Here is a 144179-nt window from a genome sequence, read left to right as displayed (position 1 = left end):
AAATAAAATAGGCACACAAGCACAAAGAAAAGCAAAAAAATAGAAGTAATATCTACCTCAGAATACGTTTTGTTATTACTTCAAATGAAAAGCGGCAACTCTTTGGGGGTATAATACCTATCCTTAATCTGAGAAATAGCTTCCTTAGTGAGTCCACAGATAAATCTAATAGCAAATTCAACAGTATGATAATTCCTGTATTAAGCATTTATTGCAGTATTCAACAGACTTTCTGTCCCTGAGGGGCACTACTTCTTCATTGAATGTATTTATTGAACAACATCCTGCTTTGCTTAATGACTCACACAAAGTGAGATGAATTACAACATTTCTAAGGGTGGAGCTGTGGGGATTAAGGTGTGACACAAACAAATAAAAAAGAAAACCCCAGGTTTCTTCCTGATGGCAGAAAAATAGAAAATTAGTTCTTTCTTAATAATATCACTTAAATATACATGTGAATCTCATCACAGAATTACTTGAGCAAAACAACCTCAAGTGTGTTCCTACAAGAGGGTTTCTTGCTGCACAGGTGCAATAGAAATAGCCAGCTCATTTTTGGAACTGGGCTTTTAATGCAGTATAATCTGTTTCACATGGGGTTAAGATTAGGGGACAAATAAAAGATTGTGGGAAATGCAAAGCACTGATGGAATAAGTTATGTTTGTCTTTGAACCATAGCAGTCTAAAAAGCAGAATCTAGTGCAGAAACTTGGGATTGTAGCATGGGAACTCTACAAGCCTCTTATTTCTTTAATTAAATATTACCTTTCTTCAAAACCAAAATATATGGCTATCCCAGAGCAGTGCGGGGAAGCAGCAAAGCCCGGTAACATGGAAGAAATTCCAGTTCTGGATGTATCAGATAGTGGAATAAAAAATATTAAACAAGAACACTCAAAAAAATCTTGGAATGTTAAATAAATGGCTACTGAATAAAACCCCCAAAACTGAGCAGACACACCAGCAGTCTGAAATCCCTGTCACGTCAAACTGTTCCTAATGTGGATAATGGCTGACTGTGCATTGTTTCATTTACAGGCGCTTAGGAATTTTCCATCACAATTTTCTGGAAGAAAAGTAAAATTTACCTTGGGGGATTTTCTGTTTGCAATTTGAAAACAATAGAAAAAAAATAATTTTCATGGAGGGAAAGAAGCTTCTCTCTCTTATGGGCCATACGCTTTTCGCTAAAACTAGCAAAATCAGTAAATTGCACTTTTGGGCTAAAATTTTCTACAAAAAATTACAAAATCTTTCTGATCATGTAGTTTATAAACCCAAAAATTCCAGCTCAGGGCTGAATTATGGTTCTTAAATGCATAGACTTTCAATGGGATGAATTTCCATTTCTCCAAAAACTCTAGACAGAACAAAGTATTGTCAACACTTCACCTAGTAGCAAAGCAATTCTCATACAAGCTCTAAACTTGTAGACTTCATGGCTGCTACAACCTCTAAACTGCTTGTGTTACTTCTGCAGTGCTGCAGCACATGTTGCAGGATGCAGAGAATTATTTTGTCATTCAAATATCTGAGAAAGATGAGACTTCATAGTTTTTTTTAAAAAAGGCCTGAATGGTACTTACAGTAACTTTGAAAAGTACACGTTGTTTTTTTTAATGTAACAAAAGTGACCAAATCAACTTATTTCTGCAGTGAAAATCTACACATTGAGCCCAATAAGGTTGCTTCCTCAGTTGATTCAAATAATTAGAAAACAGGAGGCTGACCTTTGACTTAATTTGGTTTACATTTAATTTGCTCACATTCACCCTGATATAAGTCAAAAGTACTCTCACAACCATTAGATGGAAACCAGAACAGACCAGCAGTAAGAGCTGTGCAAGGCTGGTGACTGAAACTCCTGCATAATTCAAGTCAGCCTAAAAAGCCAAAGGATATGTGAGGTCAAATGTAAAGCAAGGACAAGACAGTTGCAGAAGAAAATCAGCAAGAATGATCATATGTATAGACAAAAGGGGCATGGACTAAAAATATTGAACTGGAGGAAAGTTGGTGGACCATAAGCGTTGGTGGATTTAGTGATGAGGCTCACCTTAGCTCACACTAGGCATCTGCTGTGTCAACATCCTCACAAAAGCATGAAAAATGGAGAGAAATAGGCTTTCCTGGAACAAAATTTTTTCACTTTAGTTAAATCACAGACTGAAACAAATAATTACCCACAACTACATCTATTACTACTCCCTTTATTGTAGAGGTCTGAAGTGAGATGAGGTATGTGGGTGAGTATAAGTGCATCCCTTAAGGAAAACTGTTTTGTAGTTCTACCTTAAAGAGAACAGAGCTACCTGGAGTATGTGTGGTGGCTTGTGACCAATGAGAGGCTGTGGTGTATACAAGGTGAATTGGTTAACCAATTATGTGAGGGCATGCTGGATGTGAGTATGCATAAAAGGTGTGGACACTACTGTGTGAGAGAGAGATTTACTAGGATGTGAGAGTGAGTCAGATCTAGATCTACTGATGTAATAGGAACTAACTTCTTCTACTATGAGCTATGAGAACTGTCTGTTAACCAATCTTGAATAAACTCCCTAAGATGTGTGTCTTCTGATCAAGCCTTCTGATGTTGGCTGTGCCTGAGCGCTTCTGACCGCCGGTCCACAACCCAACTCAGTGTAGGGGGTTCCCCCTATAATGAGGTATATCCTATCCTGAGCATTCACATTATAGTAAAGATAGTTTATAGAAGTAACAGAAACCACTTTTTATTCAAATACTGCAGAGAACACCAGGCTATATATCAGTATAAGAGTTTCTCATGATACTTTGCTGATCTTGGCAGGATTACTTCCAAGACATTTTCTTAGACTTCTCTGTAACAGTTTTTCTCAGATGAGATATGCCACCATATCTGGGTACTCTCATTGGATTATCATGTTAACCCCAACTTCCAAGTTAAAGTGAAGGGTTTTAAGTGCTGCAAGCAAGATATCCAGGGTAGGCAACATCACAGGGGAACCTGAGCATAAACAGCTAATATATTTGTGTTTAATCTGAGCCACTTGTGGTCCCAGCTACACTACTTGAAGGAGTAGCAAAGTATACAAATATCTTTTAGAATATGTGCTCTTCATGCCAGTGTTTACATTTGGGTTAGCATCTGTTTTTCTTTATTTCAGTTGAACATAGATCCCTTAGAGCTCAAGTATCCAGATGAATTATAAAGTGTGACTTTTTTATGCTTGACATGTAGTATTTTGAATTTAAGAATGCTTTACAGACTTTTACTTTCTGTTTTTCATTTCTGGAATTGTCTTTATGAATTATTTTTTGGCTTGCACTCTTTCTTCTATGCACTCCTCTTAATTTAGCTTCAGAAATCAAAACTTAGCTACAGAAAGTTCTTTGCAGCAGGTAACACCAAAGACTGATTTTACCTTTCATAAGATTTCATGAACTGACTTTGCTCTGACAGATGACAATGTACAAGTACCCACTAGCTTTTATTGCCCTATGAACATTCCCAATAAGCTCATTCTGTGAAAAGAGGACCAGACAGAAGAGTAAAAAAATGAAAAAAAAATGTGTGAAAAGGAAAGACAAGAAATGTTTAAAAATGGTAAAATATTTTTAAATTATTCCTGAACTTGTTATCAATTATTCTTTCCTGAAAGTGTCTATTTTGCCCATGCCTATTTTGTAGCTTCCTGCATGTTTGTATAAGATTTTCCAAAATGTAAACTCATGGGACAAAGCTTCAAGTAGCTTCCTGAATCTGTTTCTATATTAAAGCTAGCCAAAGCTCCAGCCTCACAAAGCTCTCTCCGAACTGGAGTTGTGTCACTACTGTAAGATCCTGAATAATGACTGATGCATGTTTGTGTTAAACTCTGCAATCTGCCCCAGATGGGATCGTGCCTTTGTTTATTGCTGCTCAAAACCAGATCAATATGCAGCTTATCTCTGTTAGCTAACAAGAGTGCACCACGACCTCCTCTCTCTTTCCTGACTCTAGTCTTTTATATTTCTCATAAATGACTTTCAAGCAATCTCTTCTCCAGTCACCATTTGCTATATGCTCAAGTGTATATAGTCCTATTAGAGCCTGTAAACTGCAGTTTCAGGTGTCCCTTTTGCCTTTCTCCTAAGGAGTTTGTTCCTTTCCTTTCTTTACCAAGGATGCAAACCCCTGAAAACTTCAGTTTCTCACCTCATGCAAGGTCATATCTTCAGATTCTCTTCTACAATACTTCACTTTTGGGAAAAAGACAAAAACTGCAAAATGGAACCACAAATGATGCAAATACAAAGAAGTCATGACTGCTCTTATGTATTTAGGACTTCTTGTCACTTGCAAGAACTGTTCTCACATTGTTGATGTGATTGATACTGTTGGTATGTTTATTGGAGTTGCCACTTTTGTGTTACATTTGCATATTGATTAATTGTCTTGAAGAAAGCTGGCTAAGACTCCACACAGAGACAGCTAACTGAAAAGAATACACTCAATTTCATGTGCATGTATTCATCTGAGAGACAGACAAGACATGGTAGAGAAAGAGGGTGGGGGTTTTTGTGAAAACATCTGACAGTCAGAAGGAGACTTTCTATGAATTTCAGGCATGAAACCCCTTCTGTTGGTCAGCTTATGGAGGGACCCTGCCCTCAAGATCTACCACACATGCTCAGTGCAAAGCCAGAAACTTTGTAATAGCACTGAAAGCCCAAGTCTGCTCTTTGAGATGGCAATTTTCCAACTTACATCAGTAACAAGGCAAATTGGAACCAGACACATTTATTTATATGGGTTAGTAAAGACTTGTTATGTGTGATAGCTTTCCCACAGGAACAGCTTTAGAGATAGCTGCCAAATGAAATTGAATGCCATGATATTGTGTTTATTTATGCATCTGTTATCACTGCTCTTATTTACATGATCCTGGTAAATTTTTATGTTTTACAGTGCAGACACGTTTGATTGCACGTTTGAAGCATTAAGTTCACATTGATGGAGATAAATGATAAGAAAGCCTTCTGTTCAGCCCTTTTGAACAGAATATGTGTGTTCACACATTTCTCACAGGACATGAGAGTTCACACAACTTCAGAAGCTTTGAGTGCTCTCCTAGTCTCATTTCAGATATCAGTTTCTTGAAATTTCATTCTGATTCTCGTCCATATCTGCAGCCATATTCCTCCTCCGTGTGGTGCCATGAAGGTGAACATTAGTGAGATATCAAACCTATCATGTCAATACTGCAAGCTGTTTATGATGAAAACTTAAAAACTCTTGAAAAGATGCTGTGTCAAAAGAACACAGCAAAAGTTAATCTGACAAGGGCAATAGTGCCAGGGGAGAGACCGTATTAGGTCAGGAACAGCAAACCATGAATGTATCTATACTGCTCTTAGGTTCCAGCAATTTAATCTTTGTCTGAAACTGTACCTTTATTTACAGCATTTGGCTCTAGAAGTCACCCATGATAAACTCCACTGAAGAGATAGCTATCCTGAGTTTATATAGTCTAGCAAAGAAAAGGCTGAGGAAGGATACAATTGTTGTGTTAAACTACTATGTAGTTACCATGGAAAGATGAAATATTTATGTAAAAAAGAGGAAAGCTGGCATAAGATCAAATGTACAGATGCCTAGTCATGAAGTCTATTCAACCTTTTGAAAGGGTCAAAACAATTTGAAGATAGAGTTATACCAGATTACGAGAGAGGCTAAAATAATATTATTTTCTGAGGAAAGGAGGAAATGGAACCTACTAGGTTGTTGAATCCTTCTAGAACAATATTTTCAGACAGTTCTGGAACTGGTAATTAATTTCATTTGTCTCTCCATTATTATTTATCGTCTTGTATTCTACATGGTTTGCCACACCTTAGTGGGAAAATATCATGACTTAATTAAAGGAGACTTGTTTTAGACAAAAGAAATGAACCGCAGTATTGCAGTGGTTAACCCCAAACCTCAACAAAACAACACATCCTTTTGGCCCCAACATAGCAGAGAAAAACTATCTATAGTCTATCAGATTTTCAAAGATGCATCATTTTTTACTGTGTTTTAGATCAAAAAGTCATACAAGTCTAGTATATATTATATCCACAACTAGCCATGAGATTGGCTGTGTAGTTTAAGATAAACTGGAAATGTAAAGACCAAACAGGGTTCCTAAACAGATGTTTTCCCCTTCTGTTCCACCATGAAAAATCCCTAGGCTCAGCTTATGGATAAAACTTTGGCTCCTGAAGTGCAGTATGCATCAGATAACTGGTTCCTACACAGACTGTATTCCATACAAAGCTTCTTCTCTATTTGGGAATTTTCCAGAAATTTTCAGTATGAAGGCATTTGTAACTTTTTTTTTTGTATTTTTAAGGGCTGTAAATGTTCCTCTTGCAGGTTTAGCTCCACCAGAATCTAGGTGTGAAGTCCGTTGTCTAGTACCTGTTTCACCCACAGAAAGGGGCAGAACTGGGTGGTGGGAGACGTTGAGCTCTGGTGTGGATGAAGACAGGTCAGGTGCCCAGGTCAGGGCTGGGAGCAGGTAGGTTTGGCTTTGTGTTAGCAAGGACAATGAGAAGAGTCCTGCAGAATGAAACAGCTAGATTTTAGTATTTCATTTTCACACCATTTTCTTGTTGGGGGACTACTGCGGACTAGGCATGCTAACTGTGCTCTGGCTGTGTGTCTTTTGGCTTCATGTCATCTGTGAGAGCTTGTTTGGAGACACCTCTCTGAAATGTAAACTAAAGTACAGTTAAGTGTAACAATTGAGATAATTCCTTCAAAAACACACCCCTGATGTGAAATGGGACACAAACACAGACCTCCTGCAGGCTGGGCTGGCAGCTACTGCTGTCATTTGTAGAAACTGAGGAATGTCTAAAATTTTCTTTTCAAATTTAGAAAAGAGAAAGTGTTGGTATTACTTTTCTTTTTACCCTGTATTCTGTGACTTGCCCACATTCTGAATGTCCATATGATGCCAGAAGGTGGAGGTTTGTGAGCAGCAGTGCAAGTTTCTGTGCTGTGCCTTGGAGTGAGCATCAAGCATATAGGAGAGCACCTGGGACAGGCTGCTTTTTTACAGTGGCTGGATGTTGCCAAAGAGGTGACATTGCCAGCAGGGCATGAAGTGACAGGGCATCAGGCCAGTGTGCCTCTGACAGAAGCAGCAGCTACAGCTCATGAAAGAAAAAGGTCCTTCAAGGGTGCACATTTCATGAAGGAGGGGCTTGAGATTCTTCTTTTGTTTTAAACAATGCTCCAATCAAATGGCAAAGATGCCCTCAAGGATGAATCCAGGAATCCAAGGATGGCTCCAGTTTGAATGAAGACTCTTCCAGGTGAGTTTGTTCAGGTGAGAATGACTATCTAGTGCTGAGGCAAATGAGATTTGTCTTCTGTGTGAATGTCTCCATTGCAGTGAGGAGTGAACAGGGCTGATGAACTCAGTAATGCTGAGTTACGGTTATGGTTATTGTTTTGATAGTGCAGCTCATGTGAAAACTATCTTGGATATCTCAGCTCTGCTCTTTGCTGCACTCTGTACAGAGACTGATGTCTTCTGAGACACCAGCCAGTGTGACCCACTCACTATTTGACTGGCATCATTCTGGACGTATGCAGAAACAGAGATGGCTTGAGAAACTTCCCATTGACACAAATTTGGAAACCTTCTAATTTTGGTGGATATGGAGCAAAAGTATGGATTAAAACAGAGTCATGCATGTGGCTGTTGCAGCCAAAGTCCTGCCAGGTCTTTCTTTGGATGGAAATCTTGGGGTTTTTTTAAGCGTACTCAGTTGCTCCCATCTAGTTCAATAGAAGTGGTAGCATTGGCTCCAACAGAGGCTCAGAGGAACAAAGTGCTTCTGAAGGAGAGTATCGATCGTTGCAGGAGACGTGAGCTCACCTTGCTCTGCTGGCCACCACCACTTTTAATTAGCAGCTGAAGTCACAAAAAATCATCAAGAGTACATCTGACTAATTTATAGAAAATTTGTCTCAATAGAAATGTATGACTGAAGCCATGTAATTAGGTTTAGTGCCCATTTTAGCTGTACTGCTAATGCAAGTACTGAGGAAAGTTAAATGCAGAGAGACTGCAAAATAAAATATAATATTCTGCTAATCAGATGGAGTTGAGCAATCTATGGTAGGTTTTTACTAGCTTGTATTTCTCAACCACTTAATTGGAGCATTATTCTTTTGCTTTTTATTAGGAACTGCAGACATTTTTCTGAGTCCTCTTGAGAAGACCAAGAAAAAGCAGCTTTTATTCTTTATGATAAATGGAAATCCTGGAAATCTTATCCTTGAGGGATATTCACGCTGCTAATGAAGACAATTAGAATTTTCAAGCAGAATTGTAACACTTTTTAAAAAAAATCCGATATAATTAGAGATGAAGTAATGGAGAAGCAAACACAAACAGTGAAATTTTGTAATGCTGGGGCATCCTGTACTTTGATTTTCACACAAATAAAAGATGGCTTGCTTTCTGTTCTAGTGGTGAAAACACTCTTGCTGCAATAGGTTGTAAATGAGGACAAACTGTGTGAGCACTGAAAATCTTAGATTAAATCTACTGACTTCCTTGAATTCTCAGAACTGTCCGTTGGTTTTCTCCAGTAGTTCTGAGGCTGTACACATGTGTGATAAAATCACCTACTGAAACATAACACTTTAGGAATGAGAAAAACTGAATCAAACTACTTTCTTTTTTGAGACAGAAGAAAATCAGGTTCTTAAATCAACATGTGAGTGACATGAAAACTGAGAAAGGAGAAGGTAGTTCATTCATTTTCACTGGAATTCCACTTAAAAATACCAAAGTTTTTGGATTAATTACATTTTTAGGACTTAAGGTCCCAATCAAAATGATACAACATAGTGTGTGTATATATGTATGTATGTATGTATATGTAGACACAGACATAGGGGCACAATACAGTGACATAGAAAATGTTTCAGAATGACTGGTGACATCCATATTCAGGACAGAGTAGAATTAGGCTACAAACAGAAGAAAAAACACATTAGAGAACAGTTCTGCAGTCTTTAGAAAGAACAATGTATTTCTTCCCCTTTGCAGCAAGTGTTGGATTCGCAGCTTTGCTTTTTTTCCAGACATTTGCAGCTGGAAATCAAATGACACTTTTATGTTCATCTTCACTTCCCTTTGTACTGGAGGCTCTGGCTGGCCAAATGGACAGACACTTTACGCCCACAGACTAATCTCTAGACAATATTTTCTGTGTTGAGAATTATGTTCAAATGGATTAACTCATTCTGTGTGCCAAGACGTTATTTTCACTGAGACTATTATTTCAGTGTCACTGACAGCTACTCTCAGATTTAGTTTGTCAGTTAAAAGGAGTCAAATAAAGCAATAGATGGCTTAGAAAATTATCTAACACATCTTTTGTTTAGTTTGATTTATTAAGTCTTTTGGAACTCATAACTTTTCTTATTTTCCCTGGCATACCCTCAGCAGGCCATAGCCTGAGTACTTAACCTCACATGGCCAAAGCACTGTGCACCAATGACTTATTCTCTTTGCCTCAGAGATAAGTGAAGGTGTGATCAGGCCACTGCAAGGAGTAAAAAGCACAAGATTAACTGAGCTTGACTAGGTCACATGGTAAAGGATGAGAGCTTCCAGGTCCCATTCATTTCTTCTGTTTCTCAGGCGATCCGTTGTTCACACCATTGATCCCACCTGCCTTGGTTCTTTTCAGTTTCTCTATAATGAAGATGTAATGAGTATGTAATCTTGAGCAAGTTTTACAGATTATATGGGTTGAGCAGCCTCTTACACACTGTGTTCATTTTTAATGAAATTCAGCTATCAACAGAGCATAAAGAACCTTTCTGGTACCACAGAATATCCTGAGTTGGAAAGGACTCACAAAAATCACCAAAGTCCTGCTACTGGTTCTGCACAGGACAGCCCCAAGAGTCACATCATGTGCCTAAGAGTGTTGTTCAAACACTTACTGAACTCTGTCAGGTTTGGTGCTGTGACCACTTCCCTGTGGAGCCTGTTCCCATGCCCAACCACTGTCTGGGTGAAAAACCTTTTCCTAACATCCAGCCTAAAGCTCCCCTGACACAGCTTCATGCTATTCCTTTGGGTTCTTCATCAGAGAGGAGATCAGTGCCTGTTCCTCCACTTCCCCATGTGAGGGTGTTGTTTATTGCTATGAGGCCTGCCCTTAGCCTCTTCTCTTCCAGGCTAAAAAGACCAAGGTAAGTAGTGTGACCTATCTTTGTAGCATTTTGTAAAATGATTTCCTGAAAAACTTGAAACCCACTGCTGTTTATTACAAGCAACTTTTGCTGATCTCTCATTCTCAGGCTGGATTAGCTGACCGTCTTTAAACTATCATGCAATGATTTTATCTGGTGCAGAAGAGCTTGTCATTTGTTTAAAGGTGAAAACATTTTCCCCAGCTGCAGTGTTAAAAGATGATGAAAACTGGCAAAAAGACTGCATGGTGCTTCTGACAGCCTTTTGCCCACAGTCTCTGTGGGGACTCTGTAGTGACAGCAATGGATAATCTATGCCTTTAAAGTTCCTTGAACAGTTTTCATTCAAGTGCTGTTGCTGCAAGTACAGATACATGCTCCTATGTACCAAGAGCAGGCACTGGTGCATCAAGCCAACAGCAGCAAGTGCAGATATCTACCAAGCATCAGAGATTCAACACACACCACCAAGGCTGCATTTACAAATTGAAATTTCAGCCTTCTAATTAGGTTGATAGGCCTCAAAATGTCAACCCAGGAGGCTTTTCAAGCCTAAAGGCAAAGAGACAACACATTTAAGAAGAATGCTTTCTGTCCCTTCCTCTGAATTAGCCAAGTGACTGGGAGAGGTTTTAAGACAAAGTGTCAGTAGTCTTACAGGTATTGCACACTAATACCCTTAAATCCAGGTACACTCAAAAAAGTGCATGTCTTCCAGGCTGGTTTACTCACATAAGATTGCAAGATAAACTGCAATAAATTAACTGCAAGCACTTTAGCAAAACCATTAGTGTTGATAAACTTTGGGGGAAAAAAAACCAACTGAAAAAAAGGCAAGATAAAAATGTTCTTATTTTTTTTACAAGTTATAATATAAGCAACCTGATATTTTCAATGGTGTCAGCTAAGCTACCTATTTTGTAAAGCTACTTGCAAGGTTTTGAGCTCCTTTTATAATGTGATCCAGAATCAAAGGCAATTATGTCTACAAACCTTTAGTTCATCATGAGTCACTTCAGGCTGGGGTTTAACACCTACAGGAGTTCTTTGTGGCATTTGTCAAAATGCCTACAAATGCCCAAGAAGAAGGGTGCCAAGAGCGCGCCTGTTAAGAAGCTGGATAACTCTATTGGCCTCATTTTCTACATATCCATGACTGGAATAATGCTGATCTGCCTCTCATAGGAACTAAAATTTTGTTGGCAATGACTACTAAACAGCATTCCCTACAGAAAAAACTCTTATGGAGTAGTCAAAATTTTCCAAAAAAGATATGTGGAAAATAAACATGATGCCCATCTCCCAAAACAATAGTTAAGCAGTTTTAAGTAAAACTACTGGAAAAAAAAAGATTATAGCAATTGTTCATACTGACGGTATAAACACATTTTTGTATGGTTTATATAATTTTGGAATCGTCGCTACTTCATTAAAACTTGTCTTTTTTCTTCCCCCCCCCCCCTTCCTGTTCGGGAGGATTGAATTTCAGCCAAGGCTCACACCCCGATGCTGAGTAAAATGCTGCCATCTTTCGGCTGCACTCGACAGGCACAGGTAGAAGAGAACAAGATTTTATCTTCAAAAAGAAAAACAATAGTTGCTGCTTCTGCAGTGTTTGCTCCTAAGGTGTTGCTAGTGGCTATAATACCGTTAACCTTCTCTTCTGTCATGGACTATATAACTCCATAGGTGCAGAACAAAAAGTGGTCTTGTTTCCAGATAAAGGAAAAAAAATCAAATTAAAACAAAAGACCCCATCAACTAACCCAAAGAATGAGAGAGATACAGACAGACACATGTGGAAGGTCAGCAAACCTGTGAAGCAGATACATAGGGATAACAGGCAGTTGAGGAAAGGTTTCCAAATGTATTCTCTTAGCTCTAAAACTAAGCTCTGTGGGGCTTGCTTTTTCATGGCCTTCACAAAATGACATTAAATAAATGGTGGAAGGTGTTTTTCCAGAAAAGCATAAATTGAAATTCTAAATACCACCACTGTTAGATTAATCCACACACCCAGCTTCTTACTTATTGCTTTACAGGTAAAGCCAGACTAGCACAGACATGGGCTTTGCCTTGTACTTCCCTTAAAAGTGATGTTTTTCCCCTCCTGAAGCTGAGCTGTGGGGCCACTGAAGGGAGGATCCTGCCCAGAGCTGTTTCTACAGGTGAAGTAACCCATGTCACCTTCACTCATGAAATAAATAATCTACCTTTCCTTCTTCAGGAAATTACTTTTTCCTGCTACTTTGTAAGCAGAAACTACTGTAATACTGCTACCTTAATTGAAATGACACAATGGTACCTTTCCCAGGAGAATCCGTTTAACAGCAGAAAACCCTGTGACACAAGCAAACATGTAAGGCTATTTTTCCTTTCCTTACACCCTGGAATTCAACATTTTTGTCTTTTACATTAAGTAAGAGTTTTCTACTGTATTTGGGTGACATGTCTCTCTCTCAGAGATCTGCAGCATGCTGTAGCAAAAACATGATTTCAGAACACAATAATCCATAAATCCAGCTGATGGTTAAGCACTGCCCTTAGAGTATTTGTTATCCTTTTGCACAGTAATGAATAAAAAAATATTGTAATTGTCTATGTTTTTCTTAAAATATAATTGCTAGTTGTATGCCCATCAGCAGTTAACACCTGCCCAACTCACAAATATTTCTTAATTTTCCTTTTACATTCCAACACTGTCAAGGGACTCACTCTCCCAGAAAAACTAACACCTATGCTTTGCAAGGATCATTGCTTATTAGGTTGAGGATCATTCCTGCATGCATACACCTGTATCTGAGGTTTTTGTAGAGTTTAGCTTGAGAGTAGTTGGGTTGTATGCATTAGGCATTGGAAAATTATCACTGATTTGCCTCCTGCAAGCATTCAGGGATCCTGTAAGGTAAGCTGATACTTCTTGAGACAGACTCAAAACAACACCAACCTAGAAAATACTCATATCAAATGTACATAGCTCAGATTAATACAGGTATTATTCCACAGGTATATATTTGTCTTTTTCATATTTTTACCAAACTCAGCCAAATCTTAATCATAAAGGCTAAAGTTTACCTTACCCATCACTGAATCTGTAATTCAGAGACAGATGTTTCCTCTGAATTCATAGAAGCAGCTACAGCCAAGAAATTACAATAACCAGAAAATCCACAGTAGGATGACTGATAGGAAACCAGCCATGTGAATACCTGATAAACACCATGGGAAATGCCCAGTGTTTCCTTCCTTCTCTCCTCAGTAACTCACTGGGAGGCCAGGACATGTATCAATTGCACTGGGATCTGCTGCAAGATGTGATGGTAGGATCACTCTGAAACAAGTTCCTCTCCTAATTCAGAGTAATGATCCAGATTGCAAGCATTAATGGGTACTCAAGCACCCAGGTTTGGGACTCTAAGTTTTCTGAAAGTCAGCTCTGTTTATATTGTTTTCTTGTGTTCTGCCTGTGATGGAAATCAACTCTTGTGAGTCGATGGGTTGTAAAGTATGAGAGAACAGGACTGTGCAAGAGGCAGGCATTACTACTGTGCCAACCACTACAGCTTCTGCAATTCATTTCAATTACATGACTTGAGTGCAGCAGAGCATTAAAATGTTGCTGTCTTTGGACTGAGAATCAAAAAGAGAATATTTTTTTTGAGTTTGATTTAGATTCATTCTTCCATAACTGAGTTTGTCTCCTCTATGCTGTTACCCTAGAAAGTGAACTGTGCTAGGGGAAAGAAAGGGTATCAGGCTCTGGGACTCAAAGGAAGAATAGCTTCTCTCATCTAGCTTTCTGCCAGAAATATAGAAGCACAGCACAGTATCTGTTTACTCCTGGAACAGTTCCTCATTCATCCCCCATTACAACAGGGAAGTGAGGCAAACATGTTTGTGTCACCCGAAGTCTCACACTTTCTGAGGGCATTTCTAGCTTTTCTCCTAGGTTTCTGAAACCTTTCCTGTGGCTTTCCCTTTACCTGCTGATGGCAGAAGACTCTGGGCATGAGTTGTGAATAGAAAAGGCACAGGATCTTCTTTGACGACTTTGGCAATCTGAAGAAAGCTTTTATTCACAGAATCATAAACTCATTAATTCCACCACTAAACCATGTCCCCAAATGCCACATCCCCACATCTTTTGAACACTCTCAGGGGTGGCAATTCTGCTAGTTCCCTGAGCAGTCTATTCCAATACCTGACCACCCTTCCAGTGAAGAAATTTTCCTTATATCCAATCTAAACCTCCCCTGGCTCAACTTAAGACCATTTCCTCTTGTCTTGCTACTTGTTAACTGAGAGAAGAGACCAAGCCCCATCTGGCTACAACCTACTTTCAGGTAATTGTAGAGAGCAATAAGTTTCCCTTGAATTTCCTTTTCTCTTTCAGGCTAAACAATCCCAGGTCCCTCAGCTGCTCCTCATAAGACTTGTGCTCCAGACCCTTCACCAGCTCTGCCGCCCTTCTCTGGACACACTCCAGGACCTCAGTGACTTTCTTGTAGTGAGGGGCCCAGAAGTGAACACAGAACTCAAGGTGCAGCCTCACAAGTGCTGAATACATAGGGATCAATCACTGCCCTGATCCTGCTGCTGACTCTATTTCTGGTACAAGCCAGGATGCCACTGGCCTTCTTGGCCACCTGGGCACACTCTTGGCTTATGTTGAGCTGGCTGTTGATCAGGATTTCAACAAAGTGCAAAGCTACAGGAAGAATGGTTTTAATTTACTATAACCTTCAGAAAGAAAGTTACAGTAAATAGAAAAATTCTACTCCTGCTGTGTTGTACCCCAGACATCACAGTAACCCTCAGCCATAGCAAGCAGGAGAGCACTGGAACTGGTTAGAGAAAGGAGAGGCATGACTACAATTATTATTCACACACTGTGGAGTCACAGAGTAGCTGGAATATGCTGTCTGGATCCAAACCCTGGGAAATGCTTTTCGGCCTCACAACTTAGATGTATCTATAGAATCTGTAAGTAAATGAAATACAAGCTGACTATGATTTAGAAATTCAGATAAAGTCCAAAATGAGAAAGAACATCGTCCCCCAGAAAGTACGCACCAACTGAAAGAACTGACTAACTGAATGATTGCTTTGCTAATGTTGTGATAGTCAAAAGGCAGGTGAGACAAGGCTTCTAGACAGAGGTAGAATCTTTTGCTAGGCCAGATAGTATATTTGGAAAAATAGATAAGCCTTACGCACACAACTTCCAGCCTCTAATACAGATAATGTATTTTATTAGACCACTTTTTGGAGACGCACAGTCCTCTGCCTTTGCAAAAAATTGTTGGATGGGATTTTCAAGGATGTCTCAAAACAAAGTAGGTATCTCTGTGTGGGTGACTGAACCTAAAGATTGTTTTTAGGTAAAGCAAATTGGCTTTGACTGACAAAGTCTTAGTTTGCATGAATTTATCTTCCTCCACACTGCCCTAAAGAACTTTCAAATCCTTCAACAGTTGTTTTATTATCATGTAACATGCTCTTATCTCTTAATTCCGAAATGGGAATGACTATTTTCTGTATATAACCCTACATTTTAGTACTTTTTTCAGTTTGTCTTCATATGCTTTGTGTAGAATAAGGAGATTATAAGCAGTTTCAATCTTGGACTCACATCAACTGTTCTCTCTCCAGACTCACAAGCTGTGGAATCTGTGCCATCCAAAACATGTAAATATGGAATCCAGGCCAATGCACTGGTTATCTGCTGCCATTCTTTATAAGCAATCAAAGAGTTTGATTTTAAGGTCTAGGCTATGAGATACTGTGATAAATCTGAGGATACTTTGGTTTTGCTTCCAATATTATTTGTAAAATTCCACTGCAGTAGGGATTTTAAGAATTGTTAACGTTTGCAGCTGTGGACAGGCAGAAGGGGAGAGTTTCCCTCTCTTTCTTACAGTTTCTTCTAATTTTGTTACTGTCATACAAACCAAAATTATTCTAATATTATCGCAGCAACTACTTGGTGAAACCATGTGATGCACCACCAAGGTACTCTTTAGTACCTTAGGGTATGTCACTGAGCTCAGCAACCACTCAACATCATATATGAAGCCAATGAAAACATGATGACCGATGTCTTTCTAGTAAAACCAGGGAAAGATTTAGGAAACTTTTTTTCTTTTGAGAACATCAGAATGGATATTAGTCCTAGTGCTAAGTTGGACTAACTGAGTCTTTCTCAAAGAGCAAAGTTAGAGGGATTATAAATGATGACACTGAAGTCAGTTCCTATAGAAACACAGGAAAGTCACTTAAAGATCTCTTGCATGCTTTCAAATGTAAGAACAGCTTCTGAAAGTAGACTATAACAAGCATATGGAGACAATCTCAACTTCCCACATAATTCCTCATCCCTCATCTGTTCACCTGGCGTACATGTTAGTGTACATGCAACCTCCAGTTGCTGCAACCAGGGAACTAGGGTGGTGAGCTCTTGGCCTTCTGTGAAGAACTATACAGATGCAGCCATTGACTGCAGCCCTGGGTGAACACAACAGCAGGTGTTTCTAGCATTACTCCCCATTTGATTAATTTACTGCCCCTTCTTCTGTGTGATAGTCAAGACTACTAAAACTCACAACAGTTATTTGAAATCAAGAGGTAAGCCTATAAACTTTTTTTTAATTAAAAAAACCCAAGGAACTCAAATCAAATGTCTTCAGCTTAATTTCTGAAGCACCACCAGGACCTCAGAATTACAACCCTGAATGGACACCATCCAGAGCATGGCAGCCTGTCTTCTCTTCACTGCACATGCTGGCAATTAGTAATGCTGCCAAACTGCTCTGAATCATATTTTGTGAAAGGAGATTCAGTGAATCAGGTATGTAAACAGCCTGATGGTTTCTTTGTGTTCACAAGGGTTTTACTTGCTGGTACAATTCTTCCAAGTTTATAACAGGTAAGTGAATTTCAAATCATTTTTTAAGCCAGCTATTTTTAGTAAGAGGCTTCATCTGACTTTGCACAGGTAATGAAGTACAATTTAACACTTATAAAGCACATTTTCATGCTGTTGAAAAATCATTATAAATATGTACATCTGGTAACTGTGGTTATTTTGTAACTAGATGCCATAATGAAGAATTTCAGAGAAACACATTATTCAATTAACATTGAAAAAGGGAACTTTTTCATTTTAACTTTAAGACCCTCTAAAGGAGGTTCATTCCTGCTATCCCTCTGAATGTGACATTAGCACATTATTTAGGGGTTTGTTTTTGCATTCTGAGAGAAGCAGTTCTTAGTTTGCAGTGGAGGTCTAATCAGCAAAATTGTGAAACACTGGGGTTTTTCTGAAGATGATGGTATCTGGTGTATTCTGAGTTTATTTCTTCAGAAAATTCTTATTTAATGGAATAGTTTTACTTAAGTTGAATTTTGGAACAAAATCTTATTATTAATACAACAGATAATAACTGTGAGATCGACTTTAGCTTCCACTGTGGAAAGATTTTATAAAGACACCCCACAGCATCTTTTTTTTTCTGGGCTCTTTTTTTGTAACAATTGCATGCATCAGTTTGCCTGTCTTTAAGCCTGAGAAGGTGTAAAAACTGCAACTGTGATCAGATAAGGGTTTAAATCTAACTTAGGTGGAATAATATGACTATGATGGTCACTTCACAGGCTTTTAACTGTGATCTACAAATTAAAAATAATCTAGAAAAAGCAATAATCAGAGCTAAGAGAAGTCCAACAGAGTAAGCTATACTCTTGTATACTTTTCCTCTAGTGTTTTTATCTAGCAATTCCTTCTCCATGGGCTTCTTTTTTTTATTATTCCTGTAAAAAGACTAGAGCAGCATAAATCTAAAAGAATAGTAGTAACAAGTAGTAGTAACAGAAAGACAGAGCACTACGTTGTTTTTCAAGCCATATGCTATTTCTGCGATGCATACCTATTTCTGAAAACACTAATTTCAGCACAAAGCAACCATACACACAAGATACGTCTAGTTTTGATTTTGTCAAGTCAAAACCCCCTCATTTTGAGACATGTTTAAACTGCACTCCTGACCACTGCTGAACAGGTTTTTATTTATACTTGCTTGCTTGCAAACCCCGAAAAAAATCTTTCACAGCAATAAGGGTGTCAGGAGTGCACCGCCCAATCTTGCCCTGCAGACGTGCACCAGCACCAGGGATGCTCTAGCAGACCCTGACGGGAGCATTCCCGCAGCACGGAGGGTGCAGCCGGACGGGCTCCCAAAGCGCAGGGCGCTGGATGCTCCCGAGTCCCGGGCGGGTATGCTCAGGCTGCGGCGCCGCCCAGCGCGGGGGGAGCGCGGGGGCTGCGCCGGGAGTCGCGGGCGGGCGCGGGGCGAGCCGCCCCTTGGAGCTCTTGTCTCTTAATTTAGTAAAAAAAAAAATCTATTTACTCCCCCTCCGTCCTCCCGAAGTTGGATGTCTTCTCAGTCCGCCGGGGACGGGAGAAGGAGGTTGGTGTGGGCTGGCAAGGGAAGCCCTCCGCATTCACCCCGCGGGGAGTGAGTGCCCTGCCGGCTTCGCGGGCGCTGGGGATCCGCGGGTGGGGGCAGACGAGGGGCCGCTCCTGGCTGCCGACGACCATTGCCCAGGAGAGCAGCCCGACGGTCCGGTGCCGCCGCTGCTGCGCCGCCGCTCAGGACGTGTTTGCCGGAGACTTGGGTGGCTGTTTTCCCTTGTGCTGCTGTGGATGAGAGATACAGGTGGGTTTTTTTCCCGGTGTTCTGTTCTACCCCTTTCACAAACAAGTGTAGAAAAGTTTGTGAAGGAAGAATCACAAGGTGTCAGCTGAAGAGGCTTTTGCTTGGTGCAGTGTTTAGAAGCCTGCGGGTAGCCGGGTGCTCAGTGCCGCTGCTGCTGCCGTCCCGCCTGGGGCTCAGCGGCGCTTCTCATCTCTTCAGTCCGGTTCAGGAGAGCGCCTGTCTCATCTACTCTTAGACATATCTGTGCACGAACTTCCTCTTTCCATGTAAGAGGGGTTGCCTGAACTTGTAATATACTAAAGAAAAGTAGCTTTTATCTCAAAAGCAGTGACTTTACCACACTGTTAGATTTTTCCCTCGAGTAAAGAGTATGGTATTCGAACTAGTGGATTTATCACATATATTCTGCACTTAATTGTTCTCATTTTCATGTCTGTCTTTCTCATGGTCGTGAACTCCTAAAAGTAGGTCAATTGATCTGCATACAAGAGGTTCTCCCATGGAAGGAAGTTTTGGGAGCAGGGAGATATCTGAATGTGTGAACCACAGAACCTTCTCTCAGTCTTCTAGCTTAGTTATAAAGACCTGTCTCTGGGTCTCTCGAAATCTTGCATTGTGGCGTAAGGCATGGAAAAAATTGTTTAGAATAGATGGAAATTTTGACTGCAGTGTGTTGTCAAGTCCCATGCAGTCCTCCAACTTTCAGCTGTGTTTGAAAGAATTATTTCAGGTGATACCTCTGTTTTTGGATGCTTCCTGTTAAAAATAATTCAGTTTCTCATCTGAAAGATAAGATTAAGTGTATGTCAACTTAAAAATATTCTTTTCCTGTCATAATTCTGTCATGTCCTCCTTGAAATTTCATCTGGGATTGTCTTTGAAATGTTATATGGAGTTTTTTAGGTATTTTTTTTTAGTATTTAACATTTCAGTAGAAAGCTCTTATGAAGGAAAAATCACCATTTCAAAATTGATTTCTATATGAACTGAACAATAGGTTGATTTAGTCTGTGTGACTATATAAAAATGAAGTGTGTGTGTGTGTGTGTGTGTGTGCTCCTTTTTGCCAGAAAAGAATAATGTAGATAAAATCAAAGAGGTTAATGTAAGGGGGTTTTAGTAATACAATGTTGAAGTTTCATTTTATTTATTTTAAACATTTTCCTCAGCTTTTAAACATTTAAAGTGAATTAAGTGTCATCTTTGGTATGTTGCACAACTTTGTAAGGGAAGTTGGTAAAGAATTTACCAGTTAGAAATAGTGAATGAGTTCATTAAAAAAAAAAAAAAGGCAAAAACCAATCCTAAACTCTTAAAGCTAATATATTCAGTAAGTTATTTTGGGGCAAAGTGATAGAGAAAAACAGCCTCAGTGTCATAGGATACTGCACAAACTAATGTGTGGGGACAAGTGCAAAAGGAAGCCTTACACTCTCAGTACTAAAGCCTGTGCTCCCAGGAGCTGATTGAGCATCTTCTGAAGACTTATTTTTTCCCAACAGACTGCTTCAGAGAAAACACAAGCAGTGAAGAGTGTCTGTTTTGCTGTATCTTTAGACTTCTACTGTCAGAACCAGTTAGCAAATGCAGCATTTAATAACTGGTGATGTTAAATGAACTTTCGGCCTGTTTCACCTGGACATATGTTTTGTATCACTTTGGATGTGTTTTCCATTCAATGTCAACTCAAACAAATACAAGGGGACAAACTGGATGCTCATTTGTTTGTCTTGGATGCAACAGTAGGTTTTACTGTTTTGGGGATTTTTAACATTTTTTGAGAAGCAGAGTTAGCAGAATTAGACAGAGTTCAATCCTGCAAGCTCCTGGGTTTGCTAGGATTTAGGAGTGTCCAGATTGTCTTGCCAGATCATGGAGACTTGGTGAGTGCAGAGTGTCACCCTAAGACAGGGTTATCAGACTTGTGATGTAACCTCTATTAAACCAAGCTAGAGAAAAAAAAAAAGAAATCAAGTGAACCTTTGAGTACAAAAGCACGTCTACAGGTATTTTCAGCAATAATGTATATTATTTAGTTAAATGCTAACATTAGGTAAAAATTGGACCCATTCTTTAAGGGAAGTTTAGAAGCTTTGTTCAAATCTGAATTTGGCTTTTCCTTCATTCAAAGGTGTAAAAAACTTAACATTTTATACATCAACTCCTGAAAAGAGAATTACTCCCACATAGCCCAGATCTTTGCACATCTTTCCTTGAAGGCCTCTGTCTCTTAAGTTTACCCAAAACTTTAGCATGTCCTGCTTGTCATCTTGTGATATCAAGTGCCCACGTGGCTTGACCTTCACAGTGTGGGTACTGATGTTTTCAAATGTATCTTACACTGAGGTTTCAGAGCCTGCTCCCCTTACCTGGCCATTACGGTATCTTTCCCCAACACACTAGGACAGAACTCATTCTGCTAAAGTTGCAGGAGTAGTGGTCAGTGGAGAAATGACCTGGGCACTGGTCTGTACTTGCACACCTCATGTCAGACTATTAAATTTTAGTCAGCTGAGTCTCATCAAGGGAGTAAATGTCATTTTATAAATACTATAGATATAAACTCTTGATCTGTCTTTAAGAATGCAGGATGTATGTGACTGTATAAAAGACCTACATTTTATTATTTATATTTTTACCTTAATAGAATCCTAAGAGTTTGTGTTGGAACAGACATTTAAACGTCATCTAGTCCAAACCCATTGCAGTGAGGTGGACCATCTGCAACTCAATCAGATTGTTCAGAGCCCTGTCTAACCTCACCTTGAACATTCTCAGGGACAAGGCATCTATCATGTCTATGGGCAACCTGTTCCAGCATTTTATCACCCTTGTTGTAAGAAGCTTCTTCATTATATCTAAACTAAATCAATCCTCCTTTACTTTAAAACAGTCACCTCTTCTATTGTTGCTACAGGCCTTGCCAAAATGTTTCTCCCCGTCTTTCCTAAAGTCCCCATTAACTACTGACAGGCCATGATAAGGTCTCTCTGGAGCCTTCTGTTCTCCAGGCTGAACAATCCCAACTCTCTTAGCGTGTCCTCATAGGAGAGGTGCTCCAGGCCTTGACCATCTTTGTGGCTCTCCTCTGAATTTGCTCCAGCATATTTTTCTATGACACAATTTCCAGAAAGCAATGGCTAGGAGTAATATAGAAGATGGTCCATTTTAAAATGTGTGTAATCATCCCAGAAGGACATGAGTCTTGAAAGAGAAGCTTTCATGATATTTTAGTTCAACAAGCTATGGGCATCGTGCATTGAAATGAGGAGTGGAAATTCCGACATGTATATGGAGAGATATATGTATGCATCCATCTCCATTTCTATGGAAAATTCTGTACAGAAATTGCCTGCAACCACATAGAGCACAGGCTAAGCAGATATGTATCCACATTAAACACTATTTCTTCACAAAAGACACACACTGCATGCAGGTAAACAAATTCATGTCTGTGGTGGGAGGGACATGCAAGGCTTTGGGAGTCTGGCTGCTTTATAAATAATGAAGGAAGACATCTGTCCACTGGTAAATATAGGAGGAGAGAAATTAATATCACAGATCTGCCAACCTTTGTAAGCACATGAGTCACAGAACATGGTGAGTTGGAAGGGACCCACAATGATCATTGAGTCCAAATCCTGGCCCTGCACAGGACCATTCCCAAGAGTAACACCATGTGCCCGAGAGCATTGTCCAAATGTGTCTGGAACTCTGTCAGGCTTGGTGCTGTGACCACTTCCCTGGGGAAGTGTTACCCTGGGAAGTCTGCTCCCAACCACCCTCTGGGTGAAGAATCTTTTCCTAATAAGCAGCCTAAACCTCCCCTGACACAACTTCAGGCCAGGCCCTCAGGTCCTGTCACTGGTCACAGAGAAGAGGTCAGTGCCTACTCCTCCACTTTCCCTCATGAGGAAGCTGTAACTGCAATGAGGTCTCCCCTCAGTCTCCTCTTCTCCAGGCTGAACAGACCAAGTGACCTCAGCTGCTCCTCATACAGATTCCCCTCAAGGCCCTTCATGATCTTTGTTGCCCTCCTTTGGACGCTCTCTAACAGCTTTTTTTTCTTTGCCATATTGCAGCACCCAAAACTGCACACAATAATCCAGGTGAGGCCGCCCCAGTGCAGAATAAGAGTGCGACAATCCCCTCCCTTAACCAACTGGTGATGCTATGCCTGATGCCCCCCAGGACATGGTTGTCCCTCCTGGCTGCCAGGACACTGCTGACTCATATTCGACTTGCCATCAACCAGGACGTTCAGGGCCCTTTCCATGGCACTGTTTTCCAGAATCTCATTCCCAAGTCTTTACATGTGGGGATTGCCAGCGGGTCTGTGGATCTTCTACTGTCTGAGGTAATTGATGAGGAAACTGATCTGAACAGTTCAAAATATATCCTTGAAAAGAAGAGCAGTTTGGAGTGCACCCTTAAGAAGAAAGGGGCCACCTAAAGAATGCAGCATACCTTGTGGCCAGTAGAATGTGTCCATCTGTGCTTAGGGAGCTGACTAACCAATTATTTGATGATGTGGTGTAGCAAGTAGTAGATAAAAATAGAGTTGTATCTAAAAATAAAGCCTTCTATTCTGGCTGCTGCCTGAGTCTGTCTCCACATCTTTTGAGTGCCATAACTCACACTACTCCCATATTTACATACATCAGGAGTTGCCCCATCCCAGGCACAGAATGTGTCACTTCTCCTTGTTGAAGTTTATATGGTTGGTGATTGCCCATCCTCTAATTTGTTGAGGTCTCCCTGCAGGGCCTCTCTGCCTTTGAGGGAGTCAACAGCTCCTCCAAGTTCTGTGTCATCTGAAAACTTGCTCAGTATCACTTCCAGTCCTATGTCCAAGACACTTATGAAGATGATTAGGCATAAGAGCTTGAGGGACTGCATTTAAAATTATTTTTCTGAGAAAAGAAAGACTTTCTCCGTCTTCTGAATGTTTCATCATTTTAATTAAGGTCTAGCCAAGACTGAAGCTTCCCTTAGTGTGGAGGAAGACAGAATTCTTCCTCTGGGAAGCTGCTGCAAAAGAGACATCTTACCATGTATTTTCTCAGCTCAGGAACTTTCTTAGGAAGGTGCAAATAACCGCCACCATGCTAAACTGTGAGCTAGGGAAAAACTGCTTAGAACAGCTAAGGACATATTAGCAAACTGCATCTTCTCTTAACATTCAGAATGAAAACTGAAAAGGCTGAAAGATATTTGTTACAGTTCAAAATGGGATGAAACATTAGTAAATTATGTTCCTATGGTTTTTGTCTTTGTATGGAAAGAGTTATTTTGGGTTTTACTATTTCTTTTCTTCTGTATTTTCAGAAAGACACCCATTGCCAGAGGAAACAAGGGTAGCTCCCATCAATAGGGCTGTCATTTGACTCTGAAAGCGGAGACCATGCTGAAACATCTTTTTAAGATACCTTCCATTCTGAGCATCAAAAGAGATCATCTAAGATGATTTTAGGTTTAAATAACAAAGATGAATTTGAGGTGATTGTTCACTTGGTTTTGCTGCCCTGGAATTACTGCAGAACAGACCACTGGAAAAACACAGCGCGGGAAAATACACCCGTGCTGCAATTCAGTATTTCACACCTGACTAACCATCTAAGATGTATCTTATCTGAGCAAGGATCAGAAGACTCCTGAGATGACTTGACTTGTGATGGAATAACACTGGAGCCTGCTGGAGTACTTCAGCAAAGAGCACCCAGCATCTCTGCTCCCACTGATCTTTGTCAAAGCCCAAAATGAACCACACTTGGACATATAACCTGAGCTTTGGTGCACCTGCAGATCCTGTTGAGTCAAGGGCTGGACTCACAAGATTTGGGCACACAGTAGTTGCTGTTTTTCTGGGATTTATCTTGTTTTTTGGTTTCTTGAATAACTTAATTGTACTCATCCTTGTCTGCAAATTTAAAACCCTTCGTAACCCAGTCAACATGCTTCTCCTGAACATCAGCATCAGTGACATGTTAGTGTGCATCTCAGGCACTACCCTCAGTTTTGCATCTAACATCTGTGGCAAGTGGATTGGAGGGAAGCATGCTTGTAGGTGGTATGGCTTTGTCAATTCCTGCTTTGGTAAGGGTTCAATGATAATTCTTTCTTCTTATTTTTTTTTTTTTAACACTGGTGCATGACACAACTTGATCAGTGAGCTCAATGCTGCTCTGTTCTAAACGGAAGGATACTTTGATTGCTTTGTTATGGTCAAACACAAGTGAAATGCGTAATTTAAAACAATTTTTAAAAGACTTCATGAAGGAGTAGCAGAGTTCTAATAAATATTTCCTAATGTGTCCCATTCTTTGAAATCACGTTTTAAGAGATAAAAATGGGATCTAGAAAGAGGCAAGCCACTGGAAAGAGTTTGACTAAGTGTATGAACATATATAATACTTCCCTCAGGAAAATCTGTGCCGTTGATAAACTACAGGTTCCTCAGTGCTGTTTCTGTCATAAACAAAGCCTCCTCAAAGTACTCTATTTGTAATTATCTTTCAATGTATAATATGAATTTCTCATGTCCTGGGTAATGAGTTTTCATTTTTAGATGCTTTCTATTCTACTGCAAAGCAAACTCTTATTTTTTTTCAATTACATGCTTGCAGATTCTGTAGCAAATTAAGTCATAGGAATAGTTCATACATCAGAAGTGATGGTAAAAGTCTTCAGTGCTCATATCTTCTCCAGACCATACTTATTTGCAACCAGCCTTTTCACTGCTAGATATAACTGTTTTAGCTGGAAATAATTTTAATTATAAAATAAAGGGCAAAGAACAGTCATAGGGCAGCCTTCATCCTCCAAAGTGGTGTGTTGTTTTAAGAGTGGCATTGCCAAGCAGTGACCCTTTCTGTAGGGGTGAGTGTAAGTGCAGCCCTTAAGGAAAGCTGTTTGGAGTTCTACCTTAAAGAGAACAGAGCTACCTGGAGCATGTGTGGTGGCTTGTGATCAAGGAGAGGCTGTGGTGTATGCAAGGTGAATTGGTTAACCAATTATGTGAGGGCATGTGAGAGTGCATAAAAGGTGTGGATATTACTGCATGAGAGTTAGATCTACTAGGATGTGAGATGATGTAATAGGAACTTCTAGAAACTATCTGCTTCTCCTATGAGCTATGAAGAGCTGTCTGTTAATCTATCTTGAATGAACTCCCTAAGTTGTGAGTCTTCTGATCAAGCCTTCTGATGTCTGCTGTGCCTGAGCTCTTCTGACGATCAGTCCACAGCCCAGCTCGGTATAAGGGGCTCCCCCTATATCTTTCTTCACTTATTCCTGGATTCAAAAACAGACTAACTAAAGCATAAACTGGCCTGTAGGTGAATGTCTAGATATGAAGCTTATCTCACCCAGCCCAGGGCACTTGGCATAGCTCCCTCTTGCTGTACATCCTTGCATTGATGCCCCCAGGCCACCAGGAGGGGATGAGTGAATGCCTGGCTCTTCTCCCACCCTGGGTTACAGTGTGTCTTGTGCAAGCACTTTGGCACAAAAAATGTTCCCACAGCTCTTGATCTAGAATGAGGTTGTGAATCCAAATGCATGTTCTCTACCTGCATAATAAGCTCTTGGTAGGTGTGGTCTCTGGTACCTGCCCTGCCTCAAACAAGTGCTTCACTGATGACCATTTACTTAGCCTGGGAACTTCCTCTGAGAAACTACTGCTTTGCCCATAGTGAATTAGCATTGTTGTATAATACAAGAGCACTTACTACGGCCATCCAAAAAGAGACCTCACGGTCAACAATACATTGACTTATTTTGGCAGATTGTTTTTGGTTTGGTATGTGCAAAGCAGAAGGACATACATCTTTTCTGCCAGGTTTCATTTCCATTTTTGTGAGTTTTATGAATTCCAATATTTCTATAACTAGTCTTCTCAGGGAGAAAGAAGTTAGGACTGTTTTTATTCCCTCCTTTGATTTAACCTCCTTTTTATAACTTAGCAGAGGGATGGCAAAACAACATTTGAAGGGAGGAGGGGAAAGGTGTTTGTTTAAGGGATTAGAAAAAAAGCATGTTAAAGGTGCCCTTTGAACCTGCTGGCTTCTGTCAGGATACATGTGAGTTACTACCCCAGTGACTGTGGAATTAAACCTACAAATGGGGAAGTTTCTCCTGGGGTGACTTGCTTGTGGAATAATTCTTCAAAGTCAGATCTGTAGAAATTGGATGGATGGCAGGAATGTGGATTTCTGTGCTAACCTGTTTTCATGTTATAATTCTTAAAATCTGTTAGATCATCAAGGAACACAGAACCAAATGAAACTATAAAATCCAGAGTGCCAAAGGTGATCTCAACTACTCTGAGTGATGTTGGTGCTGTCAGCAGGGTGTCCTGGGCAGCTGAGGCAGCCTAAATGCGGTTAATGCACAGTTTTTGTGACAGTCTTGCAGTACTCATAATTTTTCTTTTATTAGTGTGTATAAAGGGCATACTAAAAAGTTTGCTTGCAGAGTTCTAATTAAAAAGATGTTCACTGGAAAATAACATGCTTAAAAGAAATAGTAGTAGCAGGCTGCCTAACATTTTTATGTCTATATAAACAGATTGTATTTGTTGATAAATACCATTATTTGTCAGTTTTATGTCTTCTTGTACTCCAGAGTGTGCTGAAAAAGAGCTACTGTAAGTGTGCAGTGTGTTGATTGCTTTTTCATGTCTTCATACCACTTGAAAACAAAATGCCATTTTTATTTTTAGCATTCAGTGTGTGCTGTAAGCAGCACAGACTGAACAAGGATCCATTGAATGGAATGGTGGTGGTTTGGTTTTTTTGTGGCTATTGGAAAGTAGCATGAGAGAATTGTGAGGTTTTTATTGAGACTTGGAGATATTATTGCTAAAACAAAAAACAAATAGCATCTCATTAATTGTAGGATTTTCATTGTCTTCTGTGGACTTGGGAAAAATTGTATAAAACTTAATCAAAGTGATTCAGAAACTGAAGAAGTGGAAAATCAGGTATATTCTGTGTCATAAACTGGTGGCTTAAGACTTCACTGACTGGTGCAAGGGAGTTATTGAGGATAATCATAGAATGGTTAGCGTTGGAAGGGACTGTAAAAAACTATCTATTGCAACCCAAAATCAAGTTGTTAAAATACTTTAAAATACAGTTCATTATTAAAAGGCTTCTGAAAACTGTATTTTAATGTGGTTGCTTTCCCCTCTCACTTTGTTTTGTGATACTTTTGTGATCCTTTGTGTTTTATACCAAACTGAGAGTGAAGGTGTTATCCTGTAGTTCTGTGGCCTGGGTGAAACCTGAGACAATGAAAGTAGGAAGCTGAGATTTGTTTCAAATGTAAATGCATGGTGAGATTCACCGTTTTTCTGTTTGTTTTTTTGTTTATTTGTTTTTTTTTTATCTCCAAAGTGTTTTACCTTTTTTGAAATCACATGACTGTTGCTCTGGAAAGCAGATGTGATTCTTCTCCCAGCAGTATTCACAGTGCAATGTACTTTGATGTCACTGTGAAATCAAGTAAGTTATTTACTGAGCAATCCATTGCCTACCCCAGGCACTTAAAAGCCATGACCCAAGAACAAGCACCAGGGCATTGCCATGGGCACAATGGAAAAAAAAATATGGACAAAGTGGAAGGTTTTGGTTTAATTACTTCTTGCTTTCCAGTCTGATTTGTGATTTCAATCCATTCACAAAAGGCAGAAGGTTTTAATGCCAACAGGAAGTGCAGATGCTGGTCAATAAACATGTCATAGGGATTTTAAGGAGACAATTAGATATCCTGAGATCTGCTATAGAAGTAAAAGCTGTTGGGTCTTTATCTGGGGGAGCATTAGGAATGGAGCTAGAGGAGAAATATCACGGTCTGTTTCCAGCATAAATGATTTTACCCTGGTGATTGTGCATGTTTGCAGCTCTTTTAAGTAGGTCACTGTAGTGGAAACCGCACATGCCACTGAGTTGGGGAAATGTATGGATTTTTTAAATTTGCTCCCATTATCCATCACTTAGTCACAGTTTGAGACTATCATGGTTATATATTTAAGCAAACGTGAAAAGGGACACAGGGACAGGATCCATTTTCCCAGCTGAACTCTGAGTAAACTTTGCAAGCAAAGTGAAATAAGGACAATTAAACATATCATTGTGCTAGTTTAAAGGTAAACCAGCAGGGGAAATGAACTCACCACAAGAGAGATTATAAGTCAGAGCTAAAATTTCAACTCACAAAACCCAGCAGTATAACCTGGGGCACAAACCCAAAGGGATTTGTTGGCCCTTGTGCTGAGACCCGTGTTGTTCCCCCAAGTCCAAAGCAAAAGGAAGTGAAAAACCTGTTGGTGCAGGTGATAGCTGTAGTCTGGTTGAGAGTGGTGGTCTCCTCCTGTCAAGGTCCTACTGCTCTTCTGGATCTGACAAGAGGTTTCTGAGGTCTTCTTACCCACCACTTATGTACCCTCAGGGAGCACCCAGTCCCTCCCCCAGGGTGGGGACTCACACAATGGGTGATTAACTCTGGGAGCTGGGGGTATTGTTGAACTGTTGATGGCCCATTAGCAGCCATGCCCCCTCAGGCTGGGTGTGAAGTTGCTAATGACTCCCTGGGCAGCTGCTGCTAATGGTCCATTGTCCTTGGGGAATGAATAGAGGGGGTAGAATACACAGCTTTGATCAGCCCCACACAGTGATAGCTGGTCCCACCTGCTGAACTAGAACAATCATGCAATTATTAAACATTATATTTTAATTTAGGAAAAGTATATTATTTAGTAAAATACTCTCATAAAGACCAGAGGTACATGAAGTGTTATCCTAAGATTAAATTTGTCTTGTAGTTCTGTCCATCTCACATGTAATCTCTCCAGTGCCTTTTTAAACACTTAAGATCCCTGGACAGATGAAAATTTTCAGAAACATTTAATCTTTTCCTGAGATTCTTCTATTAATGTAGACTTGCCAGACATGTAGGACAGACAGAGTATTGGCTCAGATGAATTCTGGAGTTCATTTTCAGAATCACTACTATATGTCATGTCATATCAGGATAAACTGTTAAATACATTGATACATATGAGAAAGACAAAGCTTTCTCTGGCTTCAGAAATCCAACACTAGATTCTAATGCTGGAAAAGTTTCAAGGCACATTACTAGCAGGGATATTTTTGTGACTTTTGAACTCTTAGCTCTTGTTTTCAAGTGCCTGCTGATTGTTTTCTCTTTCTTAACCTTCAGGGTAGTGAAACCTGGCAGTTTGCCTGAGAAGTGGATTCCAAAATTTAATTGTAAAAAAATGAATTCAAACGAGTGTTGTGTAAGGAACACCACTATTCAAGAGGACTCAGAGATGCCTATGCCATATGAAAGCTGTGTGACTTGAGGTGGTGTCTTCCCATACACAGCATCCTGTCTGTCCTGGACACAGGGGAGGTCTATGTTCCTAAACCTGTTTGAACTGAACTAAGGCCATGTCTTTATGTCTGTTGATAAACTAAGGTCATACCTAAATGAAGATTTTAAAGTTAATCTTTTTAGAAACCCTGTAGCATTCAACTCTATGGGTAGATCATCTTTCTAGTCATATTAAAGCAATTTTTGATTTATTCCTTTGTAAACTGCCAAAGAAGACAACGAATGAGAAATGGAGCTGCTCATGATTTTACTTTAAAGTTCAGCTGCCTTAAACAAATGCCTTAAAAATAATTTTCTTCTTAATATTTTATCTTGGTTTCATATGCTATGTCTTAGTTTCAGTGCACTAAACTAATGTACTTATATTTAGAGTACAGACTTCTAACACACTGGCAGCTCTCTGTTTATCTCTGTTTATGAGATGCAGTTGAGACCTCAGATGTAAGAAATTACTCCTCTTTGAAGAGACACACGTATTTTCATGAGTAAAGACATATTCTCCCTTGGCTTGATCCTGCAAGAACTCAAGTTCAAAGTTTTCTGAGCCTTGATGCATCAAGTACTCACCTCCCAGCACAAAGCCATACCTAGCAGCTTCTCACCTGCCTACAGCCAATGGATAGGTCCTCTTCCAGTGGGCTTGGGGTGGTATTAAAGGTGACATTTCTATAAATAGAGCTGATAGCAAGTACAACTAATGAGTAACATTTAGGAAAACATAGTTCTGCAACAGATCCTAAAAATATTCTGTTTGAAGTGCATAGTCTATTATGCCTGCATTCATTTTGACTCATGCAAACTTTCATTTGTAGTTGGTCAGTAGCAGAAATACTCTGCTGGCTCAAAGACAGAGGGGTAGAAAGGGTGCCTGTTTGTTGGGAAGGGTTTTATGTTGGTGTTTCTGACAGTTTTTTAATTAGAAAAGTCTGTTAAGTGAGAAAATAATTTTGTTAAGAGTGTGCTGACATGGAAAAATAAGTTTCTTTAAAAGATAGACTTATCCTGTTTACATTTGTGTTTTTCCACATATCAACACTAGCTGAGAAACTGCTTCTGAAACCAAAGATTCAGTAATAGCTAACAATAAACTATGGCCTGTATTGATTTGCAGACCACTTATGGCTTCTGTGGATTTCTCAGCTAACATGATTCACTACTTAAAAAATCCAAATGCCTCCTATTACTGGAAGATCTGTGTATTTGGTTTTGTTGTGGGTCGCTTGGGTTTTTTTAAATACTAACTCAAATTTACCTCTGTCTGCTGTAAATTTTTCCATAATTGATGTAGGCAGGAGGAACATTTGATATCTGCAGACAGCAAATGCAAGGCAGCACCACTCTGAGTAGGCATTTCCTCCCCATGACACGTCACCACCCCATTTCTGTCAGGGGGTCCCTGTGCTTTGACCCCTGAGCAGCCTGGAACCTGGCTGCCCTTCTCTCCCCTCCATACTGTGCTGGCCCAGTGTGGATCAGGGGATACAGATGGGTGACCATTCATCCCATAAAAGGGTGAAGCCTCACATTGCTTAACAACTCTCTCATCTCTTGGTTCTCCAGATGGTAATGTCTCTAATCAAAATCACCTGGGTTCCACCTTTAAAACTACCATGTTATGACCACACCAGACTTCACCTGCTTCAGCTGAAGGTTCCTCCTGCCAGTTATCAGAATCAGCCTTAATTGCTCTAGGTTATTTTAGCCAACAAGTCTTCCTGAAATGTGGTAAAATTGTGTTACTTCTCCGGTTTGTAATTTCTTAAGCCTGTTTCACAGACAGATGCCACTAAGTTGAAAATACAATCTCATCCTATGGCCAGATACAAACTTCTACTGTTCCTTGTGAAAGTATAGCAGCCACCATGTAGAAGGCTAGTAACTTGCTGGGGTAAGCTGAAAATATTTACATTTATTTCACAGTTTTTTATTAGAGGCAGGCATTCACTATCTGCTAATCTTCTAGTGTCTTTTTCAATTGTATCTTCTATTATTTCTCTCACACACACCCCCACCCCACCCCATTTCCTATTGATTCAATTTGTTTCACTAACCCAATCAAGTGCAGAAATAGTAGATAACTATGTCAAGAAGAAATCAAAGTGAACAGGCTCCAGGTGAGTCAATAGATGTTTATAGCAGTTTATAGATGGAAACTCTTTTATTCTGAATTATTTTCACAGAGATTTATAATAGTAGAAATTTGTTCAGGACCAAATAACTATCAGGGGAAAAAAGGTATCCACAAAGCAGACTTGACTGGGAAATTTTTTCATAAAAAGTAGTCTGATAATCTTTTAACGTCCACGGGAATATAAAAATTTGCTTAGATTAGGTCTCTGGCAATTTTTAAGTTTCAAAAACACTAATTAGTTCATATATATGGATGGCATTTTATTGCTTAATATCTAAATGTTGTCCAAATCTAGTACTGATCTCTGAGATAGTACTGAAATAGCACTTTGAGCTAAGAAATGATATGAATTTTACAAAAACATAGATAATCCCCTTTAACTTGCACTTATGAAAAGTTTAGGACATGCAGTGGTTGAGTACAGTTGGATCTGCATTAGACTTAATTCTTACATGTATGTGCACACTGAAGCGCTATTGTTTGGCAGATTTACAGTTTGTGGGTTATTTCTGTTCTGCATTCAGGGTGTGTATGGTGTTACTGGGGAACCTCCTTAGGCTGACCCATTTAATGACCCTATTGAAATTAGGCAAGCTCGTAGGGTGCTGCACAGCAGGCAGCCCAAGGCAGAGCAGGTTGGGCTTCTCTGCCTTTCCTTTCATTGCTGGCAGCAGAGCAAGCACTGTGTAGGAGGTTGACGGTCATTGCTGTGGCTGATCCATCTGCTTCAGTGTGAGTTCAGCAGGAGGTAGTTAGAAATAGTTCTAGTGTAGGAATTAATATGCTAGGGGTGAGGAGTTACAAATTCTGCCTCTTAATGAAAGGGTGAAGTATGTACATGGTGTTTGGGTGTATAATATGTGTATGTTCTGGACACTGTGATGCACCAAGAAATTCTTCTCCATTCAAGTCTTTTTAATAAATCCCAGTAGTTTGCCCTAATTTATCTAAACTGCCAAATTTTGCCGGTTTTGAACTGCTCAGCTTTCACAGAAAGAATGTGTGTGGCAGCCCAACAGGGCCAAGGTCCAGCAGCGGCTGCATGAGGTTGTTGAGGATTCTTTACTGTGTGTACTTCTTAAAACTGAAGATGTATTTTTATGTAATATCTTTGTGAGAGGCAAAAACGGCATCACAGGAATAGGATGAAAGGCTGCAGATAAATATGCCAGTCAGGATTTAAACAGGCTTTTTCTAATGGGCAGAAAGCAGGTTATGAGGCAAGACAAAGCCAGAGATTTATATTTTTTGATATAAGAGCAGTAGACGTATCACCATCTGGTTTGCTCCATTTAAATTTTTCTCTATTGGTCAGTGCACCAAGGGGTGTTTAACGAGGATGAGAATGAGTGGGAGTTTTACAAGTATATTACCTTTTCTGGGGTTGTGGGCACTCAGACCTTTGGTAAAGAAATATTACTAGCAGATACAAGCAGGTCATGGTCTCTTTGCAGTGCTGTAATTGTTCCTTCTAATAATTTCAATAACTAAATAATAGTGGTGCTTTGCACAGGTCTGTATATGTATACACTAAGTGTTTGCCATTCAAGGTATTTTGCCTACATACACTTCTAGAATACTAAGCTTAAAGTTAGGAAAACTTTCAGCATCCAGTGGTATTTTTCCACTATGTTGTCCCAGCAGCCTCTGATTTGTGGTGTAGGGACATCTTTCCTGAGGAAGTACTTTTGAATTTAATAGGTCTTCCTGCATTTATTTCCCATACCAGTTGTTGTCAGGAAAATTGCAAAATTTTGGCATGCACAATATAATATGTCAAGGAATCCCACTTATTAACTCTGTACTAAGCTAGTGGTTTTTAATTCTGAGTCTGCAACCTGATGATTTCCTTTGAAAACCAAGTTATTGTATTATGAGAAACACTAAATAATCTTCATCCCATTTTCACATTTTCTCTTCTCTGTTTTCCTTTTCTAATAACCCTTGATGTTTGCTTTTCTAAATGCTGCTGAGCATTGCTGCTTAGTGGAGTGGTTTGCATAAAGCTGTCTATCATAACTCTTTGCTGAGCAGTAAGTCAGTCAGAAACAGTTACCGTGTATTTAAAGCTAGGTCTGTTTTCCTCCACATATGGCAGTTGACATCAGTATTGCATTTAATTTGCTCAGTGACTCAGTTTCACACCCTTGTTCTGCAGTACTTCACCGTCAGATTTCATTGATTTTGAGCTATTCGGTGTAATATGGTAAGCAAACTTCACTCTTTACCATCTTTTCTGGATCATTTATTAATGTGATGAATAGCCCAGGGCCTAGCACAAATCCTTGGAGAACTTTGTTGGCCACAATTTCCACAAAGAACACTAATTATTTTCTCCTGTTCTTTATTTCCTGCCTCTACTCAATTATTTATCCATGTGAAATTTCTGTTATTGAAAGGCAGCTTACTATCCTTAAGAGCCTTTAGGCTTGTCAAAGTGATATGAAGATTCAAGTAGGCTTTATTAACTGCTTTATCAACCCCTGTTTGCATGGCCCTGTCACAGACTTCTAATGAAGTGGTAAGGTCTGAATTCCCTCCATGATAGCCATGCTGGCTTGTTGGAATGTGTCATACCTCCTTATACATACAATACTATATTCTCTAGTGCAATTTCCACCAGTCTCTCCAGTGGTGCAAATTAGACTCACTGTCTGGGTGTAATGTACTGCAATGCATTTCTGTCTGCATTGGTTACAAGCCATTTCTTAATGGATGTAGCAAAAGATCTCCTCCTTAAGGTCATTCTGATGGGTTAAGGAATGGAGATTACAACTTATCAGTGCACATCCTTTAGCCAGCAAAGTGATCTAGGATAAAGATAAGAGTAGCCTTCTCCAGACCATTTCACCTCCATAGCATGTGAGATTGTTGGGTTGCAAGACTACACAAGAAATTCTTGGTTCAACAGCAGACTGATCAACATATTTTGTGACTGCATTCATAGTATCCATTACGAATATTTACTGACCAGTTAATACCTAGTTAGTATAAAAACCAGTTTGACCACTTTATGACAGAAACTTGACTAGAAGAGTTAATATTTATAGTGTGTTCTGCTCCTAGGAATGGCAGCCAACATCCCCCCCCCCCTCCTTTCCCCATTCAAATTACAGAAAATCTCTGGAATTACAGAATATTCTGAGTCCAACTCTGCAGTGAATGACCTATACAGAGATTGAACCCACAACCTTGGCATTATTAGTACCATATACTCATATTATTAAAAATGAGCAGCTGCATTCAGAGAAAAAGCAGAGGCTCATAGGAAGCAAGTTAGCTGGCTGTGCTCTGGTGGACACTTGGTTCCTTGGCTGGCAGATAATAATACTTTGTAATTTCACCTATTAGCTTACTTGGTGCTACATCCCACATGTAGAAAACCCTTGAGACTACACGATGTCTGTGTAGATTCTCAGCACGAAAGAAGATTCCGGGGGTGCCCCTACGTTTCAAAAGGAGCAGTCCTGGCAGGAAATGGGAGTCCTGTAGGACGGCGTGGGCATGGGGATGCTGCAGTGAACTTGACCACCCTGACAGCATCCTCCTGCTATGCCAGGTACAGCAGGGACATCCATTTCTCTTTTGACGTGCAGACAGGCTCCCGAGATGTTGCTGTACAGGAGCTCCATCTAGTGTTGACATTATTTCTTTTGCCGGTTCCCTAAGATAGAATAAATAGGCTGAGGCAGCCAGTTTAGGAAGCTGAATTTGCAAGTGCTAGCCTGCTTTCCTGAATTTAAAGAGATCCTGCATAACATATGGAAAGTGAGCCATAAATTAATGTTCGGGGATACTTTTGTGCTATGTTGGTATCACTGAGATACAAAAGGGAATTATTTGCTGTATTTATGCCCCTGGGAGTTTGTGGATTGGCTGAGGCATAGGCATATTAATAACACAGCAGAAAAGTATAGTGGTAATCAGTGATGCCCGTTAAGCACAATGTATACACGTTTAAAAATTCAGCAGAGGAGAGGGAGAAAGAAAAAACCCTAGGTAATTCTTTAAACGTAATATGCCCTGTCTGTATTGAAGATGTCACCAAACACAAAGGGAATGATTTCTTGTACAAAGAATGAAACATAGAAATAATTGTTGAGTTAAAAAGAGCATGAAAGATTTACTGAACAGGACCGGTAATGTTTATTCTCAGGTTTGTTCCAGAAGGCTTGCATCCAACAGTGATTTCTTTCAAGTGCAAAGTTAAACTGTGACTCCCATTAGAGTTAAGTAGGAAGATAATTCTTGGGAGAAAGGAATGATTCCCTCCTCTAATGGGCTTATGATTTCAAGTTATCTTAGCAAAAGAAAACAAATAATTATAGGCATTAGATAAATAGCAGTTGGTGCATTTATTTCTATTTAAAGTGACCTGTTGATATCTGAGGTTGCCTGTGTTTTGAAAACATTTAGAAACTGTTTGTAACTGCTAATCTGTAAGAAATGATTGTGAGAAATATTTTCTCAATAAGTAGAAATGCTTTAATGCTTTAAAAATCAAAAGGAAAACAAAAGGAAGTAGTGATATGATCACTAATATATGGGAGAATTCAATTATAATTAAAGTCACCAAAGACAGGAATACTTGATTTTTTTGGATCATTTATTCTATGCTTATCGTATAAATATTTAGTAGGCATATCCAAATGCAGACAAAATTGTTTTGGAAGCTCATCCAATTCTCAGCTGCTTCTGTCAGTTATTGAGGCATCCATGCACTCTTCTGCAGTTCACATCATTTATATTAGCACTGAACTTACCAGGAGTTGTTATATTCACATTGCAGTTTTGCTGTATTAAAAAATGAAGTATTGGGATTTGTTTATTTGCTGAAGTGTAGATACTGAGCTGTAAATTTCAGGCAAATCAGGCTGATTGGTTGTGCATCAAAATCAGTGCTCACTTTGGGTCTATTCATCTTACCTCTGAAAAGTCTTCTAGGTTCAGTGGGCTTTCTTTTTAACTCTGGAAAAGTTTGGGTCTTCTGCCAAAATCTGCTGGCAGCTCATAGAATATGTATCTCTCCTTTTTGTTTGGAAGGGAAAAGAAAAAGGTGGATAACATACTGAGGGTTAGGGAGGAAGGAACAGTAGTCTTGTATGCCTGCTACTTGAGACCTGTTTGCACTCCTTCTGAATGTTCATTTGTGCTTCTTGTCTCAAAAAATGGAAAAAAAGAACCAAAACAAAACAGCAAAACCAACAAAAAACCCAATTGCCCCCCACAAAATCTGAAACCTTTGATGATAATATTTTTGTGAAATCCCCTATTCACAATATCTCACTTGTTCCTCCCTCAGATTTACTCATTTCATGCTACCTCCTCACTAGTCCTAGTGGCTATGAGGGTTATTAGCTAACTTAACATTGTTCTATTAATTTAACTGAATTTTTTTCATTCTGGGCTGCCTATCGCAGATTTTTCAGGCCAATCAACATTCTCACTGCCATTTTTTGACAATTGCAGAACCATGCAAAAAGAGATGTAACCTGCAGAACCTCACTGAAGACTGTACATGACATAGGATTTCCCCTATTTGACCGTAGCAATGAAATGTGTATTTTGAGACTCAGAGCTAGAAAGCAAAACTCTTTTTTTTTTTTTTAAGAATTAATTGTTTTGCGTTTTCTTCCTCTGTGATGCTGTGACTGAATAGTTTCTGATGTTCTACTAAAGTGCACATGCTGTGAGAAACTGAGGTCAACAAGTCAGGGATTTAGCTTTTGAAAGTTTCTGCTTTTATCATTATAATATTCTTATCTACTCACCCACAAGAAGGTCTCTGATGGCTGCAACTATATTACGGGTTATCACTGCATGTTTTTTAAATAAATGCATTGACTTAAAGGGAAGCAGTGCCCAGTAGTTTTACTTATCAGTATCAACATGAACTCGTACATAAAAAATCAAAACAAAACTGATGACAGAATGAACTGCTCCTTGTGCACCCTCATAAAGTCTCTGATGCTGTGGCATTCATTAAGTGAGGTAGTTTGGTCCAGAGCTATGAAAATTTCTCCTGAAGATTAAGCAACCATTCGCAAAAGAGATTGTTTTGGGTTTTATCTCTTGCTGCTTTCACGCCTCTCTTGTGAATATTAGACCTAAAAGCTGTATTTCTTGCACAGTCCCTGATGGACTGTGATAGATGGACACATAGGATAGGATATGTTTTCAGAAAGACTTCTAAGAAGATATAGAAGTACAAATATGTTGGAAAGGTCATGAGTTTTAAGTTGTTGATGTTTTTATGTTTCATTTCCATGTGAAGTGTTCTATTTCTGTAGAGAACTAACAGAGATGCTCTAATTTAAATTCAGGAAAGTTAATTCCCTTGAAAACAGCACTGAGTCACTGAACAAACTAGTTTCGTATAACTCAGTAATGTATTTATGAAATATCATTCTGTAGCACAACTTGGAATTAGACTTGAAACCTTAAAATTGAGGTATTAAGAGCCTTCATTTGAAGAGGACTTTTGTTTAGTGCTGTTTTTCTTTATTTAGTGTAGGGGAGGTTTGGCCTTAAGCCTCTGTGCACAACCCATGATCCAGGGGCTGCCAGCCAGGCAAGGTCACAATGACCTTGAGCCAGCCACAAGGCAGGTAAACAACCTCAGACCCAGGAAAAACAACAGCCTCGGTGGTGCCAGGGGCGTGCTGACTGCCTCGTGAACACCAGCCCTTCCACCAATCAGAGCAGCCTGCTGCTGCGTGGACAGAGGCCTTTAGCCTATCCCAAGTTGTTATTGTCCGCATGTTCACTCCAAAAAGTTATATAACCTGTTCACCCCCCAATAAAGTTGAACCTTCCTGTTTTTAACCTTAGAGTCAAGGCTCTGTCTCTACGAGAATGCACCTTGATATCCGGCGCCGAACCCGGGGTACCGTGTGGGGTGGCATGCGAGGGCACGAAGAGCCCTCTCGCAACGCGCCCCTTCCCCAGCAGTTTAGCTTTAAGTCCTTGAGCAAGTACAATCGAGACACTATCAAGAAGAAACAGCAAAAGAATATCTCAGTGCAGGATTCCCCAATGTTCCCGGCTTGGGGTGCATCTACGTCTTATCTTCATCTCGTACTTCCGCAAAGTTTTTAGCACATTGTTTGACTAATAGAAGTGGAGATTTAGCAGCTGAAAACTGAGGGACTAGAAGGAAGGGAATGTAGCTGTGTGAGGACACAATGTTTCTGAGAAACCTACCTACTGCTCATGTTTGTTATTTCCCAGCACAGCTTTTGTTAGTGGAGACCAGAGTATGCTTCTGCCATCCTTACTGTGTGTTTTCTGGGTTGCTCTCTTTCCGAGTTCACTGTTCACCACTGCACAGTGGCCTGACTGCAGAAGGAAAGATGCAACTTTTGGTGAGCCCCAGCCTGCCAGCTGCTGATTCATGCTGCTCTTCCACTTCCAGGTGCATGATGTCCTTCCCAGGATAGTATGTTAAAGCTGCCTCACAGGAATAGGTATTATATGCACACATGTATGTGAATGGAATCTTGTAAATATATGAAAGATCACTGTTCTCTCTTCCTTCAGCAACACATTTAAGCTGCAGTATCTGGACTTGCTGTTAGTTAAAGTCTGCCACTGGCAGGACCCTCTGGGGTTAGCACAGGGTCCTGTAGTTGACATGTGGGAACCCAGCACTTACTATCCCCTTGACTTCCCCTCTGCATTTTGTACATGGCTGGGAGATGATCTGGTGCACACTTGGAGAGTGGTCAGCTGGCACCATCCTGCCATGGGTCTCAGCAGCAGAACACACAGGCACGCTCTGGTTCTCTGCCTTGCACCAGTCTCTCAGCTGTGTTTTGCCCTGTCTCACTAGATGGTGCATGAAGGGAACTGTGTGTAAACACCTGAACACAGCACAGAAGAAGAGCAAGAACAGCCCATGCAGATAATGAAGAATGCTGCTCCCAGCAGTAAAACCGAGCAGATATTTTGACTCAGGCAAGCCTGAAGGACAGTGCGCTAACAACAGAGCATGACAGTGTGTTGTTGTTGTTGTGGCTTGGCATCGCGAACAAAGGTTTGGAAAGGGCTGTCCCCACATGAGTGTGCCTTTCCAGCCTGCGCAGTGGATATTTTAGGTGAGGCCCCACCGTTTAAGTCTTAAGGTTCATCTGCCATGGCCGAGCGAGCTTGGGCGGTGACAGGGAAGTCCTCAGGACTAGACCCTACAGCACCCAGCATTTCCCAGGAGGTCTCCCATCCAAGTACTGCTCTGGGGCTGACCCTGCTTAGCTTCCGAGATCTGATGGGATCGGATGTCAGAGTATTGGTGGAGGATCCTGCACTCCACTGAGAGCAGCATGACATCAAGAGTGCAACAGAGTACACCTGCCATTTACTCTCCTGGTAGCTCACCATGAAAGAAACCATGCCTGTGCAGGTGAGCTTGTTACAGGCAGGTGTATTTTCTCAATGAAGAAATGCAAACAGGGAGCTGCAGTATCACCTGGGACTTATGAGGTTTATATGGGCAGGATTTCATAATGATGGTGAACTCCAAAAGTGTATAAAAACTCTATCCAAAACCCCATTTATTGCCAGGGAGATACCTGCAAGCAAGAGGCAACTGATAGCTAGAGCCTCTGTTACACAAAAGAGATCCTGGACAGACCTCTTAACCACAGATCTTTGTACTTGTGGATCTGTGGGTGGAGAGTGTGAGTGAATGAAAGCTATGAGTGCCTGTGAGTGAGTAAAATCAACCCACATGGAGATTGGATGTGTTAAATCTATCTTGGGATTTTGCAAGCCCTTGGATTTAGTTTTGCTCCATTAATTTCTTGTTGAAGAAGGTGCCATGGCATTCCTCCAAGCTCAGTCAGTCTAAGGTTACCTGGGGCTTCTTTTCATTACCCCTGGTCCTTGATAACACAGGGCAGAGTATACATTACATCATGGAACTCTGATGCTCCAGATCTCTAACCATGACCTTCAGGAGATTTAAGAGGACAGATATACCTAAGTTAGAAGGCAAAACATTGATTTAGTGTAGGCTGAATCTCTGTGATTCTCAGTTTTTCATAACCTAGAGACCATGGGTGAGCTGCATCCCCATTCCAATTACTATATCAGTGAGCAGCATAAAGGAGCAAAAACTAATAAGAGAATGTAATGCTTTTAGCTGGGACTCATGGGAACAAAGCATAATGATTTGCTGTGCCTTTCACAGCATACTTTGTGCTGTGCTGCCGGGGAGAAATGTACAGATTCTTAAATAAAAGTAAATAATAATGTCTCAGATGATAGTTCTATAAATAGATGCCTGTCCTGGTTTATGACTTGAATTAATTTCTTGCACTCTACTCACTGCAACTAATTGCTGTGTAGAAAAGTTTTATGCTCCACATCCAACTTGTCTCAAAGTCATTTATTTCAATGGTTAACCTTTGAATAATTATCTGTTCATGTAATGTAATCTGCAGTGGATTTTTTTGTCATCTTTCAGTACAGTTCAGTGAGAATCTCATCTTTGTTCCTGTATATGCATAAAATGTTGGGGGAGCAAATTATCTTTCTCACTGTGATTGATTCCTGTGGAGCTATTTGGCTAGGTACCAGCTTGAGGCCCTAAATATTTGTTGGAAGCAAATTCTATTTAGATTTGCAATTCATGAACCTAATTTTGTTGCAATTTTAGAAAAAGAATTACTCATGTGATATTAATATATGCAGTCTACACAGTCATAAATGTTACTGCACAATAAGAATGAAATGTTGGCATAAAGCATTATGATTAGCTTTAAAATTATAATTATTTTCTTCTTTTTATAACTTACATTAATTTTTTTTATTTGCTCTCTGTTTATTAAGACCATGGGTATTGCATTCAAGTATTTCCCTCAGAGAGGATTCTAAAGTATTTAATTGCTTTTTGTTTTAAAGCTGAGATTCTCACTAATTCCTCTGACTGCAATAGATAGGGCATGAAATAGAATACTAGATAACTGCAGGATTTCTGGCAAAGGTCACAACAGTTAAATGCACATGGGATTAAGAAAACTCTGATAGGCAAAGCTAGGAGACACAATGAAAAATGAAAAGTTTTAGTCTACTTTAGCCAAACCAGATTACAAGAGGAGCATGAGGGAGGATTGGGGAAACTACAAGCCTGTTAGTCTAAAATCAGTACCTGGAAAAATTATGGAGAGAATCATACTGGGTGCTATTGAAAAGCACATACAGGGTAAGGCAATCATCGTTTATTTTGCTGACAGCTTATTCACGGTTACATACCTGGTGCCTCTGTTTTACTTCTAGGCAGTGTCAAACTAAATACTGAACACAAAACCTCGTTTTGCCTTTGTTACACAATTATGTTGTTTCTGTCCAATGAATTAAGTCTGTGTATCTGTTATAATTGATCAAATGATAGTGGTATATGTCTAGAATTCAGCTACTGAACTAATAAAAGAGTGATATTATAAAAAAGTTGTGGTGGTTGTTTGTTTGGGTTTTTTTTAATTAAAAGACCGAGGATATCCTTAGTAATCAGGGATATTGGAGCTGATCTACCACAAGGTTATTTCTTGGTGTGCATCCTGGTTTGGTTTTGAACAGTCTTGGCTTTCCTGGTAAGATGAAAGGCCCTCCATCAGCAGGGCTGGATGGAGCTGCTGTGTTGGCATAGAGGGTTGGGGCATGCCTTGTGACTTTGTATATGTTGCACAAGGCCCCTCAAAGTAAACTGTGAGAGGGTTGCCGTGGCCTCTGTTGTTCCTGTTTCTTCCTCACTTGGGTAATAGATGTTTTCATTACTCACAGCCAGTTCAGCTGAATGTATATCACTGTTGAAAAGAACTACTTGTTTAATTTTTATTTTGATTTTGGCTCTTAATTTCATTCCTTTTTGTGTTTCAAAACACCAGTTCTATTCTTTGAAAGTAAATGTAATTTTTCTAAAAAGTTATTCTGGTTTAGTAAATTTAAACCACATGAAGAATGTTGAATTCTTTTATTATCTCTTATGAACTTATAAACCCTTCAGTGGTTTCTTCATTTTCGCTTCTTGTCTTGAAAGTATTAAAAGTCAATGCACAGTGATATTAATTTTAGTGCTATTAAAAAGTCCTTGAAATCTTACTGTGCAAAAAAGAAAAATATTGGATTTATCTCTGAATTTTTGTAGTCTGGGATTCCATATTTCACAGTCTTTGTCCTCCAGAGAAAAGTATAGCTTGTGTAATGTCAGTGGAGATCAATAATAAAAGGTGAGTGAAGATGAATTGGCTTCTGCCAAGATGTGCAATTAAGAGTCTCTAATTTTATTCTGTACAGAGAAGAAAAATATTTTCTGTAATTGAAAGGAAGATTTTGTGGTTTTCTCTGAGTGCTAATATTTTATTTATTCTTCACTTACATCACCATGATCATAATTCAATATCTGGGCATTAATTCTGTGCCAGTCTAAGATGAGTCTTTTCTGCATCTCAAAGCAAGTAATCCTATATTCATGGTCAGTTGTCCTCAGATCCTCTCTATAATGCCATCTATCATAAGTCCCAGCTCAAGAAAAGCTCAGCATCTTCCTTGTATTGGGCAGTAGGTGAAAACAAGAGGAGTAAACGATTGCCATAAATCATGACAATACACACCAGAAGAAGTTAGAATGGTAGCATAGCCCCAGGGATGAGCAGGCAGAGCTGGGAGCCAGACTCGACCAGAGAGCTCAGTAGTGAAAGCAGCCATCCACGAAGCAGGGCCCTGGGCTACAGAAGTCTGAATACCCCATCTGGGTTTTCTAGGCAACACCACACGTGCAGGAATGTTCTCAACAAAACTAAATGTGGCCTCGATTACCATCAGAGGTAGAGCAAGAACAATAGATCCTTGCTGTAGAGTACTAAGCTGGGAGGAGAGAGATTTCTTGTTCCCAAGACAGTTTTCTGCTAGCCCATGATTGTCTAATCTAAAATACAGAAACATATCTATATCACCTTACCAAGGCCTAAGTTTCAAATATAAAATCTGGATTTTTGCCTTAGGTATCTATATGAGCTGTTTTTGACAGTGAGAAGCTTTCTAGTCAAGCAGATAAAGAAAATAGTTAAGATAAATAATTGTGGGCTGGGAGCAAGAAGAGAGAAGTATATTCTTTGTTCTTGAGTCCAAGGCCTTTCAAGAGCAGTGTTATGTAGGAAATCAGATTAGATGAAGGATGATCAGAAAGTGTCTGCTGCCTCTAAAATAACCTTAAAACAGGTCAGTTTATGAGTTGGAGTTTAATGGAGCTGTTATATCTGTAAATGTAGCTGCTGTTTACTTCCCAGTAATATACAGAAAATAATTTAGTAGACTCTTGTAACAAGAAAGATGTTTTCTTCTTCAAAAGTTGCCTTTTCCTCCCTTTTGCCTTCTCTTCCCCTGAGAAATAAAGCATCCTATTGCAGCAAGCAGTGTTTGCATTCCTCTGGGGTACTTTGCCATACCCAGCTCTGCACCAAGTAACTGCAAATTGTTGTCAGGATGACAGAAATAGCTGTGCCTGCAACCAGCAAACTGGGAAATGAGTCACTGAATCGAGAGGAAAAGATGAGCCAAATGTCATGCCTGGGGATAATATTCTACTGTGCCCTGGTATGTATGTGTGTTGGAGAAGGGTTTACCCAGGCACAGGATAAGACTAGTCCTGTTCCCAAGAGAGTCTCTGACTCACCTCTATTCCATGCCTGGGAAGGAGCTATAGAAGAAGCTGACAGTTAAATGAGGGAAATGGGTTATGGCTGTGGATTACCCTGAAGATCACCTTTTCTGGTAATGGATGTGCTGTGAATTTTAGCAGGCTACATATCTCAGTGCTACAGTTGCTAATAGAAAAGATCAAGAAAATAGTCCTGGAAGGAGCTGCACTGACATAGATCTATTCAGGTTTTTCATCTTACAGGTCCAAAAGAATAGGACTGGAAACCATTGGAAAAGATGGTTTTAAATTTCTTCAAACGAGTTCCTATTGTCATAAATCCTGAAAGTTGTATCCAGTATTTTGTCACCAAGAACTGCAGGTGAACAGAAACATAGGAAATAGCAAAGGCCATGGAACTGAGTTATGCCTAAGAACCTACCATAGAAAACCATTAAGTTTTGTAGAGAGTTTGGGATCTCCTTGAAAAAAAGAATAGAAATGTCCTACAACCCAGATTTTTAAGTCTTTCTCTGGAAGAGGGGCTAATGACGCCTAGGGCTCATTATTAATCTAAATCACTTTTTAGATTGATTATTTTAGATGTGATATAAATGTAAATAAAGTTGCAACCTGCCTAATCAGTTACAATGTAGTTATCTTGTTGTTTCCATATATGGGTGATTGTGACTGAAAGTATGTCTTGCTGATGGGACAGAGCAAAAGAAGCAAAAGCTTTTTTCATTCTGGGGCTCCCAATCTTGAATATGTAGCTATTTTTGCATGTATAGAAGTCAATGCAATATATTTGAAAATGCTCACGGATGTTAAAAGTGGAATAGTTCTTATCAAGAGAATCTTTCACCATTTTATTAGTTCAGGAAGAAAATTGATTTCCCCTGGGTAATACTAAAACAGATAAAGCTGAAAATGTGACTGGAAGATGAACATCTCTCAAGTAAAAAATCTTCCAATATAAAATAAATCTGAGTTAAACAAAATTTGGCACAATGTACAGAGCAGCCAGGTCCAGTGAGATTAACACAAAGAGAATAATGGAAATAGTTTTCACTGTTCTTCAAATATGTAATAGCAAAATAATAATCACCTTTCTTGGAATTTGGAATAGATACCATGCAAAATAATGAAAGTAAGCATTTATATTGCTTGGTTCATTGCAGGCATTGTGTCCCTGATCTCCCTGGCCATCCTGTCCTATGAGCGCTACAGCACTCTCACCCTGTGCAACAAGCGCAGCGATGACTATTGAAAGGCTCTGCTGGCAGTTGGAGGTTCATGGATTTATTCCCTGGTCTGGACCGTGCCACCTCTGATCAGCTGGAGCAGTTATGGAGTAGAAGGTGCTGGTACAAGCTGTTCAGTACGCTGGTCCTCAGAGTCAGCTGAGTCCACATCCTACATCACCTGTCTCTTCATATTCTGCTTGCTTGTCCCTGTGATGGTCATGATGTACTGCTATGGTCGACTCCTTTATGCAGTTAAATAGGTAGGCAGCTCTGTGCCACCCATGGTCCAAACTCCTCTGGGGCATCTGTTGCACTTCTCTTTTATCAAATTTGGGAGTACTTATGATAGAGAACAAATCAACAAACCAAAATGAAATTGAAAAGACCATAGAAAGCCTCAAGGAGGAGGCATGGGGTCTTCACCACTCCTTTTAATTCTCCTGAAGTTTCAGTCAAAACAACCAGATAATGTCTATGTAAATACTAACTTTGTTGTTGTTAATACTGTGTTCTAGCATGTCCAGCATATCAGAGTGAAGGTTGCATTTGTAATGAAGCAAATGCACATGTTTACCTGTTTATAAATCTGTAGAAATACCTCTTCCTGGTTTTGGATTATGACATTTTAATTATTTCTGCCCTGAATATGTGGAAGATTAACTCTAAAGTAGTTCTGCTGTGATTTACAGAGTTGAACCAAGGATCAGCTTCTCCTTGTAATTCTAGGCCACATTTCAAAGCTTCCTTTTAACTAAAACCACCATTACTCCTCCTACTATTACAGTGGTTTAAGATGTACTGCAGATATTCCAAAATGAATGTTCCAAAAGACCATACCAGGGGTGTGATATTGTGAAGCTTGAATATATTTGGCACAGTAATGAAATGGCTTAATGATGAATAATGAGTGAAGAATGAATGTATAGGTGTTCTTTAAAAATCACTGCTCTAAAACATTCAGATGAATTAACTAAAGGTGTGAAATAGGAAAAAAAAAGGCAGTAAATCCCTGAATAGAGGTTCTCCTACAGAATTAAATTAAATGTACTTTGCTTTTGATTAGTCACAAGGAATAAATGTTGCTTGTTTCACGTGATTTGTCAAAACTTTAGGAACACTTAAAGCCCAAATGGGAAACCTTTTTCTGAGTGAGCCCTTTGGTGAGAGTCATATATTAGTGCTCCTCTTAATGCTTTGCAATATTAATATGGCAAAAATTTCCTTTGATTGCAAATCATTGAAGTGAAATTGCAGTTCCTATCGATCCCCGGACAGCAGTTTCCTTTGCCATCACTTTAAAGAAAGTGGCAGTATCTTGAAACATGTGGTACTAATAAAACATTTTGTCTCTTCTTTCCTTCAGCCCTTACTGCTCTTCCTGACAAGAGCAATCCTCCACAACATAAAAATACCTGCATAGATGAAGCTTTAGTAGCACCTACTTTATCCTCTAGTGCTAAATGAAGACTTGTGTTATTCTATTAGCGTTTGGATTTTTTGTTTTAAATTAAGTTGTATTAAAAGTAGCCATAATCTTACTGATTTTCCTGATTGGGTCTCAAGAAGTTGTGGGAAACATGCTGAGGGAACAAAGCATCATCCAAATGATATGTGCACCCTATAGCCATTTTTTGTTTAGACATGAAGACTGGGTAGGCTGGGTGGAAGATTAGATTTATTGATTAATCAACTGTTCAAAGGAAAAAAAAACGTAAGAGAAGGAATAGCATTTTCCACAATCCTCTTTCCTCCATCCTCCTCATGCCTTCCAAAACAATCAACAAGGCCCTGCAGTGTGGAGGTTAGAAAATGTGGAGAAATTTTGTAAAGGGTGGAAGGGAAAGAGAATCAAACCCAATCTTGTGTAACCTGTTGGAGGGACAAGCCTTAGGGAACTAATACTTGCTAAATGCAGTGTGGATCAAACCGTATCTCCTCTTTAAAGTTGTTAGGATGAAGGGTCATAAGAGCTGCCTGAGTTTTTGAGAAGTCTTGAATATCTAAACCCTAAATTTTTACACAAAATGTCTTAGGCTTTCCTGATGATTGTCAGAGATTTCCTTGATAAGTTATATTTCATCAAAAAGATTCTCAATCAGAAAACTCATCAGTCCTCAGCATTTTATGATGTACTGGAAATGTTTCCAGTACCATAATCCTGCAATCTTGCATTTCATAAATTTCCTGTGACATACATATATATGAATTTCCAAACATATGACACAGTCACTGAAATATAGACTTTTTCCCCTTTGGTCTGAGGCCTTCTAACTATTCTGCAATAAATGGGATAGTTTATGAAATGCTTAAGTATGTCATGTTTCAAAATAGAGGAAGAGATTACAATTGTGCAAAAAAAGAAAAAAAAAAAAGGAGTTATTACATAAAAGTGTGAAGAGTAGGTAGAAAAATAAAAAAATGTTAAGAGAGGTTGCGACATATATAGTAATGCTGTAGCTTTCTGGAGTGGGCAAAAGCATAATTATCTTGTAATTTTCTGGCCTCATAGATATAAGTTGTCCTATGACACTGGTGGTTTGTATTAGAAGTAATGTAGCAGCATTGCAAACATAATATGTGTACTGTCCCAACTTCAGCTCCTTGGTAATTTTTTGAAATATGTTTCATAATTTTGCCAGAAGTTTTTATGTTAGAGCGTTGTAGCATTAATGGTATTGCACCCTGAAATAAGAGTGCAGGAGTTATGCCATTAGTAATGTACAATGTAAATGACTTGAGGCAGAAGGACGCCTTAATAGATTTGGGATAGTTAATGCAAGAATTGGCATGGTGCCTGCATTTTCTCTTTCGAGCAACAGTGATTATAGGTCTGCTTTTCTCTTCTTCTTCTCTATATTTAATTAGGTGGTGTTCTGTCACTTGAGGTATTAATAGATCCCATGAACTCATCTGCAATCTTTGTAATGGTAAAAAGCTCAAGGATTTCAGTAGTAGAGTGTTTATGAAAGATCATCTTTTCAAGGAATTACAAGTCAATAGCATTTGTATGAATAATGTTAACAGTGAAAGCCCTTAAACAGCATTACAATACAACTGCATTATTATCTCAGAGCTCTTGCCATTTATCAAGCTCAAAGACCCTTAGTAATTACTCACATTATTTTCCTTAAAGGTATGGGGTTTTTTCCCAGGCTGGCTTTGTCTAGATGATTGAGTTTGATCAACAGTGCCAAGTGTTCTCCCTGACAAAATATTATTCACATATATTTTATTCATGCACACTCTACAACAAAAGGGAAGGAAACTGAGGATGTTTTATTTTTCCTTGTGCAATTAAATTATTTTTTTTCAGTTTTTGGCTTATGGTGCTTCTCTGTGACTCATTGCATTCCCTCTGGAAAAATGTTCTTGGTGACGTTACTGTCAGTTGTTTATAGTTTGAAAAGTGGGCTCCCAAGTGTGGAGTTACAGAGACTAACATTGTGATCACTGCAGTACAAAAGACACAATGTGATTAAAATCCTCCACTGAGGGGCCCAGAGAATTCCTGTGAACCATCCTAATGAAAATTAGTTAAACCTTCTAAAAGAGATCTATTCACTCTCTAGTATCTTCCACTTACATGCAGAAATCCTGCCCAAGGACAAGAAGAGTCCCAGAAGATTGTTTCAAGAAAAATTTTCAGCTTGGTTTTATGGAGACTCTCATATCATTGCCAGTCTTCTTTCATTGAAATATGTGCCTGGACAGAGCTCAGCAGCTCTTTACAGAATGTAGCTAGAACATGGAAAACAACAGAAAGGATGGTACCCCGAGCAGGAAGATTTAAACATGTAGTGTTAATACACATCTGACCATACAATTCTTCCTCAGTGCAACAGACTGTGTGATAATGTGGGCAAGGGGCCAGTGGTCACACTCCCTCATGGGGTTCTGGAGTAGATGGACTTGCAAAATGTCCTGATAGTCCTACAGTGTTCATGGAGTTGTTTGGGTGTTTTAGTGCCTTTTTTTTTTTCTTTTAAGCTTGAGTATAGTGAGGAAAAAGTAGTGCTGAAAAAATCTATTATGTCCTTTCATTTCATTACTCCAGTTCTACTTTGACTCTGTTTTTGACAAAAACAAACAAAACAAAAACAAACAAACCAAACCAAAACACATATATTATACTCAGGGAAAATTTTAAGACTAGCCAGTGCGTCTTTTCGTCTATCGTGTGGTACTAATGCTTAATTCCTCATAATCTGCTAGTTTTATCTAGTCACCAAAATATGAGCCCAGATAGTCAAATTACCTATTTGTCTTTACAACAACTTTTTTGTTTTTTCTTTTGAAAAGTGTCACATGATTTCTGGCTTCCAAATGTCATAGGAGAACCAGATAACCTTTTTTTTTTTTAACCAATCCCCAGACCAAGTCTTGTTAACTTGGGGGGGAATGGAGACAGTGAAGGTTATGCAGTGAAGAGCTCTCTGGTCTTCTTTCTTACTTCTCTTCCAAACTTCAACTTCAAAGTACCAAATTTAGTTGAGGGAGAGTGCTTTTGTCTCTTATTTAAGAAGTAATGCCCCAGAGTGAAATTATGATTTGATTATAAACCCAAAGAAGCTAATTTTTACTTCTGTATTATGAGATTTTGACTCCAAGTTATTTTTTTACGGTTTGGATATAAACAACAGTGGTGGTTTTGAAAAGTCCTGTGCCCACAATGGAAGTCTGAGAAGAAAAGGAAAGAAAATGTGTAAATTTTTAACTTCTGATTTGTTAATCCTTTTTTATGTCTGGAGTATTTGTAAAGCTAAAAAATATCTGTAAAAGCAATTATTACATTATTGTTCATTCAAGTATTCAGGGAAGGACAATAAAATAGAAGGATTGCTCCTGTGCATGTTTCCAAGTTTTCCATCTCATTTGAAAATGAATGGAGAAAGAGAGAATGCTCCATGATTTAATCTGAAGTCTTCTTCACATAACAGAAAGAGTAAGATGGAAATGTAATTATTGTTCCACCATTCCTTGATATGCTTCATATGTCTATTTAAAGAGAAATTCAATTTTCTGAAACTTTGTCTTGGATGGCACTGAAGGTAGGATTTACGTTGAGGAAACTGATAAAGCAATTATTCACCATTAAATTTTAGTGTCTAAAAAGCCTGAAATAAAATTAGATTTATAGTCATAGCCCTTCATTTAGAAGCAAAGTTCAGAATTTTGCTAGTTATTTAATTAATCAAGTCCTAGGAAATGTAACTCAGGTGAACATGATGTAGACCTGGTTGTAAGGCTCCTGTAGATCATCCTTTTCGAAGTGTTTAAGTATGTTTGGGTTTCAATTGAATTTCAAGTATCCTTAACCCTAATCTCATCTAAGCTCAGAGAGCTGTACTCATCCAACAACAATATCTCATTATTTTTTACCATACGTTTGTAAATTTTACTTCTTCCCTTTGGATCTTCATGTATTCTTTCTCTCCTATCTTCTGGTGGTATAAAGAAAGAATGATAAATAGCTTTCCCTTTCATTTTTAAACCTTGTCATAAATACATAATAATTACATCTCATTCAAAGGAAAAAGAGATTCAGTTTAGAAATGAATTAATAAATGTTTTCTGTCACATCATCATGAAGATATGGGAACTTAATTAAAATAGAAGTCTCACATTAGGCTGAGAGAATTGGAATAAACATAGCAAAATGTAGTGAAAGGGGTCTGCTGGAGTATCAAATGCTATAAGGTTAATATAGCCTATAGCCAGGATCATAAAAAAATCATAAAAAATTACTTTCAAATTCTCTATACAGCTTGCAACAGACACATAGCAATCAATATTCAACATCTTACTGGACAGTTGTTTGACCTGTGCCAAATTCTTCATGTACAAACCACTACACAGCTAGAACACAAAATAGCAAGAGGCTATTTTTTTGATTCTGTGATAACAAGCACTCAAGAAATGCCTTTTTATTGTTAGATATTTCCTTTAAGAATTGACTTTGAATGATGAGAGCAGTTTACGTTTCTGTATAATACTATTTTTTTCTGATATTCTGGATTGTTTCTTCAGTAGAATATCTGACTTCTTTTTGTTGTTTCAAAGCAGAGGAGCACTGAAATACATTGGACTGCATATAGCATGTATCATTGATCAGTTCTTTGAAGATCTGATTATTTTCAAGTCTTCTTGGCTTCTAACGTGATCAGATTTATCAGAATTCTGTAGATGAGGTGATATTTGGAACAGCTATTTTGGAAATTATTAATAAAAGGCTGTGGAATACTTGGAGAAAAAAACCACAAAAAATCATGCCTCACTATTTCTCAACAAGTTAATTAATTCTGTTGAATACATAATTTATTTAGAATCAGGTTGCAGTCTGTAGATTGTACTGCATACATAAAAAAGTCTTAGCATATCAACTCTTTCTATTTAAAAATTTGCTGATAATTTCTGTAACCACTTTCTAATTTCACAGTCCATGGGTCCCATTGCTTCCCTTTTCTCCCTTACTCTGACAACATTCTTTGCCTAGATGGATCTTCTCCTTTCTTCTTTCAGTAAAGTGATTTCCATAATTTTTTCCTTTGATGTTTTGGAAATATTATGAACATACATGAATTTTCCAGTTATTTGTAAAGCTGATACTACTATTGTTATTGTACAGAAGGAAGGCACATGACATTGACAAGTTAACTTTTAGAATTCAAAGCATTTTAAGTATCTGTCTAGCTCAATTTTTTGCCTCTATATTCTCTCTGTACTCAGAGAAAGAAAATTATACCCAAGGAGTTTTTTCTCAAAACTGAAAGCTTTTGAGAGCTGCTAACACGAGTCCCACTAAAAGAAGTAAACTTTGTTATAACAAAAAAAGGAATACTTTGGCCTTGAAAAGAGGATACAGTGTATCAATTTTTTTTCCAATAGTACCTATTTTAATTATTTCCAAAAGAATGGTAAGATAGTTAAATTATTGTGTGTCTTAGTTTGAGGGGAAAAAACCAATATGTTTGCCAAAAAACAGAGAAGAGGATTCCTCCACAATAATCGCATCACTCTTTATTAAATTTAAGAAAAAGTAACTTTAATTAGAAAATAGACATAAGAAGGATAACTGTCCTTAACTACTATATATCTACATATATATGTAGATATAGATATAACTGTAAACAGACCAGAGCAAACTATTCCCCTAGCACTAAAGTAAAAACAAAAGAGAACAACCCCCAAATGGTAGATTCCTCCTGGAGCAGTTATATTTATAAACAGTGTCAGTGTCCCACCTTGGCTGGCTGCGAGGTGAATTCTCAGTCTTTTCCCAGCGAGGCAGAGACAATGAGTGGACACTCAGTGGACTCTCTCTCTTTCTCCTTGTCCTTTGTTCCAAATTAAGAAGGAAATGCTGGGAATGGAGGGGTGGTGATAATTCCCAAGAATCTCCTTGCAGTCTCAGTCGGTCCCCAGGAAGAGAAAAAAGAAAGTCTGCAGTGTGTCTCTCCTCTCTCTCTCTCTGTAGTTCAGGGTGCCCAGAGATGGAGGGTGAAAGCAAAGAGCAGAGCAAGAAAAGGAGGTCTCACCAACAAGCAGTGGCTCTTTTTCTGCAGCTGCCCAAAGAAACCCTACCCCCCCCCTCCCACCCCCCCAAAAAAAAAAAAAACAAAACAGGTCAAGCCAGCACAGAGGGAAAAAGAAAGAAAAAGCTCTTCCCCCCCAGATGCTGGAGTTCTGATCTCTCACCTCAATCCCATCATTCAGCTTGAATCTGAAAGTCATCAACCCTCTTTTGTCCTCAGTCCTGGCACTCCAAGTCTAAACCTTTTGTGTTGGTATGGTGAGAAAAATTCTCTGAGGGCTCCTCCCAACATCACCTTCCTGTGTTTGAACCTTTAACATTGTGCCACTATGTTATTGGTATTTAATGCCATGTCATAATATAAAGTACAAACATAGCATAACTTTTGAAACAAAATCTGTAACATTTTGACACTGATTTTTGGCATTCATAGTTTTATGACCAGCAATTTGCAGATGTCATAATTTCATGTTTCAGACAGTTCTGTCCTTGCATTTCTGTACAAAGACATTACAGTGAAGCAGATGATTATTACTGTTGGCTGGGTTTTTTTGTTTGTTTTTTTTTAATTAATTTTATTTTTTTGAGAAACCTGCTTGAATAAAAAGCTGCTTTCATTAGCTAGGAGGAAGATTTACTAGTGATAACATATTCTTGTAGTAGTCTTTCATAATGATTAGAGTTTGCCCAGGGGTGAAATGATTGCTATGTAGCTATCAAGAAGACAGTATAAATATAGCATTGACTTTGGGGGTTCATTGCTCTCAACTGTAAAAAGATTTCAGTTTTGTGCACTACATTTATACCAGTTTTTGTTAAAGGTGTCTGTCCCAAGGGAATAAAATTCAGTATTTTCTGTAACAGTGGAGAAAAAGGTCAAATCCTGAGAAATAAAGGAGATAGCTAACATTTCTTTTTTAGTATATAGCTACAAGACTTGTAAGCTCACCATCTCAGCTTTTAAGGGAGTAAAGTGAGTCAATCCATAACAAAATACCATTCAAAGTGTTTAGAGACTTCAGCGGCTGTGCTTGCATAGACACATGTCTAACTCACGAGTGACAGGCATGTTCACTCAGGATTGTTCTCAGTATTTCTGACTAAAAAGTGCTGACTGACTGTTGAAGCACATACCATCGGGTTAGTCTTCATTTTTTGAGGTCTGATTATGCTGCAAGGGAAACAGGCATGAGAAAAGATTATGATCTTGTTTCCCCTGTGATTGCAGAAGTGGAAATCATTACTTAATTGTCTGTATATGGCAGAGAAACAGTGATACGACTTTGGTGTAAATCAAGTATGTACAAATTCACGTAAATCAAGTTTGTGGCTGGTCAGAAAACAGGAATTCATTCAGTTAGCCACTTTTCATTCTTTAGATAAACTAGTGAGGAAATAAACCTGTCATAATGTTTAATAACAATCTAATAGAAATTTAAGATCTTATGCATTAATCTCTGGAAGCTTTATGTCCATAAAATGTAAGCTGTGGTTTCATGAGTCTTTCAGTTTACCACAAGTAGTGTACATTGATACCAAGCACTCGTGACATCTCAGTTCAGAGTATGAGTCAGTAAAGGGTTTTCCTGATAGGAAAAAGCATAAGGTTTTTTCCCCCCTACCAGTTATAAAACTGGAAAGGTTAAATGTACAGAAGGGTGTTTTGCAGAGTAAAGGATGTGTTTTTGTGTACTTACATTTCAGCATGGAGAACTGAGCCACACTTACTTCCTTTTCTGTGGTTTAACTCCACTTCAGGGACCAACTTGTGACCTCAGGCGAAATCCCTGGCAGAAGACTTGCAGAAAAATTAATTGTCCTACATGTAGCAGCACTGTGGCATCGTACTCCAGAGAAACACTTCTGAGGGTGTATCTGCAAAGGGACGCTGTTGTGCAGCAAAAAAAAAAAAGGACAAATGTGCAATGCCCAAGGTTTCCTTCCCTGATGGCCACCATGTACTTGGTATCACATTGTGTGAGAGCTCATAGGTCAGACTTCAGCCAGGGTTGTCCAGGTGGGAAGTCAAACCAGACAGCCATAGTTTGCTGCACATAAAGTTTAATATATTTAGCAAAGCCTTCAGTCACAATCATAGGATCGTAGAAGGGTTTGGGTTGAAAGAGACATTAAAGACCACCTAGTTTCAACACCCCTGCCAGTGACAGGGACAATTCCAGAGATGTGGCATCCACAGGTTCTCTGGACAACCTGTTCCAGAGCCCCACCACCTTCACAGTAAAGAATTTCTTCCTAATATCCAGTCTAAACCTGGCATCTTTCAGTTTGAAGCCATTCCCTTTGTCCTATCACTACATGTCCTCGTAAAGTGTCCTTCTCCAGCTTTCCTGTAGGTACCTTTGGTTACTGGAAGGTGCTATAACGTCTCCCTTGAGCCAAAATGTAGTTCTGCTTTTTTCCTGGTGGGGCAAAGAGGATGTTTGGTTTGACTTTTTCAATCCTTTTTCCATCTCATTGTTAGTCCTGTGTGACTTGTAACTCCAAGGTCTGGCCACAAACATTTGTAATATCGACTTCTATTCATTGGTTCCTTGATTTAGCCTCACTTCCTCAGCTGAAAATTCTGAAAGTTCAAGATACAGTATAGGTTGGCAGTAACAGAGGGAAATAATTTTACTTGAAAAGTTATCATGTAGTGAAGAACAATGGCATGATAAATCCACGTGCTTCAGAGATATGACTGTAACTCATTTCAGTGGGCTTTGAAAGTAAAGTGAGGGCCACAGACACAAGTGAAAAATTATGACAGAAATAGGGCCAATAATATTTTAAACACAAAATTATGTTTCAGGCAGCTTTTTGTTAATTTTAGTCAATAAAAATTGATGGCCAATACTGAGTGCCTTTAATTACTAGCCTTGATAGAATATAATCCTACACCATTCAATACGCAGTGTCAGTCAAATTAAACACTGGGGAATCAGCTGGCTGAATATTAATCCATTGTTTCTTTGTTTGTTTTAAAGGCATGACAGGGGAATAAGGTGGGAAGGTAAGGCTGGAGCAGGAGAAAGGGAGATGTCTGTGGTCATGGCCACTGCCTTGACTACAGCAGAGAATTGGAGTAGTTTTGGGGGGCCAGGCACTGCACCTGGGCAGGTATGGGGAAAACACACTGCACCCTGACCGAGAGCAGATTCCAGCAAAATGAGACTGGCCCTAGTGAAGTATGTAGAGCAGAGGCTTCAGAAGCTTTTTAAAATTAAGTACTATCATATGGCTCTTCAAAACATCTGCTCCTGCCGGAAGAAAAAATGATACTGTTCAGGCACTTCCCATTTTGCACCTGACACTTGTTTTACAGGGAGCCTTCTTTGTTGAAGGAGTGCTTGTCCAGACCTTACCAGGAGAAATGATAACTGTCTATCACACCACATAGAGAGTTTTACATTTCTTCTTATTTGACAAATGTTACATTTGAATTTCACTTCACTAGATGAACTCTCCAGTTGCTTAGTTATAGAGCCTTGCGATTTAAAATGCTCAGGAATTCTTATGCAGTATATCAGTATCCCTCTGGAGAAGTAAAGGATGGAAAAGAAAAAGATAAGGTCTTAAATAGCCAATGTTTCCTTGGGAGAAAAGTGTATTAGATGTATTACTCTAATTCTCAGGTAATTTTTAAGAAGATGAAGCTTAATCCATTGACTCTCCAACTTTTTTATTTCATACAATTTTCAGTGTAGTTTAAACACTGTCCCCTTTGTGGTCTTAATTTATTCTTCCTTTGTTATTTCAAGATATGCAACTAAAACTAATGAACATTCACTCTTAATTTATAATATTGAGGGGCCTGAGACTTCACTTTCCTCTTCATTAAGCATCTTTTTCCCCCCTCCATGGTTCTTTTTTTAAAATGTCTGCACCATATGAATCTTTAAACAACGAACAACCATCTCTGGCTTGAGGTGGAGTCACCTGGGCTTACAATGCATGGGTGAGTACTTGACTCTTAGTAGTACAACTGACATCAGCTAAGCAGCTAATTAATCACAGATGACTGTGTGCTAGGGTTGCCTTAGGGTATATTACAGACATGCTGTACTTAACAGTGGTAATCTGAATTAAATTGGAAGATCTGTAAACTAAACAGCTTCTCAAGTAATAAAAAGCATGTAAGGTGTTTATTAAGGGGATCTCAGTAATATTGGACTGGTTTGGTTTCTAGTCACCTGCTAGGTAGAAAAGGGACAACACTGTAGTGTTTCAGAAGGCTGTAATATCAGTTACTTTTGATAACATAACACTCCACTTGAAACTGTAAAAGTAAACGTGTAAAAATAGCTGAGATTTTGCTACCTATATCTGACCTATTAGAGATTAAATATAAAAATATTTGAATAAAACCAACCTGCACAGAAGCAGAAAGGACAAAATTAATAAATATTCTGAGCATAAAATTGGAAAACATATTGAGCAAAGAGTCCTGTAAAGAATAGAGCTTTCCCTGCCTGGCAAACACTGAAGTATATGCTTTTTTTATTCCTATTGGCAGTCCCATAGAACATACTTAAAGGCTGGTTATACACCTGTAAAACACTGCATACAAACCATTACCTTGCACAGAAAATAGAATGAGTATTACCACTAGTTACTGACTGTATCTACCCCTGGTTAAACACCAGCAGTATTCTGCTCTAATGCCTTCAACATGGAGCTGGGCATTTAAAAACACCTGTCTCTGGGAAAGTTCACTCAACTATATTCACCTATTTTCTCTATTGTTATGGCTTGAAAGAGCTCACTAAAAGTCTTTGAGGGCCTTACTTGATACTTTTCTCTCTCTCATTTCCGCAGCAGCTTAAGGATATTAGTTGTCTATATGTCAGATGGAAAGAACTGACTCTCATATTGCTCCAATGTGGCCTTTCTGCATTGATCTTTAAGTTTTTTGTGAAGGAAATTTTCAACTGTTGATGGCAGTCTGGCCTTGGCCTTTTATTAATTGCATGCTACCCCTGGGAGTAATTTCTTTTTGTATGTTTTCTTTCACTATTCAGTAGTGAAAAAGCTCTTCTGCCCTGCTCATGCCTCCATGCTCCAGGATGGTCAAGGCTCAGTAGTTGCTTAGTCATGTCAGCCTGACACATTTTGGATTTTCTCAATATAAAATTAAATGGGTTTACTTTGGGCTCCATTGCTTGCTGAGTAAGTTCAGGATGTTAATTCAGTCTAAATGTCAAGTGAAATGAAATGGGATTCCAGCCTGCTGAATCATCTTGTTAACTCAGTCTTCTTTTTACTTTGACCTTTCCTTAGGGAGGTACAGGTATTGCTATATTAGTTTCAGTCTTTCCAGAAGAATGGTGGAATTTTATAAAAGTACATCAACTTTTTCTCTCTGAAGTTATAAATTCACACTGAACAGGCTTCATACTGGTTCTAACTATATCCATCCCTACTTATTGCACAGTGAAGAATACTTGTGTCACAAAACTCCAAAATGGAAGCGTTGCTCAAAAGTGACCAGAATTTCTAATATCTATATTTAGCAAAAACTGACTTGAAGGGGGCTGGGCTTGTTAGTGAATCATTGATACAATAGTTTGTATCTTGATAGTAATTGTCCCAGACATATGTTGGCCCTGTTGGAATTGGAAGGAATCCTAGAGAATTATTTAAAATACCTGTGTTGTTTTTTCCTGGCTATAAGTGTAAAAAAACCCCATATCTAAAGCAAAACTATTATGTAAAAGAATATTATTCTAGTATTGCCTAAGAGTGTGAAAAAAACTTTTTGAGGCAATATTATCTGGGTAGGTAGAGAACAGCTCTTTACTAAAAAGCTTTTCAGATTTACAAAGTTTATACAGGCGTACCAGTATAGGGATCCTTACTAAATTATAACACTACTTATTTATCATAATTAAAGATTACCTCCAACCCAGGAACTGTCCACCCTCAAACCATTTTGGTTCTACCCTGAGAACTTCCTCCAGATCTGCACCTTGGCTTTCTTCCTTGGAGTTGTCAGGGATCTCAAGACCCTTTACTTCTTCACTTTCATCATCCTCATGCCACTTTTCTCTTCTTGGAGGTCCTCCAAGGTTCCTGGGTCTTCTATCTTGTTTTGGCTAAAATGATATCTTATTACTCTAGTCCCAGTACAGGGGTCTCAAACATGATGTTCTGGCAGCTATCTTGCTCTTAACACAGAAATTAAGAAATGAAGCACAGAGGTAGCAACTGCTAATTGCTAAATGTAAGAAACTTATACAGCTATATAAAAATCTAAAATATGTAAATATATAAAAATATATACATATATGCAAATAAATAAAGTCCTAAGGCATCGCTAGTGTCAACCTCATCCTGGTAAAATAAAGGACATATACAATTGAAGACTGTCAGAGATACAGAAGTTCAAGGAGACATTAAACAGTGAGAAAAACATCCTTAGAAACCAGCATTCAAACATTGCCATCTTTCAACTATAATACTACATTTCAGATACTCAAACTGATATCCCAGATTCCAAGATTATAATATGATCCAAGCTGGAAAGCATCCTGGCCCTTATGCAGTACCATTGAGTTCCCTTGAGTAAATAGACTGTGTTTCAGGAGCATCAGCTCTGAATTTCCATATACTACCTCCATAAGTGGGCAAGTGCTGACTGTATCACATCAAGTCCTTCTTGTCCCCTTCCCTTTTCCTTTCCTTATCCTTTCCCTCTCCTTTCCCTCTATTTTTTCTATCTCTTCCACCCCCTTCTGTCCTTTTCTCTCCTTCTCATTCCTATTAGTCTCAGTCAACAAGAAGCTTGCTCATAACTATTGTTTTCATCTAAATTAAACCACACATTAAAGTATAGCTACTTGATCATGTTTGCTGACTGAACCATTGTAATGGCACTGTATCTTTAACTCCTGTATTAAATTGTTCAGACTGGTCCTGAACAAAACCTGAAGCTGTATGAACTGATGCCTTCTTGGACACAGTCAGCGGTCTCACTGGCAGAAGACCAGTTTGCCATCTGCTAAACTGCCACTTTACTCTTACAGGATTTTAACCAGCTGTAATATTAAAATATTAAAATACACTAACCAACAGCCATCAACTAGTTTTAGTTCATATAAGTCTGTTACTGCACCTTTATGTCTGTCCCCTTGTACTATGTCAGAGTACATAGCAAGTAGCTCAAATGAACCATTACAGAGTGATCTCCATTTTTCTCCTTGGATACAAAATTTGGAATCTGTATTGGTTGGTTCCAGTTGCCATCAGTCCTGTGTTATTCTTTGTGTTTTCATATAACCCACAAAGCTGTGCTACCTTCAGAAATAATTTATAAAATTGTATGTTTTGTGCAGCAGCAGATTGACAACAATATTGCAATATGCCTGCTATGGTACTCACTTTCCATAAACTAGAAACAGATTTGAGGGAAAGCCAATATTATTTAGAAGCAAAGTTCCAATGACAGCTATCTTGTACCCTAGTCATCTTCTAAAATGTTACTTTGTTCTTTGTCTTTTTGAAATTGTTTCTTTGCCATAATAGTGTTCATTTACAGGCTTAGCGCTGTCATGATTCAAAAGAATGAGTAGTATCAAAGCAAGACTAACCATATGATGGCATTTTTTACTATTTTTTTCCAACGAGGGTATGTCTATCAGGAACCTGTGTTTTACTTCACAGATGATTACAGTTCACATATTAATCTGAAAAGGAGCTTGCCAACTAACCAGTTTCTGCAAAGTTGCACATTTTACTTTTAATCTGTTTCTCTTCCATATCAACACCATAATTCAGCATCAGTATACTTTACAATTGTTCATCAGCACTCTCTCTGCAGAGAAATGACAAGGATTTATCTAAGTGTGGTGAAGTTAACAGAGCTCATCAGTATTGTTAGTAGAAATACCAGGATGACTCCAGCTGGACTATTAGAGTTATAAAACTGCCACTTCTTCCCTAAGTGATGCTGGTGTCTGTATGAAAACCACTGACTTGCCTTTAAGCAAGCTTATTTTGCAATCTACAGGATTTAACAGGCAGATCCAAGCCCATCTATTAGGCTTATTTAAATATAAATAGCTCCATGTCAAAGGTATACCCACATGTCCTTAATGATGCCTTGCTTTATGTCGGTAGAAATTTTCAGAGAAGTGGAAGGGGATCCCTCAGTAAAGTGTAGGAAAACTTTACCTCTTCCCAGGATAAAAAATAATTATGGTTAGGTACCGTAAGACTGATGATGCCTGAGAGATTTTATCACCTAATTTCGCTGTAAGGAGATCAGCTACAAGTCCAACAGAAAGCAAAGCTCAAGTTCACACCCACATGTGTTAGCCTGGTGAAAAGTAGCATTAAATGCAAGTGAGAGCTAACTTTTTTTTTAAAATCAGAGAACGTATTGGTATTGTGTAGAAAAGGTTGTGGTTAATTCAATTCAAGAGATAAAGAGAATGGTGAGTAATACTTATATAATAACTTGCTTCTCCAGCCTTGGATGATTGCTGTCACACAATTATGGACATATGTATGTATGTGTATATATATAATATATAGAGTGTGTGGTGTGCATACATTGGTGCATATGTGTATATATACACACACAGATTCATACACACATGGGCCTTTTTGGTGAGAAGAGAGAGATTATAAACCAAACTATAAACCCATCTGAAGGGTGGGGAGAAGGTTTTAATGTGTTCTGATTTCAGCTAAATAATTTTTCCAATCTCAACAGATATTTATTTTGACTGTTATACTGTCCAAGACAATTACAGTACGTAGGCTGCTTTATCTATATCATTATATATATTATATGTATTCTTTCTATCTATCTATCTATCTATCTATCTATCTTTTGAAATGTTATTTTTTGTCATGTTTGATTGAAAATATTTTTCCCTTAGATGCAGGCCAATGTGCACTCCATTTTCTATGTAGTTGCTAGCATATTGTTATTTAGCATCAAGTAACCTGGGGAGAAACCTGGAAAGAAATTTTATACCTGTCAGTTAATCTCTTTTTGAAAAGTTCAACCATAATAGTGATGTTGCAGATACACATTCTGCATTTAGCTGTCTCTGGAAAAAAGTACACAGAAACCAAGAAGGCATTAATTTCTGATATTTTCCCTTTCCTCTTCAGAAATTCTTCAACGAAAAATACTGAAGTCAGCTTCAATATCTTTTTATTTTATTTTTTCTCTCCTTTAGCTAGGCTATTCAGTCAGTTAAAGCCATTGCAAAAGTTATTAAAACAGCAAAAAATCACAGCTAACTCAAACCAGAGGTTGGTTATTAAATTGTCAGCTAAAAATATCTTTGGTTAACAAGTTTTCCAGAAAGAGGAGTATTAAACTAAATTACTGGCTTGATTTTCTGAAAGCTATCTCAGCACTTTCCACCTTTATAATAGCAAGTTGTGCTGCAGAGCAGTAACGTGTAGTAATTATTCTTACATATTATCTTTACAAAATTAGCTGCATTTTTATTCTGGTTCTGGAGAGTATCCTTCAGATCTTCAGTTTTTCCCTCCTCAAAGTGGAATTCCTCAGTTTTGCCCTCATAGATGATTCATCCAACTGTGCAACAAAACCTAGTGGTTTTTGAAGTACCTACTCCACACTGTTATGATAGGCGCAACCTGCACTCTTGTTAATTTTTCCTACCATGAAAGTCCTCTAACCATAGGGTGGATAACTGGATACAGACAAGCTTTCTAGTTCCCCAGAGGTTTTCCAGTGTCAGCCTTTTGCTGACATTTTCCTCCTGTCTCTGTGAAACCCAGAGTTTTATCCTCTTTATTACTTGTTTTGTCAATGTCACCACTTTCTGAACATATACTAATGTAAAATCACACGTGTAGGGAACAAACAGGACTATGAAATAAGGAAAGAACAAGCTCTGATATAGACCTACAGGGAGAAGCTGGCACACAGCCTGAACTGTATTAACTGCATACATGAAAGACTTTGGTGGTGGGAGTTTGAAAATTATACGTTTTATTTGTATGGGTTTGAGTTCAAAAGGTTTTATTGTCACCCTTCCCTGCATGGTTGCCATGCCTTCTGTGTGTTTCCCTGGAGACTTTGTTCCCAATGACTCATCATGAAGCGCACGGATTGTCTCCTGAGTCGGGATTGCCTCCCGTTGGGGGGGCATCCCCATTCCCCCCCCACATTGCCAATGCAGCTGCCACCGCAACCTGTGGGAGTGATCCCACTGGTCCTGACAGGGGCAGCACTGGGGCGGGATTGCCCTGCCTCGAGAGCCGATGTAGCCGCGGGTGACACGCCCACCCCTCCTACCAGTTTCCGTCCTAATCCCATTGGTTATCTCACCTGTCTATCTCCAATCCTTGGGTTTCTATTGGGTTGATCCTTCCATTTCCCCTATTGGCCAGCCAGTATGCAGGCCATTTCCCATTCCAGAGCCCTACCCAATCCTGTTCCAATTCCAGCACCTTCCCCTCAGAAGCCTTTAAAACCCTCGTGATTGTGCAACAAACAGTTCTCACCACATGTACTTCTGAGTGAACAGACCTCTGTTTCTTGCGCTCCCCATATCAGAGGGACCGGCAGGAACTGTCTTCTACCCCCTCAACGCTGCATACCCATGTTTAAGTGGGTACTCTGCAATGGTCATAGGAGTAGCTACCACTCTGTTCCCCTCCTTCTGTTTCCTGGATGAGATTCAGTTTCTGTAACCTTAGCCACCAAAAGATTAGGCTGAATTAGTCTTCTAGGCTTCTTCTGCAGTCAGAATGTGGACAGTGTATCTGCTCAGGCCTTGTAGTTCTTGCTACCAGGTGCCTGATGGTAGCAGTCTGGATGCTTAGCACCGGGTCAAAAAGGATTTGGGGTTTTGACCAGCAGAATATGTACCAAAACCTCCTTCCCTGACAAAAAAGGTGCACATACACCTATATACAGGTGACTGCAACACTTGTCTATGGCCTGAGACTGATTTTCAGCTGCTTTGAATGAAAGGACCAGAAAACACAACTTGTATTTGCTATTAAAAAGGGCCCATCATCATCCAGTTCTTCCAGGCTCTCAACTTTTAACATTAGCCCTTATGAAGGGGCCATTGCATACTTTACAAACCCCAGAACTAGTCAGATTTGACTTGAGGGTTTTTCAAACCAAAACAGGTTTTTTCCATGATCAGGGAGGGCTCATCCCCTTTGTAGCACATGCTGGAAGCACAGTGTTGAGTCTTGGATTTAAAGTGTTGAAGTTTAATTGTCATCTATAGGATATAAATCTCTTTTTAGGCTAATTTAGGCTGACATGTTCTTTCTGAGCCCACTGATAGAGATGCCAGTTGGTGTGAGTAAAGACAAGTTCTAACATGGTCAATCAACTACAAGCAAGTAACAACAAACAAGCAATAACAAGCAATAAACTACAAGCAAGGAAGCAAGTTTTTGATTGCTATCAGTTTGGGAAAATTAGAAATAATGCTTTCAAAGGAATGGCTTTCTACCTCTTACAGTCTCCCAGCTAATTCTAGGGAATTTGTAAAACAGGGAAAGTCACATTAGACACACAAAACTCCAACAACCTTAATATTTTATAGTAGACAGTTTCTTTTGATCATCCTTTTGGTAGAAAATTAGAGTTTAAATAACTTTGGACATACCATTTGATGCTTCTTGCATGTCCATGATCTTTCAACTAATTCTATTTTCCAGATGGAAAACACACTGCACTGGCCTTTCAATTCTCAATTTTCACATATCTTTTTCTCTACTTATCTTTGATTTGTTTTAGGCAGGTAAGTGCAATAGAAGTGTCACTGCCAATATCAGAGATAGCAGCTCTGTGCAGCTCAGTCCCACAATTACTGAATGACATACATACAAATAACATTTTTGAGAAGGGCATATCCTAGAATCACAGAATGGTTTGGGTTGGAAGAGATCTTGAAGATTGTCTAGTTCCAATCACCCTGCTGTGAACAGGGACATCTTTCACTAGACCAGGTTGTTCAGAGCCCCGTCCAACCTTGCCTTGAACACTTTTGGAGAAGGGGCATGCACAGGTTCTCTGAACAGCCTGTTTTCAGTGCTTCACCAGTCTCTGAGTAAAGAATTTCTTCCTAATATCCAATATCAAACTGCCCTCCTCCAGTTTCAAACCATTGCACCCTTTTGCTGACTATTTGCCCATATGAAAAGTCCCTCTTCCTTCTCTTTTGAAGCCCCTGTAAGGTACTGAAAGGCCACAATGAGGTCTCCCTGAGCCTTCTCTTTTCCAGGCTGAGGAACCCCAAGTCTGTCTTCAAAGGACATGTACTGCAGCCCTCTGGTCATCTTCATGGTTGTCATCTGGGCAGGCTCTAACAGGTACATATTTTCTTGTGTTGAGTACTCCAGAGATGGATTCTCTTTCAATGCTCTTTGGCCTTCTGAGCTGTGAGCACACACTGTTGGTTCATGTCCAGCTTTTCAGCCAGGAGAACTCTGAAGTCCTTTTCCTCAGGGATTGTCTCAATGACTTCTTCTCCCAGACTGCAGTCATATCTGGGATTGCTCCAACCCATGTGCAGCATTTTGCACTTGGACTTGTTGAATTTCATGAATTTAAAAACTTAGTATTTGGACAGTGCTGTCAAGTCACATTGTGTGATTCTTGTGTTCTGTGCATTGGCAGGAGCTGGAATTTGATGGTTCTTGTGGGTCTCTTCCAACTCAGGATATTCTAGTCTAGTCTAGTCTACTCTATGCCATACCATGCCATGCTGTGCTATCTTATCCTATTTCACACAGGTTCATGTGGACCCACTTTTCAGGTTTGTCTGGGTCCCTCTGGATGGTATCCCATCCTTCCATTTTGCCAGCTGCACCACTCAGCTTCGTGTCACTTGCAAACTTGTGGAGCGTGCACTTGATCTCACTGTCAGTGTCATGGCTGAAGATACTGAAGAGCACCAGTCCAAAGACAGGACTCTGAGGGACACCACTCGTCACCAGCCTTTGCCTAGGCATAGAGCCATTGACCACAACTCTCTGGCTGTGTCCACCTAGCCAGTTCCTTATCCACTGAATAGTTCATTCATTAAATCCATGTGTCTAGAATTTGGACATAAGAATATCATCATATACAATATTTCTGCTTAACTGAGCTGTTCAGTGTTACAGTGACACTATTTCACCTCAGAAACACTTCGTTTCTGTCTCTGTATTTCCCATACTAGAAAGAGCAGCTCTAGCTGCTGTGGGCAGCTGCTAATGTCTGTCTGTCCCAGCTATGGTAGAGGTAGGCAGCTACAGACCTCCTATGTCTGTGGTGACCCAGGGCACAGGCTGACTCATGGGCAGGCTGAGCTTGTCATTGCTAGTATGGCTAGGTGCAGTGCATGTTCAACTCTTACACTGGAATTGGCTTGTGTCCTGCCAAATCTGTGCACAGGAGACCCACATTCATGCTTTTGTATCCATTGTCCTTGCTGGACGGGTCTGTAGCCACAGGGAAAGAAGTCCCCATCTGAGGAAGAGAGGAGTATCTAATGTGCTTCTCTTTCTAAAACCAAACTGTTAATGCAAACCAAATAGCTGTGTATACACACCTTTAATCTTCCCATGCACACTGATGCTAAAAAAACCACAGTGAGTGAAGAAGGTCAGGATAAAACATGAGTTGTCAGTGATGGAAGTGACACCATGAGCTCCTTGTTAGTGTATGGGAATATATTCACTGTGTTAAACAAATTGCTGCTAAAAGCCTTTTAGCTAGTGCAGTGAAAAAGAAAAAATCCAGCATCTAAGAGGATTATAGTGTTTCTTAAGTCCACAATAGAACTTTGCTGATTTTAGCAACAATAGCAGTTATGCTTCAAGGGCAGTGTACAAATCCATGAATTTTGTATTTAAAGCATCACTTCACCTTGAGGCATTCAGACAGTTATTTCCCATTTCAATAACAAAAATTCATAATAAAGTCAGTCTTAGGCTGATAAAATATCCTTCCTGTGAACTTCAAATCCTAAGCTTAATTGTGACATTAAAATAATTAGCTATATGGTCCCTAGTGTGGTTTTATGGCTTCTGCCCTGCTGTATTTGTTGCTATTAATTCATGTGGCCCCCACTGAGCAAAATGCTCATGTGCGTGCTTAAATCTCAGTTCAACCACTAAACATATAAGTGTAAATGCTTAGTAGAGTCAAGGCCCATTGGATGTGAAGATGACCTGAAACAGATGTTTCTATTCAGTCTTTTTTTCCACAGAGACAATGCATCTCTTCAGTGTTCAGTCATTTTGAACTTAGCCACCTAAATGCTGATAAAGAAGGCATTTATTTTTACGCCAGTGATCCCTCTTTTTCCATGATTGTCTATTTTAAACAGCAAAGTATTTCATCCATCTTATTATTAATCCGCAAAGTACCAGTTCTGGGGTTGCTTGCACTGAAAAGAGGATTACTTGGAATGCCTGTTTTCTAGAGTTTTCATGCTTTGTGGGGTTTTTAGCCCCTCTTTTTGCCTTGTTTTTTTTTTTTTTTTCTTTCTTGAGGACAGAATCTGGAGAAATGTGCAAGGAGAAAACCCATCATAACTGACATTTCAGTCACTTCTTATTTTGTCTGTAAGGTTTAGTAGAGGGTTATTCATCGCAATAAATGGAGACCATTTCTGATTTTCTTTTGTTAGAAACAGAGAACACTGTCTTACTTGACTGGTTCAAGAAGGAAGAAGATCAATCTTTGTCCAGTTTTCTTCCTCTACTGCAGCTTTTGCATAAAAAGTCTAGATCTCTTCTGTTAATTTTAAGAAGCTGTAGTAGACTAAATGCTCAAAGATTGGCAGGCTTCCTTCAGATGATTATGAATATTTCATTTGTCTCTGGGTTTGGTAGTACTGTTGAATACTTATCATGTCAAAACAAGCACTTATAGGTGATATTGAAAGATGCTGTCGATGAACACTCCTGCTCATAAATAACCTTCTCCTTACTATGCAGTTCTGAAATCGTGAAGTGTGCATGGTTAGTTGAGTACAAAATCTACAAAGACAGATGGGAGAATAATCTATCAGCTGTGATGAAAAAGCACTTTGTGTCCTATTTCCATATTGGTTATTTAGAGTGACTATATGAAGGATGTTTATAGCATCCACTATTTAGATGCACAGAATATAATAGCATTGTATTACTTTCCATCTTAATAAATAGTCAGAGAAAGGGAAACTGACTTGATGGACAAAATGCTCAAAGAGACCCCCTGATTTCTAAGATGCAATGATGTACATGTGCCCTACCTGAAGTGGCTCTGGATGCTGGATAGTCTATCCATTTAGTGGTTAGATGGATAGGATTCCATATATTCTTCATAACTTTTCAAGATGTTCACAGTTGAAAATAGTTGCAGTTAAAATATGAAGGAAATGCTTTATGAGAAAAAACATATTGCTACATTACATAAGGAGATACTAGGGTAAATGTGAAAAGGAAAACATAGGAGAATTCAATTAAAACAATCAGGTTTGATCTCCACCACTGAAGTTTCCCCTTCTTTATAGCCAACATTATCTGAACTCCCTTGCCTTACATATATTAAGAAAACAGCTTGCCCATTGGGATTTGGGAATATCTAGTTGTACATGTGCTTGTTAGTGCCTTACAGGGGTGACTGGATATGTGGATCTAGCACTGTGGGCCTCACAGTTGACTCTCAGCCTCTGTCTGCAACTATCCCTCAGATCGTTCCTGGCACCTGTGCCTCCTTCTGAGCAGAGGAAGTGCCATCAGTATTCCCTTGGTTCCACAATTCATGGCCACCTAAATCCAGAGGGAGCTGAACAGGGACTGCAGTAGGTCAAACTTTTGGCTCTGGAGCACCAGAAGAGGAAGGCTGTTCCACCTTGGCAGGGCACTGCCCAGGCCTCTTCTCCTATATGAAGCCATGTGGTGGCTAAGAAAAATATTTATAGCACTAAATCCTGCCCCAGAGGCCAGTCTTATTTTGTCTGGGCTGGAAAGCTTCAGTGTTCAGCCTGAAAAAAGCCCATGGGTTCAGCCGTGGTTGCCATCTGGCTGCTCCCTCTGGGAACAGGCTGACTGAACCAGCTGACCGGACAGTGATGAGGTCTGGACTGACACCTGCATGCCCAAATTGAGTAAGTAGAACATGTTACCTTAAAATCATTTCATATGGCCCATAGTCCTGCTGTTATTTCCCATACCATTACACAACAGTGTTCATGTGTTTAGATTAGCCCTCTCCAAGGAAAAGGACAGACCCATTCCCTTTTCTTTTTAAGAAAAGGACAGACCTGTTCTTTTAAGAGGAAGCCAAGCTTCCTCTAGCTCGTGGCTTTTCCCAGGCCCTTGTGTGACAGGCACACACCTTTGCTTGCATCTAATCTGAGGCTGCTCTCTGAGGTTCCTTGCAGAGTACCTGTCACAGCAGATATTTGGAATCCTTTTCTTGAACCTGCACAGTTACAGCAAAAGCTGTTTGCACCCCTTTTTACTAAACCCCTACACATTCACGTTGTAAACCCCTTGTCATTGGTTTTTGACTGTTCTAGTCTTTGACCACGCTGCTGAAATTTTCTATGCTCTGCTCAGAGCTCCCCAGTCTCTTCCAAAGCATGAAATAGCACTGCAGCCCATCACTTGGTGAACGATATGCCTGCTGCATCTTGTCAGCTGTGAAGAAATGGTGCAGATTTTGAGGTCAGCCATCAGTGTGTCACTTGGGCTCCTTCTGAGGACACCTGTACCACTGACAGCCTCCTTACTGAATATCACCATGGCTTCTCCCACACTCTGTGTGTGGCCTGTCATATCTTATGCATGTGCTCGGCACACTGCCATAGTCATCCAAGCAATGTTTTGTGTGTCAGATTGACTGGAAAAAGGAGTGTTGGGTATGTCCGTGAGATGTAGCATGGCTGCAGGGCAAATCCAGACTAAAGCTAATTGTGCCACTGTTACGTTTAGTGCCTGAGATTAGATAAACTTGCCTGTCAGTGCCTCCAGCTGAGTTCTGAAAAATAGAAACATTTCTGCTACCTACAGGGTAAAAATAGGGGAGAAACACTGTTTTCTTGTTAAACCCCTGTCAACAACCAGTCCTTCAACCTTCTACTTTTCTTTAAATACACGGCTTTCCCTACATTTATACTACCAAATTTGGCAAGAGATTATGTTTGTCCCAGGGAAAACAGCTGAGTTTACAGTAAAGACATGTTTTTCAGCCATCCTACTAAGTACAATCTGATCCCAATGGGCCAGTATTTCTTGCACCGTTTTAAAATACATTTTCCATGTATTTTAAAATTATGTATATATCACCTATATTTTCAAATTTAGATTGAGCTTTACAAGCTCAGCTATTCTGGAACATTATTTGAATCTATTTATTCTCATCAGTATCTGATGTTCTTCTCTCACTGGATATCTAAGGAGGCATTTCCAATTGACTACTGAAAATACAGTGTAGCAATTATGTTAAATTGTCCAGCAGTTTTAAAATAAGAAATAGAATTATTTTAATGTTAAAATGTCTACTGATTTTTTCACCTACAGAAGTGTTATTTTTCCATAGGTTACATGTACTTGAGCTATATTTTTCTGGAGGCCTTCCAGCACCTATAAACAGATAATTTTTAAAGATAACACCTTCTAAAGGTAGGCTGCAAAAGCAATGAAACCAAAAGTGTGTGGATAAATATAGTACATGATTTCCGAACTTCCCTTTCCAAGGAAACAAGATAAAGATGTGAAAACAGAAGGATATGTCCAAAACTGCACCCATAGTCTCTCCACTTTCAAACATCTTTCCTTCCTCTATTTATGATCTATATTTTATCAGTGCAGAGGATAAACTCTTTCCATCTCCTCAAGACAGAGCTATTACCTAAACACATAGCAAAAGTGTGTTGCCTGATGCTTCTATGTATATTGAAGATCTTGGATGCCTTGGCTAAATGGGATTTAACATTCCTTGATTAATATTTAACTTGTAGCATAGCTGCACTTCACATGGGATCCTGGATTCTTCAGTCAGAGAAATTTCCCATTAGTCATGAAAAATTTAATTCAAATAAGCAATACAGGATTGGACCATTATCTATTATTAATACTTGTGTCAAGCTAAAGTAATTAGGAAATAAATAGGCTCCATTCTTAAAAAAAAAAGTCCCAAGTCTTTCCAGAAAGGATGGACTTTTGCAGAAAATCATTAAAAAACTAGACAGGAAAATCACTTCTTATTTTTGGGCAGACTAAGTTTGTGTTTGTTTATTTACTTTTAACAGGAATATTTCCACTGAAACTCCAGATAGAATCAACCTCTCTAGAAGCCTAGAGTCATAATTAACTAAAAAGTGTCATCATATTATTTTGTCTTCATATGTGCTTTACACAGTCACAGTCTGATACATAACACATATGTCATGCAAAAATACCTGCACTGCAAAGAGATGGATAAAGCAAAGAGATGGATAAAGCTCTGACTATTTCCAGTGCATTAGCATGTGCATGTTATGTGTCAGGCAACAGGTGACATTTAATGGGTTTTTGGTGGCTTTCACCTTTAACTGTGCTTTATTTGTTTACAGAGTTGTGCACATCAGTGTTCTTCATCAGCTTAGACCTATTCATTCTAAACTTGGGGGTTTTTTTCTGGTTATGTAAAGTTTGGATGCATTCCATTACAGGGCTTGGTCTCTTATTTATGTTTGTAGTTTTATATGGGTTTAGTTCCCTTGGGTGCAGTTTGCTCTCAAGTACAGCATTCCAGAGGCAAAGAGATCTTAAAACAGACATAAATTACATTTGGCTGAGTAGAAGACTCAATCAATATAGTTTAAACATTCAAATATTTCCTGAAGTTCTGCTGGTACATCTGGGTTTGCTAAACATACTCTGGGAGAAACATGAGGAATCAACCATAACCTCAAGAGACAAGTGTGCTGAGTCTCCCTCTAGAGTCAGAAGAGAGAGACTGTCTCCAAGATTAACCTTTCAGAGTTTGTTTTTCCTTGTTGGCTGCAAAGATGCTTAGGGAGACCAGCCTTGCTATTCTGGAGTTAATATTCCTGGATGTTTCTTAAGAACTTTTTAATAATCCTTCTAAAATGATGCTTAGTATCTAAACCTTATCTATTCCCCGCCTGATCTTATGCTGACTTCCATGACCTTTGGATCAAACTTAAAGTTCACCTCACAGAGCAACTGCATGGGAAGCTTGCTTTTACATAATGCATGTGTATGGCACTGAAGGTGCATTCTGTGTAGGGAATGAAGCTTGTTCCTGACTGTTATCACCAGTGCATTCAGCCATACAACCACACTGGAAGAGTGTTCTCTAGCTGTCTTCAGAAAATCTTGTTCATACCAAAGCTTAGAAATAAAAGTTGGCTTTTATTTTAAGGTTTAACCTTTATGTTTTCATCCAGATTATTCCAGTACACAAGACTTGAAGAGGGGGTGGAGGGTGGGTGTAGGAGGGAAGATGCTTAGAAATTAAAAAAATAAGGGAAGTGGTGGTGGAAGATTTCAATTGTGTCTTACTTGAATTCTCACACAGAAAGAACTTAAAGATTCCTACCATATTTTATTGTCTCTATTCCTCAAAGATCTGGTCCAATGCCCATTAAAGACTAGAATCAGGTGATAACAGAAAACTGGTTAGCTCTCCCAGGAGTCAATTTCTGTAAATAGCATTAGTAAAAATGAAACTGAGTTTCTAAGCATCCTTTTCCCCCCTTCATCTTGTGTACTGGAATAATCTGAATGAAAACCTTGTGGAGTTATACAAAATGCCATACCTGAAAAGCAACTGAAGATGACAGCTAGTAAGGACTAGATTCTAACTTTTTCACGTTTCTGCTTTTGGTTTAACCTCCAGTGGGACTCTAGTTTGTACTGCCATGCAGTGTGGTCTCTGCCGGTCTTTCCCTAGTGCCTAGTGGAGATGATGAAAGTCTTCCCAAGGCATTCAATCACTTTCGGGTCTGTGTTTGTTTTGCTTCTGGAACTGTAGTGTTGATTATCATTGCTGAGCCAAGACCAGTAGTCCCAGGCTGTTAATGCAGTCAATTCAACAGCTCAGTGTCTTAAAATCTATCTTGTTTTACCATCTCTAGGTTGGAAAAATCCACAAGAATGCTGCCCGCAAAAGAGAATACCGCGTATTGTTCATGGTGATCACTACAGTTATCTGTTATCTCATGTGCTGGATTCCCTATGGAGTTATAGCACTTCTCGCAACATTTGGTAAGCCAGGTGTTGACTCCAGTTACAAGCATCATACCTTCCATCCTAGCAAAAAGCAGCACTATTTACAATCCCATTATCTACATACTTATGAATAAGCAGGTAAGAGATATATTATTTTTAAACTATACTTTCTTCAGGGTCCATCAGGTATTCTTGATCATTGTGACTTCCAGTCCTACAGATTTGTCTTTACAAGCAGGATATTCAGAGCTTATCCAAACAATAATACTGGAGTCCTGGGGTGGAAATATTTGCAAATAACAACATACTGCTAGATAGAAAGAACAGAAAAGTGTTTGCTTACTGAAATTGCTTGTGTTTTTCTGAAGGCACAAGGGGTATTAATTTATATGCTTCAGTGTTAGTTGCCAAAGTTATTTGCAAGAAGAATACTCAAAGATTTGGTGGGATTGGGGAGTGAGAATAAAGATGGACAAGAAGATGATGGGATTTCATGACCGTGAAAACAAAATAAAGGGGGACACCATTTGCAAATTCCATTTTCATGATAGATCCCCTTGAAAAAAAAAAATCATTGTATTACTGTTTCTGTGGATTTCTACATCCTTAATGTTAAATTTTCAGTTCAGCTACGTGCCAAAATAGGTAATGAATTTTGTCTCATGAGGACCAAGGCAAATTCTAAAATATCTAGATCCAGTTCAGGTCTCTCATTCTTGAAAATGGCATTTTCAGTGCTCAAAATGAGCTTTCTAATGTTTCTGTGTTGAAAATTCTGACTCTAAAGTTTGATAATGTCAGCTCTGGAAGTTTTAAAAGTGTTTTTCAGTAGGAAATCTGAAAAAAATACGCACAGTTTATGAAAATGCCTTACCCTTTTTTTTTTTAATAACCGTGCATGTTAGAGGTTGTTCTCAGTCTTCTTTCTTCATTATGTCCATTACATTATCACAAATCAAAGAAACATCATTTATCTTTTCTTGCTCAGTTTATGCTGGAGCTTACCCTTAATATTTATCAACATCAGCACTATATTATTATGGAGCTGAGGCAAGGTAAAAGTCAGATGTAACAGCCATATGTATTCCAGTTTTGCCACAGTCAGATCATCTTGGCCTGCTTTATCTAACCTACAATTCTTAAACAATGAAAGAATCTACTCCTGGAGTTTGAGAGAAAGATTTCAATCAAGCTGTGAAACCCCTAAAGTCAAAAGGAAAAAGCACTATCACGTTCCCCAAGATCAGGATTTAATTTCCAAAATCTAGTTTGAGCTGATGTTGAAACAGATATTGCATTCAATTTGAAAAGTACTGATACTGAAGCAAACCATTAACTTTTTCTCCTTCCCCATACTTTTTACAATTCTTATGAAAACTTCTCAACAAAAGCATCTGTCTTGCTTCTTTATTCTCTGGGCACTTTTACTGAGGACCTTGACTTCCATGAGATCATCTGATTGTGCTGTGATCACTGGAGTATGGAGCTGTGACAATACTCCCTTAATGGGGGGGAACTTGGTCAGATATGGGATAAATACTTTTCACTAATAAAACCAAAATGATAGCTCATATCCAGCATTGACCTGCAGATTTCCTCTGTTGTGCCACTGTGTATTAGCAGTAAAAATGATTGATTTCAACTGACATTGAGAAACTTGCTTCACCCAAAAGCAGGGAAACACATCCCTTCGGCTGTTCCCCCTCCTTTCAGAATAGGAAGAGTAGTAACACCATCCCATGCGTCAGTAGTGTTCTTGGCATCTCTGCTACTTTGTAGTTGTTCTCACTCTTTTTTTTGTAAATTTAACACCTCAGGAAATAAAGTTGTTAATCTTCCTAGCACTCAACTTTCCTGGTCTTCATACTTAGTTGAGCATTGTCATAGGAGGCTGACACCTCCCAAAACAGAAGTCATCTGCTCTGCATTTTTCCCAGTCCTCTCTTTGTAGATGTGAGATAGACTATTTACTTCTGCATTTCATAAATGCAGTGAGAACATATGGAATACTTTTTAGCTCTCTATGCATAAGATAACTTTTTTGCTCTGGGACATGCCCTGAAGTCTGCAAAATGGTATTGGTTGACTGCAGTTGTAGTGTTAGCTTCCAGCTATCATAAATCTGTGAGGAGGACTGTTGAACTGTCAGCTTCTGAGTCAACCTTAAAACTCATCCTGCAGAGCACATCACTGAATTAACTCTCAAGAAGTCCCTGAGCCACTTTCATGGTCCTGGAACTCCAAAGAAAAAGTTTTGTCTTTGCGATTGCCTACTGCACTGACCTGTGGTGATAAACCACTGAGGAAAATGGTGAATTTCTTTCCAGCTTCAGGAACTCCCTCAGGTGGGATGGCATGAGATGTTCTTCTTTCTCTGATGTCCTCCAGGAGGACAGAGATGCACTGTTTAAGCTGGACTGTTACTGAGCTGATAACATACCAGGCAGACATCAAGCTTCATTGACAAAACTGTAAAGCAGTAAACTACATAGACTAAATAATGCTGTGGTGAAGCTGGAGGAGACAGTAGAGAAGGAGATCACATCTTCCCTGGTCTCTCTGTGGAAGACTCTTTTGACTCTTGGCAACATGGCTGTGTGTGCCTTTGGCAGCTCTCCCCAGAGGTCAGGCCCCAAAAATGTATCACAGAGCCAAGTACAATGCTGGCTGGGCTGGCATTGCTGCATAGGTGCCAGAGCAAGCTGTGCAGGGTCAGTATGGTTACACTTCCAGTGCATCAGTCCTTTATAATTATATATTATATATTATTATCAATTATCCATTATACAGATTTTCTTTCATCTTGTTTTAGTGTCTCAGTGTCTTTTGGCCTTCCTGTCAAGTTCCCATTGTTGAAACTTCCACCCATGAAGACACCCCAAACAGGTTTTTTATGACAGTTTCAAGTACCTTCCTTTCATTGTGGTGGTACTGACAGAAACCTGCTCATTCATGTGTTACATGCAAAAAGGTATTAAGCATTCTTCCAAGAAATATGAATACTCTCTGTAGCCATGGGCTTACTGATGAGAAGGTGAGTGCTGGAAGCATCCTGCTTTCATGTGTTCCACAGAACAGCACAGGAACCCCAAAACAGAAGAGCTTTCTGGATGTTATAACTGTACATGAGGACATATTGCACTGAGAACCAGAGATTATTAGCTGGATGACCTAATGGTGTGGCAGCTTCAGAGGTCAACCTTATCTTACATACCAGCAGTTCATCTTTTATTGATGTAGAAGTCAAGATATGAATAATGACTGCTTGAGAAGGTGTGGTTGTGGATAACAGTGAGATTGAGTGAATCTGCACTTGTTATTTCACGTAATTTGAAGTCAGCATTGAATTGCTACTGACAGCCAAATTTAAGTCAAGTTAAACATATATCCCTCATAGATCTACAGAGCCAATCATTGCAAACCACCGATCAGATTAAAAGTCACAATCTTTGTTCATGTAAAATAGCCCTGCTCCACTGCAGCTCACGAGTTTTCACTAATTACTTTCATATTTTTAATCACTCAGGTACTGTACCTGAGTCTCCCTGGACTACTGAAACTCAGGCTAGCACATCTAATACTGTTTTGCATATTACAACTGGGGAAGAAGTCCACCCAAACCATATGATCAGCAATGTGCTATTTGTGGTGTCAGAAAGTGCCTCTGAGCAAAAGTAAGGAGGGAGAGTGTGAGGGAAGGGATGTATTAGAAGTGAGTAATAAGTCCATAATTAGTGATTTGATTTCTAGTCTCTGTCTTCTTGTATTAAAATCACTGCACTTTTAAAAATAGGTGAGTCTGTCATTTTTCCCCGAGGATTTGGAGAAGTGATGCTGAAAAGAATATACACACTTGAAAGTCGTTAATACTGTGACCTTTCCAAAGTTACCATATATTGAGGGCTGCTGGGTGAGGGAGAAATTAAATAGGAAGAATGAAAATCTAAGCCAAGTACAAAGACTTTTTTTTTCCTGATGAGATTTGAATAATAATGTACTTAAAGAGTGTTCCTCCATGGGACCTGGGCCCAGCATGACACATCAGACACTTCCCAGGCACCTCCACAGTGGCAATGACAGTCCCCAGGAAGCTATAGCACCACCACCACCCACCTCTCACCTAATGAATGGCTTCCTCCTTGGGCCAGCCGCCTCTTCCAGGGCTATTGTGGAATGTCCCTGCTGCCACACGAGGAACAGGAGTCCTTCTTTCTTTAATGATAATCTATTTGTTCTCCGTATATTCAGTTTTCTAGAAACCCTTTTTAGTCCTCCTTGATGTTATCTTATGCACCAAGCAGGGAGAAATGCATATGCACTTTGGGAAAGAGAGATACATGTGATATAGATTAAAAAAATGCCAAACCTTAACATAACACTGACTGTGTAACAGCTGTATTTTCAGTCAGTTTTCAAGTGGTATTGTGTTGTTTTCAGTATTTCCAACAGAAGGTAATGGCTCATTGTATGTTAACATTGTATTTTTTAAGCTGCTTATTTTCACACCTGGAAAACTAAGATATTTTAGATGCCCAAGGAAACAAAACTATAGATCCAGAAAGCCATTATAGAATGCAGGGACAATTGTGCCAAACCTAATTTTATATGTAAATTGGAACACACCTATTAAACCCTGAAAAGTGACCCTCTTTGCTTAGTTCATGACCTTCCAGAGGTTTGTGGGCTTACTGTAAGAATCATTATCTTAAGCTATTAAAATTTTTCATTAGACTTCACGTAGATGTCAATACTCATGATCTGTCTTTTTTTTTCTCTCTTCACTGGTAGCAAGGCTGACACTGAGTAATTAATAGTTCAAATAGAATGGCACACCCAATCTCTTAAGTGAAAAATGGGTCAAGTCAAAATGATCTCTTACTGCAGAATACTCTAATACTGTACTACATTTCAGAAATGTTTTGACTTTTTTTCTCTGCCAATATGTAGTGTTATGACTTTTTAAAGTTGAGGGGCAAAGAGAAGAAAGATCTCAAGGGCATCTTTGCTGCTATCATAAGGTATCATTACATTTCACACACTAAGTTCAAAATTACTTTAGGAATTTCTCTTGCAGTTCATGACAAAAAGATCAGTTCAGGAAAATAACTGGGGTCCCAAGCAGCCCCAGCCAGCCTTCATGCTACCTAAGGCTACATCCTTGATACAGTCTTTGAAAATGTTGAATTGAGCTTAGCCTTGTCCTGCCTGTCCTGGGGAGTGGGTGGACTGGCTTCAGCATCACAGAAGGGTTTAGAACTTGCTTATTTTAGAGTCAGGGCAAAAGTAGGAAGCAGGCAGTCAGAGCACCTCTCATGCAAGCAAAATACTGAATAAAGCTGGAAAGTGATACACATAAATGAACACAAACACAGGATAAGCAAGTGTTTTAAACTATAAAATGTTTTATGATTTATGGCTAGGGAAGGCACTAATGGAAATGACATTCAGTTAACAGATCCTCTTTTTATTGGAAGACACAGAAACTGAAGGGCAGCAATATCTCTTTATATATAATTTTAAACAGCATCTAATATATTGACATCCCTTCCTATATTGCTCTTTTCATAGCACCAGAGAAGCAGGAGGCTTCACAAAAGTGGGAAGAAATGTCCACATTACATGAGGGTAAAATGCAATGAGCAGTTTGTAGCAAATACAATGGAATCCTTTCATAATCCATATTCACCCTGCACAGGAAAACAGGCATTTCTGAAGGAAGAGAAGACTCAAGAGAGTGAAGTTGAAGTTAAAATTGAAGTGACAAGTAGCTCATAAAGAGAGAGAGAGGTTCCCTTATGGGTCCATACTGGGACTGATGTTGTTTGTATCTTCATTGAAGACACTGGGGGCTTGCATGCACCCTCAGATGATACCAAATTGAATAGTGCCATTGATATGCTTGAGGGAAGGGATGTGATCCAGAGGGACTTTCACGAGCTTGAGGAGTGAGCCTGTGCGAATGCTATGAAGTTAAAGGTCAAGTACAAGATCCTGCACCTGGGTCAGGGCAATCACCAGTATCAATACAGAATGAGGAATAAATGAACTGAGTGCAGCCCTGTGGAGAAGGACTTGCAGTACTGGTGGTTGAAAACCTGGACATAAACCAGCAATGTGCGCTTGCAGCCCAGAAAAACAACCATGTTCAGGGCTGCATCAAAAGCAGTGTGATCAAACCAAAGTGGAATTTCTTTGCTGTCTTCACATGTACATCTATCCTCAAGGGAGAGTCTGGATGGTCAAGAGCTCAGTCAGTCCTAAGAGAAATGCAGGAAAAAAAAGGATAAAATATTAATGATTGTGCTGTTTCTCCCTTGCCATTACTTCAGTGTGACCTGGAAGTTGTGTGAAAGTACTTGGCATTTTGTTTTTGTTTTCTGAACTGAAAAGTTTGCTGTGGCAGCTAAGGTCCTACAAAGGCATACGTGAACAACAGGCAGTCTGAACTTGAGCTACTCTTCAAAATGGCATTGCCAAGCCACACTGAACAGATGTCACAGCATCTTCTGTTGCAGTGATCTCAGCTGCAATGCCAGGTCAGGGATCAGGCTGAATTTTAGCCCCTGCCTTGTTTAGGTTAAGGTCAAGCATTAATTTAGCTTCAGAACTCCCCATTTCAATTCTAGTTTTTCTGTTTTCCTATAATATATCCGTGTTTTAGAAATAGGACTACAGCTATGAACTTGCTGCAACTTATCATCTCAAAGTTGAATGCAAGCATAGGTCATCTGAAGGAAACACAATGCAACATTCTCTAATGCAATGCAACATGTTAGATAAACAAAGAATTTAGGTGTTTTATGAGGACAATCAAATTCAAAGATGAAAAAAGTTTTGATAAAGTAAGCATAACCCTAGAAGTGACAGAGCCTCTAATTTTCCACTCCTGTTCAGTAACTGAGTAATCTCTTGTCATGTGGCAGTGGCATAATACTAAAATTTTATCCAGAGCAGGACATTTTTCTATATATTGTGTCAGTTGACTTTACTTCTCGGTTTTACTGTGTGTACCAGGTGTATCTTTGCAGTCATGTATCTAGCTAACAATGCAAGCAACAACCGTTTCAGATTAGATGGATGAATAAAAAACAAAATAAGTTTTCCTAGGCAGAGGATATTTTTCAGCACTTATGTAACCTCCCCTAAAGAAATATTTTAAATTGAATTATTCCTCAGTATTCTTGCAAAGCAGATGATTATCATCATCCTAGTCTTACAGCAGGAGAAATTTGAAGATTTAAGGTTAGATTAGGGCTCAGATCCTCCTGAACTTGCTTGGCAATTCTAATGCAAATCTGTAGAACTTTATTTTATGATTTAATCCTGATGTGCTTCTTCCTTCAGGGCAAAAAAGCTGCTATACTCAAAGAAATAATGGTTACCACAGTATGAAAAACACAACATAAAACTGTACTGGGTCTGTAACTCATTAGAATTATTCCCTTTTCATTATGAACTGCATCACTTAATGCAATTCAGAAATCTGACTATGTCCAAATGAAAATAAATTTGAGGTTCATTGTCTTTTGAAGTAGAAGCTGCTACAGAGCTTTGTTTCTCTGATGCTTTCAAACTAAATGTATTTCTAGCCAGTTTATAAACCTTTATTCCTCAAAGAGCCCTTCTTCTGTGATAGTTGTCTTTTCTTCATACTGGGACACCATAAACAGTTCACTTTCTGTCCCTATATTGCTAGCATTAACTAGTTCAGTTCTTTTCATAATCTCATGCTCAAAACAATTATTCAAGTTATAACCCTTTTGGTAATTATGCTTGGGAGTGTGTATTTCACCTGGAAAACCTTTTACGCATTCACTAGATGTTAGTAGATTACCAGCACTTCAGTGTATTAGGAGTTATTTCTTGTTTCTGTCTTGTATGCAGTGTTTAACTCTTGCTTATTATTATCTTCAGAATTTAACTGCTCTACAGTGACTTCTTAAATCCCTTTATCTAAATTAGAATCAGACTTTCAGAAATGGGTTTTATAGAAATATGCAGGGGTCCACTACATACCGTACAACTATTGTATGCTGAGTACTTTATGGATGACCTTGCTTCAGATAAAATGTTCTAATCTTTTAGGGAGAATACTTACTCAAGACCTTACAACTCATCCAAGGCTTTATAGGACTTCTGTTTGCTGGCTTTAGGCCAATAGGAATACACTGCAAGTAGGACTGAAATGTTAACTGAAAGCATACATAACTTGTTTTCCTTTCACCTTCACCACCCTCTCTCACAGTGAGCACCAACTTCAAATTAAGGAATTTCTATGTGAGTTAGAAAACAAAAACCAGATACTTTTGTAACTTGTTAATAAATTTCCCAGTAAAAGATTTTTTTAGTGTAAAACATGCCTTCTGCAATATTAGAAGCTGTTAATTTTACCAATTTTATTTTTAGGAGGGGGAATAAAAGTACATTTCAGGCTTAAGCCTCTACACCCCAATTCCTGTCAAATCTATCTTCAATGAAAACACTGTCCTTCACCCAGGCACATCAAGCTCTCTTACCAGACTTCCCCACTCATTCACCAGTGCAGGAACAGAGGTGACTCAGTAAGGGAGAGGACATGCAGTGAAATGTAGCCCAGCTAGAAATGCAAGAGAACAGTCAGAATGAAGCTGAACTACAATTCCTTGAAGACATCTACCTGTAACTGAATATTTTGACAGTCCAGTGTTTCATCTGGGATTTTTTGATAGTTTGTTTTTGCTTTTTCTAATACAAGAAAGAAATTGTAGAAGAATTAAATATTCCATCAGAACAGAAATTGTTATTTCTCACCCTAACGGGTTCTGTTGTTGCATTACTTACACATGAAATCAAACAACTGATACCAAAACACAACCACAAATCAAACCACTCTCAGCAATGTCTAGTTCTGTCTTGGGTACTATCAGCTGGCTGCAAACCAATATAAAGGTAAAAAACAGAAAAGACTTAATTCCCATCCCTTATACCCACCACACTGCATCTCTCACTGGCTGGAAAAGTGTGAGCTCTGTAACAAGAGCCCTACATCCAGCAGCAGGATGCTTATCTGGTAATTAAACAGTTCTTTCAGCATTCTCATATCAGAGAACCTCCTGTATATCATTCATAGCAATTGAAACACCATTTTGGAAAAGGGAAGCTATAACAACAGGGCAGGTGGTATGGGAATATGGGGGAAGAGAGGGCTTGTAAGAACCTATGTTTTAGACAGAGACAGAATTAAATAGTGAGAAGGCAGACTCAGTAGGTAAAATGTCCAAGAGCTGCTGCAGTTTTGTGTGTCTGTTAGGAGAATGTAAGAATGACCAGCCCTCAAGCAAAAAGAAGACAGTCAGTGGTATACTACTACAAAACAACCTTTTAGAAGTAAGGGTTTGGATTTCCTTCTGCAGTGTTCTGGGTCTCAGCCTTAATGAAGCTCTGTAAGGAACATCTGGAAGATGCATTTTCCCTAAACATATGTCTTGGGTTGAGCTGGCAAAATGCCAACTGCCCAATACAGATGTCAGAGCTTCCCTCCTCCCACTGAGAAAAGTGAGGAAAGGGAAAAAAACCCCTTCAAACTAGGTTTATGCTTAAACTAACTATATATATTTATACAGAAAATAGAAAATTAAGAGCAACTACGATATAACACACCACAAGTTGGAAATAACAAGAAATAACTTCCCACTCCCCATCGAAAAGAGATTCTATCACTCTAGATCTATAAACACCCTAAAAGACACTAAGCAAGAAACAGAAAGTATAACAACAAAGTGTTTCTACTTCCCTGAATTCAAACAAAATGGAGGTAGCTGCAGCAGGAGCAGGGCCCAGCACAACAGAACAGCTGCACCACATCCTGCCTCTACTTCAGCCATGATGGAACTGAGTGAACACCTCCTACTTCTGTACTCATATCTCAGGTTTGCATCATCTGGTATGAAATATTTCTTTGGTCACTTAAGTCAGGTGATACCTGTCTCTCCTAATCTACGTGGATTCTCTAAGCCTGCTAATTTGAAGCCTAGCTAAAACCACCATAACATACATTACACACATATCCAATTCTAGAATAGGCAGCTTATAACCTACTACAAAAAACAAATCAACCAAAAAAACAGTCAGATCACATTTCTATTTATTAATGTACTATGTTCATAGCAGGATTGTGGCAGGAATATACGTACACCCATTGTAGTCAGCTGTAGCCTTTCTTTTAATCCTTGTGGGCTGATCTACAGTTCATGGGGGAAGAATTGAAACAACAAGAAGAAACTGGGTCAGAAGAACAGCATACTGACTATGACTAAATGAACTCATACATTTTTCAAGTGTCAAAATACTTCCTGTTCTTATGCTTTGAATTTTCAGCAAAATCAGAGTTCTTTCAAAATGATCTGGAATCACTCATCACTTAATACTGTGGTAAGAGACCCTTAATTTCTCCTCATAAAGTAAAATGTTACCGTAGGGACAGGTAAATTTGTCCCTGCCTGTGTTATTCAGGATTCATCAATCACACCATAAAACCCTAAACAATTTGAACTTAGGAAACTGGAATAGGAGACAGAGCCAGGATCCAGTTTATTGCTATTCACTGAAGTTTTTTGCCTGTTCTTATTCCTCATGTTGCTTTAGGAAACTGTCCTGAAGTTTCTTTTAGGTAGGAAGAATTAACTTCACATATGTTACTCCTGTTGTGTACTGTATGGGGTTTAGTAGCTCTGTTCAAGGCCAGGGAAGAGCATATGTGAGATAAATATGACAGCTGGTCTATTTTTCCTGCAGTGATAAACCCAATTGAAAGCAATATAGCTGTCTTAAACCAGTGTGCACTGAAGACACAGCAGCATTGTTAGTATTTGCTTTCATGAGCATAACCAACTCCTTAGAAGCTGAGCAGCCATGCTGTTTTCAATAGAGTATGAGCAAAGAAAAGTTTCTTTCCATTTCCTCTAAAAAAACCTATCCCCACTTTATAATACCTTTAGCATTTATCTCTCACTTCATTAACTTTATATGAGAGCACATTTCATGAGGACTTACCTAAAAAGACAATTTTAAAAGAATTATCTGCATAGTATGCTATAACCCTGAAAATAAGGTAATATTTCTCAGACACTGGTATATGCTCTGTTGTTTCTGCCTTCCTTGCTCCTCTACCATGGAACAACTTTGTTAGTATTATTTTGGTAACAGATTATATGTTCTCTTCTCATCTCTGCTTCTTGGGATGTTCCAACTGCTTATTAAAATGCCTAATGGCCTGACATTCAGCCCCATGCATTTATAAAGTCTAAATTAGGTCCATCAGATAGCTTATAGTTTCATTTGTATAGAAGAAAAGAAGCCCTGGAAGTATTTGATAAAACAAAACCCACCATTTCCAGAGAGGAATATTGCTAATGAAAAAAATTAATGTTGCTTGATCTAGTTGGAAGCATCAGCAAAGACTCCTGTCCTGTCCTTTTTCTCAGAAAAAGTACACTCATAAACAGGTCCAGAGCAGAACCTTCCTGTCTTTTCCTTTCTGGTCATCTGCCTGTACGTCTGCCCTCCTCACACTCAGCAACCTCCTGGCTCATGCACCTCATGGGCAGTAAGAGAAGGCATGTGGGTAGACCACTGGCATTTTTAATTTGCACAAGAGACACATTGCATGTTTCTTTAAAACTGGCCAAAACCTTATCATGCTGTCCCTGTCTTGATCCAAGGTCTATATACTTTGGATCAGGAATGTTACCTAGTCTACAAAACATCTGAAGTCATGAACTCCAATTTCTTGAGGCATGTTCACGTTATGTTTCCTTGAACTGCTATCACTAAACTATGCTGAAGAGATAAAAAAAGTCTTCTATATTTATAATAACCAAACCAATGCACAATAACACACATCTCTTCCACTATCAGTGCTGGCCTCCCCCCAGCTTAGACCTTACCTGCACATGCGGATGGTAGCAGCAACACAGGATGCAGGCAGTACACCAAATCCATCAGTACTCCAAGACTGAGGTTAGAAAAAAACCTACTATTTAGAAGGTGGGCCAGCAAAATATTTTAATCAGGAAGCTCAGTTGCAGTCAGACAACTGTCTGGGAGTGAGGTAATTAACAGCAGCTAATACAGCCTGGAGTCAGCACTGTTAGCAATTTTCCCCTCTGGCTGCTTCCATAAAATCAAGGCAGCTGTGATGCCTATTGCCTGCCCTCCTGAACCCCTCAGGGTTTCTGGGGTCCTCTCACAGGCATATAAAGAGTTGTTGCTACAGTAATTATCCCTTACCTGTCAGCATCCTGTAATCAAGAGGGTATTTGATTTGTATTTGTCTGTGTGCAGACACAGTTCACCAAAGAAAATTGGTTTTCTTATTTTAGTTATCATACAGATGAGTGCAGGCACATGGAGGTGGTTGTTCACTTTAATTTATGGAGTTCATATGTTTCCAGTGAAGCTGAGCCTGAGCACAAATCTATTCTTAACTCTACCATAGTTCTTCATTTTAAGATCACATCCCAGCTCACTAAACCTGAGAGCAGCAATATGAGCACCAACAGATGAGTTTGGGATCTCTCCAAATGTGCAGAAAAGAGTAAGAAAACAAAGTGCGAAAACCAAGTAAGTGACTATTAGGAAAAATCAGTAATTCTGCCCATCTGTTATGATACATCTTCTACCTGTTTCCTTCTCTTTCCTTGATGTCTTTCCTAATTTCTGGGTTCTCTCCATTCTTTACACTGGACCTCGCTCTTGACCTTTACAATTTTTAAGAACCCAGCAATCACACCAGCAATGATTCCTCCTGTGATTTGTCACAACCTACTTGAGCTGCCAGTTTTTTGGTGGCGACTCTGCCTCCAGTGTAAAAAAAGCATACTGTATTACTGCATTACAGTTAATTCCCTGTCAGTTTAATATATTCAGTTAATATTTTCATCAACCTTAATAAGTATTTACTTAGTATATTTTCAGAAAAAAGAAATATCAGGGCACACATTTCTAAGTTGCCTTGATTATCATGGCATGAAGCTCAGGGGTCAGAATATACTAAACTTCCAGAAAAGTGCCATAATTTCTTTGAAGTATGCTCTCTGGAGTAACTTACCACTGTAAGAAAGTAGAATCTAAATACTAAAACCAAGGAAGGATATGTATATAAAGTAGACATTGCTAAGTTTTGGGGTGCAGCAGATAAATCCATGAAGCAATCAAGTTATCTACTTGCCAACCTGGAAAAAACAAGATACTCGGAGAGCTAGTAATATCACACCTCCTATAGCTGTCACTGCTAAAGAATAGTGAGTACAGCAAGATGTTCTCTGTACTCTACACAATACAGTTCATGGAATTCAACCTCCTACTGAGGTACAGGTCTGAATGTACTGAGACAAGAATGTCCTCTCTCATATCATAGACAGTGAAGTTAACTGAGCATTTTATTAGATGGAATACAGTGATCATGTTTTGTTGTTGCTTTTTAAATGAAAAAAAAGTCAAAACAAAGTTGGTGGATTTGAAAAGCATCAATTAGTTGCTTTGTTCATGAATCTCAGTATTCAGTTTATCTCCTAGTGTAGCTCATTGTTCTGAGTTTTCTGAGAGGAGTTACTTGCATATTATGACATCCTGTAATTATCCCCTCAACACTGCCTGCCAGGAGGTGGTGGAACACATAGGATGAGGTGCGTGTATACTGAGTGTATATGATGGCAATCCAACTTTTATCATTCTCCTAATGTGTAACTACTGTTATTGTCAGCATGGAACTCAAGGTGACTCTTTGGGATGAAAACACTGACCAGCACCTCCATTAGCCCAACTGGTCACTGCGTAGTTCAAAGAGTACCAAAAAAAGTAGCAGAATGCCTCACACTTAATGGATGTAAGCAGACTTGTAGTGGTTGAATGGCAAGTTACATTTTCCCTTAAGTTGTTTTCATTTTAACTAATAATTTATTAAAAAGTCTGTTCTTTTCCCTTAAAACATAACACTGAATTCCTTGAACGGGCAACATACTATTTAGCTGAAGTTTACCATCATTCCAAGAATAGCATGAAATCATCAAAGCATGACTTCTTTAGAGGTCTTGACAACCCCAAGAAATTTATTGCCAAATATAGAGCAGTATGGCAATTATATTCTCCCATGAAATCCTAGTGCACCTGCTCAGGTACATATGTTCATTTTAGAATAAAGCTTTCCAATATTTGCCTCTTCTCTGTAGTTTACTGTGATACCCACTTGTCAGCCTAGCTGTCTGTTCCCATTTGATTTCATTGAAATGATGGGCAGAACTGACAGGCACCTTTCCTCTTTTGATCCACCTACAGTTCAGTGTCATTCATTTAAGGCAATATGAAAAGACCAGCACTCCTAAAAAAATGAAAACAAATGTTTTATTTACAGGAAAAAATCTGTACACTGTGCATACATAAAAATATACAAAATCATAATAGAAAATATAAAAAGTGTTAAAATGTATACAAACACTGCTTAAAAATGTGACTCCTGTAAAATCTTAAGCTTTGTTATTAGAGTACACATTCCTTTAAAAAAATCATCATATAAAATAATTCTCAAAGCTATTAAAAAAGTACACAATCTCTATTAGAATAGTTCAATCACTACATATTATAAGAGTGATGAGATGATATGAAAAAAGTAAGGCTTTTACACACAACTCTTATTTCAAGAACAAAATTCTGAATCTGATTACTAAGCCAGAGAGAAGATATCTGCAGTGTCAAAATTCATTCAATGATGCAGGCATGCCCAGACATGGGCTACTTCAAATTTCAAACAGTTAAATCAGGTATCCACCTTGTGTGTGAGAGGATAGTTGTCAGGAAAGATTCAGATGCTTTCTAGTGACAGGCTTCTGAACTACTTACTTCAAAGAACAATTTCATTGATTCAATACCACCAGCTTTATTAGAGAGCATGACAGGAAAAATAGCAGCCATTTATTTTTGCAGTCAATGCATTTAATACTCTTTTCATGGTACTTTTTTGTCACTGTTCAAATGGCATTTTCCATCCTTAAAAACTGCTGAAAAAAGAGGAAATTAAAAACTCCACTATTGATTGGTCCACATGTGTTTTGAACTCCTGTTTAATTCAATCAGCCTCTAAAATGACTGTGCTCAGTTTGTGCAACAGAGAGTGAGTGTAGATACTTATCTTCATTTAAGAAAAGAAGTGTCTTGGTTTTCCTGACTTTGGCAAGAGCAAAAAGTTCAGAATTTGAATGTCTTCACCAAAGAAAGTGTCCTGACCAAAGACAAGCAACGTGTAAGTTAAATTTTTACAGTGAGAATGTAGATTAGTGTTTATATCACCCTCCTTTCCCTCCAAAGGTGCGTTATGTCTTGCCATTTTAATTTCTGTGAATTTACCAGAGTTTCTACAGCATAAAACTTCAAGACAAGGTAAAAAAAGATGTCGTAGCTTTATCCAAGGAATGACTGAGTCAGCTGTGAATTTATGCTGAGGTAATCTTTAGAACTGTAGAGAAATGGAACAAATAATGGTTTTTTCTAGCAAGAAGATTTTGGCTCAAAATAAGGCAAAAGATTCCATTTTTTTTTTCTTGAATAAAAAGAAGAATACCTTGATTTAACCATCCAAAGTCTGAATGCATAAAATAATAAGAGCACCACAAGCCTGAAAAGCTATAGAATTCACAGTGGGGAAAAAAAGAGTATAATGAAATTCAGCATTAACTCAGTGCATTTTCTTAAACTGCTGCTGTGCTTCTGGTGTGTTTCAGCTAACTTCAGCTGTTGTCCACAGCACCAGGACACAGAAATGAGGCTTGATAGTGTTTGAAGGCAACATGTTCCTACCAGTCAGTAAAATTCCATAAATTTAAAGCCTGCAACAAGTGTAAAGGGAGCTCGGGGTCCAACAGCAGATGCAATTTTTTGGTTGATGATGCACCTCATGAGCCAGGTTTGTGCAAACCTCTCATTTACAGAGCTCTTCTACTCTGTTACTGGGAAACAGCCACACAAGAGAGCTACAAAGCTGTATCTTTTCCACAAAAAGCCCCATGATCCTGGTGAGAAAATACACTTCCTTTCACATTGCTGCATTTAATATATGTATCTAAAACCAGCACTCTCACCCATTATTTTTCAGAGATACATAGTTCAGTGTTATTACATGCTCACTGTTTTAAATTAACTGAACTCAATTCTTTGTAAAGTTCTCTCTGCCCTCACAAGGGATGGAGAAATGCCCATTAATGTAAAAATACTTGGTGGGCTCTTATGAAAGGAAACAATGCCAGTGCCACAGAGTGTAAGCAGTGGTGAGGGGAGCACCTCTGTAGGTCCTTTATGTTTCCCCTTTATTCTGCCTCTTTCCCCCTTGCAGCAAGTGGAGGTGAGCCCTCAGTTAGCAGATCAAACGCAAATATTTTGCAGGCATTACAGCTTTTCTGGGCTATAGTCTTTCAAACATTAAGTAAAATATGCTGATATCCTCTTCTTTTTGACAGAAAACTCCCTCTATTTTCTTAACAGCAGTAAATTGTGAACTCGCACTTGTGCCAAAAACCAAAGGAGGACAAGACAAGGTAGGAGAAAAAAATGCTCTTTTAAGCAACCACAAGGTGTTTGAGCAGGTAGACCAGTGAAACATCACAGTGGAATTCAGTGTTGGGAAGTTACACCAGGGGTGCTTACTTTTCAAAGATGGCATCACAAGTTAGTCTTTCTCCAATGTGAGCCAGGGTTTGCAGCAAAGCTCTGTGGCATCTTCTGAGGCAATGGTGCTACCACACCCTTACTTGTACTTGTGGAAGCAGGACTGAGTGTCATTTAATAAGGTTATGGCCAAAAAAATATTTTGTCTGTGAGAGTTTGAATGTGCAGTCCAGTAAATTAAAAATCTACACTTCATTTTGTAATATCTTATGCTAGTTCTGCATTGGTATATAAATTATGTAATAAGTATGTATTCTTAGCACTTGTTATACAAAACTTTATATTTTGCCTTGTTCTGTACAATATGTTGATTATTCTGACAATTTTTTGAACGTATATACTACATAATCCTGCTGTGGGTAGTTGAGCTATGCAGTTAGTATTTTTCTTTTCTGTGAAAATCAAAGTTAAAAGTTAGTGGTTGCAGGCCAGTCAAAGTGATACTCATTTTTTTCTTTTGGAAATCAAGAATTTCCTGCTTATTGAAAAGTAGTCATGAGTCAATTCCCCTCCTTTACAAACATGTCATAGATAACATAGTGTACAGCAGAGAGAGACACATTTGATTGCACTGTTCAGACTTGTATGTTTTGCAAACAGCATACCAAACATATGGAAAATGGATTAGTTCTATGTAGGTTATCTATTCCCCAGGCAATTAAATAACAATGTTATTAACTTTAAGAATAAAAGTTCCCATCATACATAACATTAAAAAGAAATTGGTATGTAATATATCCAGAGTCTAAGGCTAATATAAAATGAATTCATTTTGGCATGTACCAAAATGACTTATGGACATAATTATCCATACAACAAAGTACAGTTATTAGATCATCAGCAAGAATCTTAAGATCATCATGAAGCTAAAAAAGGCGGCTAAGTCACATGTAAGACACACATTCTTCGTTTTTGAGGAAGGAAAATGATCCTTCCAAAAGATCCTTCCAATAATGCTTCCCAAAGAGCAAAGTGAGAGAAAAAGGATTTTGTGATTATACTTACATTACAATTGAGGATGAAATAGTCATTAATATTGTTTGCATTCTTTTGCCTTCCCACCACAACCACTCAGCTATTCTTTTCAATGTCTCTTTGAACTATCTGCTTTTTTACTGAATGGACATGAATAGGATATAGCTGTGCTTTTGTGTACACGTTCCTGATGAACTTACTCTAAAAGAAAGGGTACAGTTGTGTGGGAAAAAGCAAAACAGAACAAAAAACTGAAAAAAACACCATTGACCTCCTGACACTTGGAAAATCTGACAGTGAAGTCTTAGAAAATATGGAAAATAATGTTTTAAATATATTAGCAATTGGGGAAATTTTTAGAAGTGCCTTACAGAATATTCTCAGTGTATTATGAATGAAAATATCAAACTATCTCCATATGCAATCCATAGTCAGGGTTTTTTTGCAGGCATTACAGCTTCTCTGGGCTATAGTCTTTCAAATATTAAGTAAAATATGCTGATATCCTCTTATTTTTGCCAGAAAACTCTACTTTCTTAAAAGCAGTAACTTGCAAACAAGTGATTTTGAATCAGATACCAATGAAATGCTTAACAAATAATGTTTGTATTCCTGAATGCTATCTTTGTTGCAGAAAGGTGACCTCCCTCTATGCTTGCTTTCAGTGTGATGTGTGAGTGCTGCACAGCCTTCCTTGGCTTTCTCTGTATCTTCTGTATCTGTGCAGGCTGGAGCAAGGCAGCATCTTCATCTCACACCTTCCTGATAGTCCTTTCAGGGAGAGTTTTTCTTCCTAAATGAGTTACAAATATGTTTGGTTTTTTCTAAAGAAATGAGACATTTCTCTCTTCCTTCTGCAGTCAGTGTGAGCATGGGGAGCCTGGTACTAAAAGCACATCCAGTGGTTTAGTGGGTTTGGCTGTGTGTACAGCCATCTCTGACTGCACAGACTTCACTGCAACTGCAAGGCCTCTGTACAGCTGGAGGCCTGTAACTGAGCCTAAATATGAACAGGCATTAAAGTTACTCCAGTTAATGACTGCACAGCTTGGAGTAGCAATTCCTTCATTCTGGGAGAGTGTGAAAATCCTACAAAGCCATGGGAAACACTGCATTGTTCAACTGACCGCTCTGTACACACATGAACAAGGGAGGCTGGTTCACAATGCCAGGTTTTACAGTTAAATAAGTTCATTAAAAAAATTACAGTCTAGCATATGTGGCATAAGAGACCACCAACAAATTCTGACAGTCACACCAACAACAATACATTATATTTCTGCCTAAGTATGTCCTTTGCACCTTCATGAGCTTAAGCCTTTAGTTTTTTTTCCTGTAACTATTTGCAAACCAATAATAAATACTCAAGCTTTGAAAAGAAGTATTTCTCATGCCTGCTACTTAATTACAATTTATAGACTCAAGACTGGATTGGTCTAAGATACATTTTTTCAAGTATTCTCTTCTTGTTTATAGTACAACAGTAGTACCTTATTGCACATTGTATCTGAAGGACTGACTACTACAAGTGTGGGAAATTATTTCTTTTGGGGCACTTGACAGCTTTGAACCCTGGCAAAATGACCTTCCCCTTCCGATACAGATCATCCTGCAAACCTTTGTTCATCCTCTGCACCAAGAGCTTCTCATACAGCAGTGGATGGTAGGCCCCCAAGGTACAAGCTGCATCGTAGTAGAGTTCATGGTAGTGACATAGATCGGTCTGTCGGACTGAAGGGATGTATTCGTACACATGCACTTCGTTACACATAGACATCATGATGAGGATACCTGGAGCAAGAAATGAAAAAAAAGAAAGGAAAAAAAAAGTGAACCCCAGGTTCCACTTTCCTTGTAGAAATTTCCCTGAAGTCATCCAATCAGTTTTTTTCTTGCTTTCCTTTTTGTGTTGCACACCTTAAGTATTACCTCTTGTCTCAGGTTGGCCTAGTTTTTTTATCAACCCTCGACTGCCTCCTCACTCCCCCCAGAGTCTTCCCAGCAAAGGGAAAAAAAAACTGTAATGAAAAGAACTCGAAAGAAAACGAACTGAATTAAAAAGAAATTATATTTTCTAACATTTGCAACCACGTATGCAATTTGTACACATTACATGGGGTCCCACCCCCAGGGGAAAAGGGGAAAAAAGGACTGGTTAACCAGAAATAGTGAGAAACAAAACCAAACCAAAACAAATGAAACAGATAAATACAATTAAAGACTTCAGGAAAGGAGAACAGGCACAACACAATCTCACCACGTCCCGGGCTAGGAAAACCAAGAGAAACAAGGGACTGTCCAGGCTCTCCCTGCTCCCCTGAGCTCGCCGGGAAAAGGAAGGCTACCACTCCCTCCTATCTCCCCTCCTCCTACTCTTACGTGGAAAACATGTGTGGAATACTTTGTAATGTCCACTTCCTTAGTTACATCTAGTTACTGACGAAGCCATGGATCAAACCCATTACACCTCTGTAAAATCACTAAGAGAAGCAATAATTCCGTTTATTAGAGCAGCTTTCACTTGTTACTGATACATAAAGATTGCAATTCCTATGGAGTCAACAGGGTAGGGCAACAGTCATAAAGAAAGAGTAAAAAGGATGTAAGGACTTGCATTTTACAATCAGCCTGAGTAAGAAGACTCTTCTTTCCCACCTCCTCCCATTTACATTATGTACTGTCCACAATACATCCCCCACAAGAATCCTTGAAACATCTCCACCTTATTACAATATTGGTCTTTCTTAGTTGGGACTTGAATCATCTCCTCTTTTTCTGTCTACTTGCTTCTCTCTAAGCAGGAAGACATGTCCAAGAAGGAAGCCTAAATACATTCAGAAGAACATATAAAGAAATACTACCCATGTAGTGGTGGCACAGAAGCCCACAGCTTCTGACAGTTCTGTGAAAAGTGTCATGGAGAGATGCCAAAGGCAGTGAATTCTACATAGAGCAGTGCTTCCACAGCAAAAAGGTGCTGACCACCTCCTGCTCAGCAAAGAGAAATCCACCAAATGACAACACATTCTTCCTGCCACACGTCAATGGCAGACTATCATCAGCACTGTCAACTGCAGTCTTTCTGGCCATGAAACAAGAGAAATCTCACTGTTATAGCTGCATGTTTTCAAAGGGACTAATACGAGATACTGATCAACAGCACTGCCTAACTGCAATACTTTCACATTAATCACAGCTTCTGAAAGCCTTTTCTGTTTCACACAGCCACGTGAAAGGAAAATTACATTAATTAAGTCTTGGACACCATTTAGTTTTTTTAAGATTTCACCTAAAAATAAATTTATGTAGAAAATGTGTTGCAGCCCTTTGTTGCACTACTGGTATCCCTATCTGGTGAATGTGACTGTCAGCTCTCAGGGGAGGTAGCTGTGTAATTCTGCTCACTTGGCACTCAGAGATGAGAACTGATGTAACTGTTATTAAATCAAAGCTGTTTTGGGTATATCAGAGAATCCCACAATATGCTGACTTGGAAGGGACCCACAAGGATCATGGAGTCCAACTCCTAGGCCTGCACAGGAACACCCACATAAGTTATACCATGTATCCAAGAATATCATTCAAACATTGCTTGAACTCTGGCAAGCTTGGTGCTGTGACCACTTCCCTGGGGAACCTATTCCAGTGTCCAACCAACGTCTGGGTATCTTTTCCTAATATCCAACCTAAACCTTCCCTGACACAACTTCAGGCCATTTCCTCATGTCTTGTCACTGGTTACCATAGAGAAAAGATCAGTTCCTGCTCCTCCTCTTCCCCTCACAAGGAAGTTGTAACTGCAATGACATCTTCCCTCAGTTTCCTCTTCCCAGGCTGAACAAACCAAGTGCTCTCAGCTGCTTCTCAATACAACTTCCCGTCAAGACCCTTCACCATCTTTGTTGCCCTCTTTTGGACACTCTCTAAGAGCTCAATATCTTTCTTATATTGTGGCACTCAAAACTGCACACAATATTCCAGGTAAGGCCACCCCAGTGCAGAGCAGAGTGGGACAATCCCCTCCCTTGACTTGCTTGTGATGCTGTGTCTGATGCCCCCCAGGACACGGTTGGCCCTCCTGGCTGCCAGGGAACTGCTGAATCATATTCAACTTGCCATTGATCAGGACTCCCAGGGACCTTTCCATGGCACTGCTTTCCAACCTCTAATTCCCCAGTCTGTACATACATCCAGGGTTGCCCCATCCCAACTGCAGAATCCGGCACTTCCCCTTGTTGAACTTTATATGGTTGGTGATTGCCCATCCTCTAATTTGTTGAAGTCTCTCTGCAGGCCCTCCCTGCCTTTGAGGGAGTCAACAGCTCCTCCCAGTTTTGTATCATCTGCAAACTTGCTTAGCATCCTTTCCAGTCCTGTCTCCAAGTCACTTATGCAGATGTTGAAGAGCACAGGGCCTAAGACGGAGCCCTGTGGAACCCAGTAGTGACAGGCCACCAGTATGATGTTACTCCATTCACTGTTACTCTCTGTGCTCAACCTGTGAGCCAACCGTTTACTAAGTAAAATGAATTAACATAAAAATTTATATTGGATCATTAATTAAGCAAAGCCATTTTCTGAAGTTTAGTTTGCCATTTGGGAACACAGAGATTTCAATGGCTTGCTAATGAAAAGAACCCTATGTTCTCCCTGCTGTGTATCATTAGATTACCAACATGATTTTTTTCCCTGTTTGATGTGTGAAGTAACTGAAAACCAATTTCTTCTGTGATTAAATATTTTTTTATCATAAATTAAAGGCTCTGAAAATCTTTGATATTGTTCTACAGCTTTACTCTATACAGAATATATGGTCTTAGAAGAGCTAAGCGTATAATTTTTAAAGAATTCCACAAATTTAGGTGAACTTCAGTCTTAAGCAGCAAGAAACAAATATTCATGGTGAAAAGATAATTAATCCCTATTTGAGCAAAAAGTACAAGCTTAATAAATCATGTTTCCTTTCCTTCAAGCTGTTATAGAGATGCTCTGAATTGTAGCCGGCTAAGCACCTGTGTCTTGAATTGGTTTTTTGTTGTTTCAGTTTTACAAATGCTTTCGTCAGCTTTTCCACTGCCAACCTTCTTCCTCCACTGATGGAGAGCCCGCCTGCCACTCCAAGGTAACTTTTATCCAGCTGAATCATAGGGTGGATGGTGGAAACATGTGCAATAATGAACCACATCCAGAAAGAGACGGTAAAATTGCTTCTCTCCTGCAACCAGAGCCAAGCCTGAAGCCAATTTCAAAAGCTGTATCACCAACATCTTAGGAAAATTGGCTCTGATGGAAAGTAAAACCCTTAACCAAAGTGTGTTTAATTTCACTGCCACATTACCAAGCTTACTATAAAAGTAATAAGGGAAGTTGCCATTTTGTGGGACTGGAAAACTGTCAAGAATAAAAATTGTGACTCATAATTTCCTTAATAACAGTAAAGATACCCACATAAGTGCAAGCTACGGTTCCATGATGACAAAATTTTAAGCACTATCACTGACTTTCCTGTAAATTAATTAATGGATTACTTACAAGTGGTACAGTTCTAGTTTTTAGTGACCTCTGGTTCAATGTCCCTCAGAATCAATCTAAAAGGCATGCTGGGCTATCTAGTTAGCTCCTTACCTTTCCTGCCTTGTTCCATCCAGTCAGTGTCTTGGGATTTCAAATTAGGTTGCTCATAAATTACCATAACTTCTGACAGTCCATTCACATTTTCACTCATGCTGGACAATGATATTTGGCAGGAAGAAAGGCAGTGACTTGAAAGGCTAGTTCCTGACTGGTAACAAGTTAACTCCTAGCACATTCTTGTGTTGAAGTTTATGGTCAACAAGCTGAAAGATGTACTATGACATAGAAATTACCACATACAGACATGTCTGTGTGCTAAAGGCTTAACTGTCCTGGTGGAAATAGGAACATTCCTGATACTTCCAGACCTCATGCACGTCAAATGCTCAAACCCTGCTCTGAGGAAAAAATGGTGGTCAGTGTCAAATTGTTTCTTCTTTAACACCTCTCACACCAATGACCACCAGCCAAGGAGACCAACAACATGGTACAGCCAGGACTCCAGTCCAAACCAGCTGTGAGTGAGATGCCAGGGCATGCAGGGTTGTACATTCAAATCTACAGGAACCAAGGAGATAGGTCCCTCCACTTAAATGCCACAGCCCCCAGATTCTCCCTCCGAATGATCTGCTCGTGCTGTTTTGAACTATATTAAAAAAAGATGGGGTGGAAAAGATAAAAAAGAAGTTTAAAAGGTTCTTTTTGGAAAGGGAGCTGTCTTTGTATGAATATAGTCCTCTCTAAAGATAGGGAAAAAATGGGTTCATTTCTGTCTTGTGCCTTGGAGGATGTGAACCACTTTCCACATGGGACAGTCCTCATACTGTAGAGCCATTACTGCAAACTCAGTTTACAAAAAACACCAATTGAGCATCTTTAAAAGAATAGCAGAAGTTTATATATAACACATTTACATCAGTCTATGTACTGGGCTATATCTATATATAATTCTCTTTTCATTTTAATGCTATGTCTAGCTTGTTTTTCTGAATTCCCTAAAACAGAGCTGACAACAGAGCTCCCTGGACTATAGGTCTCACATTCCGTGCCGTATTTTTCTGTACCACTCTTTAACTCAGTTTCTCTCTTAGCTTGATTTTAACAATATCAGAGTGATTTACTGACATCTGTATTCAGCAAATATAAGTGTGCCAAGCTCTCTGTATTTTCATCTACCTCACAATTCATTTTTTCCCATCTTTCCTTCTCTCCTCCAGTCTCCTTCAGTGATCTTATGAATTTTTTAAATTGCCAATAGCTTTCTGACACTTAAATAATCCCCAAATACTTTTTTTTTAGATTATGTTTGAACTTTTATGTTTTGGATGCAGTCACAAAGATAAAAAAAGACGTATATGTCTCACTGCTTACTGACTTAATCTTGGTTCTGTTAACCCATTTTCCTTGCCCATCTATTCTGAGAAGCCCTATGTTGCTTCCCATTTATTATCTTTACACATCTCTTTCTGTACTATTGCTTCCTAGGTTTCTTTTCTGTGGCTGAATTTCTTGGCATTTTCTCCCATACCTATTAACCTGTAGTGTACAAGTGTGCCTTTTTTATTTCCTTTCCCTGTATTACCCACAGAGTACATGTCTATATACTTACTCCTCTTGTCCGTGTATTTTTCACATCAGTGCTCAATTCAACATCATCTGCAAGTTTGTTTCATATCTCAACACTCCAGGATTATCAGTGTGAATGAAAATGGCATTGTTTGATACCCTGTACATTTCCATTTCCACTTCAATATCTGTCTTTGCTAATAGTCCTTATGTTAATTTTCAGTCAATGTACAATTACTACGTATGAAACAGCACAGACTGGCTTACACATGACCTAAGGAGCTACTAACAATCAAGATGAGACAGTCATTGTTTCAACACCATACTGGTCCACCATTCTGGACAGAATTAATCTTACTGAGATATTGATGCCCATCTCTGACCTTGCTGGTCTAAAATATTCTTTACAGACAATGCAGGAGATCCGTATTTCTAGGGCAGAACTCAGACTCATTTTAGATGTCTCCTTTAGGATGGAAGGAATTGTTCATTTACAGGAAACTTTGTGACTACACAGAGACTGAAAATAAGAGTCTGGCACTTGGCTATCAAGAAACTTCTCCTCTATTTTCCTATGTAAATAGCTTTTGCAGCTCTGTGAAAAAGTAACATAATTGGCTTTTCCAGGAGCACCATGAGAACAAATGAAAACGAGATGTGTCCAAATGTGCCACTGGTGCAGTTACCCACACCGAGATAGGTATCACAGGCTGACTTGCTGTCAGCAGAAAAAAGTGGACACTTTTAGGAAGCACTGCATGTCTAATGGATCATACAAGCCATTCTCCAGAAGTTCCTGTTGGCCATAGGGAAGGCCTGAGTGACAGGATGGATACCTGCACTCTCAAAATGGGATGAAAATTTCACAATTTGAGGGTAATATGAATATCACAGCTATATTTAAGAGGTGCCTACTTCTTTCCCTAATATGTCTGAGAGTGACTAATACAAAGACCTGCACTGGAAACAGCTAAAGCTAGATGGAATGAGTTCTGCTCGCTGACTGACCCAGCCATGGATCATAAACATAGGGCAATTTTATATGCAAGGATTAAGCAGAGAGGAGATCAGTTTTTTGCATTCATAAGTATTAAGGTACAGGAATGGGAGTAAAAGCAAAGAATTACAAGGTACTTAGGGAAGGCCAGTAGACATGCACAGCTTAAGAAAATGTAAAACCTGAAAAGGAAAGCCTATAGGCTACCCATGGCATACAAACATGAAAAAACTTGTTAGATTTCAAATATCCAACCCTTATTTCACAGTAAGGAAAAAGTCAGGGTATATGGCCTGATTTTAGCTTTGACAAACATGACTGGTGCTACCATGCATTCAAAATTACAACTGAAGATACTTCTGCATAGGCCACTCTAATCTAATTCTAGTACCCTTGCTGGATTTTCCGAAGTCCCAGCTGGATTACAACTGCAAAAATGGAAAAAGGAAAATAATTCTGCTTGTGTGGAGAAAAAAAAATTGTATTACAGTAGAACATTCAAGAGTGTGTATTACAGTAGAACATTCAGGGGTGTGCTTTGTGAATGTTTTATAGTTGAATGTCAATGTTCTTGAAAACCCCTCTGGGATAAAAGAAAACCAAGGGATTGTGACCACATAATACTCTTTGAAAAGTACTGTAAAATATGTTATTCCTAAGAAACTATTTGGTTGTCAGAGAAATAGTCAAACGACAATGTTGTTATAACTGTACAATATTATATGCTAAAACAATATTATGTATCTCAAAATATTATATATTAGCATTGCAAAAGCCTTAGAAAAGTGTGTTACTTTTTTTCCTATTTGGCAGATATGTATGGTGTTAGGAAGTGTTAGGTATAGTTTAAACTCAGTCCAATTCACACAAAATAAACTGAATTTTAAAAATGTGTACTGAGAACCTTTAAACCAGAATGAAATGACGATTAAATTCCTTGCATAGGTAATTTATACAAATGAACATATACTATGGAATCTAATCAAAAGCAGAAAATGTTTTTCAGTTTGTTCTTGGCAATTTAAATAAGTCTAAAGGTTTTGATTTTCCAACATGAATCTTGTACAGTACAATTAGGCTTTGTGGTTAGCATAGCAATTTAAAAAAGAATATTCTGTAGTTTACAAATAAATAAAATACAGTTTAATGCACCTGAATCAACAGATGCTGTATGAAAGCATTTGGAATAATAAGTGTAATTAAAACATTCAGGAAGAATGCAGAATCATTTTAACAAAATGTAAAAGATGATGAAAACATTTAAATACACATAATCTGATATTCTAATGTGTCTCATTTCACACATCCCACAAATTTAGTTACAGAAAAAATTTAGCTAATCACAGTAGTAAGTTTGTGTTTGATAATCTGTGCACTTGAAAGCAGTACAAATAAACATAAAGCATTTAGAATGTATAGTTTTCCATATGTTACTCTACTTCTATAGTCTGTCTTGACTGGATTGCAGGTACCACATGAAGATATGTTACTCCTTGAAACTGGGCCAAATGTACTTCAGATACTCTTTGAAACACATAGTAAAAGTAGTTCTGTCTTTTTAAAATACTGTGTTTCTAAAAAAGGGTTCCTTTACGTCTGTTTAGTTCATTAACTATGTGACAAATACTAAACACAAGAAAACCAAATTATTTATTGAAGAATTGCCACCAAATGGCCCTGTGCCTGAACTTAATAAATTGTGCAAGAATTGTTATTTTTGATGTACAGATATTTGCATTACATAGTAGACCCAGAAAATTACATACTTATCACTTAATGGTGAATGCAAAAAGCTGGACATGAATCACAATAATATATTCTGCAATATGAGCATAGCCTGGAAAATGCTGACCAATGATATAATATAGTTTTAACTGTATTATTCAATTTTGGGTGATTCATTAGAATACTAAAGATTTTTTATGTGATTTAAGAGGAGAGGTTGCTCTTTTATGTTTGTATTTTGGGAAGTAGGATACACTCTAGTAAAAGCATGGTAAAATTTGAGTAAGAATAATTTAAAGCTTATGTATTGAAGATATTATTTACTTGAACAACACTGAGCTGGAATGAGTAAGCACTATTCTGTTCCTTTACCAACTGCTGGCAAAACAGCTGAGTGAGTAAAAGCAATAAAGGCGACTCATAATACAGCTATTTTTTCTTTCAGTTCATGCAAGTGTATTTTTTTCTAAGCAAAGCTGGAGATCAACTGCATAATTCTATTCAACAAACTCTCTGAAGCCATTTTAAATTTAAGTTCTTAGTCATACAACAACCTGCTAATGTTACACTGTAATGATAGCCTTGCTTGTACCATTGTCTTGATGCATGCCAATGAAGACTGAAATAATGTTATCAACTATTAATGACATGTAACTTAAAACTGCAATGTCAACTGTAAAGTCTCAAACAACACTTCCTTTCCCCTGACAATCAAGTAATCTGGGCTTAGTTATTTTGTGTTCAGTGGCTTGTATATTACGATAAAAGCTGTAACACATAACAAAGACAACCACCTACACAGACAACCTAAAATGTAAAAATCTACACAGTCCATGTTTTGATTTGGTAGTAAAAATAAAAAAGCCAAACAAAAAACAAAAGCCAAAAGCCAACCCTGCAGTCACAGCTTTCAGCTAACTTTTACAAACCTAAAAGTTGCTGCTCTATAACAGTATATGAATGTGAATTTCAAGTAAAGTCACCTCTAAAGAGGTAAATGAGCAAAGTGTATTGATGGGCTATGGTAAGTAGGAATTCATAGTAAATCCGGTTAGTAAACAGTGGACAGGAATAAAATGTTCATAGAAAAGCCTTTTTATAATCTAGACATTATTAAAAAGCCCCCAAACATTCTGAATTCGAATGTAACATTCTATCCAATGAACACAGAATGCTGCTCTTGAGAAACTCAAAGAAGCAGTTTTAGTCTTGGTCTTCAGATGACAAAAATTTAAGGTCAGAATAGGTTATTTACATTGGCTAACAAAAAGTGTACAGGAACAGACTTTTCTTACAGCAGAATGGTAACAACAGAGAGGACCAATTTATCATCCTCAATTAAAAACTGAGTTTTGATATGTGCAGGAAGAGGGAAGGAAGAGTGAGTTCATATTTCACTTCATATTAATAGGAAGCGAAAAAGTAACTTATTTCTGCTGCCAAAAGGTAGGGCAAATCCTTCTCACAGTGATGTTTTCTTAACTGTCAATTTAGTATTTGCCAGTGGAATACAAATCCAAGATTTGAGCGTTGGATGCTCACATCTCTCCTGAGAAAAATGGCATAGATCCAAGTTCAAGATGAGATGTAAACATATTAGTACTCATTTAGCAAACCCATTTTTCAGCCAAACGTGAACCAACAGCTTTAACTGTGAAAATCCACCATGGTAATGGCTTAATGCTAATGCAAGATGATGAGAATACTGTGAAGAAATTTGTTTAAAAGCACGAATGAAGTAGCTGCAAAAATGATGCAAAAATATGCAAGAATGGGCTTTCAAAGCTTTTATAAGAATTAGAAAAGGAAGACAAAGAGTAAATAATTTATATTGAGGAGGGATATTAGCTAAGCCATGACATGCCACATAAAGCAAAGTTACAAGCCAGCATAAGTCCACACTGGTGTCTCAGGAAACAAACTAAAAAAGACTCCCAGATTAAAATTAAAACATTTGGTTTACCCTGTTGGAACTTTACCCACACAAAAAATAAAAACCAACCCATGCCATAACCAGCCCTGCTCTGTGCCATACTTCTCTCCCCATCTCCTCCTGTCCTCTCTACCTCTGGGACATGCACTGTGCTTCCCTCACCCCAATGACCAGCTACCACAATGCTATTGCCTCTCCTCAGTAACGTGCTGGTGCAGAGCTGATGTGGTAGGGCTTTGGGGAGTCAGGAGATTCCAGGCAAAACTTATGCCAATACAGAGCATCCCATATCACACAAGAAATAAAAAAAAACCCCATTCTTTTCCCTAGCTCCAATGTGGTGAAGAAAACAGGGAAAAAGTCCTAGCTCTTCTCTCTCTCTCATTCCTCTAAAGTCAAAGCATGTTAGAGACAACCTCTTCCCCACAGATAACCCACTGAACCCTTTTCCAAGAGACTTAATAATATTATGACTTAAGTATTATAATACAGTTATTCAAGAAATCACAAAATATTCCCCTGGCATCAGTAATTGCTGAAGAATGCTGACTCATTGCTACAGAAGAACACCATGAAGACACATTCCACCAAACATCCTCCCTTTAGGAAAATTTAGTTTCTTACAAATAGTGCTAAGTGGCAGAAATAGATACAATTGTCAGGTGAAAAATGTAATTACTGAAGAAACAGTGTAAGACCATGCTAAAACATTCCTGACATTCCCAAAAGGAGACAGTCTGATGTTTCCATGTTCTGGTTTATACATTTCTCCACTGTTGTAAACTTGGCCTACTGGAGGATAAAAATCTTGAAACAAAAGTGCCTCAATTGAATCAGAACCATTTTTTAACCTTTCCCATGCTATAAATTGGTTGGATTCAGAAATGCATATCTCTGAAAATTCATACCCTCTATTAAACAACAGCCTATTTTCCTTCATTCAGCTGTTTTAAGTGCAATGGTATTTATTAGTGTGGCCATTTAATAAATGGTTTTCCCTTCTTGAAATTAAAAAACTCATATTTTACAATGGCCATCACTTACCCAATCTTTCCATTAATTCCATAAGAAATAATTTTATAGATTTTAGAAGAATCATGTAGAAGCTCAATATTCAGTGCACTCGGTTGTATCTGCCAGCATCAGTTCCAACTGGATTATTTGCTGCATATATCTGACCTGAAGACCAACATGACTTTTCAGATTTCTGCCAAGATACATTATATTTTCTATGCTTTATCTTGCCCTTTATGTCCACCCTTGACAATGCACAGTTGCTGTTTCTGTGCCATCTCTGACTTTAGATTATGTTACATGTGCATTTCATAGACATCAATTCAATAAGGTTACCAAAATAGGAAGCCTCTCCCTAATAAAATATTTAAAATGCATCTATCAGAACAATAGCTAGTTATCAAATTAGATGGATATGACTCCCAGTAAGCTTGTCTTACTGCCTTGTTTTTTAAAAGCCAGTAACAGCATTACCAAAAAGCACTGCTCCCTAGAAACAAACAATATAAGTAAAACTCCCACTAGAGGAGAAGGCAAATTTGCATCTGCACACCCAAGAGCATATTTATCTGTACAGCTTTTGTTGTTAATGCTTTTGATTGGTAAATAGTTAATATTTTCAAAGCTTCCTCTGCTTAAAGTATATTTTCTTGTCACTAACATTTAGAGCTGGGATTGAAGATTACTATTCTATTCTTACAGTGAAATTAACTTCATTTCTTCAAAGGTTTTGAAGTGGTTTTTATGTATGGTAGAAGTACAGATTGACATCCCAATGATCCTCTTCACTATTCTTACGATCAGCAGCTGTTAACCTATTTTTATCAACAAATTCATTGCTCCAAGAAACACGTTTGCAAAATGTGAATGCAGCTGGTGAGATCATTCCATATGAGCAGTACTCTCCCTATGAATTTTTACAAGCAGGTTCCAAAAAATATCTCGCTTCAAGAAGTAGTCAGCTGACAAGTCCACCCTCCCAAAACACACAAGGCCTCCTTTTCTTTCCACTCATGTTCCAGGTAAGCACAACCCACTCAGCTCATAGATAGGCATCTCCCAGATACCTTTATGTTATCCCTCTGAGAGCTTCAGCATCCTCTAAGGCTTTTCGTATGCTCCATGATATCCTAGGATGCATACAGAACCCAAGATAAATGCTCAAAACTGGTTTTACCTTACCAGATGCAATCTCAGGTGTTTAAGCTTTCAGATCCAGACTGAATGAGTAAAAAGAATATTTTCTGACTTCATCAAATACTTAGTCCGATATCATAATGTCAGTGAGGAAAGGATGGAGTTTCTAAAGTGGAAGACGGTATTTGAAGCTTTGCTGCCCTCCATGTCTCTAGAAGCATGAACAAACATGACTCTGACTCAGCCTTGCTACTCTACTAGAATACTTTAAGCATTCATGACCAGGATCTGCTGTGTATCGGGTAAGTTGTTCTGCTGTGTGAATTGTGGGCACAGTGCCAAATCATCCCCCAAGAAATGCTTAGGAAGGACCAAAAAATACAGTGAAACTCTATTGCTTCAAGTGAAGAAGAGAAGTTCTCAGACTGTGCACTGGAAGTCATGCCATGATGGCACGAGTAATCTCAGTACTTGGCCTGTGTAGGGAATCCAGCTTGGCCTGCCATTGATTTAATCCTCTATGATCTCCCATCCACTTTCACTTGTGCATCTCTACTCTATGATCCCAACAAAGAACTTCAGAACTGAGTAGGTCCTCAACAGAAAAATCAATATGGAAGAATACAGATTTCTTACAGATATATGTATGCTTTATGGTATGCATACTATGGATGTGAAGGGCAAGAAAGCAGAACATCAGTTCACTCAACTATTTTCTAGTTCTCATACTGTGTGTTTTTGCTAGACGTTGTTTCCGTAGAGAGCACCAAGAACAAAGAGTATATGTGGTAAGGACTTTATCCTCATTGCAATGTATACATTTTAGTTTTTTTTTAATCTAACATATTTACTGGGACCATCTTCAATACACCTACCAATAAACCCTGAAGAAGGAGGGTTGGGCTGTATCTTCTCCTTAGTGTTCTCCTGAATGATGTCCCAGAGCTGCCATATAAACTTTGGATGGAGGATGTAAAACGGCTGGGTTGGATTCTTCCTGCGATGCTGTACATAGGGAGTGAACAGATTGTAGTCTGGCTTCTTATACCACTGGGAGGAAAAAAGCAAGATGTTTTTTAATCTAATAGTATCAAATGTGTTTTGAACACTGCATATACAATAACATAAAATGGCTTCATTTGGATTCTGCAGAACAGAAGAAAAAGTAGCAAAGCAACGTCCACGGGCGGATGCTTCTGCTAGAAAACCATTCCTCACTCTGGGCTATTTTCTGTTTGCTTTCTTCATACAGACAATCCCAATAAGTAATTGACTGCTATGGGATATGCCAACCCCACCTTCTCCTCACAGATCCACACTGCAGAAAGGGTTCAAAGAGACTTGACATGAGATCTGGGCCTGGGGGTGAATCTTCCTCTGAAAGTCTCCCTGTCCCTGATGGAGGCAGCAGCAGCACTTGACGCAGGCTGATGGCAGCCTGCGTAGGAGGCAGGCAGCCTCTGGCATCTGTTGCTAAGGGAGTTCAGCAGATGAAGGCTTACTTTCTGCTTTGCAGCCTGCTCAACTCCAAACTCCCTGTGCCAAAAGCCATCAGATCAACTTGTCTATTGGAGCTGCAGCAACAGCCAAAACAGAGACTCCCCCAGTGACAAACAGATGGACATCTGCTGCTCTTAGTGAGGGGGGGACAGCAGGGCACAGATGGCTGTGGGACAGTGGACATAAAGGGGAGACTGGTAAGGAGGAGGCCTGAGAAAAGGGGAAGAGATTTTCACAAGGATGTTTTGTTTGGGAAGGCAGAAGGGAAGGTGGGGAAAAATGGATACAATTTTTCACCTTTCCTGATAAAACCTCCTTCTGAAATCTAGCAATGTTCATTAATTGCAAGCTCCTTGGCAAGCACACAGAAACTCAGTTATGTGAAAATAGCAATGTCACCCATCTATTCTACCATGTCAGAACAGTCCATTCTAGTACAAGTGCTACTAAAATGTTCTTAATCAATAAACCAGTTTTGACCAATTCATGCAGAAATAGCATTCTCCACTCAGATAAAGACAGACTCTGGGGTTCATTGTGAAAAGTGAGAACCAGGAGACTACAGTAGTAAATACATTAATTTTCTCCAGTGCTTTCAACTGATTAGCAAAAAAGGTCTAAGTGCACATCTTACCACATTCAGATTTGCGGAGTAGGGAGCAGGATCCCAGGCAACTAAGACAACATCTTTATACAAGGAACTGTCGACAAAGTGATGGTTTGGATTGGTGAGAATCTGCAAAGAATTGTACAGCATTAAAAGAATGTGGGATCCAGAAAAGCGACAAAATCCTTCTCTAAAATAAACAGTCCTACCCATGCTTCTCTTTGTTCTGCTTTAGTTCTGGTTGATTTTAAGCATCTTGTTTTGTTAAAAAAATATTTAAGAAAAGAGCTTAGCCATAAACAGCACCAATGACAGTTTGAAGTAGCAGTATGCTGAATTACTCCCCATCTGTGAGAGATGTGATGGGACCACTTGAGATGCTGCATAATCGTAGTTCAACATTACTGTGTATTCTGGAACTTGGAAACAAAACCTATGGTATTTCAAAATTGCCTGTGGGATCCTCTTAGACACAGAGCAGCTTTCTTTGAAGGGCTACAGCACCCAAGGGTAACGTCTTTCCCTGCTGCCCATCCCAAACCAACTTCGTGGTTGCTTTCTCATTTCAACAGCAAGTCAGTCTGATTTCAAGTAACTCCAAAAAGGCAAATTAGAGCATGACTGTACAAGCTTGGTATACCTAAAAAACCAATTCTAACAGCAGGCACATAATAGGGCTGTATTTGAAGTGTCATTTTGCTGTAATCTACTGCTCTCATAAAACTCCTTCCTACATCTCCTGGTACTGTGCCTGATCCTCCCATCCCGCTGGAACTCTACTCTTCACTCCTGCTGGCTCACCCTTTCCACAACCCTCTGTGTCTAACCAGACCTCTTTGATCCCTGGTACATCCAGTGTCAGACAGGTTCAAGCTGAATTATTTCAGCATTGGTCAAACCAGCATGAATTTGGTTCCAACTGTTAAACAAATCAACATTCCAGACAAATAAATTCATATTAATTTTCATTTCCCTTTAGGATCCAATGAGCCATATTTGATTATGCATATTTTTCTTCAGAAAAATAATATTGTTGCCATAGCAATATTCTTCCTACCATAAACTTTGAGCTTAATGATTTTCATCAGCCTTCTACAACAAGAACAGAATTAGTCATGCTGCTATCAGCATCCCCAACTCCATTTCTCAGAGCAGTTTTCACCTCAGTATGTAAACTCCTTTTTAGAGTAGAGAGCAAACAGACCGAAAGGTCAAGATTTTAAAAGCTTGGTTTCACAGTTACCACACAAAGGAGCTTTTACTTGCCTTTCAGTAGGCAAGACTCCTCTGGAAGTGTTGTCTGCACAAATTTCACTCTCAGTAAGTCTGCATTCATATGTATGAGCTGAGTTTTTTCTGCAATAACAGTATCTGTTGCGGCTGCACAGGCTGCCTTCACATCCTTTAGGCTTTCACAGCAGAGAGTATGAGGGAAAGGGGCCACAGCAGCCTTTTTATCAAATGAATGCAGGAATTTGCAACAGCAAGGAGGGAAGGAGGACTAGTAAACCTCTATGGGTAACCCAGCTTCAATATTGGTAGGGAAATCAACTTTAATCACATGGCCTGTGGAGATTTCACTCTCAAAGAGGGCAATACTAGTTTCTCAGCAGGTGGCCAGAGTAACACAGGTGGCTTCTAATCTCTTTGAAGGTGCAGAAAGGTGGTGGGAATACAAACACTTTTGAGGAAGCCATGTGAGCTGACCTGGACAGAACTTCAGCCATGCCCTCTGTTTTCTGTTTCTTATGTGGAGAAAGCCTTATACAGCACAGAAGAGAAGACCATGGTGCCCTCCATAACCATCCCAGTGGGAGCATAATGCAGCAGCTCTGGGAGCCAGAAGTACTTCAGTCTGCCCTGCTGTGAGCAGTGGAAAGCAGCTAATTTAGCTAAACTTGTCCTTGCCCAGCATAGGAGTTCAGACATGGTCAGCACCAGGATGTTTTGGCTAATAGTAAAACAGAGAACCATCAAAGGAAAAAATCACAACAAAATCAAAAATTAAAATAAATTACATGAAAATCCATGTTCTCTGATATACCAATTTCAGCACTAAAGCCAGGCTATTTCTTCTTTCTTCCCCCAAACAAAAGAAAGGGGTCATATTTAACCCATCACTTCAAAGACCTAGTCTGCTCTGCAGACTCACAAAGACCTACAAAAGGAGTGTGAAGGAAAACACAGTGAACAGTCCTCTCTACAGTGGCAAAAAACATGAGCTTATACCCACAAAGTACAAATCCACCAGTGCCAGACTTAGCATGGGCAGTCATTCAAAGAAGAAATAAAAATGAACTCATAAAAATTACAGTAAATTAAAATTTTGCTCTCCTTCAGTAAGAATCAGTACATGCATAGTATGCTATATGGCCAACCATACTACTGGTGTTGACTAAGTAAACTCACTATTTCAATATGTCATAAAATTTCGCAGTAATTCTGTTGCTGCTTTTTGTTGGCATTTCATAAAGAGGAAAGAGGTTTGGTTTGCTCAAGACTGGAATTCAGCAAGAGCTATTTCAAAATTGAAAAACTACTCTGAACCATAAGGTGTCACTGTAGCTCGATGCACAATTATTTGTTGACACCTATATGCAGAAAATCCTATTTTCTGTTTCCATTCAGATGAACAAACTCACCTTATGTGTAATATCCAGTCTACATTAAAGTCTTTTACCTATTCATTCCACATTTTTAAAGAATGATGACTCGTCTAAAGTTACATATTACGACAATTCAGTTCCCATTTCTTTTGCCTTCCAGCAAGAAAATAATTGGGGAACTGGAAAATATGAGAAAAGACCTTTAGGATCCCTCAGGCAATGAGGTGAAAGTGTTCTATACTGACACCTTTGGCATCCTGCAGAGCCTTTACAGATGCAGGACACATGAGAAACTTTATAAACGACTTCTTTGAAATGAGGCTATCAAGTAACTACCTCAATCACTCTAGACTGACAGCCATGTGAACATCCCCATAATGGAAAACTTTTACCTTCTGTACATCATGACTGTTGAATGACTAGCTGTTTCTCAGATTACCCAACACTTTTTCAGAGGTTATTAATTTAATGTCACAATGTACAGAAGTGACATTTACTTGAATTCACAAAGGAAGATCTTACCTGAGAGTTAATGATCCGCATGGTTGTTTTATTTCCAACATCTTTTTCATAGCCACGCGTTGGAGCAGAATTAAATCTTAAAACAGCATCATGAGAATCTAGAAGCATAAATGAGGGGGTAACTTGGGTTTTTTTAGTACATAGAATAGTAAAATAAAACAAATCATCTAAACCAATGCAAAACTTATACACTTCCTAACCTTGATATTTTAAGGATGGTAAACAGTCTACTATCCACAAAAAAAAAATCCTCTGGCACCTGCCTTATGTTATTAACATAAAATCCACTGGAAAAAAAGTTCAGAACCATCTATTAATTTAGCTTGCAATACTTAAATACTTCCCTTAATTGGATAAACTTAGTGTGGGAAGATTATGAGTACCCCCAGTACACACAATTGCTCACTACTTTTATCACAAAATTTACAAATAATTACTCCATGCAAAAGCATGTAAACTGCAAAGATATCTAATTGCACATTTGAATGAATTACAATGCTTAACTATATGCCTGTGTTTCACAGTATTTTGTAATACCTGAAAATCTCAGACTAGCCCAAGCCTATTAATCATACCATGTACTTATTCTCAAGTTCAGTTCTGTAGGGGGAAACCAGCCCAAATCTGCTCATACACAAAAACCTGAGGATCCTTAAGTATCAAAGACTTGACAGAGCTGAACTGTCAAAGCTTCCTCATGAGCTGTTGACCTTGGAGTCATGCAGAATAGAAAGCAGCTATAGGTCAAGTATGGGTCAAGGGCAGAGATCATGTGCAAGCCTCACTTGGGTAAGAGAATCACCCTCCTAGTGCTTTTTTTAAGGGGATCTCAAAGCCCCAAAGGTGCGAAGGAGACCAGGACATTATATCTACTGTCCAGAAACATGCCTTCCCTGTTGATAACCCCCTATTAGGTCTATTTTTATCCCTTCTATTGAAGGAAGCAGAGACTATGATTCAGGCCAAAATGGGCATGAAAAGCCTTACCCCATATGCAGTTTGTACAGCTGTTTACCTCTAATCACTTAAAATGTGGTTGTTTGTAGCTTAAAAATGAAAGAGGCAGAAGTCTCCAAAGATAACCAACATGCTTCAATGGAATCTCAGCCTGATCCTATCAAACTGGGATCTTCCATCTTTTCCCATCTTTACTCCACACTTCTTGTATTTCATACAAGGAAATGTGTGGCATGAAGCCAGCAGTCTCATCTCAGACATATATGTTTCCATTAACAAGTTGTATCTGAAAAGAGAGATTTGTTGCCAGATGTCCACCAAGCCCAACTACGCAGAAGCTAAGAAGGAGTGGAAATTTTTTCTGTGCCCCTGTGCAGGAACAATCCTAGCCTCAACACCCAGCCTTCACCTGCCTAGACATAAGCACCTTGATTGTGTAGGAGCCAGAGGAAATGAAGTCAATAGAAGCTGTAGGTACTCTGCATTTTTCAAGAAGGAAAAGCAAAACAAAAGTTTGTTGTACTTGAAACCTGTTCATGAATTTAAGAACATAAATTTTGATCTGTGATTGACAACTTTTAGACAATGTGTTGATTTGGAACTCAGAACTGGGATACGAAATGGGAATTGTCTGGTTTGCAGCTTGAGAGACAGCGTGACCCATTTCCAGCTCATGCTGGTTCTTCATATCCAGACCAAAAATTTTTCCTTCACCAAAAAAAGTACGACCAGGACACAGCTTAACACTGATAATAGCTGGCTTTAAGTAAAATGATTTTAGTCTCAGTAAATATTTGTAGATAACCATTTTAAAGATCTAAAATGTTTGGGATTTGATCACAGATCCCCATTACTTCCCTGATGATGCCAAAATAATTGGTTCTCTTATTAAACAGCAGAGTCACGATGGGAGCATTTGCTATACTTGCACAACATTTCAATACCTACTTTCACTTAAACAAAGACAGGGGTGGGGGAGAGGAGGGCGCAAGGCAGAAAATAAATTAACACTTTTGCTTGTGTTTCTAACGGGAACACAGAAGAGGGAGCTAAAGGCCTATGAAGGGAAAAGTCCTTTGTTGCTGGTTTCTTATGCCTTTTTTTTTACCTCTAGAGGATAAATCATGGAATGGGTTGGGTTGGAGGGACCTCAAAGATCATCTAGATCCAATCTCCCTGCCATGGGCAGAGACACCTTGCACTAGACCATGTTTCTCAGAGCTCCATCCAGCCTGGCCTTGAACTTTGCAGGGATGGGGCATCCACAACTTCCCTGGGCAATCTGCTCCAGTGCCTCATCCCTCTCAAAGTAAAGAATTCCTTCCTAACATCTAATCTAAGTCTGCCCTCTTCTAGCTTAAAATCACTCCCCCTTGTCTTATCACTATCTGCCTGCATAAAAAAAAGCCCTTCTCCTCCTTTTTTTGTAAAATCCTTTTAAGTTCTGAAACTAAAATCTTTTGCCTGCAGCAATGCCACTAAACAAGGATGTACAACTCAAAGCCCAGAAGTGATGTATGGGGTGTTTTCCCCACTGATGCTGACTTTGCCGTGCCTCTGTGGACATGGATGTGCTCATCAGGAGTGGCAGGCTGACTCCATAAAGTAGCACCACTAGCTGCCTCTGGTGCCTCCAAACTGTCAGGTTCACTTGCATTTTCAACCAAGAGCTGGTAGCCCTGGTGCCAGGTCTGGAAGAGGACAGTCTTCTCCTACAGCTGTGCATGCACAGGGATAAAGAGCATCTCATACATCCTGATCTTTCTCTTCCCAGTCAGACTCTATCACTTTTTCAAGGATTAGAGGTGGAGAGGCATGGTCAAGAGCTCAGCTGTAACACACACTATCTGGACTCTGCAGGGAAAGCATAACTTCTTCCCTATAGGAAGCTACAAACAGATGCTGGAGCTTCCATTTTAAGCGGAAAATGCTGGCATGACACGGACCTACTGCAGCAAGTCCACAGAATGGTCATTAAGATGATCAGAAGGAGCTGGAGCACCTCTCCTATGGAGACAGGCTGAGCTAAGATTGTTCAACCTGGAGAAGAGAGGCTCCAGAGAGACCTTACGGCAGTTTTCAGTACCTAAAGCAAACCTACAGGAAAACTGGACAGAGACTTCTTACAAGGGCATGTAGTGATAGAAAAGGGGCAATGGCTTTAAATTAAAAGAGGATAGGGTTAGATTAGACATTAGGACAAAACTCTCTACTGTGAGTGTCGTGTGGCACTGAACAGAGAAGTTATGGATGCCCCATCCCTGGAAGTGTTCAGGCTAGGTTGGATAGGGCCCTGAGCAACCTGATCTAGTGGAAAGCGTCCCTGCCTATAGCAGGGGTATTGTAAGTACATGATCCTTGAGGCCTCTTCCAACCCAAACCATTCTGTGATTCTATGATATGCCCAGTTCATTAGCCCTTCCCAGGAGACACGCTGAATTCTAAGACCCAGAGGTTTGCAGTAGGTCCTGTTGAGATGGCTGTAAGCAGTCACTTGGCCCCTCCAGAGTCTAGACAAAACCCTCTGCTCAGTCACAGCTACCTGCCCACTGGCTGAGACATACTTAAAAAAACCCTTCTGTGACTCTTGCTGCCCCAACACTTCCCTGCACAACAGGTATGAGGAGATCTGGAGGTTCTGTGCAGATCTTATCAAATCCCATCTCCTCCCTTAGGCCCCATCAGATGATAATTTCCCAATTAAATCAAAAGCTCTTCTGCAGAAAGTGGCATAAACTCTGTGCTCAGAATTTTCTTAAGTAAATGGGTGCACACAGGAGTGAACACGCATCAGGTGCCATGTCGAAGTCCATACCTGGACTGCATCTGAGTGTGCAAATACAGTATGAAGCATGTTGTAGTATGTAATCATGTGCTACAGGTTCTCCAGTGCAGCACTAATCCATACTGGTGTAAACTTGGTGTACCAGGAAACACTGATGGAAGATTCTGTTGCAGTAAAGGATACCATGTTGGAGAAAGGAGGAACTGTTAAGCTTTTTTACTCCAAAGATTTCAGAATCAATGGTTTCCTGTGAAATTGGGGTTTACCCTGGTGTGGTTTTAGCTGCAGGCTGGCTGGGCAGCTCTGGTATGCCAGAGGCCTATTAGAATAGTTTGATAACACTAGCAGGTCTAACATATCCCAGAGATTTAAAGCAAACCTGTGTGAAACCTCTCTGTCTCAAACAGATGATACAGTGTGATGAAGCAAGTATTGGATGTGAAATACTGGAACATGGAGAGGATTAATGAATGAACACCAAAAGGTTTTTATAAAGAACTGAAGGAGATAATTCTTCTTGTTCCAGAACCAAGTTTAAGACACACATTTCATCCTTCTTTCAACACTCTAGCATACTACACATGTACCACTAAAATGAAGAACTACTGAGATGTTAACGTAGTAACATAGTAGCATTCATTTTTCAAAAGAAAAAAATGAAACTGACCTGAATTAGTTTATGGCCCTATAGTCCTTTCTGAAAAGCTAACACAAAACCTTGAGGTGGGGAATTCTAAGTGACACTAACATTTCAGCACACCTCTAAGCTCACTGACTCAGTGCAATGGAAAAACAATGGGTGACACTACTTGAACTCATTAAATTCAGTCTCAGAAAAGAGGTCAGGGGACTAGAACTCAGTGCATGAAGCCACAAAAGGGTGTGAATTCTTTATGTCTGTGAACTCTAAACATGCAAGAGTTCAGACTGGGACAGCAATATAACAGCAGTTCCTCTACGAGCCACAGTACAACACAACTTTGCAGAATAAAACCTGAACATGGCTTTTAATCTGCTGAAGGAATAAATACGTGTTCCAGAAAAATGTTGAATATGGCAGGTCTGATGAAACTAGTACATCCTAAATACTACAAGCTGCAATATGACAAGGCGGCACAATTGGGGATTTTTTAATTAAATTATGACTTCAGGTCTAATTTTGCTTTCAGTTATATTGTCCTGAAAAGCAACAGCTTCACTGAAGTCTGTAAGTTTACATTAATGCAGCTCTGGTGAGAGAGAAAAATCAGAACTTACAGACCTGTGTTTGAGAAGAATGAACCTTTTGAAAGACAAACATGAACACACACACGTGTATATATATACATATATATATACACACACATGAAGAGATGCATTTCACCCACCTATTTCATCCCCTAGAGAGGAGTTCAGTATTGCACCAGCAGACATAACTACTGCACAGCTCCCAAAGCCATGTGTATATAATTTGCCCAGTGGAATTTGGGGAACGTGCTTTTCCCATCCAAGAGTGGAGAAGGGAGCCTCCTTGCCATCTATTGTTTTCACATTCACTCTTTCTTTTAGCTCACAGAATAGCTGGTCTCCTGTCAACTTGGAGTTTCGTTTCCCCTTGAACCGCACCCCATGCTTATTGGTACTCAAATAATCTTTCATCGCCTTCTGCAGTCGAGGGTTTAGCATCTTGGAAGAGACATCCCCTTTCCAAAGCTTGTAAAGAAAGGATTTTGACATTGTGGAATACAGCCCATCCCAGTCATCAGATTCATCAAGCATCTGGCTTCTCCTATGCTTTGTGCCTCTTCTCCTCATTCTTCTCTGATGGCTCCAGTTGTTCTGCAAAATACTTACTTTTGCGTTATTGATATCGGCCGAGATGAATTTTTCTATCTCTTGAAGGTGGCTGTGTGACCGAGGCTGACCAGCAGCAAATAAATAATCATCATTCACTTGGTAGAAATCACTTTTTGATTTTCTTCCTAACTGGGATGGAAAAAACTCATCTTCATTTCGAAAGGCATCTTCCAATACAGTCCATTTCTTGGAATTTCCAGTCCCTGATTTAAATGTACCTAAGAGATCTTCATTTAGAAGTACTTCATTCCCATCAATGGTTTCAGAGAACGATGGATCATGAATGGCTCCCATGATGACTCTCTGCTTGCCCTGAAGGGGCAGAAGTCTCTTAGTTTCAATAAAAGAAAAGGAACTTGGAACTGGTTCAGCAGTATTGCTATCTGTAAAATAGATGAATATCACCAGGAAAAGTAGACCCCATGCAAAGATACCAAACAGCATGAGTTGTTTCCATTGTTTCAAATTAGGTTTCATGGCAATGCCTTTACCAGCTCCTCTATGACTTGAAGTATTGGTGAAGGAAAATGAAACCTGTAGGGAACATGAAATACTATTAAAAATTGTTCTAAAAAAGAGATACAATTCAGAAATATCTTAACACGCATTGATAGAAGGTGCAGAATTAATCTCCAAGCTGTAGCACAGAAGATTCAGTAGCAGAAACAAACTCCAGAGCCTGCAGTCACTGTAGGAGTGACACGCTTTGGCAGTAACTACACCATGACAGCTGCTAGCTACAAAAGAAGCTGGTGGCCAGTTTCTACAGTAACACTGGATCCTGCCTTCAGGGAGATCATGTGCCTGCCTGCTTCTGCTATACTGAGCACAGCATTAAGAGAGCAAAAGCAAAACTCATGCCTGGCTGCATGCATAGTGGGAACAATATTAGCTGTTTTCTCTTTCACCATCGAAAATCCTTATGCTGTGGAACTGTGAGCAAGCCTGTCCCAAGAGGGATCAGGCAGGGACAAACTTTAAGCTGGTGGCCCTCCTCTGCCCATGGCCTGGAAAGGACAGTGCTCTGTGGGTATCATCAGGGAGTGTAGGGGGGAGCATTCCACCAGAGGGGAATCTTTTCCTCAGCTGTTATGAACTGGCACAGCACGAGTGGCTACATCATTTGCTGTCCAGTACCACACCCAAGTAGGAATGGCTGCTGTATCTCTGCTATGGATGCTCCATGCACACTGAGGTGGAATGAAGGAATTCTGCACATCAAAGTCTGGGAGGCGGTCTGTATTTTCCAAAAAGGAGGATGGGTGGCACAACTGTCTAAATACGCTCCTTTAGGATAACATAGAGATTTACATAATGGGGGTGGATGGAGAATGTCAGAACTAGACCTGGAAATCTGTGCTCTACTAATCCCTGAGGGTTTTGGACAGCTTGTGCATTAGTGGAGGGATGCATGGTCCAAATGAAATAAAGTCTGACTGAGGGGCCTGTGTTCCAAAGAAAATACACTAACCCATTGCTGGACCATCAAGCACACTAAGCCCTTACACAAACCCACTTGCTTAATCAAGTCATGTGGGCATTGGTTACAAAGCTGACTGAAGAAAGTCCAGCCCTCCCCTATCATAAACCTTACTATTCACCTCCCTGCACCACAGCCATCATTAGTCTCAGCTGCTATACTACAGTCTCACTCAGTGTACTAATTAGTGACACATCACTTAACTGATCTGAATTTTAAAATAAGTCCCTTCTTCTGAAGTTTTCTTTCTAACCCTATTTGTTTCAATGACCACTTAATGGGAGGAATTAAGAGCCACTTGTGCTAGTCAGCTATGATCAGGAAAGGGAAACGGGAGTAGGGGCAGGCTTGGATTTCACCAGCCTGTTACTCAGGAGCCACCACCTCATCACATCACATTTGAACAGCACACTCAGCTTACACACCTCTGATAACATACTTAGTGCTCACACCTGACCATCAGGAGGACCAAACCCACAGTTGCCACTCACAGTCATGTTTCTGCAAGCTGCTGAAGTACATCAAAGCTGAGCGAAACATTTAGACCAAAGCTGTAACTAAGGCTGTGTTTTCACATCAAAAAGAACCCAGCAAAATAACACTGGTAGAAAATGTTCTCTGCTCAGTCCCTCATTCCTGCACTGTGCCTCTGCTGCTGCCAACAGCCCTGTATACGGGGCTGGCATATTACAAACTGAATCGGTAAACTGCTACAGCAGGGGAAATATATGTTAGCGGTTTTTTGCTGGGTTTGGGGTTTTTTGGTTTGGGGTTTTTTTATTTGTTTTTGGTTGGTTGGTTGGTTGGTTTTTGTTCTTGGGGGATTTTTTAGTTTTAGTTTTGTTTGGTTTTTTTTTAAACTGGGTGAGCCGCTTTATCCACCTCAGTGTGGTCACACATCCAGTTGTTTCAGCACAAATGGGGAAATCGTCTACCACAATGCAGAGGTGAGAACAAACCGCAGGTTTGTATTAGCAGGGATACTTCAGGCTAGCATTTCTGCTGACCTCCTGAGAATGTGAGACCGCAGTATTACATTTCCAAATACAGTCTATCTTAATGATCTTGACAAAGCCTAGAACATTAGACAAATATAGCACACTTTTGGGCTCAAGACCGTGTCCAGACAGAGAGAAAATTCATAAAGTTACACTTGGATGACCCAATTTCATTGAAAACACATTCATTTCTAATATACAGGAAAAAAAAATCACGATAACCCAGTGCTCCACACACATTTGACTTGGCTCAGAGAAACCACATGGGAGAAAGCTATTATTCCAACTGACCCATTTCCTACTTGCACTCTGCTGCTGTAAGATTGTTCTCTGCACTACCTGGACACTTCCCCCACTTCCAATTTTATATCACTGCAGGTGATGTCCTGTGGGAGTTGCCTTACAGTATAAGGCCATTTTGCAAGTTAGATCTGCCCTGAACTTACTGCAACCTGCCCATTCATGAGTGTTGAGATGGTTTGCATTTTTAAATCAGCATTCTTCACCCGTCTGAACTGCTTCCATCCCTTGTTGTCATTTCCCCAGCACTTTTTATGGATTCCAAGCCACTGTGTAAGTTAGTCTTTGCTCAGTCAGATGTTTCTCCTGCTGAATATACATTTCTTACAGGATCTGCAACAGAAGCATCTTGCACAATCTTTTTAACAGATAAGCTTGTAGAAAGCCAAAATTATAAAGGAAGAGGTCACTAATATTTTCTTGAGTTCCTGAGTCAGGTAACAAGTCCAGACACAATTTAAAGGTAATCCATAACAAAATCTCAAGTTTTCTCATTTTTTTCCCAAGTTTTGTTGTATCTTATAGTGAGAAGTTGATAAGGAATAGAAACACTTAGTCTTACTTCAGATGTGAAACTACAAAAATTTCTAATTGTGCTCTCAAGTGTTTGGTGCAGCAAACTGCATAAAAGATTAGTCAGAACTCCTAAATTCAATATTCAGGTTACAATATTAAAAAAGGTCTGAGATGCATTATTAATTATTTTTAAATTAAGGTAACCTAATTTCTCTCCCCCTGCCCCCAACACTTAGGAGGTCACAAAAGCACACTCATCTTGGTCTGCATGGACATATAAGCATTCATGATTACCTTCTTTGTGCAGCAAAAAAAATCTGTGTAAAACAAAAACCAGCATACAACAGTATATTTGTCAACATTGCAAGCAAGAGGAGAGGCACCAGTGAGAACAAATCCAAAAACTTTAAACATTAACTACCGCAGAAGCTTATCTGCAATTTCTTGTTGCAAGTGGGGCCTCAAAAAGGATACTCAAATCTCTTGAAGACCAGAGCTATGCAGGCAAATCTCTGTGCTGCTTTAATGTTTTTTGCTCACAAGAAATGTCTTGTACTCCAGCAGTACAGCTGAGCTGGAAACGAATTCAAGGTCATTACTGTATTAGTTACAAGAGGACTTCGACTACCTCACAGGTTCTTGAAAGCTGTGTGTGGAAAGCTGCCCTAAGTCCAGAGAAATACCAGTTTATCTTATCTCCCTCTACACTAAACATCCACTCCTCTCTCCCTCAGGCCCTGCAGCTTCTCACACCTCGCAGTCCCTGGCTTTGAGAATGTCTGGGAGGAGAGGGCAGCCCTTTCACATGCTCCCCACCAGCCTCCTGCTGGCAGCAGACCCCTCTGCTGCTCATGGGAGTATCATCTAGATACCACCTGGGGATGCAGTTGGATTCACGCCCTGTGCTGCCTTGAGCAGCACATCTCAGTTGCAAAGAGAAAAACATTTGTGTAGGATAGCAGAAAATATGATTGCAATGAATAACATTGGTAAAAAAAATAAAAACAGGTGGTTTCATGGGTGCAATTAACTGAAGTCCATGGGACTTCAGGAATAAACTTCCATCTCTCTCATCTATGCTCATCATACAGCAACCAAATTGTTAAAGTCATTCTACACAAGATTTTAAATTAACATTTCTCATCATCTCAAACTTCACCACCCCTGTCACAATAACCCTCCTTACCTACAGACAATGAGACTGTTGGAGTCAAAGCTCCTGCTGAGGAGGATCAGAGGAATAAGCCTGTCCCTGGGGGAAACACCCAAGACTTAACCCAACTCAGCTTCCCCTTCGGCAGAAATAATAAGCCTGTTTGCTTCAGAGGCTGAAGATCTCATTTTCCTATATATCTTCTGTCTGATGAACTCTTTCAATCATTAACTGATTTAAGTCCCAACTACTACATGGAGAAAAGCTTTTTTCTTACTCTGTCTGGTTGTTTGCACAAAAGCCACAGAAAACATCAGACGAGGTACAAACCAGTAAAGTAGGCAGAAAGGGTAGACTTACGTATTTGCTAAATAGAAATACTAGCAGCAGCTATGAAAGAGAAAGGCAAACCCCAAGAGTATCTATGAAACATCCCAGAAAATAAAGTCAATTCCCCAGTGGAAATTGAAGGCTGATTTTCCAGAAGAGGCACCCACTTGTGGGAAATTTCATTTTGGTACACTAAGATGCAAGAAACACCCCTCCCTTTATAAAGCCCATTGTTTTGCAACAAGGAACACTTTTCATTTTTCTAAAGTAGTCCTTCTGACTATTTCTTAAATGAGAAGAGATGGATGGAGACTTTTTTTTATTCTTTTGAAACATTCCTTCCTTTCAACACTGTCTATTGTTAAAATTAATTTGTACAGACCCTGGCAGCTCAGAGGTCAGGATGGTTCAAGTTGATGTGCTAAGATGTGCACTGTTATGTTAAACAGGGTTTTTCTTGACTGCAGCTTTGCATCGAGAAGGTCACCTCAGGGTTATTTGGGGTAGCAAATGTTAGCTGTGGGCAACCATTCCCAAAGTGCTGAGAATCAGACCAAGGTTTACTTGATGGAAAGTGTAGGCGGCCTAAACAGATAGCAAAGGCTCCCTTAGTTTGCTTCATCTCTTAGTCAGCTAATTCCAGCATATTAAGAAACCTCTGGCATAGGGCAAGACAGCTGGAGGCTGCATTTCCAGGGTGGGGAATACACTCATCCTCTCACGGGGGAAGTGCCAAATTGGTTTTAGTGTTATCACATCATTTCTGCGGTGGAAGCCACACAGTAGTCAGCAACAGACAGGCAGGCCTGTGGGGAGTGGTGACTGCCAAAAGATGTATATTAGTCTGTGGATGGCCTGGGCATTTGTCTTACTGCCTGTGATTAGGCCCCCCAATTAATGAATCTCTTTTGGACAACTTCCTTGTTAGTCCCAATAAATCTGGCTCTTTCCTTCAATGTTATTCAGAGGAGTGAGGCTGCATTCAGTATTACTTGTGGCAATCTAAGAAAAGTCTTCTGAAACACAGAAAAAACCTCCAAAAACTCAGAAGCAGGATTATTTTATTTTCCAATATTGACCTTTAAACATATATTTAATTATCTACTTAGGAAAAATTCCTTGTGAGGTATTCAAATGAAGATATTGCTAACCAGAATCATTCACTAAATATTAGCCAGGGGTCCCAAGCTAGAGTGTTTGGAAAGCACAGTCTCAGGTTCTTGCTTCTGAGGATGCAGGCAGGCATGCCTGTTCTCGGATCCTCTGATAAAAGCTAGGATTTCAAGTTAAAAGGGGTGGAGTGGGGGGTTTTTTATTTTATTTTTACTAATGACCCATTTTCAGGAGCTTAGGCTGTAAGAAAATTGCCAAATATAGTGAAACTTACAGCAAAACTCACTCAAGCTGGCAACCCAGCAGCTGGAGAAATGCTCAGTGGGGTTTCTGCCAATGAATGTGTCCTAGATTATTCTGTAGGAGCATGGGGGCTTAGATTCATCAATCTCTGGGGTTTAGTGGGCAAAGTTATCTTCTATGCATCTGATATCTACCCTCCACCCTCCATCATCAAGTTCAAGCTGACTGGCATTGAAGCCAGCTATTCACTTTCCCACAGTCCACATTGCTGGCTGCACAGCCCAGAGACCACATACAGGTTATCCGAGTGTGGGCTGACAGAAGGGAAGTAAAAATAGCTGTACCAGCTCTTAGACTTCACATGCAGACTCTTCCATCACCAATGGAAATGTTCAACACAGCAGCAACGGTCAGGGAAAACTTGGCTTCTCAGTGACTGACTGCACCTTGCAGGTCAACCTCCACCTACCCAACTTGCAGCAGCTTCTCTCAGGAACCGTGACAGCAGCTCTCACTCTGACATACCCTGAGATTCACCACTCCAGCCAGGATTTCCTCCCACATTTCAAGTCAGGGGAGACAACTAAACCTTTTTGTCTTTTCCAGACTGGCTATGAGTCTTGTTATTCTAACTGAGGATTTCTGTAGAAATGTACTACATACCATCCATGTGAAATTCAGTACAACTTCAGTGTAAATTACTTCCAAGCTCTTTAATCAAAATTACAAAGGGGCAGAAGTGTCCAGAGTTGTGCTGAAACAAGCAATTTGCATGACATAACTCAAATCACCCCCTACAGCCTCTCAAGGAGCCCCTCACATAGTCATATACTACCTGCACTCAGCCTTATCTACTTCTGACTCCTTTTTTTACCATCTCCTCTTGCCGTGTCCTGGCACTGTTTACAGCAATATGCAAAGGTTCAAGGCTGCTTCACGTTGCTGCAAATGCCAGCAGAGCTTGGTTCCACAATGGGACATGGGTGCAGAAACCACCACGTTGGACATAGTCCCTAGGATGCCCTTACACACTGTAAAGAAGTGGATGACGCATCTTTTCTGCTCTTGCAGATCTACCAGCTGTGTGTTTTGGATGGGTTTTGGTCATATTTCAGCTGCCACAGCACTGTCTTTTCACCCGAACAGCAGGGGGAAAAAAACCAAACAGACAACTCTTATCTACATCATTATAAAACCACTGCAAAATACAAAGACAGTTCAAGTCACTTTTTCAAAGGAAAATTCAGTATGTGACTGCATAGTCATGGAGGGATCCAGCTTTGTACAAACACCATACCAGATGGCTCCACTCTTACACCTCAGTAGTTCCCTTGCAGATCAAATCACAGAGCTGCACGTGGTTTTTCTGTGCTACCTTTGTGCAGCTCCTTTCCCTCACATAAACTGCAAGTAGAAGAGGAACTGCAGTTGTTCCCAAGGGATCTGATCACGATTAAGGTCCTGGGAAGCCAGTTGAAACATAAAGCTAGCTGGAGATAAAAGCCAGGTGTGTAAACAAGGTGACCAGACTAATGGCCATCACTTTTTTTTTTAATCCTCCATTCATACATAACCACCTTATTAAGGTATTTAGTTTTATTGCTTCAGTGAGGTCAATAAGGAGAAAGTGAGTACACCAACACCGTAAGGGCTTCGAGAGGCTGGGGCACTCGGCTGGATGGGAAGGAAGCCTGGTTGCAGGGCAGCATGGAGGACAGAAAAGGCAGAGAAAGTGAAATAAACTATGCTCACAGTGCTAGCAGAAGATCAAAACAACACCTGCCAGAAACAGAGACAGCTCAGCACCATGGGGATGAGAACTGGAAACCTTGCTACTCTTGAGGGAAGGTCTGGACCTGAGCATCCTACCCTATTTCTCCCAAGCAACAGATAGGAAAGAGGCCACGACGTTCTTTCAGCAGATGGCAGGTGTGGGTGAGCAGCAGGACCTGTGTTGTATCTTTCCCTCTTATTCTGGACAGCCCATCCCAGGGATGGGTTTGGGAAAGGGGACCTTGGGGCATGACCCTGCTCCTTGCAGGTGGAGCACAGCCCTTGAACCAGGGCACCCTCAGACTGAGCTTTGCAAGGGATCAGCACCCAAAATAGCTGCACATATTTTCCCCTCTGAATGTTACTTCACATCCCATGCAGAAATGCTCCAAAACACAGGTACAGATGGTGCCTGAGGACCCACAACACAAGCAGGAGTTTATGCCCATCTTCAGCACAGCCTGGCTTTCTGTGGGACTTATTCTTCTCTGCCCACAGAATAAGGTTTTCACCTCATTGCCCCCTGTAAAAGCAGAGTTCAGGAGCAGCCCTTGCTTGGGTTCTGTTATGCGTAACTGAACAGGATGGCAGGCACTTCTTAATGTCCAAAAACAAGACAGAGAGGTGCAGAGAAATGGATCGTACTACTCAGTATCCAACAAAACATAAAAAAAAAATCCAGCCATCACACACAGCTGTATTTAGTTCCCCTCCCTCTTTTTAAGGGACAGCTTTTGATACCATACTTGCAAAAACACATAATTCAAAAAAGGAAGTGCTTTGAGGTTTTTTTTATTTAAAGCTTGACAGGATAAACGAATCACAGTCTCATTAAATCACACAAATCTCAGGCTGCACACAAGACTAAACCACAAGAAATAGGACATTACAAATCCTCATGCAGTTCTACACTTCCAGCACAACAGCTCATTTTATTTCTGCTCTTGGCAAGGTTAGAATAAAAGGCTTCTTTTCTTTGCTCCATAAATGTTTTTAGATGCTATATTACTTGAACTTAACACAGCAGTAATTGCAGTGAGAAAGGGCAATCTGAATTGCATCCTGAAAGAAGGAAACATTTATAGTAACACACACATGAACAGAAAGCACAGTTACAAAAGGTCTGTTTCAATGCTATCACAAAAAACTCAACTAAATTCACTGAATCTTCCAGGCAGAAGTGGATGGAGAATTTTGATTTTCTACTCTAAAATAATGTCTCTGAGACACACTGATTATCCATATCTCAGTATAGCAGTAAATTTTACATCCGAGTATGTTCTTACTGTATGTTTCTAACGCTGTAGGCAATGTGTTTTGCTTTCCTTTTTATTACTAACTTCTTTATTAGACTGTAGTTTGTCTTTTTATATTTGTTCAAGAAAGCAAGCAAGCCAGCCCTTGTCTAAAAACTCTGAAACAGAACAATAGTAAACAAATTGTTTCTTATTTCTCAGCTCTATCTCAGTGCCAATTCCTATTGGTTTATGTTAGCAAAATAATTGTAGAAGGACATTTAGAAAATGATCATTGTTAACATTTCTATATACTTATATACATACATACAAACAACATGCCTTCTATGTGCTTATTTTCCTTAGGCTAAAAGCTTGAGTGAAACATTTCTCCCTGGAAGGCGGCCTGCCAAACTGAAGTATGAAGTCAGTTTAGCCCTTGTTATATTACAAATACAATCTAAAAATGAAGTTTCCTGGACTGAAACAATTTTTCCCCTTTTTTTTTGGTATTTCACTACTTAACATGACTATGCTAATAAGCCAACCTACACTAGCTGAGTTGTTTTATTTGGCTTCATAAAGCAAAATAAAGTGGTACTAGTGTTTCTTTCTTGCTTGCTTGCTTGCTCTCTCCGTTATGGCACAGTTTTATGCATGGCTCTGGGCAATATTAGTTTAAACATGACCAGATCAACAGAAATCTCTTCTGTGAGGGATATAGCTGTTTGTAAACTGACACAAACCACGGGAACCTATACTCTACCTGCCTGAAAATTTTGCAGAGAAATAGGATCTCTAACAATTACCATCATGAAACCAGTATGAGCAATAGTGACCAAACAAGGTTGTTGGTTGGATTTTTCTTAGTTTTCTCCTTTGTGCAGTCAGTGATGCACAATGCAGTGCACAAGAATTCTTTTCTCCCAGCACCTGCCATTCATTCCCTGCAAATACAACTGACTTTACAAGATGGAAGATAGCAGAAAAACCTTTAGGGTCTCTGAAAGCTCTGACACCATTAAAATGGTGAGAAACTGAGGCAAGTGAGAAGCCAGACAGAGTTGGCTAATTCTCAATATTGTCTTAGTTGTTTTTGTTAGAAAAGTTGAAATGATAGGATAAGATTCTGAGGTTATCCTAACTGGATTTAACTATGGAATTACCATTTGATGGTCATTTTCACCATCATAAGAGACAACAACATCTGAAACCTTCTGTTTTGAGATCTACAGACTACTACAGATGAATCTGTGGAAGAGTAAATACTTTTCTTTCCAAGATACTTGGCAGAGGTTTCTGTCATGCCTTTAGAGTAAAGTCTCAATTAAAATACTGACTTTGAAACCTGAAGCTAACCAGTATACATGTAATATATTCCCTTCCTTCAATTGTTCCACAGGTGGGATTGTCAAAACTTTTATTAAACTATTTCTTAGTATTTCAAATGCTGGTTATGTCTTTCTTGGTTTTCAGCCAACAGGCAGGCCTTTGAAATACCCCCGATTTCATTTAAAAAAACCCTCCTTCTAAGGCTGCCTTTAAGTAGCCAAAACATGCAAACCCCTGCCAGTCTTTCACACAATCAGCTTAGAAGATGCAGATGCATCTGCTTAGAAGATGCCTATAAAGTGCAAACTCTTTCCTGACACAAAGCATAGCTGTCTCCTCTCAGCAAGGTGTCAGAAACATCTGAAACTGACTTTGTGCCTCTCCTCTTCCCCTTTGCTGCACACTGGCAACTCAGCATTCATTGGAACAGACCCCCTCCCAGCTGTGGCAAGTAGTAGCTGAGGTCTGCTCGCACTCCCCTAGCACACTGACCTGCTTACTTTCCCTGGGAGCTGCTTCTGAGACAGAGCTTACTTCTCTTCAGGTTTGTGGCCTTTCTAGGAAACATGAGTTTTCCCTCACTATGGCACCATCTGCCATTTAGGCAAGCTATTGGCAAAAATCAAGCCAATCATTTGGAGAATCAGGAAAAAAGGTCACAAGGGTGGAAATTAACGTTTATGCGATTTTGTTCCCTGCTTAGGATAACACAACCTCAACCCTCGTCTGCATCTTTTGAGTGGTAAAGGCACAGGGCAAGTAATAAAGTCAAGCCAATTCACTGCCCTAAATCAATCAGAAGGTTTTCTCTGCCAGCATAAAAAGAGACTGTTTTGAAAAAGAAATCTTTGTTTTAACACAGATTGATTCCTTAGCAACACCCAATCCAGTCAAACCTATTCTGCTGATAGGTTTAACCTTGCTTCAATCCCATTCAGACACCAAATAGATGAAAAAAAAATTAGTCTGATCTAAAACCTAATGCTTAATGTTTCTAACACTTTCAAGATTCTTGCTTGTATTTCCTGATTTACATATATATTTCTAGTCAGCATGTTACTAGAGTTGTTTCAGTAACAGTTAAAACTTCTACAGCAGAAATAGAACATGCTACACAGGATGACTGCAAGCAAAGCACAATTTTCCTGCTTTCATCAGGTTGGGTATTTTTTTTAACTGCTAGAGAAAAATGCATTGAAGTTCATGCTACAGATGGGTATAAAAATGCAAATCGATATACTAGCAGCAATCATAAATCATGCCAAGCAGTGACAAGACTCTTGTTCTGGTGTTCAGCTGTGTTCAATCTACTCTAAACTCTTCAAATTTTTCAGTATCTGTGCAAAACATTCTGCTCTGCCTGCTCTGCTCTAGTAAAAGAGTAAAATTCTTATGAATCAGTATTTGGACAAAGGCAGTACAGCAAAGTGCTGGTAATTCACACTCACTGGTAGGAAACTTGCCACTAGTAGTAAACCAAACCCAGTTTGGTGAATTAATTGAACCAAATTTACCATTCCAGTAAAGCAGACAATATGTTATGCCTTAGAAAAACCAAGAGAAATATTTTAAAGTTAGCTGTGGAGGAGTTCCCACATCCACAGACCTGAGGTCAGCTCTGGACCTAGAACCCCACTGATGGCATTTGCACACAAGCATTGACTGCGAGCGCGGACTCCAAGATCTCACTGCAAATCAGAAAACTGGATACTGCCACAATGTAGCCTAAAGATGCTGTGCTATTACAGATATTCTTCTATTTTAACTACAGTTTTAGATTTCTATATCCCTTCAGATTGCTCCAAAAGCAGAAACTATTAACAGTGAACTAATTTATGATAAAATGGACTTATCATACTAACTACTGACAATTTTTTAAACTATAATTGTTCAAATTTGATACAGCTCTTTAAGAATCCTATCCAATGTGCTTTCACAATTGCTTTCACAATTCTCAATGGATAGTATTTATCTGACTTATTTACTAATTACCTCCAAATTACAAGTGTCCCTCAGGTCTGAATCATTTTTGAGGAAAGAACGAGCAGACTTATATTGGTTCATACCATGAGGGAAGAGAAATTAAAGAAGACAAATTCGTATGGCTCAGATCAGACTAACAGAAAGTTTGATTTCTTTAAAGTGTTTTCTAACTTTATCACCAAATGCAGTTAACAATTTATATCGGCTAAGTCTTCTATGCAATCACTATGCCTAGGTCTCCTAGGGTTTTTTCAATAAAAGGAGATAATCATTAAGAGCTATGGCAAAAGCAGTATTCCAGACAGCAGATACTATAAATGTCACTGTCTCCGTAAAAAAAACTGAGCATGAGGACAAGCACATGAGGAATAATCACATATTTTCAAGACACTTAAATAGAACATGCCCAAGGGCACACTGTAGAAAAGCCCACGTTTCCATCACTGGGTAACATACACAGTTTCCTTTCCAGCAGTTGAAGAATACAAGCTTATGTGAACTCTAATATATCACTTTTCTGCCAAGCACACTGTTGTAAGAAACCGTCACATTGGTGTCTTTAGTTTAAAATCAATTTCACTTGGCTTGGGCATCAGAGAATCGGAAAAAAAATAGACTTTTAGTACAAGACATTAGCTTTCAAAAGCACTGTCTTTCTTGGAAAATGTAACATTGTTAATATAATATATACTTTATGTACTCTATGTACTTTCTCTACTGCTATTATTCTCCAGCATTTCAGCCAGTGATTGATGATTCCATATTACAGTCGTGCGCCTCCTCCAGCATAAACCATAACACCACAACCACTACTTGATTTCCAAGGTTTCAGAAGTAGTACTCCTACTCTGAATTGTCTCCAAGACCTATGAACCAGTTACCATTGCTGCAAGTCTTGACCCAATTTGTCTTTCTCTTGATGACACTTTTATTTAGTATGCGTGTTTCCAAGTCACTTGACATTTTCCCTGAACACTTTTCATACATGAAACTTGCAACTTTCTTCTTTTGTAACCTCACTTCAGATGGATGGAAAATAAATACGAGGAATCCTTGCCTTAAAAAGATACTGTATTTCAAAGAACAAAACCATAACTTTTTTGTTTAGCAAATACAAATGAAAAATTGAAATTTCAGTTTATATCCCTAAACCACAGTGGAATTGACGTGGTATTGAATATTACTTTCTGAGAAACTTGGACAGCAGGGTAATGAGCAACTCTCTTGTTGCTCTGCTGTTTCTGACCACACTTCTGCTTTATAACCAATTCCAAACAACTGGGAGAAGATGTCACATATAAAGAGGATGACTAACTCAATGGTAAGGTAAGGAAGACTTAATACTCTATCACATATACTTATTGGGTAGATTGAGCACTCATAATATAGTTTTGAGTGACAAAACTCCAGCAGTGTCCATCTAACAGCTTTCTCGCCTTTGCACGGCTGTATTATTGTCTGGTTGTCAACATTTCTCCCTTATTTATCTAAAATGTTAAGAGCCAGTAAATAAGGAACTAATATCAAGGATTTAAGGGGGGCATTTTAATTATTTTAAAGTGTCATACTTTGAGCTAATATCAAGGATTTAAGGGGGGCGTTTTAGTTATTTTAAAGTGTTATACTTTTAAAACTATTTGTTAGAAAATAAGTAAGCAAATTCAGAAACACGGTTAAAGCACCTCAATCAAAAAGCAAACTGCTGTGGAAAGACACTTTTACTTTTTTGAGTTTCTTTCTTGAGCTAGATCAGATGTCTATCTTAGCCATGCTGAACTTCTCAGCAGTCAAGACTAAGAATTACTATTAGTTGCTTGAATGATTAACTATGGTGCTGGTATGTCTGAGACCTTCCAAACACAGCAGGGTTATTGCAGCAGTAGACAATAATATTGTATTATTACACTATTTCTAATCCCTTCTCTCAGCTTGTGTAATGGGTTTATGAGACTCCTTGGAAACTTTCATCTGGAAGCATGGAATGGAGTAGCAGCAGTAGTAATGCAAAGCTTTGCAGCTCTGTAGCCTGAAGGGTGCAGACATACTATTTCTACAACTGCCAAGAAGATGAAAATTCTTTGAGGTGATCTTCTCCATCAGGGCCCTACTTACTGAAGAAATCACACATGGAGTCTCTATGCAGGCAATCCAGAGCCATGCAGTGATGTCTGAGTTAATCCAGGAATCAAGAAATACTTCCTCATATCTATATATTCTGCTTTGTATTTTCTCTTTGACAGCCATGGTCTTGGTGCTATCACCAAGAAGAATCCTCAGGGCACTTTCAACTGCAATAAGCAATTTTTGGATGAAAAATAAACAACCTAGGTCATACAGGACAGAAGAAAAGTTCCATGTATACAGTATGCTCTATCTAGTTAGTGCTAGCATCCCTACTTATCTCATTACAACCTTGCAAGAGCAATATATATTCCAGAGACTGCAAGACTTAATTATTTTAATTCCATGGTCCAGGAGTTTTCAGCAGGGTTTCTCTCCTGCTTGCAGCATTTGGAGACTGTAGTGGTATATCTGATCACTGGTTTAAGTAGCTGTGATCACCTTACCTGCACCCTTCTCAGTGACTGCCTCTATAGCGGCACATTGATTTTTAGCTCACTCTGTTGGTCTTTTTAGTGCTCCCAATAATAAAACGCCTGAGCAAATAGAAAACCTGCTGATCGGTATTTTACACAGATACCCTTTTTCAGGAATTAACCCATTATAATCTACTGTAACTTGGCAGACACTTGTATGTTTGGTGTGGGGTGTGTCAGGCAAGAAGCAGCAACCTCCCTCCACTACAGCTGCTAGCCAGCAGCAGTACAGAGGACAAAGACTGCCTTGCACAGACACGGAGCAACTCCTGACCTCACTGACTGCAGAGTTCAGCAGGTGCTGAGTGATCCTGCCTGAAAGACAGCCCTTCGGAGAAGTGATGCACAGCACCCTGTGTCTCCAGGAGCAGCACCTCCTGCCTTCCGCAAAGTCTTTCCTGGAGCTTTTAAACTTGAGCCCCAGAAAGAAAAATACAGATGAGCCTCAACTTCAAACACTCTCAGCCCCTGCCTCAGGGTGAGAGCTCATTCCAGCTTGACATCTGTTCCAGCCCTGCTTGCTCTGTCTGTAGAATGACTCAGTCAAACTAATTCAGTGTCTTGAAACACAACATTTTGCTCATTTAGTTCCATCTAACAATAGCAAGTATCTGCAATGCTTGCTTTGGTCTTCACAACATTCAGAAAACAGCACTCAGAGCAGTGGAAAAAGGCTGGTGCACAACAAGGTCCCACTCCTGTACAGAATTAAGTCACACTTAAGGTGCCCCTAACTTGAAAAATTAAAGGCACTTCCAGGACCACAAACATTTTCTCTCTATTTTCTAAAGCATATTTGAAATATCGCAATTTTGGAAGCTAGACGTTTCAGGCTACAGATGTTTAGACAAAATAAAGAGCAGCTCAAGAGCACATGTGGAGAACACTGATACCCATCTTAGGTTATTGCCACCTTCCTGGCCTTGCACAGGAGAAGCTTCCATTAGGGAAACCCTGAATGACAAACTGGCTTCAACCAGAAGCATTTTTCACCTGGAGGTGAGTGTACAACTAGGCCAAGAGAGACACTTTCATTTACAAAGCAGAGAGGGAAAAGCTGTACTAAACAGTAATCTCTCAAATCAGACACTCCTAAAAGCTCTCCAGTGATAGTACAATGAGAGCAGGACTCCAATTGCAAATTCTTCTCCAGCAGTTACATGGCTAATGCTTCTGCCTTACCACATATGCCTATAGCCAGCCATGCACAATTTGGCTCCAAGCTCTACTGCTCTGGATTTATCCTTTTAAAAAAAATCTGAAATAAATGGCAAAAATACAATCAATCTGAACAAGCAGCGAGCAATTACAGTGTAATAAATATCAACTATGCAGAAATATTTCTAATGGAGAGATTAGCTTTCTGTAACAAACTCTGCTTTTAACCTTCATAACTTCAACAAAGTAAAACCCAGTCACATGAAATTTCAGAGTCATGGTCTCATGCCAAGGAAAGCTTCTCTGGAAAGTTTGAAGTAGATCGGCCAAAGCATCTCAGAGATATGAGAGTTCCTGAAAAGTGAGGTGTTCTCCATTTCTTGGACTGTTCCCTAATTATTTTTGGCTCACCATAACTTAAAAATGGTTGGCTTAGACATTCCAAATTTGCTTGGCTACTACTGGTGCCTTTGACTAGTTGCAGGCTATTTATTACTAAATGTGGGTTTGTGCAAATTCTGAGCACTGCAGTTGTTAACACCACATGTTGGCTTCTGCGTACTGTAGGCAAGCCAGCCTGGCCCACTGTAGGCTCCTCAGTCACCTCATCAGCTGTGCTCGGAGGCAGCCCTAAAACTCAGAATCCTTCCCTCAAGTCCAATGGGGTGTAAGAACTTGGCTGGACTTTACAGACTCCATGGAGAGACATTCTGTCAGGCTGAAGAGAAATGGTCCTGGGGTGCGCTTCCAAGCCTTGCCAGTACCAAAGTGTCTCTCTTGGAAAGCTAAACACACACCAAGCACAGATGGATTCCTCTTCAGACTTACTGTTGTTCTCTTCCTACTCCTTCAACCCATACTTAGCCCTACTTTTCAATGTACCCAAAAAATTTTCCCAGTGAACGTCCACATAACCCAAGTACACTCTCCTCCATGGAATACTGATCCAATCTATTTGCCATTTCCACAGTGATTGCAAAATTCGTGCTGGGGTGTGGGTGCTTCTACTGCAGCTGATTCCCCCTTTCTGCTCCACTCTCTCCAAGGGCCTCTTCTAGACTTGTACACATAGACACAGCATAGGGCATTAGACCCAGGGGGAAGATTTCTTCAGCCCTCCAGAAGCAAATTTCCCCTGAGCCAGCTTTTAGTTTGTTTGATGAACCATGGAAAGACTGTGGGTAAGTACTTCACTCTTGATGGGGACTGCTCTGTTCATAATCTTGATTTTGACAATGGGTACTACGCAACTTCATGTATCACTTGACACAGCCTTCAGCAGGGTCAACTACTTTAAACAATTCTCCTTAATCTTTAATATTTTCTTTCCCAATGACTGTCACCTGCCGAGTTGCCAAGAAACAAGCAGAGCACAGCTGACTAGTAGTGAAAAACATCAGGATATTAAAACACTTCATGTAAAGTTCCTCAGTTACAAAGAAGCCTATTCTTTCTGAGATGCACACAAGCATGACTCCCATTCACAGGAACTATGCAACTGAATCCAAAGTAAAATAGGCTTGAAAGTGTCTACATTTACCAAACTTTGATCCCACAGAGAAAGTGCCTTTTGAGAATGACATATCCTTCAACCTCCTACATCTTACTTTTATTTTTCAGAAACAAAAGGTTTTGCAACCATGATGTCACCCCCATTAAAAACCAAAACTGGTGCTATAAGCACTAAAAAATCCATAAAATAGAAATTATCTACCTAGCAGACAGTAAGAACAGAAGTTTTTTTCCACATTTGTTACTCAATTGGAGATTTATCAGAGCTCTTAGTTTTTGCACCAACTTCAAATGTCTGTTTTGCCACCTTTAAAATGCAATCCAGCTCAGAGGTTTGCTCTTCTCAGGAGAGACCACACAAAGCTTAACCAAGTTTTACAAAATACATAGCCCTGTACTGGGTGGGCACAAACCTGAGGAGCACCAAGGAAAAGCTACTGGAGGAGGACATCTTGAAGCCTCCCATAGAGCTCCTGCCTCCACTGACTTTTGGGAAGGGTGCTATCCAGCTCCAGCCTATCTGCCACCCTGTGAGCTAATGAAAAGAGCATGAGGAGGATCTGCAGGCACTTTCCTCCCCTTCTCAATCCACAGAGGGCAAGTCACAGTCTGACCCTAACTTAACACTCTGGCTATAAACTTACTTAACACTTGTAGAAGAATTTATTTTTTTCAAACTTACTGATGGCAACATATGGCCCATCAACAGGATTATTATTATAAGACACTTTTTCCACCAGGTTATAGTCTTTTTTTATAAACATATGTTTCAGCACATAATAAACCCCCTAAGAACTGTTTCTGAAATGTGCAGGCAAGAAACTACTTTTCAAGGTTTGTCGAGACAATGAAAGAAACAATCTTTAAAGCAACTTCCATTTTCCTAAAGGTATTTTCTAAATATCTTTTAAATCTAAGAGTACTGAGAGCTATGCATGTTAAAACAAAACAAAAGAAAGAAAAACAAAATAAGATCTCATTTTAAATGCCACATTCTTCTCCTTTTTGTCAAAGCAATAATTTTTATACTTAGTAAAACTTCTTCCACTAAGTAAACCTTTTAACTACACTTTAAATCAGAAGATGTGGTTTATGGGTGAATGATAACCTTCCAAAAATAAAGTGGCATATTGCAAAGAACATGTCAATGTCACACAGCTACAGTCACACAATAAAGCTGCACTAATAAAGGCCTGAGTGTGGAGTCAAGGTGTTTTGACCACAAACTTCTATCCATCTGCAAGATTGCACCCAAGTTGTATGTCTAAAAACATGTCAGTGCTTCATTTTCCAATAGACCACATATGTGTTGTTAAGAAATAAGGCTTCTTGTCTATGCAGCTATAATGTAATTTCAGTGTTAGCACCACAATTTTTAGGTGAAAAAACCCTCACATAGTACACACTGCTTTATTAAAAAAAATCCTACTCTCCTCTTATTCTCAATGCTTCCTCCCTGACACCTCACAGTATATTTAGCACAAGCAGGTTTGGTTTTAAAAGCAGCTTCTTCAACACATCAAAATATAACCTAACACAGATATGTTTGCTAGGAGCTTTGTTTCCTACCACCCAAGTTCACAGTCTCCTGTTTAAAGGAGCCTGTAGCTGGAACACAAACTAGGACTCACTGGGATCTAGACTCTGAGCCCATTTAAAGGCAATACAAGACATTTCACTGATTTTATGGGACTAGGTATTAGGTCTGTGGTTCACTGAACACATTACAGGCCTTGCAGACTGTATGATACAATGTATTAAATACTCGTTAACCACTAGGAAAGAATTTTGCAACACTTTGAACATTTCATTGGTATTTAGGCTATTTTGGGAGAGAAAGAATATTTATTTTTGGTGCGTATTTGTTCCCCTTCCCCAATGACACTCCCAACAAAACACAGATGTTTTAAGACACTGGATAAATAATTGTACCCCAGCAGATTTGAGGCTTAAAGAACAAAAATTTCTAATTTTATCATAGGCATACTATTGTAATTGGCATGCATGAGCTTACACTCAAAGAAAACTAATTTGTTAAAATTAATCACTGAATTCTCAGCCAATTAGTCAGTTAACTACTACCACGTCTGAACATGAATAGTTAGCTTCATTGGGAGATACAGGGTGTCCTCTACAATGCTTCCTACACGATGAAATTGCAAACCTAGTAAAGCCTTTGAATATTTTGCAAGCAACTTATACACATGGAGCCAGAAGCTCATGGATGCTGCAGTAGGCTCTACTTTTTTCTGCTTTTAGAGATTAAGCCTTTCTAAAAAGACAGGCCAATAGCTTCAACAAAATGCACTCTTTTCTCCACCAGCAGACAGAGCACGATTAGCAATCACGAGTCCCTGCGCTGTGTTTGGAAACACTTAACTGGCAGGACCGGATTGAGGCTAAGATGAGGCATGATGTATGAGTCTTCTGACAGGGGGGCTGGCTCTGCTCATCTAATTGCGGTTGCTGCTCCTATGATGTGGAAACCTGTCTATTAAAAACCGCATTTCACAGGTGACTAAACAGCCATCAGCTGGTAACAGCTTTCATTTGTTATTGACCTCTCTTCCCTGCTACAGCATAAGGGTGAATGGGCTGATATCTGTTGTCAGTCCAGAGCCAAACACCTCCTGCTTTGCATAGCGAATTATAAAATACCTACAACATTTTCCTGATTGTGTTGAAATGGCACTTTTAACTAGCATTTTCTCATCTAGGCATCAACCTCATAAAATAATGAAAAAATCTTCACTACTCAATTATGCAAAGTTTGAGGGCATTTTGGACCATGATTATAGAGAACATCACTATATTTTTATATACAGAAGGTGTTACTCAGGCCCCAGTCCCTCAAACAGAACATCACGGGCCAAAGAGACTTGGTATTTCATAGAGACAGGATAAGAGCTTTTGCTGAGAAACTGATAGGACAGTAACTAGACTAAAACTTCTCCTTCCAGTGAGGGACTGAAAGGCAACTCCATTACCAAAATCACATACAGAACTTAGCAGAGCTACTTTAAACTGAGGATACTATAAAGAGACCTCATCAAATTTTACACCCTCCAGACCTTTGGCTCTACCATTGACATAATGGATTCAGAAAGCCACAGAATAAACCTCCCCATTTCACTAAGCCCTCTCTGTCTGGTTGGCCACGTATCTTCCAGCCAGAGAGATATGTATCACAAGGGAAGAAGAAACTATCCTTTCCACAGCTAACAGGTTGTTAGAAAGATGTGTTCAGTCCTCAGAGCACTCACAGTCATTACACAACCCTAGGTATAAAAGGCCCAACTACTCTTAGATGGTATTCATACAGTGTAATACAATAAACAGTGGATTGTACAAAACCTGTGGTGAATCCTACTCTGATGACAATTGCAGAGCTATGCAATGAATAATATTTACTATTCATTTACATTTAGATTTCTTAAGGGCAACCTTCCAGAAAGTGCAGCGCAATAACACACACACAGCCAGCTGCATGGCCACATCTCCAATGAAACGTAACAGCCATCCAGGCTACCAAACTCCAGAGCCTAGCTCTGTCCCACTTCCCCAGCTCCACTGAGCTCTGGCCACCTTCATCAGTACGGAAGAACTGGCCTCTCCAAAGTGACTGGTGTCAAAGAGGCCTTAGAAGGACTGTAGACCAACAAGGTCAGCCAGAGCATCTGTCAGGAGCAAGTTCCCAAGGTCAAGGACCCTCATCAGGAACACTGGCAACAGCTCCCTGACATTTAACCCTTAAAATGTTCATCCTTCTGGAAAGAAAAAAAATCTCTGAAAAACACATCCAGCAAACAAAATGATTTGGGCATACTTTGCCCTCAAGGCCAACTACAGAAGAACTGTTTCTAGTCTATGTAAAATTTTCAGAGTGGATGAAAATAAATCTGAATTTCTTTACAAGATTGCTTTTTTCAGAAGTGGTACTGATCCAGAAAATCAGTTTTCTATGGTTGCACCTTAGAAAAGACTGGCTCTAAAATACAAAGTGTTCATAAACCCTATAATAAATATCAAGTTTTTTACACTATTCTCATTTATCATATGGTAGTTGTAGCCAGCTTTTCCTATGATCTTGCACTCTGAATATGTCACCATGAATTCTACTGGAGGAGGATGGCTTTTATTATGTAATTAATATATGTAATTAAGCACATGAAGAAGGGTTTGCTGCATCTGAGCCTTTTATTATAAATTCTTGGTGACACAAATTTCATCCTATGTCACTCCTTTTACATTCTTAGCATCATTTTCAAGACATACACTTTCAGGAAAAAAATATTAAAACCTTCCTATTTGTGTCATGGATTGGTTAATATCCAGATATGCAAAAGAATTACAGAATTTTAAGGAAGTTCAAAACAAATTAACATGAATGGCATGCAGAAATTAGTATCAGCAAAATCAAAACTGCTTTTAGTTATGCAAATTGGAAATGTTGTGGCAGGACTGCAAACAAGAGCCTAAGAAGTGCAAATTTCTCCCAAAAAACCATGCATGCAGCTGCTCCAAAAATGACATGGTCAGATAAAAGTCTGAAAGCAATTATTTGGGGTGAATATTGTACACAGGCCACTGCACTAAGCTTCTATAATTAAAGAAGGCAAAAGTTCAGATGATGCCTAATAAGCCATTTACTACATTAATTATATTCAAGTATGGCAGTCTAATGCTTAGTAATAACTAGCAACAAGGGAAATAATTTCAAGTTGTAAATTTCTTTATTTTTGTTCATCAGTACAAATGTTGCCAGCCAGCCTTTCTAACACACTTCAAACACATGAAAGGGATACTGCTTAATGTAAGGAAGAGCTATTTAAAGGTTGTAAACCTTTACGCTGAGGAAGCCAACAGTCTTACTCGACAAAAATGATTTCTACACTGCCAAAGTAGCAGCAAAGTCAGATTTTCCATTCTTTGAAGCAAATCCCAAAGTTCCAATGCCACAGGGGCAACCTATTATTTTTGTAGAAGCAACAGCAACTCAACAGATTTTCACAGATCATCAGACTTCCCACTGACCCTATTCCCTGGATTTGCCTTCACACTGATCACACAGCCTTTGTACGCATCTGTGATTTCAATAGTATTTGCAGTAATTTCTTAACAAGATAATTAATATTAGAGAGGTATTTAATACATTTTGGCTTATTTTAATGTCATTAGTAGCTAAATACACGGAAAATGACCCTATACCATATGCCCAAGTACTTCTCTATAGATCCTTAGCCAATTCCTTAGCAAATCCAGGGAAGTTTCCAAAATGCAATCTGAAAATTACTGCAGAGAGATTTGCATACTATTTCTGATGGACTAGTAGCATTCCAACCATTTACATAAAATCTAGCATGCTCCAATAGTATATGCAGTAACTAGCACACACAGCATCATTTCACAATGCAATTGTTAGGATGCTGTTCTATCTCACTTCATAAATCTGCAATTGAAATAAAATCAAATTCAGAAGTACTACAATTATTTTCTGTTCTGTTTTCTTAATTTTAAATCAGGGAACAGTCCCTCCAGATTTTATTTATGCACAACGCTATATTTAGAGTGCATAAAACAATCATTTTGCAGATTTCAAGGTACAAGCAATAAGGTGAACGCACAACTTCAGCCATTATGCCTTTCCATTGGGACATTTACTTATGCAACCCTAACATCCTTTTAAGCTGTTTTTATAAAGCTTTTATAACACTTTCCCTGTTGTTTGGCCTTTCTTTTTGCTTCCTCAGTAAGAAAATATATCACAAAACATAGACATAGAGGTCTGTAACCTTGCAACAAACCTCTAACATTTTGTATACATCCTCCAACTCTGAATGTGCAGTGTGGACAATGCTGGGAAATCCTGCCCTCTTGCTCAGATGAAGCATAGGACAGAAAAGAGTTAACTGACTACCACACCAGGAGTTGTAGAGGACCTAAACTCATCACAGAAGACTTTTGCCTACAATACTTCGAAGTCTTCATTTACAAGATCTCAAATCCAGCACTTCCACAGCAAATGGCAAGAGCAGTCCTGCCGCCTACAACAGAGGTGTCTGCAAAGACACCTCTTTGTTGTCAGCTGCAGAAATCAGTGCTGAATGTTCTCGGGTTTGAATACACTGACAGAACCTCTTCTTCACACCCTTTATCACAGTTTTTCATTCAGCAAACATAGCCCATCTTTTCCCAGTACAGCAGCATTTGGTCTTAGTAAAACACACACAAAACCAGTAAGTAGTTATGGCAGGATTGGAAGCAGTATTTTAATCCAAAATGCATATACCTCAAAACAATACTTCGAATTTATAAAAATAATAAACCCTCTCCTAAAAAAAAAACCCAAACCACTGCAAGAACTTCATCTTTAAATGGAAAAAATGTAATAATTCTTTCCTAATATCCAACAGCCCCACACTATCACAACCAGCCAAATTACTTTTGCATGAGTTTAAAAAAATGCATACATTAATATATATATATTAAAATTACCTGGATGCAAACACCACGCCTGGAAAGTTTCATTGCAAAAGGGTTAAAGTTCAGAAAGTTTCCAAGATTGAAAAAGGAAAAGCCGTTTGAAAAATGGGCGAAACCCATAACCTTGAGGTTTGTTGCTGCCTCCTGCCTATCTCTAAACAGTTCCCTCCATATGAAGAAATGACTAAACCTTACTCCAAAAGATCACCTAAATTACTTGAATGAGTAATCAAATCATTTTTTCCCTAGTACCAAATGAAACACATTGCTATGACAAAATAATCTACAAATGGTAGTTGAGTACTAGAGATGATAACGCTCCCGATGAAATACAGAAGGAGAAAGCAGAAGTGATCTACACCGCTTATTAGAGGCAAATAGCCAAGAGACTTTTTTCTTTTGAGATACTGATTTTTATATGCTAACACAGCTGTTTAACTATTGATAAGAGCAATCTGCAAGAGCAAATATAGAACTAACAGAACAGCCTCAAAAAGCAACCACAGAAAAGGCTCTCATTTAAATTCCTGGAAAGCACTGCTTCTCTAAACGTATCTATTCAAGCTCTCTTGAGCAAGCGAACCCTCCTAAAACCCACCCTGCACACTCCCGGCATGAAAACTGTAAAGGCAAGAAGCCACCAAGCTATGCCACTGAAAACCCATGTGGCTTCACCTACAGGATTTTCCTTCCATCAAACGCTGCACAGCAGAAATCCTCCACTTCACCACCACCAGCACCACCACCCCCACTCTCCAAAAAAACAAAACCAAAATAAAAAAACAGTGCCCTCCGCCCGAGGGTGCCCCTACGTACCGCCGGGCGCTCAGGGCTCTCTGGGGGCTCTGCCCCCCGAGGTGTAGCAGCCGGGGCGGCGCGGGCGCTCCGCCTCGCCGCGTCCCAAGCGGTGCCGATCCCCCCGCATGGTGGTGGCCGCCGCACGCACAAAGCGCAGGGCGCGGGCGGCACCCCGGCAGCCGCCGGATGGCAGCGGCACCAGCGCCGGGCGGTGACACGGGCAGCGGGCAGCTCGCAGGAGCGCCTCTCGGCTCGGCTCGGCACCGCCCCCCGGGCGCTGCCCACCCCCGGGAGCCGCCCCGCCGGGAACGCCCCCTGCACGCGGCCGAGCGGCCCCCGCGCCGCCGCCCGGCCCCTCCGGGAGGGGGCTGCCCCCGTTACCTCGCGGGCGGGGCCGGGCGCTAAGGCGGAGGGGCGGGAGGTTGCGCTGGCTGGCAGGCGGGAGGAGGGGGCTGGGGCCGGGGCTGCGGCGGGGCGGACATGCCGGGGCTGCCCCGGGGCCGTGCCGCGCTCTCCGGGTTCATTGTTCAGGAAGGGCAGCGGCGGGCGGGGCGGCTCCAGCGGGAGGGGCGGCAGCTGCGGTGGGAGGGGGTCACCCCGGCGGCGGGGATAGCGCCGCATCTTCCTCCGCACGGGCAGGGGCTTGGGGGCCAGCGCTGCATCTTACCCCGTGCGGGGAGTGTGTGGGACCGGGAGCAGCGAGGCATCTTCCCCCGCACCGGCCGTGCATGGGGAGATGCGCGGGGATGGGGCGCTGGCGCAGCGCCGTCTCTCGCCGTCTCTCGCTGTGGTGTGGCGGGGCGGTCTGTGCTGGAGAAGTTCAAAGCGACAGGGGAAGGGTGGGAGGTGCGCGGGCGGGCGCCGGCCCGGCAGCCTTCCCGCCTGGTCTCAGTGTCCCCCGCCTGCCGAGCGCGGTGAGCACCGCGGAGCTCCAGCACTGGGACCCCGGTGGGGCTGCCAGGGGCGCGGTGTTTTTTCTGTGGCCGGGCCGGAAAGTTGAACGCATGGCCCGTTACTCAGCCCTCCCCCGTGAGCTGGGTCAATGGGACTCGCGCATCCCGGCAGTGTGGAAGCTCCCCAGCCGGCTTTGGCTCTTAAAGATTGGGCTCCGTTAATTAAAGAAGTATTTTAAGCTTAAAGGTCTCCTGAGAAGAAACCCATTAACACGCTCATTAAGCGGGTAGAAAAACAATGTGATACAAGGCTGTTTGATCAGCGATCACAAAGGAAAGAAGAGATCAGAGAGATGCTACCGGAGCTGCGGTAAATGGTCCCTCCCTCCCGCCGCCAGACCCACATGGCACTGATCGCCCCGGTGGAGCTTCCAGTGTCTGTCCAGCGGCACATGAAAAGAGAAATATTTGCGGTGCAGCCGTTGTTACCGTTTCTCACCTTGCTGAACGGCTAAAAATACCTTAAAGCATATTTTAGTCCTTGTTCAAATTTAATAGTAGTTTACTTTGAAAATAGCCTAAGTCTTTGCTTACAAATTATTAGAGTAATGACAGATAACCTTTCTTTGTGTTGAATCTATGCTCTACGATAAGCATCTGTGTAAACGCATCTGAGACTGTAGCTTCTTTGTGCCCATATTTGTAAGGTGTAAGATGATCGGAACGGCATGCCTGGAAAAGGCACGCCTTCAAAGCTGTGAAACAAGTGTCGAAATAAAAGCCATTAGAACTAAAGGAAAAAAGGTGCAATTTGCTAAATTAAGAGGTAACATCACAAGGATGTGAAAGACAAAACACAATCAAGAATAGGTTAAGAGTTTAAAAACTATGTTGTGATAACACTTCATGCCAAAATCAAATATTGGTTCTAAATCACAGAGTTCTTCCACTTACTTCCTTTTAATTGTGGAGTTTCATGAATTGCAAAGTAATTAATGAATAAAAATAACGTATTTCCCCCTCAGACTAGGACATTGTGAAAACTAGTTTCAAACCTAGAGCTAATTTCAAAAATAAAGCAAATCCTCGTTTATGGATGTGATATGATGTGATGCAAATAGGTTGTCTTACATACATAAAGACAACAAAAATTCTATTGAGAGACACTGTGATGTAGATATTTCCTCAAACTGGTTCTGTGGGAACAGTGCTGCTTGAGCAATACTCCTGTATAGCATTCATTCAAAAATCTAAATTTATAAACATAATTAGCAATTATGGAATGGATATTTTCCCAGTACTTTTTTTACCCAGACTTACTGTCTATAAAATGATATTATATTATATTATATTATATTATATTATATTATATTATATTATATTATATTATATTAATTAGATTATATGCTGGCTGATACAATAAACTGTAAGCATGCATTTAAAAAGCAAAGTGAATGGTGCTCACTTCTAATTCAATTTTTAAAAATTATTTCATTAAACTTAAAATAAAAATCTAAATCTGTACAACTCTACAGACATTCATCTGTTACTATTTTAAAATGTGCTGTTCTTTAGTATGCTTCTTTTAATATAATAATCAGTTTGGAATATAATGTAAATGAATAGCATAAATTAAGTGAATATTACAGGGAAGCTGGTAGCACTAGATATTCTACGTGGGAATCTGAGATAGTTTAAACACAGTATCAGGAAAGTTTGCTGCCTGAAGACTTCCTTTTTTTTCAGCAAAGCACTTAGAGAATGGGCAGTTGGATTGGCAACAAATAAC

At 39.5% G+C, this 144179-nt stretch overlaps 2 protein-coding genes across 2 annotated transcripts; one reads left to right on the top strand and one right to left on the bottom strand.

Moving 5' to 3' along the window:
• Positions 1 to 24702: 24702 nt before the first annotated feature.
• LOC139681999 (pinopsin-like) lies at positions 24703 to 97006 on the top strand. The gene is given in 5 exon segments (XM_071575928.1): positions 24703 to 25048; positions 46299 to 46624; positions 73974 to 74116; positions 74118 to 74205; positions 96779 to 97006. Coding segments are annotated over 5 exon segments (1122 nt in total). The 5' UTR covers positions 24703 to 24711.
• Positions 88567 to 141619, bottom strand: ST6GAL2 (ST6 beta-galactoside alpha-2,6-sialyltransferase 2). Its single transcript, XM_071575795.1, has 6 exons — positions 141516 to 141619; positions 116025 to 117027; positions 110916 to 111013; positions 107815 to 107916; positions 106556 to 106730; positions 88567 to 93525 (listed from the first exon to the last, which is right to left on the bottom strand). Exons 2-6 carry the CDS (start codon positions 116968 to 116970, stop codon positions 93257 to 93259), a joined length of 1590 nt encoding a protein of 529 aa, XP_071431896.1. The 5' UTR covers positions 116971 to 117027; positions 141516 to 141619; the 3' UTR covers positions 88567 to 93256.
• Positions 141620 to 144179: the final 2560 nt, after the last annotated feature.

Source organism: Pithys albifrons, chromosome 1, assembly GCF_047495875.1.
Source record: "Pithys albifrons albifrons isolate INPA30051 chromosome 1, PitAlb_v1, whole genome shotgun sequence".
Lineage (NCBI taxonomy): Eukaryota > Metazoa > Chordata > Aves > Passeriformes > Thamnophilidae > Pithys > Pithys albifrons.
This window is presented reverse-complemented; position numbering and strand designations above follow the sequence as displayed.

What these genes read in the sequence shown, in the direction of transcription:
- ST6GAL2 (XM_071575795.1), bottom strand. Translation starts at nt 116,970, where the DNA reads ATGAAACCTAATTTGAAACAATGGAAACAACTCATGCTGTTTGGTATC. An exon ending in TGCGGATCATTAACTCTCAG is followed by an intron (nt 107,917 to 110,915) that starts GTAAGATCTTCC and finishes AATTCTTTGCAG; the next exon opens with ATTCTCACCAATCCAAACCA. An exon ending in ACTCCGCAAATCTGAATGTG is followed by an intron (nt 106,731 to 107,814) that starts GTAAGATGTGCA and finishes TTTTCCTCCCAG; the next exon opens with TGGTATAAGAAGCCAGACTA.